This window comes from Ranitomeya variabilis, chromosome 2, assembly GCF_051348905.1.
Source record: "Ranitomeya variabilis isolate aRanVar5 chromosome 2, aRanVar5.hap1, whole genome shotgun sequence".
Classification (NCBI taxonomy): domain Eukaryota; kingdom Metazoa; phylum Chordata; class Amphibia; order Anura; family Dendrobatidae; genus Ranitomeya; species Ranitomeya variabilis.
Window position 1 is genome coordinate 874,429,577 of NC_135233.1, and position 144,179 is coordinate 874,573,755.

Sequence of the window (144,179 nt, forward strand, 5' to 3'; positions counted from 1 at the left end):
GACAAAAAGTGAAATAAACAAAAATAAAGATAACAACCATGACACAGAAGTCCAAGTGGAGGAGGGGTTGGAGGTGAACGTGGTGGTGTATGTGGAAGAAGGTGAGGGGGCCAACACTTTGTTTTTATAAATTGATTTAAAGTAACAGAGAGAAAAGTAATAAAACAAAAATTAGCAACAATTAAAAAAAGAACCATGAGGCATAGGCTCAAGCAGAGAAGGGGGTGGTGGTGATCGTGGAGGTATATGCGGAAAATGGGGAAGAGGCCAACACTGTTTTAAATTTTTTTGGTTTGTGATTTGTTTAAATTTTGGTAAGCAACAAAATCAAAGAAATGCAAAATACAGTATAACCATGACTGGGTGCGGCTGGTATAATTGTCTAGTTAGACAAAGGTACATTCATGTACCGTATTTTCCGGCATATAAGACGACTGGGCGTATAAGACGACCCCCCAACTTTTCCAGTTAAAATATAAAATCTTCTTAAAAGTCGGGGGTCTTCTTATACGCCGTATGTCGTCTTGTAGGGCCAGTGACTAATGTGCATTTTGGGGGGGGAGTGGTCCTGATGACGAAGAGGGGGCATCTCACAGGAAAGTGTGAGTGGAGTATCCCCATTACCTCATTGTAGCTGCAGTGTGGGGTGCTGGGGAGCGGTGGCGGCCACCGCCCCACAGCACAGCACCCATGCGGCACAAAGAGGAGTAGCAGCTGACGCCTCTCCCCAGCACAGAGACCCCATGCTGCAGCTACAATGAGGTAATGGGGGATACTCCACTCACACTTTCCTTTGAGACGCCCCCTCTTCGTCATCGGGACCACTCCCCCCCACCCACCATATCCACATTGGTGTCTGCACTCGGCGTACAAGACGGCACCCGGCGTATAAGACGACCACCGACTTTTAAGAAGATTTTCAGGGGTTAAAAAGTAGTCTTATACGCCATAAAATACAGTACTTTGATATATTCACGCCTTGTTCATTTTTAGGAATGCTATCTTCCCCAAGTTGTCTGTAGACAGCTGGATACGTCTGTCTGTGATGACACCACTTGCAGTGCTAAAGACATGCTGTGACATCACACTTGCTGCAGGACAGGCCAGCACCACCAAGAAATACAGGGTAAACTATGTCCATGTGTCCAATTTTGACATAGTTAAATGGGCAGACTCATCAGTTTGTACATGGATATGTGTGGACACCTACTCTTCCACCATGTTCTGTAAATGCTCCTTTCTGCTGAAACGGGCAGTATCATTTAGTGGTGCTGTATGTTGTGGTGTGCTCATTAAATTTTGCCACATAGCAGGTATGCTAACCCTGTCTTTTGAGATGATGGTACTGGAAGAGCTGTGTGGGCAATTTCCTCATCCGCCTCCAACTTTTTGTTACACTGAGCCTCAGCTGTCAGGTAGGAAAGCCTTCTGTAATTTCTATGCAAGAATGTGCTTGAATCCCCGCAGTGTTAGATCCTACTCCGTTTACGGAAGCAATGATGTCCTTGTAGCAGGGATCCAGCATGGTGGTCTCCCCAGTAATCTGGATTGATGAAAATATGAACAACTTGGCTACTGTTGCACAAGTACTGCAGCAATATGTTGGCACATGTGTCCCAGGCTGCCCAGAGGCAAGGACAGGTTGTCCTTGGTGGGAGGTTTATAGTCTACATCCTCACTATCCCCCAGCTACTTTCTAGTGATGACCGTGAGCTTGTCTGAGTGCCACCCTGCTGTGAACATGGCTATTGTTGTTCCTCTTCCTGGTACTCCTCATTCTTCAATACTGTCCCCTGGTTTGTACACTTGTGTTGATGACAGGCCTGATAAAGTTGCAAATGCTGTTATGATCCCAATGGCAAGGATCTCAGAGATTACAGCAAAGTCTGCAAACATAAATACCAGCTCATAGGGACGTGGTAACTAGGCTGACCATATACCTGATCCTAGCACAAACACTAACAGTAGCCGGGGAACGTGCCTACGTTGATCCTAGACGTCTCGCGCCTGCCCGAGAACTAACTAACCCTATCAGGGAAAATAAGACCTCTCTTGCCTCCAGAGAAAAGACCCCAAAGTAATACAAGCCCCCAACAAATAATAACGGTGAGGCAAGAAGAAAAGACAAACGTAAGAATGAACTAGATTTTAGCAAAGAGAGGCCCACTGACTAATAGCAGAAAATAGTAAGATGACTTATATGGTCAGCAAAAAACCCTGCAAAATATCCACGCTGAATATCCAAGAACCCCCAAACCGACTAACGGTGAGGGGGGAGAATATCAGCCCCCTAGAGCTTCCAGCAATATCACGAATCACATTTTGTACAAGGTGGACAAAAATATGAACAAGCAAAATAACAAAAAATAAGAAAGCAGGACTTAGCTTATCTTGCAAAGAACCAGGACCTGAAGACAGGAGCAAACAGAAATGAACTGATTACAACGATGCCAGGCACTGGACTGAGAATCCAAGAAGTTTAAATAGCAACACCCCAGGCCTAACGAAGCAGGTGAGTACCAACCTGGTAAAAGACAATCCAAGTGCCAAATCACTAGTGACCACAAGAGGGAGCCAAGAAGTATAGTTCACAACAGTACCCCCCCTTTAAGGAGGGGTCACCGAACCCTCACCAAGACCACCAGGGCGACCAGGATGAGCAGCGTGGAAGGCACGAACCAAATCGGCCGCATGAACATCAGAGGCGGCCACCCAGGAATTATCCTCCTGACCATAGCCCTTCCATTTGACCAAATACTGAAGCCTCCGTCTAGAGAGACGAGTATCCAAGATCTTCTCTACCACGTACTCCAACTCGCCCTCAACCAACACCGGAGCAGGAGGCTCAACAGCAGGAACCACAGGCACAACGTACCGCCGCAACAAAGACCTATGGAACACGTTGTGAATGGCAAACGACACCGGAAGATCCAAACGAAAAGAAACCGGGTTAAGAACTTCCAAAATTTTATAAGGACCAATAAAGCGAGGCTTAAACTTAGGAGAGGAAACCTTCAGAGGGACATACCGAGAAGACAACCAAACCAAATCCCCAACACGAAGTCGGGGGCCCACACCGCGGCGGCGGTTGGCAAAACGCTGAGCCTTCTCCTGTGACAACTTCAAGTTGTCCACCACATGATTCCAAATCCGCTGCAACCTATCCACCACGGAATCCACCCCAGGACAGTCAGAAGACTCAACATGACCCGAGGAGAAACGAGGATGAAAACCAGAGTTGCAGAAGAATGGCGAAACCAAAGTAGCGGAACTAGCCCGATTATTAAGGGCAAACTCTGCCAATAGCAAGAAGGTCACCCAATCATCCTGGTCCGCAGAAACAAAACATCTCAAATAAGCCTCCAGTGTCTGATTAGTTCGCTCCGTTTGACCATTAGTCTGAGGATGGAAGGCAGATGAAAACGACAAATCAATGCCCATTTTAGCACAAAAAGATCGCCAGAATCTGGACACAAACTGGGATCCTCTGTCGGACACGATATTCTCCGGAATGCCGTGTAAACGAACCACATTCTGAAAAAACAAAGGAACCAGATCGGAAGAGGAAGGCAACTTAGGCAAGGGTACCAAATGGACCATCTTGGAAAAACGATCACACACCACCCAGATGACAGACATTCCTTGAGACACCGGAAGATCAGAAATGAAATCCATGGAAATGTGTGTCCAAGGCCTCTTCGGGACGGGCAAGGGCAGAAGCAACCCGCTAGCACGAGAACAACAAGGCTTAGCCCGAGCACAAGTCCCACAGGACTGCACAAATGACCGCACATCCCGTGACAAGGAAGGCCACCAAAAGGACCTAGCCACCAAATCTCGGGTACCAAAAATTCCCGGATGCCCCGCCAACACCGAGGAATGAACCTCGGAAATGACTCTGCTGGTCCATTTATCAGGAACAAACAGTCTGTCGGGTGGACAAGAGTCAGGTCTACCAGCCTGAAATCTCTGCAACACACGTCGCAAATCAGGAGATATGGCCGACACGATTACTCCCTCTTTAAGAATACCAGCTGGCTCCGAGACTCCAGGAGAGTCAGGCACAAAGCTCCTAGAAAGAGCATCAGCCTTAACATTCTTCGAACCAGGCAGGTACGAGACCACAAAGTCAAAACGAGAGAAAAACAATGACCAACGAGCCTGTCTAGGATTCAGGCGCTTAGCAGACTCGAGATACATCAGATTTTTGTGATCAGTCAAGACCACCACACGATGCTTAGCACCCTCGAGCCAATGACGCCACTCCTCAAATGCCCACTTAATGGCCAACAACTCCCGATTACCAACATCATAGTTCCGCTCAGCAGGCGAAAACTTCCTAGAGAAAAAGGCACATGGTCTCATCACAGAGCAACCAGAGCCTCTCTGCGACAAAACAGCCCCAGCACCGATCTCAGAAGCATCCACTTCAACCTGAAAGGGAAGTGAGACATCAGGCTGGCACAAAACAGGCGCCGAAGTAAACCGGCGCTTCAGCTCCTGGAAGGCCTCCACGGCTGCAGGGGCCCAATTAGCCACATCAGAACCTTTCTTGGTCATATCCGTCAAAGGTTTAACAACGCTAGAAAAATTAGCGATAAAGCGACGGTAGAAATTAGCAAACCCCAAGAACTTCTGAAGACTCTTAACAGACGTGGGCTGAGTCCAATCATGAATAGCTCGGACCTTGACTGGGTCCATCTCCACAACAGAAGGGGAGAAAATAAAACCCAAAAAGGAAACCTTCTGCACTCCAAAGAGACACTTTGAGCCCTTCACAAACAAAGCATTATCACGCAAAACCTGAAACACCATCCTGACCTGCTTTACATGAGAATCCCAATCATCCGAGAAAACCAGAATATCATCCAGATAAACAATCATAAATTTATCCAGATACTTCCGGAAGATATCATGCATAAAGGACTGAAACACTGAAGGAGCATTAGAGAGCCCAAAGGGCATCACCAAGTATTCAAAATGACCTTCGGGCGTATTGAATGCAGTTTTCCATTCATCTCCCTGCCTAATGCGCACAAGGTTGTACGCACCACGAAGATCTATCTTGGTGAACCACTTGGCACCCTTAATCCGAGCAAACAAGTCTGACAATAGTGGCAAAGGATACTGAAACTTAACAGTGATTTTATTCAGAAGCCGATAGTCTATACAAGGTCTCAAAGACCCGTCCTTCTTGGCCACAAAAAAGAATCCCGCACCAAGAGGGGAAGAGGATGGACGAATATGCCCCTTCTCCAAAGACTCCTTGACATAAGAACGCATCACGGCATGCTCGGGTACAGATAAATTAAATAATCGTCCCTTAGGAAATTTACTGTCAGGAATCAAATCTATAGCGCAGTCACAGTCCCTATGAGGAGGAAGAGCACTGGACCTGGACTCACTGAATACATCCTGATAGTCACACAAATACTCAGGAACCTCTGAAGGAGTAGAAGTAGCAATAGACACCGGCGGAGAATCGCAATGAATTCCCTGACAACCCCAACTCGACACAGACATAGCCTTCCAATCCAAAACAGGATTATGGGTCTGCAACCATGGCAGACCTAACACGACCAAATCATTCATTTTATGCAGAACAAGAAAACGAATCACCTCCCGATGTTCAGGAGTCATGCACATGGTCACTTGTGTCCAAAACTGCGGTTTATTTTCCGCCAGTGGCGTAGCATCAATTCCTCTGAGAGGAATAGGAATTTTTAAAGGCTCCAGGACAAAACCGCAGCGCTTGGCAAACGACAAGTCCATAAGACTCAGGGCAGCACCTGAATCCACAAACGCCATAACAGGGTAGGAAGACAATGAACAAATTAAAGTCACAGACAAAATAAATTTAGGCTGCAAATTGCCAATGGAGACAGGACTGACAACCTTGGTTAGGCGTTTAGAGCATGCTGATATAACATGTGTAGAATCACCACAGTAAAAACACAGCCCATTCTGTCGTCTATGATTTTGTCGTTCGGTTCTAGTCAGGATTCTATCACATTGCATTGAAACAGGTGTCCGTTCAGACAACACCACCAGAGGATTAGCGGATTTGCGCTCCCGCAAACGCCGATCAATCTGAATAGCCAGCGCCATAGAATCATTCAGACTTGTAGGAATTGTGAAACCCACCATCACATTCTTAATGGCTTCAGAAAGGCCATTTCTGAAATTTGCGGCCAGAGCACATTCATTCCATTGAGTAAGCATGGACCATTTCCGAAATTTTTGGCAATACACTTCGGCTTCATCCTGGCCCTGAGAGATAGCCAGTAGAGCTTTTTCTGCCTGAATTTCAAGATTAGGCTCCTCATAAAGCAATCCGAGCGCCAGAAAAAATGCATCAACATCCGCCAATGCCGGATCTCCTGGCGCTAACGAGAAAGCCCAATCCTGAGGGTCGCCACGCAAAAAGGAGATAACAATTTTAACTTGCTGAGCTGAATCTCCAGACGAACGAGGTTTCAAAGATAGAAACAATTTACAATTATTCCTAAAATTCCTAAATTTAAATCGATCTCCAGAGAACAGCTCAGGAATAGGTATCTTAGGCTCAGACATAGGACTGCTAACAACAAAATCCTGAATGGTCTGCACTCGTGCAGCAAGCTGATCCACACTAGTAATCAAGGTCTGAACATTCATGTCTGCAGCAAAGCTTACAGCCACTCTGAGAAAAAGGGGAAGGAAGAAAGAGGAAAAAAAAAACCTCAGAACTCCTTTTCTTTTAATCCCACTTCTGCAATGCATTAACTATTCATGGCCTGGCATACTGTTATGATCCCAATGGCAAGGATCTCAGAGATTACAGCAAAGTCTGCAAACATAAATACCAGCTCATAGGGACGTGGTAACTAGGCTGACCATATACCTGATCCTAGCACAAACACTAACAGTAGCCGGGGAACGTGCCTACGTTGATCCTAGACGTCTCGCGCCAGCCGGAGAACTAACTAACCCTATCAGGGAAAATAAGACCTCTCTTGCCTCCAGAGAAAAGACCCCAAAGTAATACAAGCCCCCAACAAATAATAACGGTGAGGCAAGAAGAAAAGACAAACGTAAGAATGAACTAGATTTTAGCAAAGAGAGGCCCACTGACTAATAGCAGAAAATAGTAAGATGACTTATATGGTCAGCAAAAAACCCTGCAAAATATCCACGCTGAATATCCAAGAACCCCCAAACCGACTAACGGTGAGGGGGGAGAATATCAGCCCCCTAGAGCTTCCAGCAATATCACGAATCACATTTTGTACAAGCTGGACAAAAATATGAACAAGCAAAATAACAAAAAATAAGAAAGCAGGACTTAGCTTATCTTGCAAAGAACCAGGACCTGAAGACAGGAGCAAACAGAAATGAACTGATTACAACGATGCCAGGCACTGGACTGAGAATCCAAGAAGTTTAAATAGCAACACCCCAGGCCTAACGAAGCAGGTGAGTACCAACCTGGTAAAAGACAATCCAAGTGCCAAATCACTAGTGACCACAAGAGGGAGCCAAGAAGTATAGTTCACAACAAAATGCTATCTGTTCCTCCTGCTCCACTTCCTGCAGTCCCACTTCCTCATCATTGCCTGTACTGTTTTTCCAACAGACAAACTATTGGTATTGTAACGCTGATGATGCATGGAGAAGTGTGGTTGTTCTGCAGAGCAGTTCACCCGTGCACACTGTAGATGAAAGCCTACAACTGCCTGATGCTGCTCACACAGTCTCTCTACAATATGGAGGGTGGAGGTCCACTTTGTTGGTACATTGAATATGAAGTTGTGAGCAGGAAGAGAGAAGTGACGAGCAGCAGAAGGGTGAGAACAACAAAAGTGTGCACACACTGCCTGCACTTTCACCAGCCAATCGGACATATCTGGGTAATTTTTAGGAAACTTTAAGCAACCAAATTAAGAACATGTGCCAGACAAGAGATGCGCTTCAATCTGGCTAGGCCAAGAGCTGCTATTAGATTTTGCTTGTTATCGCATTCCACCAGGCCGCGCTTGTGGTGCAGCGACACAGACCATTCATCGGTCTGCTCTTTGATCCCAGTCCACAGCTCCTGTGTGGTGTGGGGTCTGTCCCCCAAACAGATCAGTTTCGCTGATCAGGCCCACTTGGAGAAGTTGTAGTGACTGGGAACAACGTACAATGGACAGCCACCACCATTAGATTTTTAAACTCCACCAGCCAGAGTGAAAGCATTTCGATGGAGAGAAATTTTGAAATGCTGTAATTGAGGAGCATGTCTCATGGGTGGTTATGGGCAAATTTACTTTTTCTCTCCAGGGTTTAGCGGATGGAAAGCTGAACAATTCCATGGGCCTGTGTTGAGATGCTCGGTGACACTGGGAATGGTGATAGTGTGCTTTAAGGCATCTTCTTAGCCAGTCTTCTCTGCCAGCTTCTCCTTCACTTGAGACCAATTGCTTCAGTAAGATCTCCATCTTGCTTTCAATTTTGATGTTCCTGATGCTGGTGCCAGAGTTTAAATAAACTAATTTCTCCCACTCTTTTGCAAATGACTCTCCACTGACCGGGATAACCGTCATCTTATTCGAATGTCACTCAGCAACCGCAGGATTTAGTGACCCACAAAAGGAATGGCAAATGGCAGCTGGGGTGAAGTGCACAGCAAGAACAGTTTGTAACAGGCTCCTAGAGGCAGGACTCAAGTCATGTAAAGCTAGAAATAAGCCTTTCATCAATGAGAAGCAAAGGAGAGCCAGGCTGAAGTTTGCCAAAGACCATAGATTGGATTGGATTGGACCATAGAGGAGTAAGGTAATCTTCCCTGATGAGTCTAATTTTCAGCTTTGCCCAACACCTGATCATCTAATGGTTAGACAGAGGCCTGGAGAGACATGCAAGCCACAGTGTCTTGCACCCACTGGGAAATTTGGTGGAGGATCGGTTGTGATGTGGGGATACTTCAGCAAGGCTGGAATTAGGCAGGCTAATCTTCATGAAGGACATATGAATCACGCCACATACAAGGTTGTCCTTGAAAAACACTTGCTTCCTTCTGCTCAGGCAATGTTCCCCAACTCTGAGAACTGTTTTTTCAGGCATTATAATGCCCCATGCTACACAGCTAGGTTAATCAATGTGTGGATGAAGGAGCACCACATCAAGACCCTGTCATGGCCAGCCCAATCTCCCGACCTGAACCCCTTGAAAACCCCTGGAATGTAATCGAGAGGAAGATGGATAGTCACAAGCCATCAAACAAAGAAGAACTGCTTACATTTTTGAGCCAGAAGAGGCATAAGGTCACCCAAAAGCAGTGTGAAAGACTGGTGGAAAGCATGCCAATATGCATGAAAGTTGTGATTAACAATCATGTTTTTTCCACCAAAAATTGATTTCTGAACTCTTCCTGAGTTAAAACATTAGTATTGTTGTTTCTAAATGAATAAGAACTTGTTTTCTTTATTTGAGGTCTGAAATTACTGTTTCTTTTTATTATTTTGACAATTTATCATTTGCTGCAAATGAATATGGGCTCACGTCTTCCGTGCTGCTACAGAGAGTCAATTTTTAGCTTTGAATTTCAGAGACATGTTGTCACTAGTTTATAGAATAAAACAACAATGTACATTTTACTCAAAAATATACCTGTAAGGAAAAAAAGCAGAGACACTGAAAGTTTTGCAGAGCTGTATAATACCACAGAATGAAAAAGGGTGGAAATGAATAGACTATCTTAAAACCACAATAACTGGGGTCTGTGTGACCATTTTTCCCTATGCTAAATATTTATGGGGGGTCTGTAATTATGATTTGAAAGGAGAAAACACAGTGGTTTGACAATAAATGTCTTCACTCAACCACTAACCATGAGTGGAGAAACATTTTTGGTGTTATCATTAATTTTCTCTAAAAAAAAATGCCAAGAAAGCAAAAATGCTACTGGGGTATGTCAACTTTTGAGCACAACTGTAAATATGGCTGAGAATTGTTACTCTTCTATGAAAAAACTACCAATTGAACTATTGCCAAGAGGATTTTGCTGTGTTTCTAATAATAAAGTACACCAACATTTCCTTCAAGTAGGCCAACATCTACGGCAAATAGGTCCCAACCTCGGGCCATGTTTTTTATATTGCTGCAACCATTTTAGGTTGTATGTTCTCTGCAGTTTCAAAATGTGTGCTTGATTTCTTGTGCATTGAGTATGTCATAATCAATTGTGAGCTAACCGTATATGTGTTTCACCCATGCCAGGTCTAGTGTACAGCCCTTTTCATAATACAAAAGCTGTAGTTCATCATAGTTCGCTTGCACAATATTTTGCTCTTTGTTGCCTTTGGTACCATCCATGGGTTCTTTCACTCCATCATACAACCTTCTGCCTTATTTTAATTCATTACATATCGCCCTTAAAATAAATCTGTTAAATTGCTTTCATCTCTTGTGAGTGTGTAATGAGCTTGAACAAGGGTTTGCCGAATCGACACCTAAAAGAAGAGAAAGACCCACTGACATTCTTACAGAGGTTTCAGCAAGATTCAGGTGACAACACGGCGCCAGTGAGTTGAGAACTACAGGACACCCCACCTCCACAGACAGCCGAAAGGGGTGTTACATGTAATTCCTCATTCTTTAATTGTAAAGTCATGTTTTGCTCCAGGGTATGTAACCTGTTACTGTTTTACTGAAAGAATGATGAATTGTCTTGTCAAGTTCTAATCAGGGGACATGAGGAGACATCCTCAGAGTATTTTTTTAATCAATAGATAACTGCGAGTTTTGCTGCAAATTTGATTATTTCTTTGCAAATACATTTTAATCTCCTAAACTGTCTATGTGATACATTCAGCACCCAGATTTGTTTTTGACAAATGTGCATACATGTTGCTTTATGACACACATTACGCAGTAGTTTATTATCTGATTGTTACAGTGACTGTTCAGAGTTCAGGTAAATATAAAGAAGGCTTCCACAGGGTTTGCACTAGTTACTACAATTAGAGGGTCCCAGCAAAGGTTTTGTGTTTAACATTTCCCTTTATATAGATTTGGCATTAACTACAAGGACCCCTGAGTTTTATGGAGAGGAAGGGTATAGGACACTGATGCAGTAATCTATAAAATCCAAGAACTCTATTCCTTGTTTCTGGGGTGTTGCAGGGGTTACCCCCGTCACATGATCAGGGGTCATCGGTGCGTCGGCATGACAACCAGAGGTCTCCTTGAGACCTCTATGGTTGTTGATGCCGGATTGCTGTGAGCACCACCCTGTGTTCAGCGCTCATAGCAAGTCTGCAATTCAGCTACATAGAGGCGAGCTGACTATCGCCTCAATGCAGCAGAGCCGATCTACTTGTGGCAGCTTCTAGACTCACATGGAGACTATTGAAGCATGTCAAAAGTAAAAAAAAAATGATTTTAGAAATAGGAAAAAAAAATTTAAAATTATAAAAGTTCAAATAACCCCCTTTCGCCCCATTCAAAATGAAATAAAAATAAAATCAAACAGACATATGTACAGAATTGCCTGATATATAAATAAAAAAAGGATTAACCTGATCGCTAAGCGGCGTAGCAAGAGAAAAAATAAAAATACCAGAATTAAGTTTTTTTGGTTGCCGCGACATTGCATTAAAATGCAATAATGGGCGATCAAAAGATCTTATGTGCACAAAAGTGGTATCATTAAAAACCCAACCCGAGATCACAAAAAATGGAGCTGCTATGGGTCCCAAAAAATGGTGCCTTTTTTTTAAAACACATTTTGGATTTTTTTTTCACCACTTAGATAAAAGAGAACCTAGACATTTTTGGTGTCTTTGAATTCATAATGACCTGGAGAATCATATTGGCAGGTCAGTTTTAGCATTTAGTGAACCTAGCAAAAAAGCCAAACAAAAAACAATGTGGGATTGCACTTTTTTTTTGCAATTTAACTGCACTTGAAATTTTTTCCCATTTTTTGTTACATAACATGGTAAAAACAATCGTACCGTTTAAAAGTACAACTCGAACTGCATATTGAAGGAAAAATAAAAAAGTTGTGGCTCTGGAAAGAAGGGGCTCGAAAAACGAAAACGCAAAACTGAAAAAAGCTCCGGGATGAAGGCGTTAAAAAGAACAATATTACTCCCATACACTGACACCATTAGTAGATAACCAGTCCTGCAGAATACAGTACATAGCTGATTACAGTACAATTATATACTACATAGTTACTTAGATTTGACATTCTTTTTTTATTGGTATTGCTCACTTTACTCTAATTATCCATCTGGAAAAGACCAACATGACGACTTCTTCCAGCCATTACGCATCTGCAAAGTTTATAAGAAAGATTCATTTTACTACTCACATTCAGCACTGCCCATTCTATTCCTAACTTTCATAAATTCCCTACCTTGCTGCTACCACTATTGTTTACCTGCACATGCAGCATAGAATAGGGACCCCAATGCTTAAAAAATTGTGTCATTACTATAATTACCCCCTTTTACGATAAATGTTCTACACAGACAGTATGCCAAATAGACAGTGCCCTTAGAAATGATTATAAGACACCCATTTTTCATCTGGACAGTGCATGTTCACTTTTCAAGGTCCCATTTTCAAGTAAAAATGTCCTCTCATTGCCCCTTTAAATTAACAATGCCCCGAAATCTCCTCATAAAAATCAATAATGCTGTAAGTGCCAACTTAAAGTGCCCCTTTACAAAAGCGATAATGCTTTGTGCCCCCTTAAAAAGTAGCAATGCCCCAAGTTCCCCTTAAAAAATATTGATTCTTGGCGATGCTACTACGCAGGCAGGAGACTTCGCTCAGCAGGACACATCATCCACATTAATTAGATCCAGATGACAACCTTTACTATCAGAGAGGGGGGGAACAGTCAACGCAAGGAGAACACCCATCAGACTGGGATGGTCTTATTTACAGTGGGGGAAATAAGTATTCGATCCCTTGCTGATTTTCAAGTTTGCCCCCCCTGACAAAGACATGAAAAGTCTATGATTTTAAGGGTAGGTTAATATTAACCCCTTAACCTTCAAGGGTGGTTTGCATGTTAATGAGCGGTCCAATTTTTACAATTCTGACCACTGTCCTTTTATGAGGTTATAACTCTAGAACGCTTGCATGGATCCTAGTGATTCTGACACTGTTTTCTCGAAACATATTGTACTTCATTTTAGTGGTAAAATTTCCTTGACATTACTTGCGTTTATTTGTGGAAAAAAATGGAAATTTGGTGAAAATTTTGAAAATTTTGCAATTTTCCAACTTCGAACTTTCATGCCCTTAAATCACAGGGATATGTACAGAATATACTTAATAAGTAACATTTCCCACATGTCTACTTTACATCAGCACAATACTGGAACCAATTTTTTTTTGTTATGGAATTATAAAATTTGACCAGCAATTTCTAATTTTTACAACACCATTTTTTTTTAGGAACCACATCACATTTGAAGTCACTTTGAGGAGTCTATATGATATAAAATACCCAAGTGTGACACCATTCTAAAAACTGGACCCCTCAAGGTGCTCAAAATCACATTCAAGAAGTTTATTTACCCTTCAGGTGTTTCACAGGAATTTTTGGAATGTTTAAAAAAAATGAACATTTAACTTTTTTCACAAAACATTTACTTCAGATCCAATTTGTTTTATTTTACCAAGGGTATCTGGAGAAATTGGACCCCAAAAGTTGTTGTACAATTTGTCTTGAGTACACTGATACCCCATATGTGGGGTAAACCACTGTTTTGGCGCATGGCAGAGCTCAGAAGGGAAGGAGCGCCGTTTGACTTTTCAATGCAAAATGGACTGGAATTGAGATAGGACGCCATGCCGCATTTGGAGAGCCCCTGATGTGCCTAAACAGTGGAAACCCCCCAATTCTAACTCCAACCCTAACCCCAACACACCCCTAATCCCAACCCTAACCATAACCCTAACCACACCCCTAACCCGAACACGCCCCTAACACCAATCCCAACCCTAACCACACCCCTAACCCCAATACACCCCTAACACTAATCCCAATCCTAATCACACTCCTAACTTCAACAGACCATTAACCCTATTTCCAACCCTAATCCCAAACGTAAATGTAATCCAAACTCTAACCCTAACTTTAGCCCCAACCCTAACTTTAGCCACAACCCTAACCTTAGCTATAGCCCCAACCCTAACCCTAACTTTAGCCCTAACCTTAATGGGAAAATAGAAATAAATACATTTTTTTATTTTATTATTTTTCCCTATCTAAGGCGGTGATAATGGGGGTCTGATTTACTATTTATAGTTGGTTTTTATGGCCGGGTTTTTATGTTTGGCAGCTGTTATACACTAAAAGACGCTTTTTATTGCAAAAAACAGTTTTTGCGTTACCACATTTTGAGAGCTATAATTTTTCCATATTTTGCTCCACAGTCATGGGAGGCCTCGTTTTTTGCTGGACGAGCTGACGTTTTTATTGGTACCATTTTTGGGTACATGACATTTGTTAATCGAAGTTTATTCCAATTTTTGTTAGGCAGAAGGAAAAAAAGCCTGCAATTCATGAATTTCTTTTGGGGGGGGGGTTTATACCATTCCGCATTTGTTAAAATTGATAAAGCAGTTTTATTCTTCAGGTCAGAACGATTACAGCGATACCTCGTTCATATCTTTTTTTGTGTTTTGGCACTTTTATACAATAAAAACTATTCTATAGAAAAATAATTATTTTTGCATCGCTTTATTCTGAGGGCTATAACTTTTTTATTTTTTGGCTGATGATGCTGTATTGTGGCTCGTTTTCAGCTGTGCCATGTTTATTTATATCCGTCTTTTTGATAGCGTGTTATTCCACTTTTTGTTCAGCGGTATGATGATAAAGAATTGTTTTTTGCCTCTTTTTTTTACGGTGTTCAGTGAAGGGGTTAACTAGAGGGACAATTTTATAGGTTGGGTTGTTACGAACGCAGCGATACTAAATATGTGTACTTTTATTGTTTTTTTTTTACTTACATAAATAAATGTATTTATTGGAATAATATATATTTTTTCCTTTATTTAGGATATTTTTTTTAAACTTTTTTACACATTTTAATATTTTTTTCTTTACTTGTTTACAATGTCCCAGGGTGGGACATCACTGTGTAGTGTCAGATCGCTGATCTGACACTTTACAAAGCACTGTGTCAGATCAGCGATCTGACAGGCAGTAAAGGAGACTTCCTGGCGTCTGCTCTCAGCAGGCAGAGGGAAGAGGACATAGGTGATGCTCAGAACAATGCGATCACATTGCGTTGTTCTGAGGGTCTCAGGGAAGCACGCAGGGAGCCCCCTCCCTGCGCAATGCTTCCCTATGCCACCGTAATGCTGCGATCATATTTGATCTCAGTGTTCCGGGGGTTAATGTGGCGGGAGCGGTCCGTGACCACTCCTGGCACATAGTGCCGGATGTCAGCTGTAATAATCAGCTGACACCCGGCCGCAATCGGCTGCGCTCCCGCCGTGAGCGTGGCTGATCAGCTATGATGTACTATCCCGTCCCTTGGAAATAAGTTCCAGGTCACCTCGACGGGATAGTATGTCAGATGGCAGAAAAAGGCTAACATTGAGAAATAGAATATCAAAAATAAAATCCATAAAATCACATTGTATAAATTATATAAATTTATTTGTATTTTGCTGTGAGAAATAATTATTTGATCCATCTGGCAAACAACACTTAATACTTGGTGGCAAAACCCTTTTCCCCAAGCACAGCAGTCAGACGTTTTTTTGGAGCGGATGATGAGGTTTGCGTACATATCAGACGGCATTTTGGTCAACTCCTCTTTGCAGATCATCTCTAAATAATTAACATTTTGAGGCTGTCGCTTGGCAACTCGGAACTTCAATTCCCTCCATAAGTTTTCTATGGGATTAAGGTCTGGAGACTGGCTAGGCCACTCCATGATCTTAATGTGCTTCTTTTTGAGCCACTCTTTTGTTGCCTTGGCTGTATATTTTGGGTCATTGTCTTGCTGGAAGACGCAGCCACGGCCCATTTTTAATGTCCTGGTGGAGGGAAGGAGGTTGTCACCCAAGATTTTACAGTACATGGCTCCATCCATTCTCCCATTGATGCAGTGAAATAGTCCTGTGCCCTTACCAGAGAAACACTCCCAAAACATAATGTTTCCACCTCCATGCTTGATGGTGGAGATGGTGTTCTTTGGGTCATAGGCAACATTTCTCTTCCTCCAAACGAGACGAGTTGAGATAATGCCAAAGACCTAAATTTTTGCCTCAGCTGACCTCAGCACCTTCTCCCAATCACTCACAGAATCATCCAGGTGTTCATTGGCAATCTTCAGACGTGCCTGCATATGTGCTCTCTTGAGCAGGGGGACCTTGCGGGCACTGAAGGATATTAAACCTTTATGGCGTAATGTGTTACCAATGGCTTTCTTGGTGACTGTGGTCCCAGGTGCTTGAGATCATTAACAATTTTCCCCTGTGTAGTTGCTGGCTGATCTCTCACCTTCCTCATGATAAAGGATACCCCATGAGGTGAGATTTTGCATGGTGCCCCAGATCGATGTCAATTGACAGTCATTTTCTATTTCTTCCATTTTCTTACTATTGCACCAAGAGTTGTCTCCTTCTCACCCAGTGTCTTTCTTATGGTTTTGTAGCCCATTCCAGCTTTGTGCAGATCTTGTCCCTGACATCCTTATAAAGCTCATTGGTCTTGCCCATGTTGTAGAGGTTAGAGTCTGTCTGGTTAATTGAGTGTGTGGACAAGAGTCTTTCATACAGGTGACTATATAAGACAGCTGTCTTTCATGCAGGTAACAAGTTGATTAGGAGCTTCTAACTGTAGGAGCTAGAACTCTTAATGGTTAGTAGGGGATCAAATACTTATTTCTCACTGCAAAATGCAAATAAATTTATGTAATGTATACAATGTGATTTTCTTGATTTTATTTTTGATATTCTATCTTTCAGTGTTAAAATTAACCTACCCTTAAAATTACAGACTATTCTTGTCTTTGTCAACAAGAGATCAAATACTTATTTCCCCCACTGTAAATACAGCACATGACCAAATTGAATGGTATTTTTGAGATGTACAGGGAGAGTCAGAAAAAGGTGGTGGCATTTATTGGGATAATAAAAAAAAACTGGTGATGACTTCCTTTTAAATGACATATAAAATAAATTTCATCCTCACCTGATTCCCCCTTCATGTCCTCTTCTTACTTGCATAAACAATGAGCCACCTGTGTCGGGTTGCTGATGTCCTGGAAGCAGTGGCGTACAGCAGCCTGTAGCATTAAAGGTGGAGTAATAGAATAGCTCCTTGCTCTACCAAAGTACTGAACTGTATCAGCATCATGTTGACACTGACACAGTTCATAGTTGCGCTTGTTCGAGATAGGGGGCACTGGGCTAGAAGTTAAGGGCCGGAGCTTGAATCTGTGACACTAACAATGCCACTGTTCTGTGTACTAATATGAAGAGTAAATTGGGGTTAAACATTTTTCTATTTCATGTTTAGATTAAATGTTTAGATTAGAATAATGTTTTATACAACACATTAATGATATCAATATACAGCTCTGGCAAAACTTAAGAGACCACTGCACAGTTTTATAAAAATCAGCATTTCTACATGTCTGACAGCCATTCCATTCCAGTGTCATTTAAATTCCAAACGGAGTACCCCTCATTCTACTTATTGTGCTTCTAATTAGGTGATCACCTGAAGCAAATCTTATTTAACGAAGGAAAGTATAAAAAACACTGCTGTGGTCTTCACAATCCTCTTGCAATAGGATAAGCTGGATGGCAAAAAAAGTGCTAGAAATAGCCCAAAAGTGATTTGAATGAAAGAATAACTTTTAACCATGCCAAAGGAGTTGAAAAGAAAAGTCTTGAGTGAGGAAAAGAAGGGCTCAATTCTGGCTTTACTAGCAGAGGGACACAGTGAGTGTCATGTTGCCTCCATCCTTAAAATTTCGAAGGTGGCAGTCCATTACAACAAGGTCAAGCAGCAGATATTGGGGACAACAAAGCTACAGACCGGCAGAAAGCGAAAATGACTCTCCACTGACCGGGATGACCGTCATCTTATTTGAATGTCACTCAGCAACCGTAGGATGTAGTGACCCACAAAAGGAATGGCAAATGGCAGCTGGGGTGAAGTGCACAGCAAGAACAGTTCATAACAGGCTCCTAGAGGCAGGACTCAAGTCATGTAAAGCTAGAAAAAAGCCTTTCATCAGTGAGAAGCAAAGAAGAGCCAGGGCGAAGTTTGCCAAAGACCATAAGGATTGAACCATGGAGGACTGGAGAAAGGTAATCTTCTGTGATGAGTCTAATTTTCAGCTTTGCTCAACACCTGGTCATCTAATGGTTAGACTGAGACCTAGAGAGGCGTATAAGCCACAGTGTCTTGTTGACTGGTGAATTCTAATTTTTCCACCAACATTTACAAAACAATTTTTTACGGACCACATCACAACTTTAAGGGGTGTATATATCAGAAAGTACCCAAAATTGACATCATTCTAAAAACAGAACCCCTCAAGATATTCAAAAGCACACTCAAGAAATTTATTAACCTTTCCGGAGCTTCACAGGAATTTTTGCAATGAATGAACAAATGAACATTCAATCTTATTTCTTTAAACCCTTCATGACCAGAGCTTTTTTCATTTTTGCGTTTTCATTTTTCGCTCCCCTCCTTCCCACGGCCATAACTTTTTTATGTTTCTGTGAGGGCTTATTTTTTGCAGGACGAGTTGTACTTTTGAACCACACCATTGGTTTTACCATATCATGTACTTGAAACCGGGAAAAAAATTCCAAGTGCGATGAAATTTTTTAAAAAAAGTGCAATTCCTTAACTGTTTTTGTTTGGCTTTTTTGCTAGGTTCACTATATGCTAAAACTGATCTGCCATTATGATTCTCCAGGTAATTATGAGTTCATAATCACCAAACATGTCTACGTTCTTTTTTATCTTAGTGGTGAAAATAAATTCCACAGTTTGCTAAAAAAAAATTGTGCAATTTTCCATTACCTGTAGCACCTCTATTTTTCGAGATCTCGGGTGGGGTGAGGGCTTACTTTTTGCGTGTCGAGCTTACATTTTTAATTATACCATTTTTGTGCAGATACGATCTTTTGATAGCCCGTTATTGCCCTTTAATGCAATGTCGCAGCAACCAAAAGAGAGCAATCCTGACATTTTGATTTTTTTTCTTGCTACACCGTTTAGCGATCAGGTTAATCCTTTTATTAATTGATAGATCGTGCGATTATGAATGTAGCGATACCAAATATGTCTATGTTTGATTTTATTTTTATTGATTTATTTTGAATGGTGCAAAAGGGGGATGATTTGAACTTTTATGTTTTTTTTTCACATTTGTAATTACATTTTTTTACTTTTGGCATGCTTTAATAGCCTGGGAGGCTAGAAGCTGCCATAACTTGATCGGCTCTGCTACATAGAGGCAATGCTCAGATCGCCCTTAAGTAGCAGAATTACTGCATTGCTATGAGCGCTGACCAAAGGGTGGTGCTCATAGCAATCCTGCATCAACAACCATAGAGGTCTCAAGGAGACCTCTGGTTGTCATGCAGATGCACCACTGACCCCCGATCAGGTGACGAGGGTCAGCGGTGTGCGTATTTCCGGCCTGATGGCCAGAAGCGCACGTTAAATGCCCGCCGCCATAGATTGACAGCAGCATTTGACTAGTTAATAGGTGCGGGGTATCAAGACTCCGACCATGCCTATTGTGGGCACATGTCAGCTGTTGAAAACAGTGGGGCTTCTGACATCAGATGCACTAATCCAGCTCGACGTCAGAAAGGGGTTAAACCAATTTTTTTTATTTTCACAATGATAACAGGAAAAATAAATTGCAAAATTTGTTGTGTAATTTCTTTTGAGCACACCGATACCCCATATGTGGCAGAAAACAACTATTTGGGTGCACAGCAGAACACAGAAGTAAAGAAGCGCTGTTTGACTTTTTAAATGCAAAATTTGCTGGAATCATTAGGCCGCCGTCACACATGCGAGTTTTACAGACGTAAGAGCGCAGAAACTATGTCCGTAAAACTCGCATAACATACGGCACAATGATTCTCAATGGGTCTAGTCCTATCAGCCATATATTACGGATCTGTAATATACGGCGTTCTACGGCCGTACAAAATCGCAGCATGCTGCGTTTGTCAGCGTATTGCGCAAAAAAATCGCCAATGAAAGTCTATGGGGGCGAGAAAAATACGGATTCCACACGGACCAGCAGTGTGACTTGCGAGAAATACGCAGCGGTGTTAGGCCGGCGTCACACTGGCGAGTTTTACAGACGTAAGAGCGCAGAAACTACGTCCGTAAAACTCGCATAACATACGGCACAATTATTCTCAATGGGGCTTCTCCTATCAGCCGTATATTACGGTTCAGTATTATACAGCTTTCTACGGCCATACAAAATCGCAGCATGCTGCGTTTGTCAGCGTATTGCGCAAAAAAAATCGCCAATAAAAGTCTATGGGGGCGAGAAAAATACGGATTCCACATGGGCCAGCAGTGTGACTTGCGAGAAATACGCAGCGGTGTTAGTGAAAAGTCGGTAATTCAATTGCCGGCTTTTCATTTCTCCTTCACAAACCCAACAGGATATGAGACATGGTTTACATACAGTAAACCATCTTATATCCCCCTTTTTTTTTGCATATTCCACACTACTAATGTTAGTAGTGTGTATGTGCAAAATTTCAGCGCTGTAGCTGCTAAAATAAAGGGTTAAATGGCGGAAAAAATTGGCGTGGGCTCCCGCGCAATTTTCTCCGCCAGAATGGTAAAGCCAGTGACTGAGGGCAGATATTAATAGCCTAGAGAGGGTCCATGGTTATTGGCCCCCCCGTGGCTAAAAACATCTGCCCCCAGCCACCCCAGAAAAGGCACATCTGGAAGATGCGCCTATTCTGGCACTTGGCCACTCTCTTCCCAGTCCCTGTAGCGGTGGGATATGGGGTAATGAAGGGTTAATGCCACCTTGCTATTGTAAGGTGACATTAAGCCAGATTAATAATGGAGAGGCGTCAGTTATGACACCTATCCATTATTAATCCAATTGTCTGAAAGGGTTAAAAAACACACACACACATGATTTAAAAGTATTTTAATGAAATAAACACAGCGGTTGTTTTAATAATTTATTGCTCTCTCAATCCATTTCCAGGCCCTCGCTTGGCAAAATAATAAAAGCACAAGATACATACCCTCAGCTGAACCGTCACGTCCCACGAAGTAATCCATCTGAAGGGGTTAAAATATTTTACAGGCAGGAGCCCTGCTAATGCAGCGGTGTGCTCGTGCCTGTAATTCCCCGGTGAATGAATGAAATGTAGGTCATTGACCTACATTTCCTTCAGTCGCGGTGATGCGCCCCCTGGTGGATGTCCTCATATGACCTGGAGCGTGGGAAAAAGTTCCCAGGCTGCAGTTCATGAGAACATCCAGCAGGGGCGCATCACCGCGACTCAATGTAAGTACAGATCCAGCTTTCCTTTCAGCACCCGGGGATTACAGGCACGAGCGAGTGGTTTATCGCAGCTCGTGCCTGTAATATTAGTTAACCCCTTCAGATGGATTACCTCGTTGGACGTGATAGGACATCAGAAGGTATGTATCTTGTGCGTTTATTATTTTGCCAAGCGAGGGCCTGGAAATGGATTGAGAGAGCAATAAATTATTAAAACAACCGCTGTGTTTATTTCATTAAAATACTTTTAAATAATGTGTCTGTGTGTGTGTTTTTTAACCCTTTCAGACAATTGGATTAATAATGGATAGGTGTCATAATTGACGCCTCTCCATTATTAATCTGGCTTAATGTCACCTTACAATAGCAAGGTGGCATTAACCCTTCATTACCCCATATCCCACCGCTACAGGGAATGGGATGAGAGTGGCCAAGTGCCAGAATAGGCGCATCTTCCAGATGTGCCTTTTCTGGGGTGGCTGGGGGCAGATGTTTTTAGCCACGGGGGGGCCAATAACCATGGACCCTCTCCTGGCAATTAATATCTGCCCTCAGTCACTGGCTTTACCACTCTGGCGGAGAAAATTGTGCGGGAGCCCACGCCAATTTTTTCCGCCATTTAACCCTTTATTTTAGCAGCTACAGTGCTGAAATTTTGCACATACACACTACTAACATTAGTAGTGTGGAATATGCAAAAAAAAAGGGGATATGAGATGGTTTACTATATGTAAACCATGTCTCATATCCTGTCGGGTTTGTGCAGGAGAAATGAAAAGCCGGCAATTGAATTACCAGCTTTTCACAGATATCGCGCTGAATGAAATCTAAATACAGAATATATATATATGTGTCTCAATGACATATATATATATATATACTGTATATATGTTTTCCCGAACATTTGAGCACATAAATCCATTAGATGTCGGTTTTGCAAGCCTGCGAGAAAATATCGCCGTACAGATGCCATACGGATTACATACGGAGGATGCCATGCGCAAAATACGCTGACACACCCTGCCTACGGATCACTATTTTGGGAACATTTCTCCATATTACGGCCGTATTACGGCCCGTATTGTCTTACGCCGAGTGTGACGCCGGCCTTAGTGAAAAGTCGGTAATTCAATTGCCGGCTTCTCATTTCTCCTGCCTAAACCCGACAGGATATGAGACATGGTTTACATACAGTAAACCATCTCATATCCCCTTTTTTTTTGCATATTCCACACTACTAATGTTAGTAGTGTGTATGTGCAAAATTTCAGCGCTGTAGCTGCTAAAATAAAGGGTTAAATGGCGGAAAAAATTGGCGTGGGCTCCCGCGCAATTTTCTCCGCCAGAATGGTAAAGCCAGTGACTGACGGCAGATATTAATAGCCAGGAGAGGGTCCATGGTTATTGGCCCCCCCGTGGCTAAAAACATCTGCCCCCAGCCACCCCAGAAAAGGCACATCTGGAAGATGCGCCTATTCTGGCACTTGGCCACTCTCTTCCCACTCCCTGTAGCGGTGGGATATGGGGTAATGAAGGGTTAATGCCACCTTGCTATTGTAAGGTGACATTAAGCCAGATTAATAATGGAGAGGCGTCAATTATGACACCTATCCATTATTAATCCATTTGTCTGAAAGGGTTAAAAAACACACACACATATGAATTAAAAGTATTTTAATGAAAGAAACAAACAGGTTGTTTTAGTATTTTATTGCTCTCTCAATCCATCAGGAACACCCTCGCTTGGCAAAATAATAAACGCACAATATACATACCTTCTGATGTCCTATCATGTCCCACGAGGTAATCCATCTGAAGGGGTTAACTAATATTACAGGCATGAGCTGCGCTAAACCACTCGCTCGTGCCTGTAATTCCCGGGTGCTGAAAGGAAAGCAGAGTGATCTATACTTACATTCAGTCGCGGTGATGTGCCCCTGCTGGATGTTCTCATGAACTGCAGCCTGGGAACATTTTCCCACGCTCCAGGTCATATGAGGACATCCAACAGGGGGCGCATCACCGCGACAGAAGGAAATGTAGGTCAATGACCTACATTTCCTTCATTCGCCGGGGAATTACAAGCACGAGCACAGCTGCATTTGCAGGGCTCCTGCTTGTAAATTATTTTAACCCCTTCAGATGGATTACCTCGTGGGACGTGACGGTTCAACAGAAGGTATGTATCTTGTGCGTTTATTATTTTGCCAAGCGAGGGTCTGCAAATGGATTGAGAGAGCAATAAAATATAAAAACAACCGCTGTGTTTATTTCATTAAAATACTTTTAAATCATGTGTGTGTGTGTTTTTTAACCCTTTCAAACAATTGGATTAATAATGGATAGGTGTCATAATTGACGCCTCTCCATTATTAATCTGGCTTAATGTCACCTTACAATAGCAAGGTGGCATTAACCCTTCATTACCCCATATCCCACCGCTACACGGGAGTGGGAAGAGAGTGGCCAAGTGCCAGAATAGGCGCATCTTCCAGATGTGCCTTTTCTGGGGTGGCTGGGGGCAGATGTTTGTAGCCACGGGGGGGCCAATAACCATGGACCCTCTCCTGGCTATTAATATCTGCCGTCAGTCACTGGCTTTACCACTCTGGCGGAGAAAATTGCGCGGGAGCCCACGCCAATTTTTACCGCCATTTAACCCTTTATTTTAGCAGCTACAGCGCCCAAATTTTGCACATACACACCACTAACATTAGTAGTGTGGAATATGCAAAAAAAAAAGGGGATATGAGATGTTTACTGTATGTAAACCATGTCTCATATCCTGTCGGGTTTGGGAAGGAGAAATGAGAAGCCAGCAATTGAATTACCGGCTTTTCACAGATATCGCGCTGAAGTAAATATAAATGCAGACTATATATATATGTGTGTCTCAATGACATATATATATATATATATATATATATATATATATATATATATATATATATATATATATATATATATATACTGTATATATGTTTTCCCGAACATTTGAGCACATAAATCCATTAGATGTCGGTTTTGCAAGCCAGCGAGAAAATCTCGCAGTACGGATGCCATACGGATTACATACGGAGGATGCCATGCGCAAAATACGCTGACACACCCTGCCTACGGATCACTATTTTGGGAACATTTCTCCGTATTATGGCCGTATTACGGCCGTAAAATACGGACCGTATTGTCTTACGCCAAGTGTGACGCCGGCCTTAGTGAACATTATGTCTTGTTTGGAGAGCCTCTGATTTGCCTAAAGAGTGGAAACCTCCCACAATTGACCCCATTTTGGAAGCTAGACCCCTCAAGGAATGTACCTAGATATGCGGTGAGCACTTTGAAACCCAAAGTGCTTCACAAAAGTTTATATTGTTGAGTTGTATAAATAAAAAAAATACATTTTTCCCACAAAAATGTTATTTTAGCACCAATTTTCATATTTTTGTAAGGGTAACAAGAGAAATTACACCATATAATTTGTTGTGCAATTTTTCTCCTGAGTTTGCCGATATGTGGGAGAAGAAATGTGTGGGTGCATGATAGGGCTTGGAAGAGAATGAGCACAGTTTGGCATTTGGAATGCAAACTTTGCTGGAAACATTAATGAATGACATGTCCCATTTGGACAGCCCTTGATGTGCCTAAACAGTGGAAACCTCCAACAAGGAATGAATATAGATGTGTGGTGGGCACCTTGAATCCCAAGATGTTTCACAGAAGTTGCTAATGTTTGTGAAAATAAAACAATACATTCCCATAAAGTTTATTTTAGCCCCAATTTTTTATATTCACTAGGGTAACAGAAGAAAATAGAGCTCAAAATTTGTTGTGCAATTTCTCCTGAGTTTGCATGTACCTCATAATTTGATGGAAAACTACTGTTTGGGTGCATGGCAGGGCTCAGCAAGGAAGTAGTGATGTTTTGGAACACAGACTTTGATGGAATTGTGTGTGTGTCATGTTGAGTTTGGAGAGCCCCTGATGTACCTAAACAGTGGAAAACCCCCACAAGTGAACCCATTTTGGAAACTAGATGCCTAAAGGAACTTATCTAGATGTGTGGTGAGCACTATGAACCCCCAAATGCTTCACAGATATTTATAATGTTGATCTGTGAAAATGAAAAAAATTCCCACAAAAATGTTTTTAGCTCCCGTGTTTCATTTTCGCAAGGATAGCAGGAGAAAATGGACCCCATAATTTGTTGTGCATTTTCTCCTGAGTATAATGATACCCTATATGTGGTCGGAATCCAATTTTGAGACAGAGTGCAAAACTCAGAAGGGTATAAACATCATATTGGAGTTCAGATTTTGCTGGAATGGTTTGAGGGTGTGATTATAGGGATGTGCAAGGGCTAGTATGTGCCCCACTCTCTCTGCCCATGTTTCCCTATGTTCCTGTAGAAGCTGATACTCCTCATGTGTCTTATAATGTTATTATAATATGTAATGTAATATATATATATATATATATATATATATATATATATTCTGTATTGTGTAGAAATAGGGAAAGTGTAGGATATAGAATTAGTCCACTGGTGGGGACACAATAAGAATTAAATAGATCAATAGGATCTAGTTAGTTAGGAGGGGCCAATGTAGAGTAGTTTGGGGAGCTTGCTGGATTCGGGCAGTAGGGGCTGGGAGAAAGGACAGGATAGTTGTGTCCCATAACATTCAGGCTTGGGAGCCCAGCCATCCAGGGCCTATGAGCTGACAGTCACATGGTGATGGAGGAATACAGGGAGGAAATCAAAATGGTAGCAGTTAATTTCATGGTAACTATCCTAAATGTACGGGCGAACTCCTGAAGCGAGTTAGTCTGGCCAGTCAAGAAGCTGCAGTACTGAAGGTGACGGTACGACCCTGCGATATTCCTTTAGAAGTGAGGGACAGTACAGGGAACGGAATGTTGATGACCTGCAAGGAAACTTGTGCTGTTTCTGTGATTTAACTGGATGAACTGAGTAAAGGTGTTTTGCTGAAACTGGAATTGGACCCTGCATGACATTACCTGATGCTTAAAGGAAAGGAGCCCCTGCAGACCGAGAGGCACCCTGATGTACAGGTAAGTGGACCACCAAATGCACCACACAAGGGACAATGTGTTTATGTGACGGAGAGCCAGTACTGCCACCCTCAGCCACGGCTACGCCCCTGGCCCCCCGTTACACCATGTCACATAGACACAGCCCCTGAGGTTTCAGATGAGCAGAAACCCCCGTAAGTGACCTCATTTTACAAACTACACCCCCCAATAAGTCCACAGTGCCACCATTTGCTTCATTATATGGAAATCTTCCACCAGGTATTCTGTCAGAATTGAATATTTCAGAGACTTACACAGAAACCCCGATGTAAGCGCTCAGCATAGATCGCAGGATAAATGTGAGCCGAGCTTTACTGCCATCTTTGGGATACAGAATTCAAAAAATCAATACCAGGTGAAAAATTGGTTTTATTTATTTGTTGCACTGTTCTTTGTGTAAAATAAATGATTAGATGACTTTTTTCTTCAGACAGGTGCGATTACAGCAATATCAGATTTATATTATTTTTTTTCTGTTTGGCTCCTGACACACACTAAAATACCTTTTTTTTTGCAAAAATTAGTTTTTGCATCGCCATATTTGAAAGCTATGATTTTTCCATATTTCTGCTGACATAGTCATGTGAGGACTTGTTTTTTGCAGGACGAGTTGACATTTGTATGGCTACCACTTTTGAGCACATGGCATTTTATATTCCTTTCTATTTTAATTTTGGGGAGGCAGAATGAATAAAAACCAGCAATTCAGGAATTGTTTTTTTTGGGGGTAGTTTTATCCCATTCCGCTTGTGGTAAAATTGATAAGACATTTTTATTCTTCGGGTCAGTATGAATACTGCATTACCATATTTATATATTTTTTGGTGTTTTGGCGCTTTTAATAGTTTAAAAACTATTTTATAGAAAAAATCATTATTTTTGCATCGCTTTACCTTTATTGCTTGCTCACTGATGGAGCTGCATTTATCTATTTATTTCATTTATTTTGCTCACTTATATAGCGCAATTAATTCCACAGCACTTTACAAACACTATTGACACTGTCCCCATTGGGGCTCACAATCTAGGTTCCCTATCAGTATGTCTTTGGAATGTGGGAGGAAACCGGAGTACTCAAAAGAAACCCACGCAAACAGAGGGAGAACATACAAACTGTATCATGGCTTGATTATGGCAGGAGAAGATGATTTCAGTGATACCATTTTTATGTACTTTCATTTTTTTAATCATGTTTTATTCCACTTTTTGTTTTGCATTATGATGACAAAGCATCTTTTTTGCCTCAATTTTTTTACAGTGTTCAATGAAGAGGTTAACTAGTGTTACAGTTTTATGAGGCAGGTTGTTCTGGATTTTATGAGGCAGTATATATATATATATATATATATATATATATATATATATATATATATATATACACATTCACCAGAGCCACCGCCTCACCATCGCCAGAGCCGCCGCCGCCTCACTCCTACCTTCTGTCTCTTCCCCACTATCCCATAGAATGTAAGTCCGCAAGGACAGGGTCCTCTCCCCTCTGTACCAGTGTGTCATTGTAAACCTGTTTACTGTAAATGATATCTATAACCCTGTATGTACCCGCTTTCTCATGTACAGCACCATGGAATTAATGGTGCTATATAAATAAATAATAATAATAATACATACACTGCTCAAAAAAATAAAGGGAACACTTAAACAACAGAATATAACTCCAAATAATACAAACTTCTGTGAAATCAAGCTGTCTACTTAGGATGCAACACTGTTTGACAATCAGTTTCACATGTTGTTGTGCAAAAGGAATAGACAACAGATGGAAATTATTGGCAATTATCAAGTCACACTCAGTAAAGGAGTGGTTCTGCAGGTGGGGGACCACAGAGCACATCTTAATAACAATGATTTCTGGCTGATGTTTTGGTCACTTTTGAATGTTGGTTGTGCTTTAACACTCGTGGTAGCATGAGACGGACTCTACAACCCACTCAAATGGCTCAGGTAGTGCAGCTCATCTAGGATGGCACATCAATGCAAGCGGTGGCAAGAAGGTTTGCTGTGTCTGTCTGTGTAGTGTCCAGAGGCACTACCAGGAGACAGGCCAGTACACCAGGAGAGGTGGAGGGGGCAATAGGAGGGCAACAACCCAGCAGCAGGACTGCTACTTCAGCCTTTGTGCAAGGAGGAACAGGAGGAGCACTGCCAGAGCCCTGTAAAATGACCTCCAGCAGGCCACAAATGTGTATGTGTCTGCATAAACAGTTAGAAACCGACTCCATGAGGATGGTCTGAGTGCCTGACGTCCACAGATAGGGGTTGTGCTCACAGCCCAACACTGTGCAGGATGATTGGCTTTTGCCACAGAACACCAGGATTGGCAAATTCATCACTGGCGCCCTGTGCTCTTCACAGATGAAAGCATGTTCACACTGAACACTTGTGACAGATGTGACACAGTCTGTAGATGCCATGGAGAGCGATCTGCTGCCTGCAGCATGACTGGATTGGCAGTGGGTCAGCAATGGTGTGGAGTGGCATTTCTTTGGAGGGCCGCACAGCCCTCCATGTGCTAGCCAGAGGTAGACTGACTGCCATTAGGTACCGAGATGAGATCCTCAGACCCTTTGTGAGACCATATGCTGGCGCAGTTGGCCTTGGGTTCCTCCTAATGCAGGACAATGTTAGACCTCATGAGGCTGGAGTGTGTCAGCAGTTCCAGTAAGATGAAGGCATTGATGCTATGGACAGGCTCGCCATCTGGGACATCATGTCTCGCACCATCCACCAATGTCACGTTGCACCACAGACTGTCCAGGAGTTGGCGGATGCTTTACTCCAGGTCTGGGAGGAAATCCCTCAGGAGACCATCCGCCGCCTTATCAGGAGCATGCCCAAGCTTTGTAGGGAGATCATACAGGCACGTGGAGGCCACACACACTACTGAGCATCATTTCCTTGTCTTGTGGCATTTTCTCTGTAACTTCATTTTCCACTTAGATTTTAAGCATCATTCAAACTCCAGACCTCCGTGGGATATTAAATATATGTATAATCAAAAGACACCAATATATCCTGTAACTGAGGGTATATATCCCTCCCTGGACACCCCAGGCATGTCCAGTAAAGTGGACAACTCTGATCGCATATAACCAAAAGAAAGAGGAGTATAGAAGTCCAAACCACCATATTTAAAAAACCAGTAGCAAACTTTTATTAAGTAAACTGCACAATAACAATATATCCAAAACAATTTTATGTATACATACGGTAAGCAATATATACCAACACAGAGGTATCAAAGAAGAGACATAACGGTATGCCGGGTTATGTGTAAGCCACACAGTACATCCCTAGGATGAGTATTCAGTGCAGAAGTAAAAAAGTGGCGGTATCTAGGACCCTGTAGCAAGTCATGGCAAGTTATACACCATCCCTATATGGAACAAAGGATCCAAAACCCGCCATTAAACCAGTATAGTTGCGCACTTACCCATATTCAATGTAAAGGGGAGTAGCCTACACTTCACCCGGCGGCCCCGGACGCGCGTTTCACGGTATAGCTTTATCAACAGGGTTCAGTTATTCTTCTGTCTCATGTGTCTATATACACCACACACCGGAAGTGTGGCCGGTAATCGGCGCATGCGGACTGGCGCACCGCACCAGTCACCACCGAAGGCCGTCATTGCAGGGCGCACATAGGGCGGAATCCCGCCGTAAGACGTCATTGAATGTGCGCCCCGCATCTGTAGATAGCCACCAGAGGGGACCGGTGAGAAGAATGTCCAGCGCGCATGCGCACATACCAGCGGCCATTTGCAAGGAGCCCAATGAATGCGGCCATATTTGTGAGGACACAAAGGGTGAGAAGTTGTATTACCCAGTGCTATATGCTGTGGGACTACATAAAATACATAAAATACAGTATGGCACACACCAGCGGCCTTCTGCAAGGAGCACAGTGAACGTGGCCATATTTGTGAGGACACAATAAGTGAGAAAATATATTCCCTAGCGCTTATACTGTGAAACAACATACAATACAATACAATATGGCAACGATGTTAGCTGCACAATTGCATATAAATATACATATACAAACTACAATATGCATAAAACATACATATAATATATGTTACAAAAATAGTATATAAAAGTGACAAATCGTGCTTAGTAATAAAGTGCAAATCTAACAAAATAGATGTCTTCTTGAATTCTTCAGACATCCATGTGGGGACATCGGGAGGAGAGGCCATCGTAGTTGAAGGGCATCAGAGCTCATGGTCACTGTATACAATTATAACTAAAAAACACAAAAGACAAAAGAACAATTAAAAATGAGTATGGGGATATTAACCATAACTATATAGAGAGGAAAAGGGCAAATAAACCCTGTTCATGTCAGATCAAGAAGAGCCACACAGGACGGACGAAAAGAAGGGGTTGGCTACAGTATGCCCAACAAATCACAAAAAGGGGGCAAAGCTCAATTGTTCATTGAGCCCTTTTGGGGAGATGGTGTCAAGGTGACGATCCACTTGCATTCGCGTTGTGCCAGGACCTTAGCCATATTGCCACCCCTGATGCCACCATGGACCCTATCAATGCCCCTCACCTTGAGGCCAGTGGGATCGGAGCCGTGATATAGCCGAAAGTGCCTGGGTAGAGTTTTCAAACTAGATATATCTAAGACTTCCTTCCCAGCCACAATATCCCGTACATGTTCACGTGTCCTAACTTTCAGCTCCCTAGATGTGAGCCCGATATATATAAGGGAGCAGGGACATGTAGCATAATATATCACAAAAGTGGTGTTACATGATATAAACTCCCGGATCTTAAATTCCCTGCTCCCATTAGATGTTTTAAAGGTCCCACATCTAAGGATGTTAGGACACGCGACACATGAACCGCAGGGGAAGCAGCCCTGTCTTGGGCCACCTGTACCAAAGGGACTCCTAGTTTTTGCCACATAGTGGCTCTTCACCAGGTTATCCTTCAGGTTTCTCCCCCTATGTTGTGTCATCAAAGGGAATTGAGTGAGTTGTGAAGCCAAGATATTATCAGTTAACAGGATAGGCCAATGTCTATTCAGGCTTTCTCGGATCAGATCCCACCGGCAGTTGGACGTGGAAATAAACCTAACCTCAGAATCCTGAGTTGATTTGTTTTGTTTAGTTTGAAGTAATAGATCACCCCTACGTGAAGATCTTGCCCATCTATATCCTGCCCTGATGCACCGGCGGCTGTATCCCCGGGCCATAAAGCGGCCAGTGAGAATGGTGGACCGTCTCTCGAAGCAGGCCTCCGTGGAACAAACCCGCCTGTTCCTCAAGAATTGTCCAACTGGGATGGCCTTAATAACTGAATAATTGTGTGCCGAGGAGGCATGCAACAAGGAGTTTACAGATGTCTCTTTTCTGTACAGATTGGTCTCAATAGAGCCATCCTCGGCCACACACAAAGTAATATCCAGAAAATCAATCTTATTCTTGTGCCAAGTGTATGTAAATTTTAAATTGAAGTTGTTGTTATTGAGTTCCTGCATAAATCTGGTTAGGCTGGCTTTGCTACCGTTCCAGGCCATAAGAACATCATCAATGTAGTGAAACCAGCCCACCACCGGGTCCGCGGCATGTGCCCCGTCGCCCTGAAAGATGTGCCTTTCCCAAAAACCCAAAAATAAATTTGCATACGACGGAGCACATGCCGCGCCCATCGCAGTACCCTGTGTCTGCAAATAAAATTTATCCCTAAACACAAAAAAATTGTGAGTCAAAACAAATTCCAACAATTCCAAAATAAATTCTGAAAAATGGCCATCCCAGTTGGTACTCTCGAGGAAGAAGCGGGCAGCCCTCAGTCCATCTTCATGTCTGATCGATGTATAGAGAGACTCTATATCAATTGTAACCAGAAGCATGCCCGCCTCCAGAGACAGCCCAGTTGATGGAGGCGGGCATGGAATTATTTTGGAATTGTTGGAATTTGTTTTGACTCACAATTTTTTTGTCCGAGTGCTATGCGATTTTTTTTATAGCATAGCACTTGTCCATATTATAAGGAAGTGTGACTACGGCCTTAAGTGTAGCATTTCAGGAGCATTGCTATGCTTTGTAACTAGTGATGAGCGAGTATACTCGTTGCTCGGGTTTTCCCGAGCACGCTCGGGTGGTCTCTGAGTATTTGTAAGTGCTCGAAGATTTAGTTATCGTTGCCACAGCTGCATGATTTACAGCTGATAGACAGCTTGAATACATGTGGGGATTCCCTAGCAACCAGGCAACCCCCACATGTAATCAGGCTGGCTGGTAGCTGTAAATCATTCAGCTGTGTCAACAAAAACTAAATCTCCGAGCACTTACAAATACTCGGAAACCACCCGAGCAATGAGTACACTCACTCATCACATTTTTTAATCATCAGTGCTGCACTGACACGTTAGGCCAGTCTCACATGTCCAGACATTTCCGGTAGTGGAAAAAATGGTCCCGAAGCTATCCGTGTCCGTGTGTGCACGTAGGCCATCCGTGTGTCATCAGTGTGCTAGGCGAGTGTCCATGTTTATCGTCCGTGTACTGTCTGTATGCTGTCCGTGTGTCCTTGTCCATGTGTCCTTGTCCATGTACTGAAACAATTTGTGTTTACATGCACCCATTGACTTTAATGGGTCCGTGTGATCCGTGCGCTCCCACAAACACTGACATGTCTCCGTGTTTTGCACACGGACACACGGTCTGTGAAAACACGCTGACATCTCCAGAGACACGTTTATTTTAATGTGTCTACATGTGTCAGTGTCTCCGGTACGTGAGGAAACTGTCACCACACGTACCAGAGACACTGACGTGTGAAACCGGCCTTAGTTAGATCATGCTGTGGGATTTTCAGATGCTGGGGGTACTATTTCCTTAATTCTCAGTGCCATTAAAAAGTGGCGCAGAGGAATAAGGCCCCTTAACTGCAGCCGTTAAAAGGCATATCGGCGGTCGTTAAGTGGTTAAAATGTATAAACAAGTCTGCATTACAAGATAATTGTGTACAAACATCAACATCACACATGGGTAATGGAAGAAATACTTCCATTTAAAATTTTAGGGAATTTAATGAATGGTAAAGATGAGCGGATCGATTCTCTGACTATCGCGTTTGAGTAGAATTTTCTGAAATTTGCAGTTTCTTGCGAATTCAAACATTTTGATTCGCAGTTCGCAAATAATGTAATTGCTTAGAACGATTTTCCACACTATTAAAGCATCAGAGAGCAGGCTAATGTATTTTGCGTGGTGCGCCGTAATGCCCTGTAATTATGACATCTTAGAGATTGTTATCATACCTTGTACAGTGGTGGTCAGTACCTGGGTCATCACAGATCAGTGGTCCCCAGTGAAGTACCGTTTGTACGGCAGAGTCGTTTTTTATGTCCCGAGTCACTGGGTAAGTCTCTATCTCCTGTAGAGTGTAAGCTCTTATTGCCAACGATTTCCTCGCTCTTCTGTACAGTTTAAGCTCTTATGGTCAGTAGGGTCCTGTCTATCATGTAAAGTGTAAGTTCTTATGAACAGTGGGGCCCTCTCTCCTACAGAGAGTAAGCGCTTATCATCAGCAGTGTTCTCTCACTCTATTCTTTCCCTCGTGTACGCTTTGAGCAATTACAAGCTCTCCAGAATTAACATTTTTGCACAAATGTATCAAAATTTGAGCAACATACTAAATTTTTGTGATAAATACCAGCCTAAAGTTTTAAATAAAATACACTCTCAAGGTGGATGGATGCATTACTTTGATAAGAATTGGAATCATAAATATTTATTTTCATCAACTATTATTTCCTTTGATCAATAGTGCATGAATTATTCAAGGAGCGCAAGGAGTGTGGCCCCTTTACAAGTTTCGATTAACTATTCAACTGCTGTCATGGAGATGTGTGCTGTCACTGGTTTTAGTACATGGAAAGTTCACTGCTTTTTGTCTATTTAAGTGTTTGTGCACATTATGTACGCCATGACTAAGAGGCATTCATCAGCTCAATGTGCGTAAGCATGGTCTATATGTGATTGTGCTGGGCTACACAAAGGATGCAGAATCCCTTCTCCTCAGTAGCTGTACTATGTGTGCAGCCATTGACAGCGCTCCATGCACTCAGACAGAAGCCCTGCTATCTGCATTACATGCCAAACAATCAACAAGGGGGTGAGCTGACTTTTTGTTTTTATATGTGCCACCCCTCACATGACTGGGGGTCACGCTATATCCAGAAGCAGCTCTTTTGCCTAGATGTATAAGCATCCCTGGCTTCTGATTGGCTATTGGGCAGCATCTAATTTGCAGAACAATTCCTGCTGCTGCGCATGACAAGGAGGGGTTGTAGCCATAAGGTGTGAGCAAGCACCTGTCTCTCAGGAGAGCGCAGCTCCTGTACATGGACCACAGGGATGACATGCTCAGCACACACCGGTAAGTAACACTACAATGCCAGCTGCCGAGAATGTTTGAGGGTGATGATCATTTAGAGAAGAATGAATGAGAGCTGCTGAGGAGCTACAAATACAGAAGAGGCAACCCAACCTGTATGAGACTTCCTAAGCTATCTAGGTTAATATTTTGTTGCTCCCTATTCCAGGCTAGCTGAGGCATAGTTTGAAAAATGGCAACCAGGGCATGTGCCACAAGTGCTGAGTGCCAGGATGAGCGCAACAAGTAAACTCTTGGCTTCGGTCAGACACATTAGATACAAGGGTAGGGAAATAAACTGAACCTTTGAACTAGATGAAACAAAGCCGAGCTGAAGCTTTTATGGTGAGCAGATTGAACATGCTCACACATTAAATACTTGAGGTATCCAAACATTTAGGCCGGCTTCACACTTAGCGTAGGGAAATACGGTCCGTATTTTACAGGCGTAATATGCAGAAATGATCCCAAAACAGTGATCTGTATGTCATCCGTAGGCAGGGTGTGTCTGCGTATTTTACGCATGTTAACCTCCGTATGTAATCCGTATGGCATCCGTACTGCGTTTTTTTCTCGCAATCTTGCAAAATGGACATATAATGGATCCATGCGCTAAAATATTCGTGAAAACATATATACAGTCTATATGTATGTATATATATATATATATATATATATATATATATATGTCATTGAGACACATATACTATATATATATATATATATATATATATATATATATATATATATGTGCAGCGCCCCAGAGTCCTGGTCGTTGCAGTAATGTCGCTCTTCCACCAGGGGGAGTGATGTTACGTCTGATGGTAATAAAGAAGTTCACCTGACCAGGTATCACAGTCACACACTGCACTTCACACTCCAGTCCACCAGGGGGAGCAAAGATTCTATTTACTAGGCCACTCCTCACACACGGGTAAAACAGGTGGGTTGGATAGGAAGTCAGTGAGAAGCTGCCTGGGTTAGACCCAGAGAGGACCTGTCAGGCAGACAGGGGGAGAAGGAGGAACATCTGAGCTGCAGACAGATGATCCCTGTCAGGGGTGGGATCCTGACAGAGGCCAAGCAAGAGATAAAATGTTACGGAGCTGCGCCTGCACTTCATTGCGGCAGCATCCTAAGAAAGGACACGAAGCGAAGTATATTGCGGAGAGTGAGAAACGAAGTCACATCACAAGGAGATAATACCGGGAGGAGTCCTGCCCCAAGATCGGCAGCCTCCTTCTGGGGTGCGTAGCTGGTGGCCGGACCACTGAGGGAGTAATAGGCTATACGCATTACTTCAGAGACCGGCAGGACAGTTGATTCCAAGTTGGCTGCCCGACCTTAATACCTATGAAGACACGGAGGCAAAATGTGGGGAGGGGCGTATCTAGGGTCCCTATAAAATAGCTCCAGGCCTACCCCATCATACGGGTTGTCCTATCTATATCATCTGGGGGACAGAGAGAGAGAGAAAATCATAAACATACACGTCAGTTGTGAGGACTATCCCATGGTGCTCAGCAGGGAGGTACTACAACACACAGGCGCTAGTAGGAAGGCTACTGATTTCCACCTGAATAAGGGAACTCTGGATGTGCCTTCGGACCAGCCGGACTCAGCCTGTCCTGTGAACGGTACTCTGGACTGTGGACTCCGAAGTCTTCAGAAAAAGGTAAAGAGACTGCAACCTTTGTGTCCTCGTTATTCATTGCACCTTACAACGACCACCATCAACACCTATACAACAGGGAAGCCCTGGGGACATACTTCACCTGTGGGAAGGTACACCATCTAGCTGCCATTCCATCACCCCAGTGGACCCCTAGCAGCGTCGGTCACCCTGACCGAATACTACAGGTGGCGTCACAAACACCGTACAAACAACTACACCTTTGAGTGGATGCCCCTCAGAAGGGCCATGGACTGGGTCAGGCCACCGTGACATTCCCAGAACCGAGAGAGATAGACCCGGTACCGAGTACCCCATTGCCCTTACACGTGGGGGCGCTCCATCTTTATATATATATTTATATTTATATTTCATACAGGCTAGATAGCAGAAAAGCAAGTAATTCAATTGCCGGCTTTTGCTATCTCCTTATCAAACTGACAGGATATGAGGCATGGTTTACATACAGTAAACCATTTCATATCCCTTTTTTTTACATTTTCCTCACTAATAATGTTAGTAGAGTCTGTGTGCAGACTTGGGGGCTCTAGCTGTTAAAATAAAGGGTTAAATCATGGAAAAAACTGGCGTGGGCTCCTGCGCAATTTTCTCTGCCAGAGTGGGAAAGCCGGTGACTGAGGGCTGATATTAATAGCTTAGAGAGGGACCATGGTTATTCCCCCCCCCCCCGGCTAAAAACATCTGCCCCCAGCCACCCCAGAAAAGGCGCATCTGTAAGATGCACCTATTCTGGTACTTAGCTACTCTCTTCCCACTCCCCTGTAGCGGTGGGATATGGAGTAATAAAGGATTAATGTCACCCTGCTATTGTAAGGTGACTTAAGCCTGGTTAATAATGGAGAGGTGTCAATGAGACACCTATCCATTATTAATCCAATAATATTAAAGAGTTAATAATACACACACACACATTAAGAATAAAGTATTTTATTGAAATAAAAACACACATGGGGTTATAAAATCTTTGTTATACACTTAATCCACCTGAAGACCCTCGTTCTGTAAAAGAACAAATATAAAAAAGCGACAATATCCCATACCTTTCCGGCACTCAGTCACGTCCCACGCTGTAAATCCATCTGAAGGGGTTAAATAATTTTAAAGCCAGGAGCCTGCTAATGCAGCTGTGCTCCTGACTGTAAAAACTGGGGAATTAATTGAAAGCAGGGGAACATAGCATCGTAGATTTGTGGTGCCGTGCCCCCTGCTGGTATAAACTCATATGAACTCTAGTGTGAGAAAATAGAAAAATTCCCATTCCAGTATTTTTCTCGCCCCCATAGACTTTCATTGGCGGATTTTTTTGCGCAATATGCTGACAAACGCAGCATGCTGCGATTTTCTACGCCCATAAAATACGGCCGAGAAATATACGGCAGATAGGAGCTGCCCCATAGAAAATCATTGGTCCGTGTGCAATGCATAGTTTTTGGACCTCTATGTCCGTAAAACTCTCTAGTGTGACGCCAGCCTTAGGTGTTCATTTTTTTCCAGCTGTTTTTTTAAGTTACATCTGATTCCATGAAATCTGAGGGCAACTTAGAACAATTAGTTTCTCTACAGTCCTGAATGGCAAATCTGTCAAATTATTAGGCAAATGCTAGAGCAGAAAACCGCATTCCTATATAACAATGCAGCTTTGCCGCTCAGGATTCTGGGAATGCTTAGTGAGAACTAGTGATGAGCGAGTATACTCATTGCTCCGGGTTTTCCCGAGCACGCTCGGGTGGTCTCAGAGTATTTGTTAGTGTTCGGAGATATAGGCTATGTGCACACGCTGCAGACTGGTGTGCGGATTTTTCCGCACTGATTTTGATAAATCTGCAGGGCAAAATCACTGCGTTTTTCCTGCGGATTTATCGCGGTTTTACTGCAGATTTACCGCTTTTTTTGTGCGGATTCTTCTGCGGTTTTACACCTGCATTTTTTTAATATGGAGCAGGTGTCAAACCGCTGCGGATTCCGGACAAAGAATTGACATGCTGCGGAAAATAAACCTCTGCGTTTCTGCGCATTTTTTTCCGCAGCATGTGCACAGCGGTTTTTATTTTCGGTTTACATGGTACTGTACACCGCATGGAAAACTGCTGCGGATCCGCAGCGTCAAAAATGCTGCGGATCCACAGTAAAAACCGCAAAGTGTGCACATACTCTTAGTTTTCCTTGCCGCAGCTGAGTGATTTACAGCTACTACCCAGCCTAAGTACATGTGGGGGTTGCCTGGTTGTTAGCTGTCTAGTAGCCGCAAATAATCCAGCTGCTGCAAGGAAAACTTACTACTTACTAAATCTCCAAACACTAACAAATACTCGGAGATCACCCGAGCAACGAGTACACTCGCTCATCACTAGTGACAACACTATGGGTATTGTAGTGGCCACCATATTTTCACCCAGATTTTCCAAAGTAAGATTTGACTAAATAATATTTTCTAGATCTAAAATAAATTAAGGATCTATTATTTGTTTTATTTTTTTTACCTTTAGAAGTGATAAGTAATCTGACTAAATACATGCCATGTGTGAAAGGCCCTATGTGTGTATAAGTGAGTGATGGTCAAGATGGAATAAATGTGTTTTTCATGTTTTCTTTCCTATAGAGAAATCTATAGTAAAACAATGATGGTGGCCCGATTCTAATGCATCGGGTATTCTAGAATATGTATGTAGTCTATTTATGAAGATTTGAGAATAATACAATGAATACCAGGATTCGGCCAGCCGGGCGTGACCAGTTAGCAAAGCGTGGTTCAAATCCCGCGCCAATTCGCGGCCGGACTGCGCCTGTCGCTGATTGTTTGTGGCCGGCTGTGACCAATCAGTGAAGCCAGGGCCAGCTGCAGGTTTTTGAGGACCCCGGGCGAAAAAGTCTCACAGCCCACGTAGCACAAAACACAGCCCATGTAGTATATTGCACAGCCACGTAGTATACAGCATAGCTATGTAGTATATAGCACAGCCCACACAGTATATAACACAGCCCACGCAGTATATAACACAGCCCACGCAGTATATAACACAGCCCACGTAGTATATATCACAGCCCACGTAGTATATAGCACAGCCCATGTAGTATATAGCACAGCCCACACAGTATATAACACAGCCCACGCAGTATATAACACAGCCCACGTAGTATATAACACAGCCCACCTAGTATATAACACAGCCCACGTAGTATATAACACAGCCCACATAGTATATAACACAGCAACGTAGTATATAGCACAGCCACATAGTATATAGCACAGCCACGTAGTATATAACACAGCCACGTAGTATATAGCACAGCCACATAGTATATAGCAGCCACGTAGTATATAACACAGCCACGTAGTATATAGCACAGCTCACACAGTATATAACACAGCCCACATAGTATATAGCACAGCCCACGTAGTATATAGCACAGCCACGTAGTATATAGCATAGCCACATAGTATATAGCACAGCCCATGTAGTATATAGCACAGCCACATAGTATATAGCACAGCCCATGTAGTGTAGAGCACAGCGACATAGTATATAACACAGCCCACACAATATATAACACAGCCCCTGCAGTATGTAACAGCCCACGCAGTATGTAACACAGCTCACATAGTATATAACATAACCCACGTAGTATATAGCAATGTGGGCACCATATGCCTGTTAAAAAAAGAATTCAAATAAAAAATTGTTATATACTCACCTTCCGGTGGCCCCCGGATCCAGCCCAGGCCTCGCGACGCTCTGTTCCTAGTAATGCCTTGTGACAATAACACGTGATGATGTAGCGGTATCGCGAGACCGCTATGTCATCACGGGTCATTGCCACAATGCATTCTTGTGACCAGAGCATCGCGAGGGGCGGGAAAGGCTGCTGCGGACGCCGGAAGGTGAGAATATAATGATTTTTTTTTTGTATTATTATTTTTAAAATTATATGTTTTTACTATTGATGTTGCATAGGCTTTCTGTTGTGTTTGCCTTCAGTACTCACTGTTCACCAAGCTGTCATGGAGGTCCCTTTGGAGATTTTGCATTGGGGCCTATGAGTTTAAAGTTACACCACTGTACGGATACTATACTTGACCTAATCTGCGGTTTCATTTCATTTGAACATAAGTTTCTGTAAGTCCACGTTTACACATTGAGTATTTGGTCAGTATTTTACCTCAGTAAGCCAAAAACAGGAGTGGGACAATCAGAGAAAAAGTATAATAGAAACATGTCACCACTTCTGTATTTATCACCCACTCCTGGTTTTGGCTTATGCATCCTGAGGTAAAAAACTGACCATATACTGTTATAAAATACTGACCAAATACTGTGATAAAATACGGACCAAATACTGAGGTAAAATACTGACTAAATACTGAGGTAAAATACTGACCATATACTGCGATAAAATACTGACCATATACTGCGATAAAATACTGACCAAATACTGAGGTAAAATACTGACCATATACTGCGATAAAATACTGACCAAATACTGAGGTAAAATACTGACCAAATATTGTGATAAAATACCGACCAAATACTGAGGTAAAATACTGGCCAAACACTGAGGTAAAATACTGACCATATACTGTGATAAAATACTGACCAATTACTGAGGTAAAATACTTACCAAATAACTGAGGTAAAATACTGACCAAATACTGAACGTGGTCTGATTCAGATTCATATCGAAGGTGCTTGATCTCTTTCAGACAACTAGTAATTTCAGTCAGTGCATTGTCAATGTGCACAACGGATAGCACACTGCCCAGTGTAATTAATTATTCAAGTGCACATAAGTAGTGGCCCACCTAGAAATAAATGACTGCATGAAGTTTTTTGCTTTTTATGGAGCAGAAGAATGCATGGAAGAGCAGGCAGCTCTAACACTCGCCTGCAATGCAGCTGAGTACATAGAGCTGCACGTGGAATTTGCAGACATGAATTGCTCTAAGGGTATGTGTCCACGTTCAGGAAACGCTGCGTTTTTGATGCAGCGCTGAGCCGCAGGGTCAAAAACGCAGCGTCCAGATGTTACAGCATAGTGGAGGGGATTTCATGAAATCCTGTCTCCACTGTGCAGGAAAAAACGCATGCGTTTTCCCGCGAAAACGCACATGCGGTGCGTTTTTTAAGAATGCAGCATGTTGCTACAATGAGCAAAACACGCAGGAACACTGCAGGTGACCTCAGGTGCATTTTTGGTCAGGATTTTACTTGCATAAAATCCTGACCAAAGCCTGAAGCAAAACTGAACGTGGACACATACCCTTAGACTAGGTGCAGATGACCGTGTATTCTCTCAACTGAGACAGGTTAATTGTGCAAATCACACAGTAATCAAACTCTGATCAAAGTTTAATCAGAGCAGAGTGTGATCCAATTCAGACAGATGAGGAGATAGAGACAAAAATGTCTCCATCTCCTTCATTGGGTGAGTACCCGGAAATCGGACTGCACTCAGATGTCATCTGAGTGCAGTCCAATGGTTTCCACGAACTGATTGACTTGCATGGCTGAGTGTGATCAGAATATTCGCTCTAAGGCCGGGGACACACTTAACGTATAAAAAAACGGTCTGTTTTTCACGGCCGAGAATCGCACAAATGTTTCAAAAACAGTGATCCGTGTGCAGTGCGAGGATGCGATTTCCTCGCATCAAATGATCCGTGTGACATCCGTGTGACATCCGTATGGCATCCGTATGCCGAGATTTTCTCGCAAGCTTGCAAAACCGACATCTAATGGATTTATGTGCTCAAATGTTCGGGAAAACATATATACAGTATATATATATATATATATATATATGTCATTGAGACACATATATATATATTTTGTATTTATATTTCATTCAGCGCGATAACTGTGAAAAGCCAGTAATTCAATTGCCGGCTTTTCATTTCTCCTGCCTAAACCCGACAGGATATGAGACATGGTTTTCATACAGTAAACCATCTCATATCCCCTTTTTTTTTGCATATTCCACACTACTAATGTTAGTAGTGTGTATGTGCAAAATTTGGGTGCTGTAGCTGCTCAAATAAAGGGTTAAATGGTGGCAAAAATTGGTGTGGGCTCCCGCGCAATTTTCTCCGCCAGACTGGTAAAGCCAGTAACTGAGGGCAGATATTAATAGCCAGGAGAGGGTCCATGGTTATTGGCCCCCCCGTGAACTCATATGAACTCGAGCGTGGGAACTTTTCCAAGGCTGCAGTTCATGAGAACATCCACCAGAGGGCGCATCACCGCAACTCAATGTGAGTACAGATCACTCAGATTTCCTTTCATTACCCGGGGATTACAGGCACGAGCGAGTGCATTAGCGCAGCTCATGGCTGTAAAATAATTAACCCCTTCAGATGGATTACCTCGTGGGACGTGACGGGTCATCTGAGGTTATGTATCTTGTGCGTTTATTATTTTGCCAAGCGAGGGTTTGCAAATGGATTGAGAGAGCAATAAAATACTAAAACAACCTGTGTGTTTATTTCATTAAAATAATTTTTAATAATGTGTGTGTGTGTGTTTTTTAACCCTTTCAGACAATTGGATTAATAATGGATAGGTGTCATAATTGACGCCTCTCCATTATTAATCTGGCTTAATGTCACCTTACAATAGCAAGGTGGCATTAACCCTTCATTACCCCATATCCCACCGCTACAGGGAGTGGGAAGAGAGTGGCCAAGTGCCAGAATAGGTGCATCTTCCAGATGTGCCTTTTCTGGGGTGGCTGGGGGCAGATGTTTTTAGCCACGGGGGGGCCAATAACCATGGTACCTCCCTAGGCTATTAATATCTGCCCTTAGTCACTGGCTTTACCACTCTGGCGGAGAAAATTGCGCGGGAGCCCATGCCATTTTTTTCCGCCATTTAACCCTTTATTTGAGCAGCTACAGCGGCCAAATTTTGCACATACACACTACTAACATTAGTAGTGTGGAATATGCAAAAAAAAGGGGGATATGAGATGGTTTACTGTATGTAAACCATGTCTCATATCCTGTCGGGTTTGTGAAGGAGAAATGCAAAGCCGGCAATTGAATTACCGGCTTTTCTATAGAACACCGCTGCGTATTTCTCGCAATGCACACTGCTGGTCCGTGTGTAATCCCATTTATTCTCGCCCCCATAGACTTTCATTGGCGAGTCTCGGCCGAGATACGCTGACAATCGCAGCCTGCTGCGAGTTCCCTCGGATCCGAAATACGGTGGAGAAAATATCGGATGATGGGAGCTGGACCATAGATTAACATTGGGCCGAGTGCTATGCGATTTTTTATCGCATAGCACTCGTCCGTATTACGGTCTAGTGTGACCCCGGCCTAAGGGCTCATTTCCACTGGCGAGGAAAACGGACGAGTGCAATCCGATAAAAAATTGGATTGCACTCGGACCAATGTTATTCAATAGGTGTCTTTTCATTTGCGATTTTTTTCTCTGCCGAAATCGGACTGAGAAAAAAATCACAGCATGCTGCGATTTGCTGCGAGTCTCGGACGAGACTCGCCAATGCAAGTCAATGGGTGCGAGAAAAAAAACGGACGGAATACAGATTAAAAATCACATTGCACTCGCATTACACTCGCATGACAATCGCATACGCTACATCCCTTTTTTCGGTCCAGATTACGGACCGATTTGTCTCTCGCCAGTGGAAATGAGCCCTAACTAGGGCATGCAGCAATTTTGTCCTCAGACTGCGCCAACATCTGACATGTGCACAGTTCCATATATCAACATTGGTCTGAGTTCGATCCAATGTTTTGTTGGATCGCACTTGGACTGAAGTGGTAATACATTTGTCTGCACGAGTGCACTGTGAACAATGCAATTAAATATCCTCATCCCTAGAATACACTCCCCACCAAACTATCGCTCTCTGCTGGCCCAGAAGTATTGACGTCACTAACCTCCAGTGATCAGGGTGAATGAGGCATTAGTATGTTTTTCAGGTATATTGGTATAAGGATCAAACAAGACAGACACTAATATGTCTTTGATACATGCAATAAAAAAAATCCCTATTTATAAAAGTGTGATTATACAGAATTGGGCTGTTCCTTACCTGAGCATTCACCGCTCATACTGGGTATTATCAACTAAAAATACAGAATTTCTGTCGTGTTTGCCTTCAGTGCTCACTGTTCACCATGCTCTAAGCCGTTACCCCTGTTTCCATGGGAATTTTCTGCTTCTATTGTCTAGGCCTCTGTTAATGCAGAGAATGTTCAAGTTGTCAGGTACATGGATCTGTTATTCTGTATCTTTATCTATCATGGAAAAGCCACAGTTGACCTCTAAGATTCCAGAACCTCCTATATTTTGTCAACATTTTACTTTGTCTTTATGATCCCCTCGTGTCTCCAGGAAATTCTATATATATTTCAGGACGATGCAGAAATTGATAGGGAAAGTTCACATGGTGCAAAATGGTGCTTGTGGGGCCCAATGAAAATTTTTTAACAGGGTCTCAGACTGTCAAGGGTCTTTAAAGGGAACCTGTCAAGCAATTCATGCTGCCCAAATCGCAGGCAGCATGAATCAAAGCCTCACTGTTTGATTGGAGCTATTGTATTAGTCTCTTCTGGTCTTTTAGAGAAAATATACTTTGAAGATCACTCGATGGCTCTTCCTATCACTGCTGCAGGTGATTGACAGGTCTCTACTTTGCCTCTAGATAAGAAGAGACCTGTGAATCACCTGGAACAGCGCTGGACCTTCAAAGCCAGAGCGTTGAAGAGAATTATATATTTGGCTGCGTTCAGCCAGGCTACCATTGATGCTGCCGTGGTTTGGGCAGCATGAATCTACTGACCAGTTCCCTTTAATAGCATTGGTCTTCTCAAACAGCCCTTTTGGACCCCAGTATGCTCAAAGGACCATGAACAACTGTAACCCCTGCACCCAGTATCGTTACTTCCCTGGACACAAACAAGTAGCTGCAGTAATATAGACATATTACCTGACCTGAGAGTTGAAGGAGCTCATATTATGCCAATTTATCTTTTTTATTTTACTGCCCCTTCTCTCTTTGTTTTGGAAATATTTGATAAGTGATGAAAATTAAAGTAATTCTGGAATATTAACCCCTTAGTGATCGAGCCAATTTTGACCTTAATGACCAGTCAGATTTTATTAAATCTGACCAGTGTCACTTTATGTGGTAATAACCCTGGAACACTTCAACGGATCCCGGTGATTCTGAGAAAGTTTTCTTGTGACATATTGTACTTCAGAAGAGTTGTAACATTTGTTCAATATTACTTGCGTTTATTTATGAAAATGTCCAAAATGTGGCAAAAATTTCAAAAATGTTGCAAACTTTTAATTCTTATGCCCTTAAATAAGTTATGTCATGCAAAATAGTTAATAAAGGAACTAAAGCAAAGTGGAAGGAAAAAATGAACATTGAACTTTTTTTCACAAAAATTTCAGTTTAGCTCCAAATTTGTTATTTGGGTGCACAACAGATCTCGGAAGGAAAGGAGCACCAATTGACTTTTTAAACGCAAAAATGGCTGGAACTGAAAGCAGACGCCATCTTGCATTTGGAGAGCCCCTGATGTGCCTAAATAAGGCAAACCCCCAACAAGTGACACCTCAAAGAATATATCTAGCTGTATGGTGAGCACCTTGAGCCCCCAGGTGCCTCACAGAAGTTTATAGCATAGAGTTGTGAAAATTAAAAAAATCATATTTTACTCTCAAAAATGCATTTTAGTCTCAATTTTGTTTATTTTTTTTATTTTCACAAGAGTAACAGAAGAAAATGGACCTCAAAATATGTTGTACAATTTCTCCTGAGTATGCCGATACCCCATATGTGGGGGAATAATACTATTTGGGCGCACGGCAGATCTCGGAAGGGAAGGAGCACCGGTTGACTTTTTAAACACAAAAATGGCTGGAATTGATAGCGGACACCATGTCGCGTTTGGAGAGCCCCTGATGTGCCTAAACAGTGGAAACCCCCACCACAAGTGACCCAATTTTTGAAACTAGACCCCTCAAGGAATGTATCCAGATTTGTGATGAGCACCTTAAACCTCCAGGTGCTTCACAGAAGTTTATTACGTACAGCTATGAAAATAAAAAAATCACATTTTACCCACAAAAATGTATTTTTAGCCCAATTTTTTTTACTTTCACAAGGGCAACAGAAGAAAATGGATCCCAAAAATTTGTTGTACAATTTCTTCTGAGTATGCTGATACCCCACATATGGAAGAAAAATATTGTATGGGTGCACGGAAGGGCTTGGAAGGGAAAAAATTATGTTTTGTAATGCAGATTTTGATGGAATGATCTGCGGGTGTCATGTCGTGTTTGGAGAGCCACTGATGTGCCTAAACAAAGAAAATAAACATAACTTACCCCATTTTGGAAACTACACCCCTCAAGGATTTTATCCAGGGGTATAGTGACCATTTTGAACCCACAGGTGCTACACAGAATTTGATCAGGTCGTCATATTGAGAATTAAAAATTTTTTCACAAATGTTCTTTTTGCCACATATTTGTAATTTTCACTATGGATAATAGGATAAAATGCCCACCAAAATTTGTTGAACAATTTGCTCCAAACCTGACTATACCGCATATGTGGTCAAAAACTTCTGCTTGGGCACATGACAGGGCTTGGAAAGGAAAGAGCACTATTTGCCTGGGATAATTGTGAATACTATGTCGCATTTGAAGAAAAAATAACACAGAAAAAAACGCAAGATGGACATAATTTCACACAGAACCCAAAAAATGGTCAGTAGAAAATTTTTGACACCTTTCTCAAATTGTGGATAAACAATTTTGTTTCAAGCTTATGATGCTCATTCGAACTCACCTGTGACAAGTAACAGGTGTGGGCAATATGAAACTCCCACCTGAAACTAGATAAAAAGGGGAGAAGTTGACTCAATCTTTGCATTGTGTGTGTGCCACACTAAGCATTGAGAACAAATGATAATTATCTGAGGACTTAAGAGCAAAAATTGTTGAAAAATACAAAAAAAACAACAAATCTCAAGGTTACAAGTCTGTCTCCAGAGAACTTGATGTTGCTTTGTCCATGTTGCAACATAATCAAGAAGTTTACAACCTTTGGCACTGGAAGTGGACAGCAGAGAAAAATTGATGAAAGATTGCAATGAAGGATAGTCCAAATTGTGGATAAGCAGCCCCAATGAAGTTCCAAAGAAATTCAAGCTGTCCTGCAGGCTCAGGGTGCATCAGTGTCACTGTGAACTATCTGTCAACATTTAAATGAAATTAAATGCTATGGCAGGAGACCAAGGAGATCCACATTGATGAAATCTCATGATTACCAAATGATTTTAGGTCGCATTGTAGTGCCTAGTGACAGAAAGCTGACTTTGCATCCTAAAGGTACCGTCACATTAAGCGACGCTGCAGCGATAGCGACAACGATGTCGATCGCTGCAGCGTCGCTGTTTGATCGCTGGAGAGCTGTCACACAGACCGCTCTCCAGCGACCAACGATGCCGAGGTCCCGGGTAACCAGGGTAAACATCGGGTTGCTAAGCGCAGGGCCGCGCTTAGTAACCCGATGTTTACCCTGGTTACCAGCTTAAAAGTAAAAAAAACAAACAGTACATGCTCACCTGCGCGTCTCCCAGCGTCTGCTTCCTGACACTGACTGAGCTCCGGCCCTAACAGCACAGCGGTGACGTCACCGCTGTGCTTTCACTTTCTCTTTAGGGCCGGATCTCAGTCAGAGCAGGAAGCAGACGCTGGGAGACGCGCAGGTGAGTATGTACTGTTTGTTTTTTTTACTTTTACGCTGGTAACCAGGGTAAACATCGGGTTACTAAGCGCGGCCCTGCGCTTAGTAACCCGATGTTTACCCTGGTTACCAGTGTAAAATATCGCTGGTATCGTTGCTTTTGGTGTCAAACACAACGATACACGGCGATCGGACGACCAAATAAAGTTCTGGACTTTATTCAGCGACCAGCGACATCACAGCAGGATCCTGATCGCTGCTGCGTGTCAAACTAAACGATATCGCTAGCGAGGACGCTGCAACGTCACGGATCGCTAGCGATATCGTTTAGTGTGACGGTACCTTAAGTCATTGGTCTTTAAGCACGACAATGACCCCAAAAATACTTCAAGAAGCACCCAGAAATGGTTGGAAACAAAGTTCTTGAGAGTTCGGACGTGGTCAGCAATGGGTCCGGGTCTAAATTCCATTGAACATCAGTGGAGAGTTCTTAAAATTGCTCTTGGGTGAAGGCACCTTTCAAATATGAGAGACCTGGAGCAATTTGCCAAAAAAGAGTGGTCCAAAATTCCAAGTGAGTGTTGTAAGAAGCTTGATGGTTATAGGATGCGATTGAGCACAATTATTTATTCCAACAATTTTGTCCGGGCCACTTTGGGGTTCGTGTGAAATCATGTCCAAGTTTCCTTTTTTTCCTTCTTTTTTGTTGTTCCAATGCACACAAAGGAAATAAATGTGTATACTAAAATATGTGTAATTGCAATATTTTTTCTGGGAGAAATGTTTTAGTTTCTGGAACAATTTCAAAAGTGAAAATGCTTTCGGACATTATTTTTTGTACCGTTTATTATACGTTGGCCCATTGTCTTGCCTTAAGCTCCGAAAAATTTAGAGTCATAGAATCGTGTGCAAACTTCACCCACAAAATACATCCTGACTCGGGCACTAATGTCAGTCAGGATGTATTCTTTCATTGCATGCGCTTCAGTGTTCAGTGATGAATGCTGCATTCACATGCAATCAAGAAGAAAATAAAGAGCCGGTGGCCGAAAAAACCTAGCTGCCAGCCCAAGCACTGCGACCCCCCAAAATCTGCCTGGGGGTTTAAAAAAAAAAAGTCATCCCAGGGCCGTAAATAGCCCGCGGGCCTGAGGTTCCCCACTACTGCATTAGACAATGGTAGTGCATGCTGAGAAGTGATGGACAGTAAGTTCCCATACCAATTGTGCTGGCAGAAGTCTGATAAAGAGACATTATCCATTTATTAAAAATGAATGATAAGTTACAGAGCTTCAAGATTAACTGTGCTTTTACATAACTTATTTTCAGAATAAGGTGTCCTGTGTAGGTACATGATAAATAATACAATTTCTGGCCATTATGTGACTATTTACTGCATTCTCACCAGTTTTCCCTTTTGCAATCTCTATCTGCAATTTACAATTCACTGAGAGCTGGGAGTAGGGATTAGCTGCTGTGATTTCTCTGTGGAATGCCCAACACAGAGAGTTCCTGAATCTCAAGCTTAATTATAAGCACCCAAAGTAGCTGTAACTTGTAGCGGCAGATTATTCTTGACTTCAAAGATTCTCGCTCCTCCATACTAAAAGTGTTACCTGGATGGTGGCATCCCAAAAATAAGAACCTTACCAATAAGACACAAGCTAAGTATTGTGGATCAATAAAACAGGTTGGCCAACTTTTTTTTATTGCAATGCTTAAGTGGTGCTGTAGCGCCCCCACCGCCGCAGGGCCGAGGGGTACCCGGTACCGGGCCTCTGAGTCTCTGCTCCTAGGGTTGTCACGGCGGCTAGGCCCCTGTCCGTGACCCTGCCGTGGGGCGCACAGTCAATGCTAGGTGTGGATGTTGGTGGTGTAGTTGTGGGGTGCAGGTCGCGGTCAATAACGAGGACACCAGGTTGCAGTCTCTTTACCTCTTTACTGGAGATCTCTGAGTCCTCAGTCCAGAATATGGTTCACCAGGCTGCGCAAGTCCGGCCGGTCCAATGGCACCTCCAGAGTTCACTTCACAGGTGGAAATCGGTGCCTTCCTTCTTAGCGCTATGTGTTGTAGTCCTTCCCTGCTATGCTTACGGAAAGTACCCCACAACCGTTGTGTCTGTTTCTTAAGTTCCCTCACAACTCGATTAAATGATGTTCTTCTAATCTTCCGTCCCTTCCTGATGTTACAGTTAGAACGGCACCCGTTTGTCGGGTAGGCCTGGAGTTCTTCCGGGACCCTACAGACGCCCCTCTCCCGCGATTGCCTCCCAAGACTTCATAGGTGATATGTGTTAGACAGCCCGCCTTAAACTGACTGTCCTGCCGCTGTTTAGAGTATTGCTTGAAGCTGATTATTGTAATACTCCCTCGGCGTTCCGGCCACCGGTAGTGCGCCTCAGTAGGATGTTGCTCCGGTCTTACAGCACGACCTCTACTGGTATTCTCCTATTGCTTGATCTCGTTTCTCACTCAGCACAATCTATCTCGCTTCTAGTCCTTTCTTGGGTCCCGCCGCTTCCCGGAGCTGGCGCGGACCCGTTACGTTCTTTTCAATGCCAAGCCTCTGTCAGGATCCCACCCCTGACAGAGACCCTACTGTCTCTTCCTCCACAACACCCTCTGCCACTAGGTGTTGCTTCGTCCAATCCAGTCAGCTTTCTGATCTAACTTCCTGCCAGACCCCCAGTTTACCCACTATGGTGGGGAGTGGCCTAATGAATTACACCCTTAGCTCCCCCCGGAGGCCCAGCTGTGAAATGTATTGGTGTCTGTGATACCTGATCAGATGAACTCCTTCAGTGCCATCGGACGCACCGTAGCTCCCCATAGTGGCGGAGCCACAGTACTGCAACGACCAGGACTCTGGGGCGCTGCACTCCCCCCTGGTTAAACACAGTACTCCGGGACTGGGAAGAAAACAACAATACAAGTTAGCAAAAAGACATACAATTTTGTTGAGTGCAATAACAATAAGCATATTTGAACAGAGCTTCCCTTTATGGGAGGTGAGGACACTTGAACGTTACAAACATGGTTAACATTATAAATTACAGGTTATAAATAACTCCTGTTACCCAACCGGGTATTCTACTAAGTGCAAAATTGTTGAACAATAATTTAACTTTGCCTTTAAGGACATACACTCTTAATCCACTAAAGACCTTCCTATAATCACATTATAAGGCATTTTAACTTTCTCATTCTCCTTCTTTAAATCTGCAGGACCGCCTGTCCTATCGGCACCAGACCTACTGCCTCTCCTTTCTGTTACAGGACCGCCCCGTTCAGCCAGGGCCTACTGCCTTTTCAACTACTATACACAGTATAGAACATAACATTACTTTCAGTTTAAGAGCACTGAGCCATCTCTACATGACTCCTATGAGGACTCAGGGTTTACCTTCTATCCTAACTTTCTATCAGCATTATCAAAACATTTTCTATCGAACATTAAGCCTTCTCATTATCTTTCTTCCTTTCTTGCATGCTGGACACCCCATCTATCTCTACGGGGCCCACTGCATCCTTCTTCTATCTTTCACCTTTTATTTCTCAGAGCACATCATCAGTATTCCTTCACATTTAACTAATTAAACACATATAACTTTTCTCATATAAACATTATCATCACTTTTTCTCTCATTGACATTATTGCTATTTATCTTAAAGCAATATCACAGTTTAAACGTAACAAATGAACATCCCCTTTAAGAGGGGACCAAGTCTCTAGGAGGTAGCGTATCTTCTCAAACTACCAGTCCATACTCAGTAAAGGTTCCAGTGCGGTATCTTCGCAAAGAGTCTTTCTTTAAGTAAAACCAGTAGGGAGCGCCTTTAATAAGGTGCAAACTATATACAAAAAGTTCGGATCATGCACTGTTCATGATTTCACAGTTTTTTGAAGTAACGTAGAAAAAATAGAAAATAACCAAAAACAATAGGGATCCCGGGTAAACAAAGGGATCCCTTTAAGAGTTAACCCTTTACGGGTATAGCAACAAAGTAGTGGAACAGTAACTATTTACAGATTCAGGGTATCGAGGTTTATTCTTCTAAGTCTGGGGGCGGTCTTTGTCCCCCAGCCAACGTGGCACCCGTACTGGTAGTTGGTCTCTCAGATGCCATCAGATCAGTCGGTGCCTGGATTTGAAGGCTAATCCTGCTTGCGAGTTCGGTAGCCGCTACAAGACGTACCGTGGTGATGGGGATGAGGTCCGGCAGATCGGGATCAGTCATGATCGGGACAACGGGACAACAGGGGGCGCTCTCTCAGGCTCACACCGTCGCACGTTCCGGGCACACCATCCTTGTGCACTCCGATGGCGGGTGTAAGTCACCTGATCCCCTCTTTGTAACGGATCACCATTTCGACTGCAGCAGGGGGTCTTCACATTATAGCTAGTGACAAAGACATCTGTTGGTAGCCCCGGTTCCTGTATGGAGCCCCATCCCCTCTTCGGGTGGTAGGCCAGTACAGTTCCCCGCTTTACCACGTCTTTCCTGCCGGGAGCAGACTTCTTACGTTGCGTGTCAGGTGGTTCGGTCTCGTCCCGATCTTTCCAGTGTTGGATCAGACATTGCTTATACTGCTCCCAGGTAAGTACCGCAAGGGTGAGGCCATCCTCCCGGGTCCCATCCGGCCCTGTCCAGGGGGTGTCCCACCGAAGGATCACCCCGTCTAGGCCCACACCTATGGGTTCTCCCACCTTGGTTGGTAGCAGCGGCACTAGCTTCCCCATCGCGTTGGAGGTGAGGATAACCCGCTCCACCAAGAAGGAACGATCATTGCCGGGGTGGGGAGCGGTCACGGGAGTGGGATCGATCAGGGGAGCCGGATCGGTTGGGAGAGCAGAATCGGCCAGGGGAGTAGGGATGTCGTCCATACCTGCGCCTGATGTGATTCCACCGATGTCGCTCAGGTCCGTTGACGAGGACACTGGAATCAGCTGCAGCCCGGACCGCGGCTCCTCCGGAGTCATCTCTTGACGTAACTCCGCCCTCCATGATTCCGTGACTAGGATAGGCAGGCCCGGCTCCTCCACTGGTTTCTCCAAGGAGTCCAGGTCCCTCACCAGCGGTGGACGCGAGTCCTCTTCTGATGGGTGAGGACAAACCGGGATCACCTCGCCGTTGTTCGGGCACCTGCTGTTCATCGTCGCTGTCCGGCATTCGGCGGCAATGCATGCATCTGACTCTGCCATTTCTCCAAGGTTGAGGTGCTCCTTCACCTCGTTCCCGCCATCGCAAGTCAGTGGGTGGTTCTCTGCCTTGAGGCAGTTCATCGCTTTGCAACAAGAGGCGCAGGGGGCGATCACCGTTTCTGGCGCCACTTTGGTAGTCTCCTCCCATGGCACGCCCTCCTGCTTCTCTGGCAATGGCGGCGTTTTTTGGCGGGAACTTTTGGCGGTAAATGGCGCAGCACAGTCTTTGCAATAAAGAACAGTCCAAGCACAACAAATTACAGTTCCAAGGCACACATGACCTGATTCTTCAGGCTTAAGTAGATCCTGTTCGTGACGCCAAGTTGTAGCGCCCCCACCGCCGCAGGGCCGAGGGGTACCCGGTACCGGGCCTCTGAGTCTCTGCTCCTAGGGTTGTCACGGCGGCTAGGCCCCGGTCCGTGACCCTGCCGTGGGGCGCACAGTCAATGCTAGGTGTGGATGTTGGTGGTGTAGTTGTGGGGTGCAGGTCGCGGTCAATAACGAGGACACCAGGTTGCAGTCTCTTTACCTCTTTACTGGAGATCTCTGAGTCCTCAGTCCAGAATATGGTTCACCAGGCTGCGCAAGTCCGGCCGGTCCAATGGCACCTCCAGAGTTCACTTCACAGGTGGAAATCGGTGCCTTCCTTCTTAGCGCTATGTGTTGTAGTCCTTCCCTGCTATGCTTACGGAAAGTACCCCACAACCGTTGTGTCTGTTTCTTAAGTTCCCTCACAACTCGATTAAATGATGTTCTTCTAATCTTCCGTCCCTTCCTGATGTTACAGTTAGAACGGCACCCGTTTGTCGGGTAGGCCTGGAGTTCTTCCGGGACCCTAGAGATGCCCCTCTCCCGCGATTGCCTCCCAAGACTTCATAGGTGATATGTGTTAGACAGCCCACCTTAAACTGACTGTCCTGCCGCTGTTTAGAGTATTGCTTGAAGCTGATTATTGTAATACTCCCTCGGCGTTCCGGCCACCGGTAGTGCGCCTCAGTAGGATGTTGCTCCGGTCTTACAGCACGACCCCTACTGGTATTCTCCTATTGCTTGATCTCGTTTCTCACTCAGCACAATCTATCTCGCTTCTAGTCCTTTCTTGGGTCCCGCCGCTTCCCGGAGCTGGCGCGGACCCGTTACGTTCTTTTCAATGCCAAGCCTCTGTCAGGATCCCACCCCTGACAGAGACCCTACTGTCTCTTCCTCCACAACACCCTCTGCCACTAGGTGTTGCTTCGTCCAATCCAGTCAGCTTTCTGATCTAACTTCCTGCCAGACCCCCAGTTTACCCACTATGGTGGGGAGTGGCCTAATGAATAGCACCCTTAGCTCCCCCCGGAGGCCCAGCTGTGAAATGTATTGGTGTCTGTGATACCTGATCAGATGAACTCCTTCAGTGCCATCGGACGCACCGTAGCTCCCCATAGTGGCGGAGCCACAGTACTGCAACGACCAGGACTCTGGGGCGCTGCAGTGCCACTAATCTTAGCTCCCTGCTCCAAGTATCATACTTACCAGCCATCATCTTTTTCTTTTGTCTGTGGCACTCTGGTGAGTCTTCTGCATGTTATGACCAGTGATTGCTAGGCAGAATGGAATTCACAACTCAGTGTAAGACTATGAGTTCCAGAACAGGGTCAGAAAGAGACTCTCATAGACTTACATTGAGAACTTGCGATCATTACCTCTAACTTCCAGACAGCCAGAAGTTCCTGTCACAAGATGCCGGTAAGTATAATACTAGGTCAGGTAACTTAAGGCCCCGTCTCACATAGCGATTTACCAACGATCACGACCAGCGATACGACCTGGCCGTGATCGTTGGTAAGTCGCTGTGTGGTCGCTGGGGAGCTGTCACACAGACAGCTCTCTCCAGCGATCAACGATCAGGGGAACGACTTCGGCATCGTTGAAACTGTCTTCAACGATGCCGAAGTCCCCCTGCAGCACCCGGTAACCAGGGTAAACATCGGGTTACTAAGCGCAGGGCCGCGCTTAGTAACCCGATGTTTACCCTGGTTACCAAAAAAAACAAACAGTACATACTCGCCTTTCGGTGTCCAGGTCCCTTGCCGTCTGCTTCCTGCTCTCTGACTGAGCCGCCGTACAGCGAGAGCAGAGCGCAGCGGTGACGTCACTGCTGTGCTCTCACTTCTCACTGTACGGCCGGGAGTCAGTGAGAGCAGGAAGCGGACGGCAAGGGACCTGACGGACATCAGAAGGCGAGTATGTACTGTTTGTTTTTTTTTACATTTACGCTGGTAACCAGGGTAAACATCGGGTTACTAAGCGCGGCCCTGCGCTTAGTAACCCGATGTTTACCCTGGTTACCAGTGAAGACATCGCTGGATCGGTGTCACACACACCGATTCAGCGATGTCAGCGGGGCCTCAACGACCAAAAAAAGGTCCAGGCCATTCCGACACGACCAGCGATCTCGCAGCAGGGGCCTGATCGCTGGTACGTGTCACACATAGCGAGATCGCTATGGAGGTCGCTGTTGCGTCACAAAACTAGTGACTCAGCAGCGATCTCGCTAGCGATCTCGCTATGTGAGACGGGGGCTTAAGATTAGTATCAGCACTCCAGCGCTGAGATAAAATAAAAAACGCTGGAGTCGTGCAAAGCTGGACAAAACTCTATCCGTGCCTAAATCTTGCTTAGGACAGACCAGGTTGACTGAAAAGACCAAGACAGCAGACATAAGGTGGCAATATAGACCATTTTCATTCTATTTATGAGTTTCAGGAAAATGGCCATGCTGGGACATCAGGAAATGAAAAAAAAAACACAACAGAAAATCTCCAAATATTCTCATATCTCACCCTTCATATTTGTAAACCGATATTCGACTTCTAAAATGAGTAAAATGTTTCAAACTTAAATAGCTTGGAAGAAAAAAATGAAGTGGGAGGACGGATGTGCTTCACAAGTCTAGTATGTCCAAAAGTAAGTGAACCCATAACATTCCTCCCCTCTATCTTTATTATGTAAATTTTTTCCTCATGAGCCAGTAGCATAGCTACCGAGGGCCCCTGACCTGGAGAGACCCATCCATTGCTACTGCTACCCTTAAATGTAGCAAATTTAGTGCTAGTATTCTTACAAATTTTTTAAATCAGGGAAATATTATAGGCTATTTATACTGTGGCAGTTGTGCATCAAAATAAAAAAGCCAGACTTGGTTGTTTAGAAACATTGCTATATTACTCCAGCATTGTAACAAGTCCATCTGAGGTGGGCATATCTTCCTGTGATAGTAATTCTTCAAATTGTTTTCCGCAGGCAAATATTAGCCACCATTTATAGTACACCAGTTGTGCATCAAAAGCACACAGCCAGACTTTGTTGGTTAGCAATAGTATTGCAATATTGCTCCTGCATTGTAACAAGTCCATCTGAGGTGGCCACATTTCCTGTGATACTGATCCTGCAAAGTTTTCTTAACAGGGATATATCATACATAATTTAAAATGGTTAAGGCACCTGTTAAGGGACAGGGAAGTAGACGTGGTGTTGATGGTGAGTGCAGAGGCCGAGGCAGTGGGCAAGGTTAAACTGTGCCTGCTGTGGGAGCACAACAAACACACATCATTAGTATCCTGTCCTACTTTGTAGGGGCTCATGGAACACCACTCTTGAAGCAAGACCGAATGTGAAAAGGTTGTTGGACGGACAACAGATAATGCTTTCACCCACTTTGCCTGCACCACCCTGTCTTCCACACTGCCCAGTCTCATTAGGCTTGATTCTGGATCACATAATCCTCCTTCCTCCCACCATGCTGAGTGCCTGGAGGCAAGCAATCCCACACTTGGAAACTCTGAAGACCTATTCACATTAACATTTATAGATTCCTGCCTCTTGCCTTGTCCATTTCAAGTTTGACATGAGGAGATTGTATGTAACAATGCCCAAATATTTGAGCAGCCATGCTCACAAGAAGATGATGATGGGAAATGAAATTACTGTCACAAGAGGTGGATGATGATGAGATCCAATTGCCAAAAAATGATGTTGTTACGTCAGCATGTCAGAAAGAGGACCAGGGAGCACAAGGTGGTGGACGATAAAGTCACTGACTCAACCAGGGAAAGTGACATGCAGAGAGAGGACAGCAGCACACAGGGGGAGTGATCTGCAGCTCCACAACAAGCAAAAAGAGCCAAAGGGGTGGCCAGAGACACAAGGTTGGCAACCGTTCCCCAGAGCACGAACACGGGTGAAGTTGTCAAGCCAAAGGTTAGGTGTTCACAAGTCTGGTGCTATTTTAAAGACAGCCCAGTTAACCCATAAAAGTCATTTGCAACATATGCAATACCAGCATCAGTAGGGGCAGCACAACAACCAGCCTGACCACCACCTGCATTCTCAGGCAGAGAAAAGCACCCGACTAGTTGGGCAAAACACCAGGGTCCAGAAACTGTGTCTGCGGGTGATACCACTGCCTCTTCCCCTGTTCTACATGCATGTGATTTCCCTGTCCATGACACAGGTGATGATACCTGACATCCTGCACCTGTCGTTGCACACTTGCAACCACCATTAGCAACCACATACACTTCCTTGTTCCAGTGCAGCATTCTATTGTCCTATCCTTAATCACCTCCACCGACTCCAGTCTCTGCGGCTTTAGACAGAAAGCTGAACACAATATATTAATCTTGTGCCGATTTATGTTACTTCTGCACAGGCTTCAGGGTAAGGGATAGAGAGACCTCTGTGGCTGTGATTTTCATGACACCCCTACGATGTCAATATGTCTGTATAAAGCACTTAATAGGTACAATACATGATAATATAGACTAAGATCTAGTTACACTTGCAATTCCTAAGTATGAATTGGGAGGTCTTGCATTATCTAAATGATTGGCATATATAAGAAAAAAATATTAAACAATTGACAATAAAAATATACAGTTAGGTCCAGAAATATGAACACTGACCGAATTTTCATGAATTGGGCTCTGCAGTCCTCTATTTTTTTTTTTTCATATAAAAGAAACTATTGTGATACAATTGAAGTGTAGACTTTCAGGTTTAATTAAAGGTTGAATAAAATCATCCTGTGAAAAGTTTAGGAGTTCCAACCATTTTTCTACAAAACCTTCTCAATTCAGTGTTCATTTTTAATACTTTGTTGAGAATTCTTTGCAGGTAATGACTGACTCAAGTCTGGGAGCCATTGATGTCATCAAATGCTGGGTTTCGTCCTTTGTGTTGCTTTGTCAGGCCTTTACTGCAGCTGACTTCAGTTGTTGCTTGTGTGAGGGTCTTTCTGCCATCATGTTTTACAGAGGACCTGGTATGATTTGAATCATGAGCTATTCCAAGCCTTACTTTCTTCTTCCTATCAGTCTGGTGCAGGTTGATCTTAATTTCATTTGTCCAAAGAACGCTTTTCTAGAACTGGGCTGGCTTCTTTAGATGTTTTTGGGCAAGGTCAAATCTGGCCTTTCTATTTTAACAGAAAAAGAGAAAAAGCGCTCTAAGTGTGTAACCCTCAATATAAAACACAGGGATTAAAGGATTGTATACGCTTACCCGCTGCTCTGACCTCTGACTCACACGCCGTTGGGAAGAAACATATTCAAACTAAACATAAAAAGCTGTGACTCCCGGGCACTTCCACAGATTGAATACAAGTGTGCAGGGCCGGACTGGCCATCTGGAAATTCTGGCAAATGCCAGAAGGGCCTGTCTGATCATGGGCTGCCTTGTTTGCAATGTTGTTAACAGAATCGGTGTTCTCAAGACACCTATACTGTTAAGAGTTGTGACGGAGCACAAAGTTGCACAAAGTCGCTGACTCTGTCACTTACCCCACCAGGCCACAGGTATCATTACAAATATTGGTCTTGTAGTAAATCTTGCTTTCCTCCATCCAGGGTAATATTAGTAATATATCCCATCTGGTGCTTGGGGATGGGGACAAAATGGAACTGTGTGATTTTAAATTCCAGGGCTGAATTTTAGCCCCAGTCCGTACCTGCAAGGGTGTACAGTGCCTTCAAAAGTATTCATACACCTTGAACTATTCCACATGTTTTCATGTCACACCCACGAACTTAAATGTAATTTATTTTATGTAATATGCCAAAACAAAGTAGCAAGTATTTCTGAAAAGAAAAGGAAATGATACATGGTTTTCTAAATATTTTAAAATGTAAATCTGAAAATTATGACGTGCACTCGTACTCAGCCCCCTGAGTCAATACTTTGTGGGACCACCTTTCACTGTAATTACAGTTGCAAGTCTTTTGGGATATGTCGCTATCAGCTTTGCACATCTAGAGGCAGCGTATTTTCACTGTGTCCAAAACGCTAATATCCACACTTGTCTTTCGTTACATGCAGATACACTGCATTGATAAAATTCTATTCATGAAAATCACATGCTATGGCTCATAAAGCTGCATCGTGGGTGAGTTTACACAGCGTTAAATAGAAGCACAGTGGGCATGAGATTTGTATAAATCCCATCCACTGTGTTTGCAATATGCTATCAAATGTGCCTTGTCAAAAACATTGCTATTCCTGATCGTGGGCACGTAGCCTAATAGGTTTTCCTCCAGTGTTGCCCTGTATTTAGCTCCATCCATCTTCCAATCAACTCTGACCAGCTTCCCTGTCCCCACTGAAGAAAAGCATTCCCAGTGCATAATGCTGCCACCACCAAGTTTAAAGGTGCGGTTGGTGTTTTTAGTGTGATGTGCAGTTTCAGTTTTCCGGCGAACATAGCATTTTGCATTTAGCCCAAAAAGTTCTACTTTAGTCCCATCTGACCAGAACACCTTCTTAAACATGCTAGCTGTGTCATCTACATGTTTTTTTACAAACTGCAAACTTGACTTCATATGACTTGCCACTTTTCATAAAGGCCATATTTGTGGAATATATGTCTAATAGATGTCATGTGGACCGATTCTTCCACCTGAGCTGTTGATCTCTGCAGCACCAACAGCGTCCCATGGGCCCATTGGCTTCTTCTCTTATTAGTGCTCTCCTTGCTTGGTATGTGAGTTTAGGTGGACATCCATGTTTTGAGAGGCAGATTAGCAGTTGTGTCATACTCCTTTATTTTTTGGATGATGGATTGAACATTGCTTTATCAGATGCTCAGAGTTTGGGATTTTGTTTTACAAACACACCTTGCTTTATTCTTCATAACATTATCCATGAACTGTCTTGTGGATTCCTTAGTTCTCATGATGATGTTTGATCCCTAATGTTGTCAAACAAACCTCTGAGGCCTTCGCAGAACTGATGTAGTTATACTCAGTATACATTTGACACAGGTTAACTCAATTTCCTAATTATATGACTTCTAGAGGCAATATGTAACTCAAGATTTTATTTAGGGTTAAGAGACGACTGGGGGCTGAATACAAATGCACGCCACATTTTTCATATTTATATTTTTTAAACAATTAGAAAAAAGTATCATTTCCTTTACACTTCACAAATTCTTGTTTCTTTTTACTTGTATATTACATAAAATCACAATAAAATACATTTAAGTTTATGGGTGCGAATACTTTTTCAAGGCTCTGTATGATCTCTGGATCTTTATTCATTCATGCAATGTGTTTTGAAGTCGGATTGACTCCTCCATCAGATATAGTTTGTTATACAGAACCACCTCCCTCATCCCTTATACAGGGTAGGAAAGAAATTTCTACACAGCTTAGAACAATAAATAATTAATAAAAAACAACAAGTATACAAGTCACATATGTAAAATTTACCTCAAAGGACCATTTCTTGTAAATAAATGTGAATTATGTTGATTATATGTATGATGTCTTAACCCCTTTCTGACATTTGTCTCAATAATACGTCCCTGTGCCCTTGGCCTATCCAACCAGGAATGGATTATTATGTCATCGTGATCACCCACAATAAGTGCCAGGAGCAGTGACGCACCTATCCCAGCACTTTAACCCCTAAATGATGTGATCGAACATGATTGCAGCACTCTGGGAGCAGGCAGCCCATCTGCCTTTGGATTGGGGACATTGTGACATGACATGTGGTCCCAAACATTGTCACCAGAGCTAGGAAAGTTGCTGATCATGCAGAGTGCATGATCAGTAGCTTTGTCTGTCAGTGCAGAGCTGACAGTTTCTCCAGCATGGGGATGCTGCTGCATTCCCATACTGTAAAAGCAATCAGCCTGCAAAAAATGATAGTCCCGTAGTGGAACAAAGTAAAAAAGTAAAAAAAAAAATTGTTAAGTAATTGTAAAAATATTTGAAAAAAAAAAAAATAATAATAATAAAAAAATGAAAAGATATTGTATCTATAAATAAAGATTTGTATGAAAAAAATTAAAAATAATAGTACACATATTTGGTATCGCCGCATCTGCAACAACCCGACCTATAAAACTGTCCCACTAGATAACCCCTTTAGTGAACACGATAAAAAAAATAAAAAAACAAGGCAAAAACAATGCTTTATCATCACACCACCAAATAACAAGTGGAAAAAGCACAATCGAAAAGATGGATATTAATGAACATAGTACAGCTGAAAATGTCATCTTGTCCTGCAAAAAACAAACTGCCATACAGCTACAGCAGAAAAATAAAAAGCTATAGCTCTCAGAATAAAGTGATTCAAAAATAATTATGTATTTCTATAAAATAGTTTTTATTGTGTAAAAGCACCAAAAAATATAAATGAGGTATTGCTGAAATCATACTGACCCGAAGAATAAAACTGCCTTATCAATTTTACAACACACGGAATGGAATAAACACCACACCAAAAAAACAAATTCCTGAATTGCTGTTTTTTGTTCATTCTGCTTCCAAAAAATCTAAATAGAAAGCAATCAAAAAATGTCATGTGCCTGAAAATCGTAACAATAAAAACATCAACTTGTCTCTCAAAAAACAATCCCTCACATGACTCTATGGGTCAAAATGTGGAAAAATTATACCTCTCAAAATGTGGTGATGCAAAAATTATTTTTTGCAATAAAAGAGTCTTTTAGTGTGTGACAAACAGTCAAACATAAAAACCCGACATAAATCTAGTATCGCTGTCAGCGCACTGACCCAACGTATAAAGTTGCATAATTATTTATACCGTACAAGGAACAGCGCAAAAAGTAAATAAAAACTATACTTCACTTGCTTTTGATTTTTTCATTCTGCCTCCCAAAGTTCATAGTAAAGGTTAGTGCACCTTTTTCTTATGCTCTGCGATGAGCGCTTGCTCTGGGGTTTCCATGTAAATCTCTGAAATGCATGATTCAGACGGAACCTCTGGTGGAAGATTCCCTATAATGAGGCAGAAAGAAGCACTGTGGATGCCATCTGACCTGTGATCCGGCGGTGTCTATCTTTTTAGGATTGCATAAAAGTGCCATTGGCCACAGTTTTGTGCACTTCTGAAAAGAAGGACACCGCTGTTAGGGGTTGAGTTCCCGCCTCTGCACAGGGGGAATCTCGGGCCATCTCCGCTGCGGTCTCCCATTCTTCTCCTGCTGCAGTGGAGCCTGCTCAGCGGAGACGTCGGTCCCAGCGTCTCGCTCAGTCTGACTCTGTACAAAGAGTTACTGCTGCCTTTCCTGCTTCTGCCATTGAAGTCAGTGCTGGGCAGCGGCGAGCAGACGCTTCTGGGACTAAGTCCTGCTTTTCTCATTCTGAGCATGCCCAGAGTAAGATCTCTCAGTGGAGATCGAGGGTCACATGATCAGATACTGCAGCTAAGGCCATTGGTCCTCCGGGAAGGTCCTGTAGGTGCTCACGCTCTGTGGCAGCCTCTCATTGGTCCTTCTTAGTAGGTCCTGTACGTGCTGCAACTATTTAAGGCACGCATGGCCGCACGGCCATGCGCTAGTATTGTTCTTTGTTATGTGCTTTGCGCCAGTGTGGTCACGTGAGAGTGTGTTCAGGGACCCGGCTGAAATAAGCCCCTAGAATGCTGGCACCTCCAGCGAGGAGTTTTGTGTGCTTGCGTGACCACTGACTGCTCTCTGTTTGGGCAGTTAGCCTGTGCCTCTGTGAAGTCTAACAGGGCACAGTGCCTTGCTTTCACGGCTACTCGGTGAATTAACTGAGTTAGTCCATACCGCCATATAGTGCCGCTGTTTGCTAGCAGCAGGTACTCCTGCATGGTGGACCCCGGGCTGCGAACGCACCAATATCAATAAAAACATCTCTATTTATTAGGTGCGTTCTGATAGCCCTAACAGCCACTGAACAGAGTCCAGAGTAACTCCGCTGCTTCATTATAGTGAATGTATCCCTCAAGGGTTTTAGCTTAATCATGTCACTCAGAGATTTAGATGGAAACCCCAAAGTAAGTGGTTAGCATAGAGCGCTGGTTAAATGTGATCCCAAACGTTATGTAAAATGTTCCCAATAAAAGCTTCAACTCAATCCACAAAAAAAGCAAGTCCCCACTGATGTCTGTCATCTGTTAATAGAAAAAGAGGGGGCTTCCATGCTACTGGTAGCACAAAGGCTCTGGAAATGCGAAATGGCTCTTCAACCGTCAAAAGAAATCCAGCAAATTCTCCGCTCCCAAATCCAAATGTCCCCCTCCCTTCTGAGCTCCACAGTGTACCTAAAGCACATATGGCATCCACATTTGGCATTTCTGAAGTGATGAGAGCCCGTCTAACTTAGGCGTGCATGTCCTGTGGCCCCTATTGCTCCATATATTCCTCCATGAGCGTATATGTGTTCTCTGTAATGACAACATGTCAAGTGACTGGCAATGACATTCTGTCCACATGAAGGTAACACAACTTCAAGCCTTTAGAAGGATGCAGAATCTAGTTGAGGATCAGAGAGCAATAAGTAAGATAAGTGCCTTGTAATATTTTAATGGAAATTTTAAGAAGTATAGAACAAAGTATTATCCAACAGTAATAGCCAACAGCACTGACATTCGATATGCCTAATTTGCATAATCATGCGTTAAGTATACATACCAATGGGCAAAATATCAAAAGGCCGTAGGCACACCATATCACTTCCAGTCTCAGCTATCGCGGGGCTGCGGCTCTGGATCACATGGGCCTGTGTGTTTCCGGTGCCGCGCGCCAGGTAGCTGAAGACCGGTGGGTGCGATGACTGGAATTTCATGCGCTTCTATTTCCGGCCTTGTAAATATATAACCTGTGTCCATGTAACTATGGACACGTCTCCTGAGGAAGGTATCAGCCGAAACGTGCGTCGGGGTGGACGGGAGCGGTGTGCCTACGGACTTTTGATATTTTGCCCATTGGTATGTATGCATAACGCATGATTATGTAAATTAGGCATATCGAAAGTTTCGTATCGAAAGCTGTTGGCTATTATTGTTGGCTAATACTTTGTTCTATACTTCTTACTGATGGATAGCACTGCTGTTTGATTGATATGGCTTTATGCACCTGTACCTGTCCCATTTTGTATGCTGAGTTCAGCACGGGGCATTTCCCATCTGCCATTTTATGCATGTTAATATTAATAAAGATGTTTTGTATTTTCATATAATTTGGCCTTATGACTGCTTTCTTTTGAGTGTATATTCCTAATGAATGAGCAATTGGTCTGGTATGGTCCGGTCTAGTCATATGATTATTACGGTTAAGTAATCTACTAACACGGTCTATGTTCTATTATCTACTGGCATGCTTTCCATTAAGTATTTTTTATTTATCTTAGATGTGAAACTATCAGACATTATTTACAGAGCAAACCAATAATGCCACCATGCTGTTAGGAATCCAAACACACAGTTAATAGTCAGTGACCTTTTCAGAGATTAAAGCAAATGCTTGTGCAAGTAAAGTTTTAGAATGAGACCAGTGGCCTGGGACATTTTCTTTGTCTCAGAAAGACAAATATTTTTGCAAATATATAAATCTTTTAGTAACAAGATTATTTGCATTTAAAAGCATGTAAGCTGCGAGCCTTTTGTTTAAGTATATTTGTGACACACATTATTTATCTTATGCACGTGGAATCCTATGAGGAAGGTTGGGGGGGTCAATATACTGTAATATAGACATCCCCACACTATAAGCACTTTACTTGCATCTTTATACTTGAAAAAGGACTGATTAAAGCCCAAATAGCAAATTTATGTACAGTTAATATTGCATTTGTTCAATTGTACTTTTGTGGTTCAGAAAATAAAAAAGGGGCTAGATAGGTACCACCTGCCGAAGTGAAGCGGTTTTGTACAGACACACATAATTACACAACTAGGTGGGCAATAAATGGGAGAGGGTGGAATAATTTAAGGTATTTAATGCATGTTTGATTTGACAGTAGGCACCACACTGAGTAAAAACAGACAATTGAATATACACATCACAATGTTGTCCCTGATTTTTACATCAAATACAAGCAATCTATTAAATTGCACAGCATCTACCTTGAATGAAATGTAAATACCCTGTATATAGTATGAATAGAATAATTTATTAGCCTTATTAGATGCCAGATTGCCTATATATAATGATTTGGGACGATGGGAGGAATGCTCAGCCATATATTCAATGTCTGCATACATCTGAGTGTATGCAGAGTGCTGCTGTATTCTTTAGTTTGTATGTTATGCAGTCATAACAGGTGAAAACTGTATACACTTTATTCTGTTCGGAGGTGCTAATATACTGTTGAAGGCGGTAACTGCCTGTATATTTGGATGACCACTCTTCCCATCAGCCTCAGACTGTTTTTAATTAGTGCTGGATGCCACCTCCCCTTTAAATTTGTAGACTTTAACCCAGGAGAGGCGTGTTTGATAAATATTAGGTTTGGGGTTCCAACAATGAAAGGTATGCCCTGAGGCGGCTGGTGTGCTGTCATGAAATCGCAAATTTGTATACTACCGCAAGTACCATATGCATGTGTGTATATATATATATATATATATATATATATATATATATATATATATATATATATATATATATATATATATATATATATATATATATATATACACACACATTAAAGCAACACCATATTAGGGACTTCAAGATTCAAATTCAAGAAAAATAATTTAAGACCGGAGTGGTGCCATAGCTTGCAATATATACAGTATATAGAGAGAGAGAGAAAAAAAAAGAAAGAGAAAAGAATAAAGAACAGCACCTAGTAAAATAGTTGTATGCAAAAATTGTTAGGTACATACCAGGCCTTATAAATATTGAAAAAAATGGAAGCAGAACACCATTTCTTTAGTGCAAAAAAAGCTTTTTTAATGGCCCATTGTGAGACGTTTCGGCTTTGTGTGTGAGCCTTCTTCAAATATATATTTTGTATGTGTATAGTGTATATACTGTATACATACAGTGGGTAGGGAAAATATTCAGACCCCTTTAAATTTTTAACTCTTTGTTTCATTGCAGCTATTTGGTAAATTTTAAAAAGTTCATTTATTTCACATTAATGTACACTCTACACCCCATCTTGACTGAAAAAAAACAGAAATGTAGACATTTTTGCAAATTTAATAAAAAGGAAAAACTGAAATATCACATGGTCGGTCATAAGTATTCAGACCCTTTGCTCTGACACTCATAATTAAAGGGAACCTGTCACCTGAATTTGGCGGGACCGGTTTTGGGTCATATGGGCTGGGTTTTTGGGTGTTTGATTCACCCTTTCCTTACCCGCTGGCTGCATGCTGGCCGCAATATTGGATTGAAGTTCATTTTTTGTCCTCCGGAGTACACGCCTGCGCAGCGTGTACTCCGTAGGTGATAATTCTAAGTGGTATGTGTGGAGAAAAGTAGGCACTGTTCATCACCTGCCCAATACAATCCCAACAGTGAAACATGGTGGTGGCAGCATCATGCTATGGGGGTGTTTTTCAGCTGCAGGGACAGGATGACTATTTGCAAGAGAAGGAAACATGAATGCGGCCAAGTACAGAGATATCCTGGATGAAAACGTCTTCCAGAGTGCTCTGGACCTCAGACTTGGCCAAAGGTTTACCTTCCAGCAAGACAATAACCTTAAGCACACAGCTAAAATAGCAAAGGAGTGGCTTAAGAACAACTCTGAGACCATTCTTGACTGGCCCAGCCAGAGCCCTGACCTAAACCCAATTGAGCATCTCTGGATAGACCTGAAAATGGCTGTCCACCAATGTTCACCATCCAACCTGACGGAACTGGAGAGAATCTGCAAGGAAGAATGGCAGAGGATCCCCAAACCCAGGTGTGAAAAACTTGTTGCATCATTCCCAAGAAGACTCATGGCTGTACTAGCTCAAAAGGGAGCTTCTACTCAATAATTAGCAAAGGGTCTGAATACTTATGACCATGTGATAATTCAATTTCTCTTATTTAATAAATTTGCAAAAATTACTATATTTCTGTTTTCTTTCCGTCAAGATGGGGTACAGAGTGTACATCAATGAGAAAAAAAATGAACTTTTTTGAATTTACCAAATGGCTGCAATGAAACAAAGAGTGAACAATTTAAAGAGGTCTGAATACTTTCTGTACCCACTGTGTATGAAGACAAAAGAAAAAATCCAGCTCACCATAGTTGTAGTCCCTGGAGGCTCGGAGCACGGAAACACTGTGTCAAGGCGTGAGGAATGCAGGAAATAGAAAAAAATCCAGCTCAACGAGGTGGTGAAATGACTAAGGGTGCTATGTCACCAGAAACGCGTAGATAGTGTTTTTAATTATATTGTGCTGTTGTTTTATCCTCTATTTTTTGATATGAAGTGAATAAAGTACCAAGATTTTGCTTTTTCACCACCTCGTTGAGCTGGATTTTTTTCTATTTCCTGCACCCACTGTGTATGCATATAGAAATGTAGTATCTAAATAATGAAATAATGTGGCAATTGACCAGATTATCAGACACTAACCAAAACCTGAAAATCAAGTCATGTGCCACTAAATATATAAAGAAATAACAAAGGGCTCAATTATAGTGATCCAGTCCATGTACTGTACATTGGTCAAATTTGCATGAAATTGTAATGACTGCAGTACTGGAGACTGTAGTGGCAGTTGGTTATTATCACCAACGGATGTGCAGGTCCTAAAACAGGCACCAACACTTTTACTTCCTTCACTGGGGCTCTCCAACCTCACAAATATCAATGGCATGACCCACACACTGTCAGTGGTAATGAATGGGGTATGTATACCTTTCTATCTATATTTTACTATGCTCAGGGCCAGCTCCAGGTTTTCGTAGGCCCAGGGCAAAAAAGTCTCAGCGGGCCCCTTTAACACAAACCACGATTCATGATGCACAGATACGGCAGAGAAATAAAGGTATAGCACAATGCCAAAGATTTCCCTTCTTCCATTACATGAGTGATATATATTGTAAATTCTACAAAAGCTCAGAAACCGGCAAATCCTCACAGCGCACAATGCGTTCCCCCGGGGCAATTCAAAAGTTTTTCATTTAAGACTGGACAGTATAGTCCTCCATATAGCATTATGGGCACCAAATAGTCCTCCATAAAGTGTAATGAGCCCCATATATTGCTTCATACAGAATAATGGGCCCCATAGAATGCTCCATAAAGAAGAAAAGGCGTCATATAATGCTCCATACAGAATAATGTACCTCATATAATGCTCTGTACAGAATAATGGGCTTCATATGTTGCTTCATACAGAATAATGGAACCCATATAGTGCTACATACAGAATAATGGACCCAATATAATGCCCCATACAGTATAATGAGCCCCATATAATGCTCCATATAGAATAATGGGCCCCATATAATGCTCCATACAGAATGAGACCCATATAGTGTTCCATACAGAATGGGTCTCAAATAATGCCCCATATAGAATGGGCCCAATATATTGCTTCATACAGAATGTGTCCCCATATATTGCTCCATACAGAATGGGTCCCATATAATGTTCCATACAGAATGGGTCCCACATAATTCTCCATACAGAATGTGCCCTATAGAATCCTCCATACAATATTGGCCCATATATTCATCCATACAGAATGTGCCCCATATAATGCTCCATATAGAATGAGCCCCATATAATGCTCCATACAGAATGGGCCCCATAGATTGCTTCATACAGAATTGGCCCCATATATTGCTTCATTGCTTCATACAGAATGGGCCTTATATATTGCTCCATATAATAATAATAATAATCTTCATTTTTATATAGCGCTAACATATTCTGCAGCGCTTTACAGTTTTGCACACATTATCATCACTGTCCCCGATGGGGCTCACAATCTAAATTCCCTATCAGTATGTCTTTGGAATGTGGGAGGAAACCGGAGTACCCGGAGGAAACCCACGCAAACACGGGGAGAACATACAAACTCCTTGCAGATGTTGTCCAAGGTGGAATTAGAACCCAGGACTCCAGCGCTGCAAGGCTGCATTGCTATCCACTGAGCCACCATGCTGCCCATGAGTCTCATATAATGCTCCATACAGAATGGGCCCCATATAATTTTCAATACAGAATGGGCCCCATATATTGCTCCATACAGAATGGATCCCATATAATACTCCATGCAGAAAGGGCCCCCATATATTGCTCCATTCAGAATAATGGACCCCATATAATGCTCCATACAAAATGATGGGTCCCATATAATTCTCCATTCAGAATAATGGACAACATATAATGCTCCATACAGTATAATGAGCCCCATATAATGCTCCATGCAGAATAATGGGCCCCATATAATGCTCCACACAGAATGGGCCCCATATATTGCTCCATACAGAATGAGCCCCATATTGTAGTCAATACAGAATGGGCCCCATATATTGCTCCATGCTTAAAAAAATCAAATACTCACCTCTCCTCGCTGGCTGCAGGTCCGGACTCCTCAACGTTGCGTCTTCTGGCACTCTGTACTATGACTGCTCATAGCAGAGGGTGCACTGTAGTGACCTAATCACACCCTCTGCCCTCAGACATCAACAGAGTCAGAAAGCACAGGAAAGACACCAAAGCTACGGAGGAACAGGGAGAGGTAAGTATTGCAAATGCTGGGGGGCCACTCGCAGATGCCGGCATCTGGTTTCCCGACTCATGGGCTCCATAGTGTGCCGTTGTCAGTGATGATGAGTGGGCCTCCCCACTTGCTCAGGACCCCAGGACTTGCTCGGGTGTGCTGGGTAGTGACATTGGCCCTGACTATGCATCTATGTGTATTGTATTACATCCAAACTTTCTGTTGTTCAGAATTTTTAATAATATGGTGCTTCAGAGGTCAATACATTATTAGAAATTTTGAGGTGAAATAACCATGAACTCGTAGAAAATTATCATGTCTATGATTTGTCAAGTTGACTTTGTGGTAACCAAAAATACTGAATAAAAGGATCTTTGGAAGAACATAGTGCATAATACAGGCTCCCAGTTGAAGAATACAGAAGCAGAGATTTGTAATATGTTGAGCTTCTATTATAAACACTGTCTACACTCATTATGTAACCTTTACCCTCACTTGCATAGCAAGAATAAACATGTTTTGTTTTTTTCTTAACTATTTCGAAGGTGTAATAACCTTTAGTTGTAATTCCTGTCTTTTTCAGATGGCCTCAAGTGACAGAAACAATGAGGAGGCTCCTGATAATCTCCAGCCTGGGGACCTGATTGAAATATTTCGCCCGGCATACCAGCACTGGGCATTGTATCTTGGTGATGGCTATGTCATCAACGTTGCACCAATGGGTATGTATGCAGAGGATCCTTTTTTTTTTTTTTCTATTCTAATAGTAAAAGCATCAATGCAGAATGTCTTTGTAGGGATGCTAGAAAATTAAATTATGTTCTCACCAGTGTTTAATTATCTATATATATAATTGTCTAAGGGTTTTTCCGTCTGTCTGTCTGTCTGTCTGTCTGTCTGTCTGTCTGTCTGTCTGTCTGTCCTGGAAATCCCACGTCTCTGATTGGTCGAGGCCGCCAGGCCTCGACCAATCAGAGACGGGCACAGCATGGCGACGATGATGTCATAATAGAAATCCCGCGTCTCTGATTGGTCGAGGCCGCCATGGCCTCGACCAATCAGCGACGGGCACAGAATCGACGTAGATGTCATAATGGTTGCCATGGCGACGATGATGTCATAAAGGTTGCCTCGACCAATCAGCGACGGGCACAGTCTGCCGCGAATTCTGGAATCATCATTGTCCATATACTACGGGGACATGATGCATATTCTAGAATACCCGATGCGTTAGAATGATATATGATATATATATATATATGATGATATATATATACCTCCTCCTCCTGTATATGATCTATATATATACACCTCCTCCTCCTGTATATGGTATATATATACACCTCCTCCTCCTGTATATGGTATATATATACACCTCCTCCTCCTGTATATGATCTATATATATATACCTCCTCCTCCTGTATATGATCTATATATATAATTGTCTAAGGGTTTTTCCGTCTGTCTGTCTGTCTGTCTGTCTGTCTGTCTGTCTTTCTGTCTGTCTGTCTGTCTGTCCTGGAAATCCCGCGTCTCTGATTGGTCGAGGCCGCCATGGCCTCGACCAATCAGCGACGGGCACAGTATCAACGTAGATGTCATAATGGTTGCCATGGCGACGATGATGTCATAAAGGTTGCCTCGACCAATCAGCGACGGGCACAGTCTGCCGCGAATCACATACTACGGGGACATGCATATTCTAGAATACCCGATGCATTAGAATCGGGCCACAGTCTAGTATATCAATAATGAACCAGTGGATAAAAGCAATTTTTTGGTTGTCATATGATTTGTTTTAAATGTATCCCTGGTGGTCTATACAGGGCCATACATATCATTCTTGCAATCTGTGAAGCTGCATAAAAGCATAATAGCTTAGGGGTCCACTGTCTTATTTAGAGCAGTTTCCTACCATCAATTAGATTGCATGTAAGGCATAAATGAATACATTTCATAACTCACAATTACTGGTGGATTTTCATATATTACACTCCTTATGATAGGCAGGCCCATAAATACGGTAGTACTTGCAAGAAAGCCGTCTACTTTCTGTGCCTGCCCCTTAGTCTTTTCTGCAGCCAATACAGAACCTTGTAGCTAGTGTTGAGCATTCCGATACCGCAAGTATCGGGTATCGGCCGATACTTGCGGGTATCGGAATTCCGATACCGAGATCCGATACTTTTGTGGTATCGGGTATCGGTATCTGTCATGATTCTCAATGGCGAGAGAACATAGCCCAGCATATATGAGAACTAGCTCTTGGAAGATGGAAACTATACTGACCATGAACTAAACCTGCCGCACAACTAGAAGTGGCCGGGTAGCATGCCTACGTTTTTTTATCCCTAGATGCCCAGCGCCAGCCGGAGAACTACCTAATCCTAGCAGAGGAAAAGACAGTCCTGGCTCACCTCTAGAGAAATTTTCCCAAAAGGCAGACAGAGGCCCCCACATATATTGGCGGTGATTTTAGATGAAATGACAAACGTGGTATGAAAATAGGTTTAGCAAAAATCGAGGTCCGCTTACTAGATAGCAGGAAGACAGAAAGGGCACTTTCATGGTCAGCAGAAAACCCTATCAAAACACCATCCAGAAATTACTTTAAGACTCTAGCATTAACTCATAACACCAGAGTGGCAATTTCCGCTCACAAGAGCTTTCCAGACACAGTAACGAAACAGCAGCTGTGAACAGGAACAAAATGCAAAAACACACAAGGACAAAAGTCCAACTTAGCTGGGAGTTGTCTAGTAGCAGGAACATGCACAGAAAGGCTTCTGATTACATTGTTGACCGGCATGAAACTGACAGAGGAGCAAGGTTATATAGCGACTCCCACATCCTGATAGGAGCAGGTGAACAGAGGGGATGATGCACACAAGTACAATTCCACAAGTGGCCACCGGGGGAGCCCAGAATCCAATTTCACAACAGTACCCCCCCCTCAAGGAGGGGGCACCGAACCCTCACCAGAACCACCAGGGCGATCAGGATGAGCCCTATGAAAGGCACGGACAAGATCGGAGGCATGAACATCAGAGGCAGTGACCCAAGAATTATCCTCCTGACCGTATCCCTTCCATTTGACCAGATACTGGAGTCTCCGTCTGGAAACACGAGAGTCTAAGATCTTTTCCACAACGTACTCCAACTCACCCTCAACCAACACCGGAGCAGGAGGCTCAACGGAAGGCACAACCGGTACCTCATACCTGCGCAACAATGACCGATGAAAAACATTATGAATCGAAAAGGATGCAGGGAGGTCCAAACGGAAGGACACAGGGTTAAGAATCTCCAATATCTTGTACGGGCCGATGAACCGAGGCTTAAACTTAGGAGAAGAAACCCTCATAGGGACAAAACGAGAAGACAACCACACCAAGTCCCCAACACAAAGCCGAGGACCAACACGACGACGGCGGTTGGCAAAAAGCTGAGTCTTCTCCTGGGACAACTTCAAATTGTCCACCACCTGCCCCCAAATCTGATGCAACCTCTCCACCACAGCATCCACTCCAGGACAATCCGAAGATTCCACTTGACCGGAGGAAAATCGAGGATGAAACCCCGAATTACAGAAAAACGGGGACACCAAGGTGGCAGAGCTGGCCCGATTATTGAGGGCGAACTCCGCCAAAGGCAAAAAAGCAACCCAATCATCCTGATCCGCAGACACAAAACACCTCAAATATGTCTCCAAGGTCTGATTAGTCCGCTCGGTCTGGCCATTAGTCTGAGGATGGAAAGCAGATGAAAAAGACAAATCTATGCCCATCCTAGCACAGAATGCCCGCCAAAATCTAGACACGAATTGGGTCCCTCTGTCAGAAACGATATTCTCCGGAATACCATGCAAACGAACAACATTTTGAAAAAACAGAGGAACCAACTCGGAAGAAGAAGGCAACTTAGGCAAGGGAACCAGATGGACCATCTTAGAGAAACGGTCACACACCACCCAGATGACAGACATCTTCTGAGAAACAGGCAGATCCGAAATAAAATCCATCGAGATGTGCGTCCAAGGCCTCTTCGGGATAGGCAAGGGTAACAACAATCCACTAGCCCGAGAACAACAAGGCTTGGCCCGAGCACAAACGTCACAAGACTGCACAAAGCCTCGCACATCTCGTGACAGGGAAGGCCACCAGAAGGACCTTGCCACCAAATCCCTGGTACCAAAGATTCCAGGATGACCTGCCAACGCAGAAGAATGAACCTCAGAGATGACTCTACTGGTCCAATCATCAGGAACAAACAGTCTACCAGGTGGGCAACAATCAGGTCTATCCGCCTGAAACTCCTGCAAGGCCCGCCGCAGGTCTGGAGAAACGGCAGACAATATCACTCCATCTTTAAGGATACCTGTGGGCTCAGAATTACCAGGGGAGTCAGGCTCAAAACTCCTAGAAAGGGCATCCGCCTTAACATTCTTAGAACCCGGTAGGTAAGACACCACAAAATTAAACCGAGAGAAAAACAACGACCAGCGCGCCTGTCTAGGATTCAGGCGCCTGGCAGACTCAAGGTAAATTAAATTTTTGTGGTCAGTCAATACCACCACCTGATGTCTGGCCCCCTCAAGCCAGTGACGCCACTCCTCAAAAGCCCACTTCATGGCCAAAAGCTCCCGATTCCCAATATCATAATTCCGTTCGGCGGGCGAAAATTTACGGGAAAAAAAAGCACAAGGTGTCATCACGGAGCAGTCGGAACTTCTCTGCGACAACACCGCCCCAGCTCCGATTTCAGAAGCGTCGACCTCAACCTGAAAAGGAAGAGCAACATCAGGCTGACGCAACACTGGGGCGGAAGAAAAGCGGCGCTTGAGCTCCCGAAAGGCCTCCACAGCATCAGGGGACCAATCAGCAACATCAGCACCCTTCTTAGTCAAATCAGTCAATGGTTTTACAACATCAGAAAAACCAGCAATAAATCGACGATAAAAGTTAGCAAAGCCCAAAAATTTCTGAAGACTCTTAAGAGAATTGGGTTGCGTCCAATCACCAATAGCCTGAACCTTGACAGGATCCATCTCGATGGAAGAGGGGGAAAAAATGTATCCCAAGAAGGAAATCTTTTGAACCCCAAAAACACACTTAGAACCCTTCACACACAAGGAATTAGACCGCAAAACCTGAAAAACCCTCCTGACCTGCTGGACATGAGAGTCCCAGTCATCCGAAAAAATCAGAATATCATCCAGATACACAATCATAAATTTATCCAAATAATCGCGGAAAATGTCATGCATAAAGGACTGGAAGACTGAAGGGGCATTTGAAAGACCAAAAGGCATCACCAAATACTCAAAATGGCCCTCGGGCGTATTAAATGCGGTTTTCCACTCATCCCCCTGCTTGATTCGCACCAAATTATACGCCCCACGGAGATCAATCTTAGAGAACCACTTGGCCCCCTTTATACGAGCAAACAAATCAGTAAGCAGTGGTAACGGATATTGATATTTAACCGTGATTTTATTCAAAAGTCGATAATCAATACACGGCCTCAAAGAGCCGTCTTTCTTAGACACAAAGAAAAAACCGGCTCCTAAGGGAGATGACGAAGGACGAATATGTCCCTTTTCCAAGGACTCCTTTATATATTCTCGCATAGCAGCGTGTTCAGGCACAGACAGATTAAATAAACGACCCTTAGGGTATTTACTACCCGGGATCAAGTCTATGGCACAATCGCACTCCCGGTGCGGAGGTAGTGAACCAACCTTGGGTTCTTCAAAAACGTCACGAAAGTCAGACAAGAATTCAGGAATCTCAGAGGGAATAGATGATGAAATGGAAACCAAAGGTACGTCCCCATGAGTTCCTTTACATCCCCAGCTTAACACAGACATAGCTCTCCAGTCGAGGACTGGGTTATGAGATTGCAGCCATGGCAATCCCAGCACCAAAACATCATGTAGATTATACAGCACCAGAAAGCGAATAACCTCCTGGTGATCCGGATTAACACGCATAGTCACTTGTGTCCAGTATTGTGGTTTATTACTAGCCAATGGGGTGGAGTCAATCCCTTTCAGAGGTATCGGAGCCTCCAATGGCTCCAAATCATACCCACAGCGTTTGGCAAAGGACCAATCCATAAGACTCAAAGCAGCGCCAGAGTCGACATAGGCGTCCGTGGTAATAGATGACAAAGAACAAATCAGGGTCACAGATAGAATAAACTTAGACTGTAAAGTGCTAATTGAAACAGACTTGTCAGGCTTCTTAGTACGCTTAAAGCATGCTGATATAACATGAGTTGAATCACCACAATAGAAGCACAACCCATTTTTTCGTCTAAAATTCTGCCGCTCGCTTCTGGACAGAATTCTATCACATTGCATATTTTCTGGCGTTTTCTCAGTAGACACCGCCAAATGGTGCACAGGTTTGCGCTCCCGCAGACGCCTATCGATCTGAATAGCCATCGTCATGGACTCATTCAGACTCGCAGGCACAGGGAACCCCACCATAACATCCTTAATGGCATCAGAGAGACCTTCTCTGAAAATCGCCGCCAGGGCGCACTCATTCCACTGAGTAAGCACAGACCATTTGCGGAATTTTTGGCAGTATATTTCAGCTTCATCTTGCCCCTGAGACAAGGACATCAAGGCCTTTTCCGCCTGAAGCTCTAAATGAGGTTCCTCATAAAGCAACCCCAAGGCCAGAAAAAACGCATCCACATTGAGCAACGCAGGATCCCCTGGTGCTAATGCAAAAGCCCAGTCTTGAGGGTCGCCCCGGAGCAAGGAAATTACAATCCTGACCTGCTGTGCAGGGTCTCCGGCAGAGCGAGACTTCAGGGACAAAAACAATTTGCAATTATTTTTAAAATTTTGAAAGTGAGATCTATTCCCCGAGAAGAATTCAGGCAAAGGAATTCTAGGCTCAGACATAGGTGCATGAACAACAAAATCTTGCAAATTTTGTACCTTTGTGGCGAGATTATTCAAACCTGTAGCTACACTCTGAAGATCCATTTGAAACAGGTGAACACAGAGCCATTCAAGGATTAGAAGGAGAGAAAGAGAGGAAGGCTGCAGTATAGGCAGACTAGCAAGTGATTCAATTAAGAGCACACTCAGAACTAGAGGTAAAAAAAAAAAAAAAAAAAAAAATTGTAGCAGACTTCTTTTTTCTCTCCTTTCTCAGCCAGTAATTTAACCCTTTTTTTTGGCCGGTCAAACTGTCATGATTCTCAATGGCGAGAGAACATAGCCCAGCATATATGAGAACTAGCTCTTGGAAGATGGAAACTATACTGACCATGAACTAAACCTGCCGCACAACTAGAAGTGGCCGGGTAGCATGCCTACGTTTTTTTATCCCTAGATGCCCAGCGCCAGCCGGAGAACTACCTAATCCTAGCAGAGGAAAAGACAGTCCTGGCTCACCTCTAGAGAAATTTTCCCAAAAGGCAGACAGAGACCCCCACATATATTGGCGGTGATTTTAGATGAAATGACAAACGTAGTATGAAAATAGGTTTAGCAAAAATCGAGGTCCGCTTACTAGATAGCAGGAAGACAGAAAGGGCACTTTCATGGTCAGCAGAAAACCCTATCAAAACACCATCCAGAAATTACTTTAAGACTCTAGCATTAACTCATAACACCAGAGTGGCAATTTCCGCTCACAAGAGCTTTCCAGACACAGTAACGAAACAGCAGCTGTGAACAGGAACAAAATGCAAAAACACACAAGGACAAAAGTCCAACTTAGCTGGGAGTTGTCTAGTAGCAGGAACATGCACAGAAAGGCTTCTGATTACATTGTTGACCGGCATGAAACTGACAGAGGAGCAAGGTTATATAGCGACTCCCACATCCTGATAGGAGCAGGTGAACAGAGGGGATGATGCACACAAGTACAATTCCACAAGTGGCCACCGGGGGAGCCCAGAATCCAATTTCACAACAGGTATCGAAACAACATTAATCACGGCTTGCTGTGATTGGTCGCGTCGCGGCCACATGGGCGGCACGCGACCAATCACAAGCCGGGACTTCACGTAAGGAAGTAAACGCGCAAATTTTAAGCAAACAACGCTGCCAGTTCCCTCGGTGAGGTCCAGGCTGCGTCGGAGAGGTGAGTATAGCAATATTTTTTATTTTAATTCTTTCTTTTACACATTAATATGGATCCCAGGGCCTGAAGGAGAGTTTCCTCTCCTTCAGACCCTGGGAACCATCAGGAATACTGTCCGATACTTGAGTCCCATTGACTTGTATTGGTATCGGGTATCGGTATCGGATTGAATCCGATACTTTGCCGGTATCGGCCGATACTTTCCGATACCGATACTTTCAAGTATCGGATGGTATCGCTCAACACTACTTGTAGCCCTTTGTTCATCACTGGTCATTTCTGCTGCTGAAAACTTTCCTATTAGGGTACCATCACACAGTGCCATTTTCATTGCTACGACGGCACGATTTGTGACGTTCTAGCGATATCGTTACGATATCGTTGTGTCTGACATGCTACTGCGATCCGGAACCCCGCTGAGAATCGTACGTCGTAGCAGATCGTTTGAAACTTTCTTTCGTCGTCTAGTGTCCCGCTGTGGCGGCATGATTGCATCGTGTGACACAGGTTGTATACGATGTGCGCACAGTAACCAACGGCTTCTACATCGCAAATACGTCATGAAATTATCGCTCCAGCGCCGTGTATTGCAACGTGTGACCGCAGTCTACGACACTGGAGCGATAATCATACGACGCTGCAACGTCACGAATCGTGCCGTCGTAGCGATGAAAATGGCACTGTGTGACGGTACCCTTACTTATCCTGCATACCGTTCAGCAGACTGCAGATGGCTCTTGCTATCGGAAGTTATCTACTGTAATCTATGTAATCTTCATTATCTGATGTTCTTCTCTAATGATACAGCAGATCAGTCTCAATCTTGGGTGAATACATAATGTGAATAAAGTGCATCAGTGTTGGACTAGTTCTATAGGTATCCCAAATGGACAACTTCATTGATTCTAATTTCTTTCTTGGTGTAAAAATATAAGTTTCCGCAAAGGATCTGCTGCATCATAAAGCTAAATATTATGAGAAAGCCACAGGTCCTTCTTCACATTTTTAGTCTAATTTCTAATCTCAATTTTACAGTTACAGAATCATATTGTATTTTTAAGTAGTGTGTAAAGGTTCATTTGCTATGTAAAATTATTGTTAACCAGTGTTCAGAAAATAATCTTGCAATCTAAACAGACTGATGATCTTAAGGTGAAATGAAGCAAAATGCTTTTTCATTGAAGAAAAATGATCGTTTCTACTGCACAAAAATATAAAAAGTCTTGCAAGATCATTGTACAGGACCCTTATTGATGGGAACAATGGTAGATTTAGCTTGTAATAATCTATACACTGTGTGCACAGTTATTAAGCAATATGTATTTTTGATTATTAATTTTATTATTGAACAACTTCAGTGCTGTCAGTCAATCCAAAAGGTTAATAAACTTAATACCTGAATATTTAAGAATGTAAAAGTGGGGTCTTGTCTTTCTTAGAGAATTTCTACAGTAGCATAAAAAAGTTTAGGCACCCCTGGTCAAAATTACTGTTATATAAAGTGATCTGTAAAAGGCCTAATGTTAAAAATGACACATTTTCTTTGTATTTTAGGCATAATATATATAATATGAAATGTATGTGAGCACACAAATCTCCAAGGGTGCCCAAACTTTTTCATTGGCTCAATTTTCATTTTGTAATTTTTAAAATGCAAAAAATGATGGTATATATATTTTTTTTGCCAAAAATACAAAGGAGATGTGTCATCTTTAACATTAGGCCTTTAAAGGGAACCTGTCACCACGTTTTTGGAAGATGGAATAAAAATAGCGTTAAATAGGGGCAGAGGTGGGCATTACATTAGTGTGTTTGTTATGCGTTTATTACCCACCTAAGTTGCCGAAATACCTTTGCAAAGTCTCCGTTTTCGCCTGTCAATCAGGCTGGTCTGGTCAAAAGGGCGTCTTGTCTTCCCCCAGATTTTGCGTAGTTTTCCGTTGGTGGCGTAGTGGTGTGCGCATGCCCAAGGTCCCGAATCCTCTGCCAGGGGATTTAAAAAAGCGCGCTGTTCGTGATTTCATTGGTGATCGGTGGGCGCGGCCATCTTCCTTTGGCCGCGCGTGCGCAGAAGCGGCGCTCTGCTGGCCGCGGCTTCAGGAAAATGGCTGCGGGATGCCGCACGTGCGTAGATGGATATCGCGGCGGCCATTTTCCTGAAGCCGCGGCCAGCAGAGCGCCGCTTCTGCGCACGCGCGGCCAAAGGAAGATGGCCGCGCCCACCGATCACCAAGGAAATAACGAACAGCGCGCTCTTTTAAATCCCCTGGCAGTGGATTCGGGACCTTGGGCATGCGCACACCACTACGCCACCAACGGAAAACTACGCAAAATCTGGGGGAAGACAACGCCCTTTTGACCAGACCAGCCTGATTGACAGGCGAAAACGGAGACTTTGCAAAGGTATTTCGGCAACTTAGGTGGGTAATAAACGCATAACAAACACACTAATGTAACGCCCACCTCTGCCCCTATTTAACGCTATTTTTATCCCATCTTCCAAAAACGTGGTGACAGGTTCCCTTTAAGAGTTCATTTCATGTTCAACATGCTTAGCAGTTCACAATATCAGTAATTATGACCAGGAGGGCCAAAACTTTTACATGCCACTGTATGTGTGCAGAATTATTGGGAAATTATTAGTGTGCAGAATTATTATGCAACTAAATGAAAAACATACATTTTCCTATCTCTATTGTTTATTTTGATCTATTAATGTGAGAATAATAATGATGATACAACTCAAAATGTAAAAAAATGCATTTCTAACATTTCAAAAAAATATCAGTGCCCAATATATCCACGCTTCTTTTCACAACAGTCATAATCTTTCTATCCATGGAGTCTGTCAGTTTCTTAATCTGTTGACGACCAACATTTATTTTGGCAGCACCAACCTCAGCATCCCAGACTGACAATTGCTTGGTTTTTCTTCACCACAAATCTCCCATTTAAGAAGGGCCCAAAATGTCTCAATAGGGTTTGGTTCAGATATGGAATGGCCAAGTCATTATTCTTTCATCTTTATGGCCTTCTCTGGCAGCCAAGCATTGGTGACTTTAATGCATTTGTGGAGCATTGTCCTGCATAAAAATGTTTTCTTGAAAGATGCAGACATTTTTCCATACCATTGCTTGAAAAAGGTGATTCTAAAAACTGGCACTAGGTTTGGGAGTTTATTATGAGTCCATCTTCAATCCTAAAAGGTGCAACTAGCCCCTGTCATGTGTGAGGCTGCAGATCGTCACACTGTATCTGGCTGCATAAGGTCTCAGCATTTTGCTTTGCAGACTTCTTCCTGGTCCTTCTGAATCTATGACCCAGTAGCCACCTTCCCCCGGCTCTAATGGACACACCTGTATCTGGGTGTTTATAACTCCCAGCTTGCTGATGGGAGTTGCTGGTGATATTTCTATTTCTATTTTCCCCTGTTGAGGCTTGGAGCTATAGCAGTTGGCTATCTTCCTATTTGATGTTGCTGGAGGACGTACTGTATGTGTTACTTCTCTGAGTCTTCTCAAGCAAAGTGTTCCCCTTGTTTATCTACCCCAGCTGTCACTAGTGGTAGTGGGGATTGACTAATGCTCATCCTGTCCTTCCCTATGCAGGGCTTATCGCGAGGGTGAGGAAGGGATTAGGTTCCTGCTCGGTGATAGGTGCAGAACCTATATAGGAAGTTTAGAGCAGACAGGGTGACATTAGATCAGCCTAGGGGTCTCCACTTCATGCTTCCCTAGTGTTTGGGCTCCCTTCCCCTTATCCCTTTTGATTTGCACTCAGTCTTTCTTACACCATGTGTTACAGCTTCTCTTTAATAATACCAACCTACTTCAGTACTCCAGGTCCATGTCTGTTATTAATCCAGCTACAGGCCCTCTCATCTGGTCTATCAAAGTCACTCCCATCTTATCAACCCATAGCACCTTTGAAAAATCTGCCTTTAGATATTTCTTGGCCCTCTCTTGACGTTTCACCTTCTATATCTTGTTCAGTGGTGATCGGGTTTGAGCCTTCCTTACATTGACCATATAAGGACTGAACATCGTGCACTTTTGACCATTCCAGGGAAGTTTCAGTTCTGGAATATGACAGCACTGGAGGATAATGGGTTCCTGGTAGAGATGGTTGAACCCGAACAGTAAAGTTCAGGGTCCATACCAAAAACCTACTGTTCAGACACGGATTTCACAAGGAAGTCTGTGTTACTGTTTGGGTTTGGTTGCCCGAACACTAGGTGTTTGTCGCGCTGTCATGTGCATGGCAGTGCGGCAAACACTGCTTCTGATCAGCGGGGAAATCATCCCCACTGGTCAGAGAGCCACGGTTCCCTACAGCTCCCATCAGCTGACACTTGCTGCCGCTAATAACAGCGAGCACAGGAGCAGCAGATGGGAGTATTCATCTGCCGCTCATGCGCTGTAAATAAGTAATTAAAAAGAAAACGGCATGTATTTTTGCTAAACCCACGCAGTTTTTTTTTTTTTTTTAATTATTTATTTACAGTGCAGGAACGGCAGATGAATACTCCCATCCGCTGCTCCTGCTCTCACTGTAATTAGCGGTTGCAGGTGTCGGATGATGGGATCAGTAGTCCTACCAGCTAACACCAGTGACTGGAGGTAAACTTGATACCTCCAATCACAGCTGAGCGCTCCTGCTGCCTTTTGACTGCGTCGGAACCACGGCTCTCTGATCAGAGGGGATTTCCCTGCCAAACAGAAGTGGTGTTTGCTATGCTGTCATGCACATGACAACGCAGCAAACATTGGATGTTTGGGCCCACTATTCAAGTGAATGGGGTCCTGGTTCGGGTCCGGGTACTGTTCTGGTACCCAAATCCGAACTTTTTGTAACTGTTCAGCCGAACCCACCGGACCCAAACATCCAGGTGTCCACCCATCTCTAGTTCCTGGTCATTTCACATTTGATTCTACTCGAATATTTGGCAGTTGACGTACGGCTTTTTTCTCAATCTGTTTTTTTGCAAACCCTTTGATTATTTGAAAAACAACATTTGATAGTTTTGTGATCACTCTTCAGTATCTTAGCAATTCTAAGAGTGCTGCATCCCTCTGTAATAATTTTAAAAATCTCTGACTTTTCAGAGTCAGTTATCTTTTTTGGCCTCTTTGTCTGAGGATATCAAGTTGCCTTAAAATTCACTCTTAATGAAGGTTTTTGATATACTTAGGCTACATCCTGCCTTGTTACACAAATACACATTAACTCAGCTGCTTCATCCAATAAGTGTATACAGTTTGGAGTAGGAACATGTACATAAAAATGATCATATGATAAAAATACTCACTTGCCTAATGTGCAAATGGTGTAGCATGGTCTGCTTGTGTAAACAGACTGGTAAATGATCGCCAATTGGTAAATACTTACTAATCGGCGGTGGTTTAACGCTGCTAAATCGTTTGATGTATATGTACAAACTATCTAAAGTATATGAAAAAAAACTTGCTACTTACACTAAGAGTGGAAGACAAGACAATGAAAAAAACAATAATATCTTTTTTGATGTCTCATCTTAGGAGTCAACAAGCACTCCAAGGAACTGATCCAAGCAACATAGATGTCCTAATATTCTAACACCATATTATTCTTAGCATATATGCCAAATTCAAAATTTGCCATTTTATTTTTCCTAAATTTCCACTCTTATGAAGTAATAAGCATCCATCATCTAACAATCAACAGTTTTGTTAGAATTATTTTTAGTCATAAACTTCTTTATATTCTTTGGTGCTTGAATCCATTCCACATTCCCCAGTGCCAAGTTTTGAGGTACATATCAGGTTTCCGAGCCTTTTGAATGTGAGTCTGCTGTGAGTCTGTTCTGTTGTGTGACGTCAGCATCTTGTTCTTGTATATTGTTCTGTAGAGTAACAAAGCTGTTGACAGTGGGAATGTATCCTGCAAATCATTTGTATCTTCAAATAGAGTTTTATGAATTTCACCTCAAATTTTGTTCAATCTTACATTGACAGAGGAAAGCACAGTTGCTTCATTTTCAAGCGCAAAGTCTGTCTTCAGCAGAAAGGCTCTTGTAAAGATGCAGCTCCTCAAAGATGTTGTGGGAGACGACACTTACAAAGTGAACAATAAGTATGACGACAAGTACACTCCACTGCCAGCGGAAGAAATCCTGCAGCGAGCAGAGATTCTTATTGGACAAGAAATATGTTACGACCTTCTGGGAAATAACTGTGAACATTTTGTCACACTGCTTCGTTATGGAGAAGGTGTATCTGACCAGGTAATATGCTGTCATCCTGCTATAACATTATGCCTTCATGTGTAAAATATGCTTTAATGAATTATGTAAGAATCAAATAAATGCTATTTGCATTTGAGTTAGTCCCTATAAAAATATAATGGCTAAATACTGATCAGACCTATAAGTGTGCATGTAGTCTCAATAGACTCAGACACACAGATAACTACAAGTATCATTCTATTCTAAGAACCTTTTATTTCATATTTTTGCATGATTAGTGATAAGTGAGCTTGCTCGCCACTACTTGGTGCTCGCCCGAGCAGTGCAGTGCTCACGATGCTTGGAGCTCGTCGAGTAGTTCCGGCTTTGCTCGGCGGGAGTTCGGATCCCCACCCTGCATGTTTGGCACTCTTTAGAGCACCAATGAAAATGCAGGGAGTGTCTGCCACACACTGTAATTCCACAGCCATGTTGGTTATGGCATTACAGTGATTGGCTGGCCGTACAGCGTCATCAGGTCTATATCAGACCTGGCGCTGCCCTGCTCATCAGACAGCTCCGTAATCACGCAGTGTAGGGAGAGTTGCTGATGAGATAGGGAGAGATTTTCAATTTTATTAGTTAGCGTGGGTATACCATCTGTAATACACAAATCCATCTCAACCAACAGTCCTTCTGAGGACTAATCAAGGTGTATATAGATATCAGTGCTAGGCAGGCAGGCAGTGTATGTGACAGACTTCATTGCATGTATATAAGTCAAGGATTAAAAAATAACCTTTAATACGATGCTAAAAAGGTAAAGACAATACACTCACCATAAGAAAGTGCAAGGTGCATACAGTAAACAAACAACACTAAGCAACCAATGAATTGCGCCAGGACTTAATGTGAGGGTTTTCTTCCCAGGTTTCAAGACACTAGTCCTAGATTGGACCTACTTACAAGTAACTTACACAATTCTTTAGCTACATGTAGTTACCGCTTAATTAACCGTCCAGTATACGGTCCTTTATACGGTGCAAACCATTCTAAGGTAATCAACTCATGCCCTAGGCTGTGCAGACCATACCTTCATCATTTGTCCACATACAGTATTAAACCAGACTTCATTGCATATAGCAAGAGGGTCTATTCCAATACTGTCTGCTGCTGCTGCCTATTACAGATATTTATATACATAGTCCCAGGTATCAGGGCCCAGGAATATTTTTTTGGGGATCTTAATCCTGATTATTTTTCTTTAAAAGCAATCCAGAGCACACTGTTTTTCTGCGCCATTTGCTGGTTGGCAATGCAGAATACAGCCAGATCCTTTCTAAATTACAATGTAAAAATCCAACTATTTTAAACAGGGGTTGGGCTGTCACACAAATCACATCTCAGTGCATTGAAAATTATGTCATTTGTGGCCTACTGTTAAATTTTGTTGTTGTGTCATAGATAAGACACCAGTTGGCTGAAAAAAAACATACTTACCTACAGGCCAGCTATTTTAAATAGGGCTTTGGCCGTCACAGGGTTCACATCTAAGTGCATTGAAAATTCTGACATTTGTGCCAACTGTTAAATTTGTTGTAGTGTCTTAGATAAGACACCAGTTTGCTGAAAAAAAAATAATTACCTACAGGGCAGGTATTTTAAACAGGGGTTTGGCCATAACTCGGATCGCCTATCAGTGCGGTCAAAATTGTGCCATTTCAGGCCTCAATTTAAATATTGTTGCAGTGTCTTAGCCAATTTATTGACATCAGTTTGCTGAAAAAAAAATATTTACCTACAGGCCAGATATTTTACACTGGGGTTTGTCTGCCACACGGATCGCCTATCAGTGCAGTCAAAATTGTGCCATTTCAGGCCTCACTTTAAATTTTATTGCTGTGTCTAAGGCAAGTTATTGACATCAGTTTGATGAAAAAATAATAGTTACCTACAGTCCCGATATTTTAAACTGTGGTTTTCCCACACACAGATCACATATAAGTTCGCTCCAAATTCAGCCATTAGTAGTGAACGTGGAAGATATTGTAGTCCATTTACAATGGGAAAGGCACGTGGCAAGGGACGGGGAAGTGGACGTGATATTATTATTACTATTATTATAATTATTTATTTATATAGTACCATTAATTCCATGGTGCTGTACATGAGAAGGGGTTACATACAATGTAATACGCTGCTCAAAAAAATAAAGGAAACACTTAAACAACTGAATAACTCCAAGTACATAAAACTTCTGTGAAATCAAACTGTCCTCTTAGAAAGCAACACTGTTTGGCAATTAATTTCACATGCTGCTGAGCAAATGGAATAGACAACAGATAGAAATTATAGGCATTTATCAAGACACACTCAATAAAGGAGTAGTTATGCAGGTGGGGGCCACAGACCACATCTCATTAGGCTACTTTCACACTAGTCCGTCGGTACAGGCCGTCGCAAACCGTCGGCCCGACGTACCGTGTGTTAATTTAGCACAACGGGAGCAGCGGATGCAGTTTTGCAATGCATCCGCTGCCCCATTGTGAGTTCCGAGGAGGAGGGGGTGGAGTTTCGGCCACGCATGCGCGGTCGAAAATGGTGGACACGACGCACAAAAAAAGTTACATGGAATGTTTTTTTGTGCCGACGGTCCATGAAAACACGACGCATCCGTCGCACGACGGATGGGACATGTGGAAATCCGTCATAATGCGTCGCTAATGCAAGTGTATGGAGAAGAAATGCATCCTGCAGGCAACTTTGCAGGATGCGTTTTTTCTCCAAAACGACGCACTGTGACGTGCGTCGAAGGATGCTGGTGTGAAAGTACCAATGCTTTCTGGTTGATGTTTTGGTCATTTTTGAATGTTGGTTGTGCTTTCACACTCGTGGTAGCATGAGACAGACTCTACAACCCACACAAGTGGCTCAGGTAGTGTAGCTCATCCAGGATGGCACTTCAATGCGAGCTGTGGCAAGAAGGTTTGCTGTCAGTGTAGTGTCCAGAGGCTTGAGGCGTTAACAGGAGACAGGCCAGTACACCAGGAGATGTGGAAGGGGCTGTAGGAGGGCAACAACCATGCAGCAGGGCTGCTACCTCAGCCTTTGTGCAAGGAGGAACAGGTAGAGCACTACCAGAGCCCTGCAGAACGACCTCCAGCAGGCCATAAATGTGCATGTGTCTGCACAAATGGTTAGAAACTGACTCCATGAGAATGGTCTGAGTGTCCGACGTCCACAGATGGGGGTTGTGCTCACAGCTCAACACCGTGCAGGACACTTGGCATTTACCACAGAATACCAGGATTGGCAAATTCGCTACTGGTGCCCTGTGCTCTTCACAGATGAAAGCAGGTTCACACTGAGCACATGTGACAGATTTGACAGAGTCTGGAGACGCCGTGGAGAGCGATCTGCTGCCTGCAACATCATTCAGCATGACCGGATTGGCAGTAGGTCAGTAATGGTGTGGGGTGGCATTTCTTTGGAGGGCCGCACAGCCCTCCATGTGCTCGCCTGAGGCAGCCTGACTGCCATTAGTTAATGAGATGAGATGCTCAGACCTCTTGTGAGACCATATGCTGGTGAGGTTGGCCCTGGGTTCCTCCTAATGCAGGACAATGCCAGACCTCATGTGGCTGGAGTGTGTCAGCAGTTCCTGCAAGATGAAAGCATTGAAGCTATGGACTGGCCCGTCTGTTCCCCAGACCTGAATCTGACTGAACAGATCTGGGATATCATGTCTTGTACCATCCACCAACATCACGTTGCACCACAAACTTTCCAGGAATTGGCGGAGGCTTTAGTCGATGTCTGGGAGGAGATACCTCAGGAGGCCATCCGCTGCCTCATCAGGAGCATGCACAGGCATTGTAGGGAGGTCTTACAGGACCTTGGTGGCAACACATACTAGAGGGATTTGCAGAGGGGAGAAACAGGGGAGTAGCAAGGAAAGAGGTGGATTAGTTGGGCAGCAGAGTTGAGGACAGACTGGTGTGGCGCAAGAGAGGTAGTGGGGAGGCCACAGAGGAGTCTGTTGCAGTAATCTAGTTGAATATGATGAGGGTATGCACAAGAGTTTTAGTAGATTGAGGTCTGAGGAAGGGACGGATCCTGGAAATATTTTTGAGATGGAGGCGAAAGGAGGTGGCAAGAGTTTGGACATGCGGTTTGAAGGACAGGGCAGAATCGAGAGATACCCCGAGGCAGTGGATTTCAGATGAGGGAGAGAGCGTGATGCCATTTACCATAATAGATAAGTCGGGTAGGGGAGGTACATGAAATAGAGGAAAGATGACAAGTTCGGTTTTGTCTACATTGAATTTAGGAAGCGAGAGGTGAAGAAGTAAGAATATGGCTGATAGATACTCCGGGATTCTGGACAGCAGAGAGGTGACATCTGTCCAGAGAGGTAGATCTGAATGTCGTCTGCATACAAGTGGTACTGGAAGCCATGGGACTTTATGAGTTGTCCTAGGCCAAGGGTATAGATGGAAAAAAAGTAGGGGCCCCAGGACAGAGCTTTGAGGGACTCCAACAGAGAGATAGTGATGGTGCATGCAGAGGCCGAGGCCATGGGCAAGCTGAAATTGGGCCACAACAAACACAACAAACACCAAAATCGTCTCGCCTGACCATCCTGTCTGAATTACTAGGGGACCGCAGAACACAACTATTGAACCCAATTCAGTGTCAAAAGGTTGTTGGTTGGATGGCGGATCATGCTTCCAGTTACTTTGCCACCACCACCAGCACCTTGTCTTCCTCACGGTCAAGTCTGAGTAGCTGTGAGTCTGGACCACATATTTCTCACCCTGATTAGCCATCCTCCCACCATTCTAAGTGCCCGGAGACAACTGATCCAACAATTGGACACTCTGAAGAGCTGTTCAAAAGTGATGACACCATAATTGGAGTCACCATCCCGCTTGCATTCTGAAAAGCTCTCTGCTCACAGTGAAAGTGGATGCATTGCAGGCGGAGCACGTTAAGATGGAGCAAGGAACCATACAGGGTAATTACACACAGCCTAGCCTCATGTTATCCCAACATGCATTGATTGACAATGAGGAAGAGGACAAACTGAAGCTACTTTCATGCACTATAGACGGTACTATAAGCACAACTGTCATACCATCTGTCCAGCGTGGATGGCCTGAGGACAGGGAGGAGGAGGATAGCATGGTCAGTCATCCTGTTGGTGAGGACACGGAAGTCTTGCCTGTTAGCAGTCTGGCACGCATGGCTGAATTTATGTTGCGCTGCCTTTCCCGTGGCCCTCACATTATCAAAATTTTCGGTGACACTTATTACTGGTTGGTGACACTTCTAGACCCATGCTACAAAGAGAACTTTCAATCTCCTCTTTCAGAGGCAGACAGGTGTACTAAAATGGTGCAGTACCAGAGGGCCATTCTTGCAGAATTATTAAAAGAATTCCCATCTGAAAGGGCTGGCGGCAGAAGTCACAGTTTGTTGGACAGGTGTACTAAAATGGTGCAGTACCAGAGGGCTATTGTTGCAGAATTATTAAAAGAATTCCCATCTGAACAGACTGGCGGCAGAGGTCACAGTTCATTGGACAACCAAGAAGTACAAGCAAGAGACACACAACTCCAATCCAGCAGAGGCAGGGGATCAGTGGCAAAGTTCTGGGAGAGTTTTCTCAGACCCTCTCATTGCAGGGGCCCAGAGGCACGGGGTACTCACACGGAATGCAAAGTTTGGGAAGATGCTGCGAGAGTACCAGCTCTTTTAAACTGGGAAAACATTTTTCGGATGCCATCCTCCACGTCTCTTCCAACACCACCACTAGATCTTCAGGGTGAACGTGTTCAGTCATGCAACAGCCAAGTAATTTTTTTCAGGGGTGTTTACGATGCCCGTTCCAAAAATGTTTACACAGTATGTTGAGGTGTACCCCCAGGGGGAAATGTTTTGCAGCCATACACTTAGTGTATGGGCATTACAAGTATAGGAGACCCGCTCCTTTAAACTCAGAAAACATTTATTCGGAGGCCATCTTCCGCATATCTTCCTTGAGGGATTGGAGTGTGTGCAAATTTTGGGCAGGCTTTGTATTCACTTGATGGGCAATCTTTAGGTGACTTAAAAAAAATTATAATAATGGGAATTTTGGTTTCATGTGACCATCCAGTATGTGAGTTCAAAGGCTTATTGGGGTGAGTGTAACTTTGGTGCAGGGTAGGCCTTGCATTCAATGCATAAGCAAACAGTATGGGAGTACCGAAAAAATGCTGGGAACTTGGTTTTCATGTGGCCATCCAGTACGTGAGTTCAAAGGCTTATTGGGGTGAATGTAACTTTGGTGCAGGGCAGGCCTTGCATTTTATGCATAAGCAAACAGTATGGGAGTAACAAATGAATACTGGGAACTTTGGTTGCATGTGGTCATTCATGACGTCTGTTTAATGAGTTGTTGGGGTGCGTCCAAATTTTGGGCAGCTCTGCCACTCACTGCATGTGCAATAACAGTATAAGGGACTCACTGCTTAATAATTGGAACAACAAAGCATAGCTGGCTGATGGCTCTCTAAGAATAGTGAGGGCTGACAGCTGGCCCTAAAAAAATAGACTTGTGACATTCAGAGTCCCTCCTTTAAGAAGTGTCTGATGAAGTGTCACACACCACATGGCCAAATAAGGTTGTAAAATGTTAAAATTACATTTCCCAGTGAATGCATTTGTCTTGGTTGAAAGCAATGGTAAAATTGAAAAACGCATCAAAAACACTACGTGTGAACATAGCCCAAGTGGTAGAGGAACATTTTTGTTATGGGTTATTTATTTTGTCTAACATACAAATTATTACCCTGGAAAGGATGTTCCTTAACATATTTCTCAGGAAAATCCATTTTGGTTTCATTTTTGTATGTTTTAATGTGCACCTGTAAAAGTGGCGTAAGACTCTGACAACATTGTTCATAGCAGTGACCTATGAGTCAGAAATGCTTCCAGGGGTCTTCCCCATGATGTTCCCGTGTCATTTGAGCACTGCTCCCATCGATTTCAGATGGTTTTAGACCCTAAAAGGACTTCTGGGAGGGTCGCGCCAAAAAAGCTTGGGTTTCCCATAGACTTACATTGGGCTCGTTGCTCGGGTCGAGTACCCGAGCATTCCAATTTTCTCGGCCTGAGCAACTGGCACCCAAGTATTTTAGTGCTCGCCCATCACTAGTGCTTACCCATAGATTGATATGTCCTTGTATGCATCTGCAGCCCCGCTTGTATCACGTGCACATCCCACAGGGGTTTGTGGGCATGTGTGAGAGGACATTCTATATACAGTATATGCTTCCCATCAGGTGTAGAGGATCAACACCGCAATAATCGGGTGCATGAGAAGCGGACTTTAGCCTCATACACTTCAGTTCTTGAAACCCCAGTGACAGTGTGGGTGAAAGGAAAAAGTTCTTGTGATATCAAAGAGCCACATTGCCCCATGTGAATGCCATTAGAGACGTGAATGGGCAGACAGAAGCTCCGACGCGCATGCATAACTAGCGGTGGACATTTTTAAAGTAGAAACAAGTGTGGGCATGGTAATGCACCTAAGTGACAACTAGTAAGGGAAAGTGTAATACCAGCGCTGGCATCACTGCATGGTCCTCTACCTCCTCCCGGTAGGAATGCTGACATACTGCCATGACTGCTCAGTGGTGTCTCCTTCACTTGCTGTGGCTTCCTGCTCCCAAAGCCTACACATGTCACACTGGGGCCCCGCGGTTCGCTAAGGACATGCGCACTCGTTTCTTTTAAAAGGGGCAGTGCGTGCACTCCTGGAAATGCCCTAATCTAATAGCTGGAAGGCATTAAGTATTTAAGGCACCCTTCCTTGTAGGGATGTGCCTAAGCAGTGTTAGTTTTCTAGTTCATATTTGTTATATTGAATTCTGGCCTACCGGTGACTCCGAAATTGTGTCCGCCATTGGTTTCCTGACCCTTTGGGTCAGCAGCCACAGCTCCAGGGACTGCCCTGGAGTAGCACTTGTCAGCTACCAGCAGCTCAAACCTATCAGGGGTTCCTCTGTCAGGGGCTCTAGTGGAAACCAGGTAGCTGCTTAACCACTCCTCTTCAGAGCAAGCCTGGCCCGTAGTGCAGTGTGTCCATGATTCACCAGCATGACAGTTTGTTCAGGCCATGGACCCCACTGGTCACAATACTCCTCTGCTCTCAGAGTTGTCACAAGATATGTCCCACCAATGAGATCAGCCGAATAAAATCCTGGCCTACTTGCGGTCTGTGAACACAAGCTTGGACACCCTGATGTTGGCTGCTGCATCGGCTCCAGTTCAAGCTGCAGTATCCTAAGCAGTGGCTACTGTGGTTCAGCGGCGTCCACCCTGTGCAGTGAGGAGACAGTGACCCAAGCACATTCAAAACAAAATGTGTTTAATGTCCAGAAAAAACTCACACAGTGCACAGCACGCTGTAACCTCCAGATCGCAGCCGGGGACACAAAAAGACAGTCCGGGACCAATTGCCGTGAGCGACCGCACTGCCGTGTGCGCAGGGGTGCCAGACCTTTTGGCTCCACTTTTCCCTGTGTTGCCTCTCACAGGGAGTGCTCTGCAGACCAACTGTTCTGTCTGCTCACAAGAGCAAAACTGACATACCCAAAAACCTCTTGCAGGGTTTTTTTTTTCTTTCCTCCAGACTCTGTGGCCATCGACCACTTATAAGATCTGCAATGGAGGAAACGGACATGCCCCACTACCTTCCTGCAGTCCATTTCAAAAATAAAAGCCCATACCTATTTTTCCTGAACAATTCCTTGGTCAAATAACTTGACCAAGTTCACACTCACTTTTATTCTCCCTTGTGACTCACAGGCAACTTGCTGTGAGCACAAGGCACTCCAGAGGATCTTATACGCTTCTGAGCATATCTTGGGGGACACATAGCGACCCTCACATATGACACAGGTCACTGCCTCACACTACTCAGCCATCAACTCATCTGGAGCTGGCCCTCGTCTGTCTGCTCCATCACATTATGATGGGGATCACAAGCAGTGTAATGGGTTTAATAAATAATGCACACTGCGTTAAGAACTGTTGACCCACCTGTTTCCTTATGATCGGGCAAAATTAGCATTCCTATTGTCTCACCTAGGAGGAGAGGCCCTAGCATGGCTCATCCTCTTATGGAAGAGACTGGATCCTGTGAACTCAGATCTGCAGACTTTCCAATGGGTGTTCCATAAGGTCTTCAATAAGCCAGTCCTTGTCACTTTGTCACTTGAACTGCATCCTTCATCCTCAGACTGTGCCAGGAGGGTCTGAGTGTAAGCCAATATGCCATGCGGTTCCACACCCTGTCTGCAGAACACAGCTGGAACAGTAAGGCACTGGTAGCCTCTTTCCCGAAGGGTTTGTCTTGTAGGATTAAAGATGAACTACTCTTTATGAACTAATTTCCCTGGCTACACTGATCTACCTCAGGTTCCAAGAACGTACTTGAGAGACAACACGTGAGAAGAGATCATAGCGACTGACTTTGCCAAAGACCACTCATTTTTCAGCCTCCTCTGGCAGCTGCTTCTCTTGAACTCATGTAGATCGAACATGTTAAGACAGCTGAGCAACCACAGGAGCACCACCAAGAAAGGGTTTGTGATACTACTGTGATGTCATAGATCATCTTATCCACTGGTGTCCTGAGAAGTCAGTAAACTCCAAAGCCCAGGGTCTGTAGGAGAGACTACCCTGGGTGAGAGTAATACTTCTCTACCATTGGCTCTGACTGTATCAGTATAATATCTTCCCTCACGTAATCTTCGATCCTCCCAACACCTCCTACTCTCCTCCACACTTATTTGTTCCTCACACAACCACCTCCTAGATTTCTGCTGAATATACCCCATTCTCTGGAATTCCATGCCTCAACACGTCCGATTATTCACCACTCTCGGATCCTTCAGACGGAACCTGAAAATCCATGTCTTCAGGAAAGCCTGCAGCCTGCAATAACCATTCTGCTGCCTCACCGCCACCCGAGCTGCTGCCTCACCACCACTCGAGCTGTCACCTCTCCACCACCAGAGCTGCCACGCCACCATCACCAGAGCTGCTGTGTCACAACCACCAGAGCTGCCGCCTTACCACCACCAGAGCTGCCGCACCAACCTTCTGTTTCTTCCCCAATATCCCATAGAATGTAAGTCCGCAATGACAGGGTCTTCTCCCCTCTGTACCAGTTTGTCATTGTAAATTTGTTTACTGTAAATGATATCTACAACTCTGTATGTAACCCCTTTCTCATGTAGAGCGTCATGTAATTAATGGTGCTATATAAATAAATAATAATAATGTGGAGGTTAGCGGTTCGTTGAGACCACCTATCCGAATTCCGGTTCGGCTGGAAACTTCATGTACCAAGCAGTGGTGGATTGGTACAAAAAAAGAAAATGATATTTCAGCTCACCCTTAGTTCAAACGAGATGGTGGAAATCAGTCCGAGTACGGAGACAAAGTTTTGCTGCCACAACACTGATTAGCATGTAGAAAAAGACGGTGTGAATCCAGCTCCAGGACAAAATGCGAAAATTTTATTTGAACATTTTAAAACGCTGCTAGAACATGACCGGCATGAAGGTGACGGAGAGCAACCAGCACCTGACTGGACGCGTTTCGGGCAGCAGATGTGCCCTTAGTCCTCAGTATGCTGACAAGAACACATGGTTGCAATAAAACAGTTCACAGCAGGTGAGTACAATTAAAATGAACACATGATTCGAATACAAACATAATAAACTCAGCAAAGGTGAACAAAATTACATAACAAGAAAGTTGGCGGAAATAAATATAAAGAATGTATACATCTATATATAAAGAACATGCAGAATCACAAAAAAAAGATGAGAAAAAAAAGATGAGAAAAGCTCAAACCACAGAAAACTTTACTAATGAAGCATGATTTCCTTCCTTAAAGTTAACTCTAATGGAGCTCTGGTATTGAGTCTAAAGATCCAAAAAGCCTCCCTATCACGCAGTTTCTTTTCCCGATCACCTCCACGTATATCTTTTGGTATCTGCTCAATGGCAAAGGTTTTAAGATACGTGGTTTGCCTGTTGTGAATATTAATGAAGTGATTTGAAACATTAGAAACATGTCGGAGTGTGGGATGCACTATATCATAAAGATGCTCCCTGAATCTTTCTTTGAACCTCCTGATAGTAGATCCAACATAAAACAATTTACATTCAGTGCATTCCCCAATATAAACTGTATAATCAGAGTTACAATTGAGAAATTTCTTTATAGAAAACATGGTTATGTTTTGTGAACAATAGAAATGTGCGGTTTTTTTCACGTACGTGCAAGTTTTGAAGGAACGTGAACCACACTTGAAACAGCCCGTAACAGACAACCAGTCTGCATTATTTTTAGTTTTTTTGGAATGTAAAAAACTAGGCGATAAGGCATTCCCTAAAGTGGGGGCTCGTCTAGGAACAATGCTAATACCATTTTGCAAAATACAATCCATAATATGGTCATCTTTAAGTAGATTTAAATTACGTGTGACAATTTGAGAAACTGATTTAAAAAAAGTGCTATAAGTGAGAACCAACACTGGCTGTGTCAGATGCGCTCTACCAGAAGAATTTGTTTTAGATGCAACATCTGTTTGAGTGCGGCTATTAGTCACAGTGGGTTCAATAAGCTCTGACCTTTGTTTAGAGTCAGCAATATCAAAGGCTCTATTCACAGACCAATTAGGATATTTTCTCTGATGGAACCGCTGTTTGATAATTGTTTTTTCACGGCTGAATGATGACTTGGAGCTGCAGTTTCTACGTGCTCTCAAAGCCTCACCTACAGGAATCGACTGAATAGTATGTGGGGGGTGGAAACTTTTGGCGTGTAAGATGGTATTACCTGCGGTTTCTTTTCGGTAGGTATAACTTCTGATGTTTTCGAAGGGGAAACCCTCAAGACAAAGATCCAAAAAATTAATACAATTTTTATTCCATGAATAAGTGAAACTTAAGTTGAAAGGATTATTGTTAATATAAAAAACAAAGTTGGAAATGGGATTGGTGGTGGATTGGTACCAGATTCCCATCCGCCGCCTTCAGAATCCTTTAATGATGGCATCTGTCAATTAAAGGGCTCTATCTGAGGTTGTTCAAGTTGTTGCAGAACAAGTGGAACTCCAGATAGGAGTGTTGCATAAGTAGAAGATTGCCTTTATGTTCTTCCTGACCTGTTACCTCCACTTTTCCTGGGCCTTCCATGGCTATGTATTCATGACCCCTTCCTTGACTATAGATCTGGTGATGTACTTCATTGGGGACAGTCTTTTCATGAGAAGTGTGTTGTTCCTATGTGTCCTCTTACACTTCCGGTTTCGCCGAATAGTGACGTCACGCGGGAGTTCCCGCTCGGCGTAGCCGGAACTGAGGACCGGAGGCAATGCGGTTGCAGTGGGGATATACTCTGCGCATGCGCCGAATGAACGTATTATCCCTGATTATAGCCCCTATATATATATGAGCGGCAGCAGCACACAGTGAGCCATCGCCCCCCGAGGAAGCCATACGCGAAACGCGCGTTGGGGCTGCTTCACTCAGGCCGCAGTGTGGAAAATTATGGGTGAGTTTGCCTGGCATTTTTCCTTGTGAGGATTAATGTCCTCCTTAGATTAAGATCTTTTTGTGGCACAGGTGGTACGGTTTAGCCGTTTTTTTATGGGATAGACACTTGTTATATAAAGGACCTTTTTCTATGTACTTGGTACCTCTTAAAATTGTTAATTAACATTTAGTCACTTTGTGGCTATACCACCATGTGTGCTAGTGTAGGTTTAAACTTTTGCCAGGCGCACCCATCCACTTACAATTGCAGGTCCTGGGTGTTACACCTGTGAAGTTATGTCTTTTCATCTTGTTTTTATGTGGTATTGTATTTTGTCATATGATGTAAACAAAATGATATTTATATAATAAATTATTTGGATTTTATTTCGGACAATATCTCTCTTTGTTCTAACGTTGTACATAGTATGTGGGGGGTGGAAACTTTTGGCGTGTAAGATGGTATTACCTGCGGTTTCTTTTCGGTAGGTATAACTTCTGATGTTTTCGAAGGGGAAACCCTCAAGACAAAGATCCAAAAAATTAATACAATTTTTATTCCATGAATAAGTGAAACTTAAGTTGAAAGGATTATTGTTAATATAAAAAACAAAGTTGGAAATGGGATTGGTGGTGGATTGGTACCAGATTCCCATCCGCCGCCTTCAGAATCCTTTAATGATGGCATCTGTCAATTAAAGGGCTCTATCTGAGGTTGTTCAAGTTGTTGCAGAACAAGTGGAACTCCAGATAGGAGTGTTGCATAAGTAGAAGATTGCCTTTATGTTCTTCTTGACCTGTTACCTCCACTTTTCCTGGGCCTTCCATGGCTATGTATTCATGACCCCTTCCTTGACTATAGATCTGGTGATGTACTTCATTGGGGACAGTCTTTTCATGAGAAGTGTGTTGTTCCTATGTGTCCTGGCAGACTGCCGGTTATGCCATCTACTCTTCCAGGTCTGCCAGCCGCTTACTGACCATATGCTGACATCTTCGATAAGAAGCAGGTGGAGACTTTGCCTCCACATAGAACACATGATTTCCCCATTAATTTTCTCCTGGGATTCTCACCTCCTTGAGGCTGTAACTACCCTCTGTCACAGGCGGAGACCCTAGCCATGCCCAAGTATGTAAGGGAAAATCTGGCAAGAGGTTTTATCGGGAAGTCTTCATCTGCAGGAACTGTTTTTTTCTTTGATAAGAAGAAGGATGGACCCTTCTGGCCATGTATAGATTGTAGATGCCTCAACCAGATTACGATCAAGAGCAAATATCCATTGCCACTAATTCAGGTATTGTTTGATATGCTTAGCGGTGTCAGAATATTTTCCAAGCTGGATCTGAGGATAGTCTACAACTTAATCCACGTACACTAGAGAGATGAGTAGAAGACTGCTTTCATCACCTGAGATGGCCACTATAAATACTGTGTTATGCTGTTTGGGCTCAATAATGCCCTTGTTGTCTTCTAGGAATTTATGAATGACATATTCCAGGATCTTCTGTACTCTTGAGTGGTGGTTTATCTAGATGATATTCTGCTTTCCCCTCCAGATCTTTCTTCTCATAGTAGAAACATGTGACAGGTCTTGCAAAGACTAAGGGAGAATTACCTGTACCCTATATTCAAGAAATGTACGTGCTGCCTTTCCTAGAGTATATATTTTTGGATACTAGTTTGAATATGGATCCAGACAAGGTATCTTTAGTTCTCAAGTGGACCCTTCCTGCAGGCATCAGGGTAATTCAGTGATTCCTAGGATTTGCTAACTACTAACACATGTTTATTCCTCATTTCTCATGTCGGACCGCCCACATCTCAGTGATTAACCACAAGGATGCCAATCCAAAGGTTTGGATTCCAGAGGTTGAGAATGCATTTCTTTCCCTGAATCAGGCCTTCTCCTGTGCTTTTGTACTACATGGACCCTAGATCAACAAACAATTCTTCCTTGATGTGGATGCTTCATCCTCTGGGGCAGGGGCAGTTTTCAGTCAGAAGTCTTCTTTGGTCAAATTGTCACCAGCATTTTCTTCTCCAAGGTTTTCTCTGCTCCTGAATGCAGCTACTTGATTGGTGACCGAGAGTTATTATTGTTTAAAGGGCAGTCCATCCGGTCGTCATATACACCGACCATAAGAACTTGGCTTACCTGCAGACCAAACAAAGATTGAATTCGCACAAGGCTAGGTGGTCTTTGTCTGTTTTGACTTTGTCTTGCATTTTTGACCTACTGACAAGAACATCAAGGCAGATACACTTTCTAGGTTCTTCCAATCCATCGATCAAGAGCATGAACCAAAAATTATCAAGCCTTCCAAGATGGTTACTGTGGCTTCAGTAAACTTGACTCAGATTCCTCCAGGGAAGACTTTATTGTTGGAATCAGATAGGGGCCAAGTTCTGCTGTGGGGGCACTCTTTAAAGGTGGCTGGTCATGCTGGACAGAAAAAGACTTTGCAATGTATCTCACATCATTATTGGTGGCCTACCATATGAAATGATATTATGGATTTAGTTTCAACCTCTCCTTCCTGAGCATGTAACAGGACTCTCAGGCAACTCCTGCCCAAGCGACATCTACCATTTCCTGTGCCTTCAGCTTCTTAGCAATATATCACCATGAACTTCATTAAGTACTTCCCTGTGTCCTCAGGATGCTCTCTCATCTGGCCAGTGGTGGACAGCATCTCGAAAATGGCTTTACTCCATTACCTGGCCTTCCATCTGCTCCTGAGCTCATCGAGAGGTTTATTCAGCACATTTCCCGCCTTCATGGGTTTACCCTTCACATTGTGTCCAACAAGGGAGTTCAATTCACTTCCTGATTCTGGAGAGCTATGTGCAAACTTCTGAACGTGGTCCTGGACTTCTTTTCTGAATATCACCCTCAATCCAATGGCCAGATGGAGAGAGTCAACTCTGTTCTGTTTTATTTTCTGCAGCATTTCACAAATGAGCACCATAACAACTGCATCAAGCTTTTGCATTGGCCAGAGTTCTCCTGTAATAATCATGCAAGCAAAGTCCTTATTCTTCATTGTTTTTGGTCAACAGCATGTTATCACTATTCCAGTGTTGGCAGCTTCTGGTGTTCCTGCAGCAGATATTCGTACTAAGGATTTCTCCAGGATCTTGGAGGACATCAAAGTAACTCTTGAGAAACTGTCCAAATGGATGACGAATCATGCAGAAAAGAGATTCTTGGACCCACCATGCTTTCGGCCTGAATATAAGGTATGTCTCTCTTCAAAGTACAGCCATCTCAAGATCCCATCCTACAAGTTGGGTCCCTTTGAGATCATCAATCAAATTAATGCTGTGTCCTTCAAATTGAAACTGCCTCACTTGTTACAGAAGAAGCATCTTGGCCATGAAGAAGGTGAGAAGTAAAACTTTTTTCCTAGTGGATTGGAAATGATTTGGCCCTGAAGAGAGATTGTAGGAGCCCCAGGAGAATATTCATACCCCACTTCTTCTGCAGATTCTTTGTAGGTTTCAAAAAGAGGGGGCATAAGGGGGTGGGGGTACTGTATCACCAGTGCCAGCATCCCTGCATGGTCCCTATTCCTCATCCTGACATGGACGCTGACATGCTCACCGCCACGGCCACTCAAGAGTGTCTCCTCCTGATGTAGCTTCCTGCTCCTAGGGCTTGCACATGTTGCATAGATGTCCTGGCAGCACGCATAAGGCATGCATACTCCCTTCTTTTTAAAGGGGCAACATGTTCACTCCTGGAAATGTCCCTAGCCAATAGCTGGGAAGCACTAAGCATTTAAGGCACCCTACCCTGTAGGGAGGTGCCTGAACAATGTTAGTTTTCTAGTTAGTAGTTGTTCAACTAGTCAGTTGTCACATCCTTGTTCCTAAACCCATTCTGCCTGTATCTGAACCAGTCCCTGAACCTGTCTTGCCTGAACCTGATCCTGTATCCTGAACCTGTCCTGTCTGAACTTGTACCTGTGTTATCCTGTTCTGTTTGAGCCTGATCCTGTTCTGTCTGAACTGACTGCAATATCTGTTTTACTAGTTATCTGAATTCTGTCTTGCTAGTGACTCTGACTTTGTGTCCATGACTGCTAGGTAACTAAGAATGGTCACAATCACAGGAGTTCTAAACAACGAAAAATCCCAAAAAGTAGAACTCCTCAAAGTATTAAATACATAAATATATGTTTTCAATGGTCATATGCTTTACACATGAGCATGGAGCAATAAATATATTTTCATGCTTTGAACCAGTCAAAACCATCTATATTTTTCTGCAGAATATCTGTTTTATGTGTTTTTAAATGTTGTATGTATTTATACAATAAAGATTTACTTTTATTTATTTGATACTTTGAGTTCCAGTTTTTTGGATCGTCCAAGACTTTCCATCCTGACCCTTGGGGTCAGCTGCCACAGTACCTGGAACTGCCTTAGAGTGGTACCTGGCAGCTCAAGCAGGACTTTACCATCAGGGGCTCTAGTGAAAACCAGGTAGCCGCTTACCACACCCCTCCAAGGTAAGCCCGGCCTGTGGCACAGTGGGTTCAAAATCCACCAACATGACAGAAAGTAAGAAATAGATGAAAATAGTGTAATATTATATATATATATATATATTAAAAGGCTATTAATCTTTGCACATGTCCTCTACTATTCGAGCTCCCTGTGGGACAGTTTTTGAGGATAAAACATATATGTTTAACAGATAATGGTTTTGAAGATCAGGCTGGGGCCTTAACCCCTTAGTGACAGAGCCAATTTGGTACTTAATGAACGAGCCAATTTTTGCAATTCTGACCACTGTCACTTTATGAGGTTATAACTCTGGAATGCTTTAACAGATCCTGCTGATTCTGAGATTGTTTTTTCGTGACATATTGTACTTCATGTTAGTGGTAACATTTCTTCGATATTACTTGCGATTATTTACGAAAAAAACGGAAATATGGCAAAAAAATTTAAAATTTTGCAATTTTCAAAATTTGTATTTTTATTCCCTTAAATCAGAGAGATATGTCACAAAAAATAGTTAATAAATAACATTTCCCACATGTCTACTTTACATCAGCACAATTTTGGAACCAATTTTTTTTTTTTCTTAGGGAGTTATAAGGGTTAAAAGTTAACCAGCAATTTCTCATTTTTACAACACCATTTTTTTTTTAGGAACCACATCACATTTGAAGTCATTTTGAGAGGTCTATATGATAGAAAATACCATAAGTGTAACACCATTCTAAAAACTGCACCCCTAAAGGTGCTCAAAACCACATTCAAGAAGTTTATTAACCCTTTACATGCTTCACAGGAACTGAAACAATGTGGAAGGAAAAAATTAACATTTAACTTTTTTTGCAAACATTTTACTTCAGAACCATTTCTTTTATTTTCAAAAGTGTAAAAACAGAAATGTAACCATAAATTTTGTTGTGCAATTTCTCCTGAATATGCCGATACCCCATATGTGGGGGTAAACCACTGTTTGGGCGCACTGCAGAGCACTGAAGAGAAGGAGCGCCGTTTTACTTTTTCAATGCAGAATTGGCTGGAATTGAGATCGGATGCCATGTCGCGTTTGGAGAGCCCCTGATGTGCCGAAACAGTGGAAACCCCCCACAAGTGACACCATTTTGGAAACTAGACCCCTTAAGAAACTTATCTAAATGTGTGGTGAGCACTTTAAACCCTCAGGTGCTTCACGGAAGTTTATAACGTAGAGCATTGAAAATAAAAAATTACATTTTTTCTAAAAAAAGGATCATTTTGCCACAAAATTTTTATTTTTCCAAGGGTAACAGGAGAAATTAGACCACAACAGTTGTTGTGCAATTTCTCCTGAGTATGTCGATACCCCATATGTGGGGGTAAACCACTGTTTGGGTGCACCGCAGACCTTGGAAGTGAAGGAGTGCCGTTTTATATTTCAATGTAGAATTGGCTGGAATTGAGATCGGACGCCATGTCACGTTTGGAGAGCCCCTGATGTATCTAAACAGTGGAAACCCCCCACAAGTTACACTATTTTGGAAACTAGACCCCTTAAGGAACTTATCTAGATATGTGGTGAGCACTTTGAGCCACCAAGTGCTTCACAGAAGTTTATAAAGTAGAGCCGTGAAAATAAAAAATAAAATCGCATTTGTTTACACAAAAATGATTTTTCGCCCACAAATTCGTATTTTCGTAATTTCTCCTGAGTACGTTGATACCCCATATGTGGGGATAAACCACTGCTTGGGCGCAACGCAGAGCGCAGAGGCACCATTTTGGAAACTAGACCCCTTAAGGAACTTATCTAGATGTGTGGTGAGCACTTTAAACCTCCAAGCGCTTCATAGAAATTTATAACATAGAGCTGTGAAAAAAAACAATCCTTTTTTTTTTTCCTCAAAAATGATTTTTTAGCCTGCAATTTTTTATTTTCTCAAGGGTAACAGGAGACATTGGACCCAAAAATGTGTTGAACAGTTTATCCTGAGTACGCTGATACCCCATATGTGGGGGGGCACTGTTTTGGCACCCATCGGGGCTCGGGATAGAAGGAGCGCTGCTTGGAATGCAGACTTTGATGGTATGGTCTGCGGGCGTCATGTTGCATTTGCAGAGCTCCTGATGTTCCTAAACAGTAGAAACCCCCCACAAGTGACCCCATTTTGGAAACTAGACCCCACAAGGAACTTATCTAGATGTGTGGTGAGAACTTTGAATGCCCAAGTGGTTCACAGAAGTTTATAATGCAGAGTCGTGAAAATAAAAAACATTTTTTTTTCCATAAAAAAGATTTTTAGCCCCCAAGTTTTTATTTTCACAAGGGTAACAAGAGAAATTGGACCCCAAAAATTGTTGTCCAATTTGTCCTGAGTACACTGATACCCCATGTGTGGGGGGGACCACTGTTTGGGTGCACGGCAGAGCTCGGAAGGGAAGGAGTGCCGTTTTGGAATGAAGACTTTGATAGAATGGTCTGCGGGCGTTATGTTGCGTTGGCAGAGCCCCTGATGTACCTAAACAGTAGAAACCCCACACATGTGACCCCATTTGGAAACTAGACCCCCCAGGGAACTTATCTAGATGTGTTGTGAGAACTTTGAATGCCCAAGTGCTTCACAGAAGCTTATAATGCAGAGTCGTGAAAATAAAAATAAAAAACAATTTCCACAAAAAAAGATTTTTTAGCCCCCAAAATTTTATTTCACAATTGTAACAAGAGAAACTAGACCACAAAAGTTGTTGTCCAATTTGTCCTGAATATACTGATACCCCATGTGTGGGGGGACCACTGTTTGGGCGCATGGCAGAGCTCGGAAGGTAAGGAGCACTGTTTTGGAATGCAGACTTTGATAAAATGGTCTGCGGGCGTTATGTTGCATTTGCAGAGCCCCTGATGTACCTAAACAGTAGAAACCCCCCCACAAGTGACCCCATTTTGGAAACTAGACCCCACAAGGAACTTATCTAGATGTATGGTGAGAACTTTGAATGCCCAAGTGCTTCACAGAAGTTTTAATGCAGAGTCGTGAAAATAAAAAAAAAATTTCCACAAAAAAGATTTTTTAGCCCCCAAGTTTTTATTTCAAAAAGGGTAACAGGAGAAATTGGACCACAAAAGTTGTTGTCCAATTTATCCCGAGTATGCTGATGCCCCACATGTGGGGGTAAACCACTGTTTGGGCGCATTGCAGGGCTCAGAAGGGAGGGAGTACCATTTGACTTTTTGAGCGCAAAATTGGCTGTGGCGTTTAGAGACCCCCTGATGTACCTAAACAGTGGAAACCCCCCAATTCTAACTCCAACCCTAACGCCAACACACCCCTAACTCTAATCCCAACCCGATCCATAATCCTAATCACAACCCTAATGATAATCAGAACCCTAAATCCAACACACCCCTAATCCTAATCTCAACCCTAACCTCAAACCTAACCCCAATCCTAATATACCCCTAACCCTAATCCCAACCCTAATCTTAACTCTAATCCCAAACCTAACCCTAATCCCAAACATAACCCTAATGCCAACCCTAATCCAAACCCTAACCCTAATCCCAACTCTAACCCTAACTTTAGCCGCAACCCTAGTCCTAACATTAGCCTCAACCCTAACCCTAAATTTTGCCCCAACCCTAACCCTAGCCCTAACTTTAGCCCCAACCCTAACCCTAACCCTAAATTTAGCCCCAACCCTAAATTTAGCCCCAACCCTAACCCTAAATTTAGCCCCAACCCTAACACTAACCCTAAATTTAGCTCCAACCCTAACCCTAACCCTAATTTTAGCCCCAACTCCTCTAGCTGCTGCCGGCAGATCATGGCGGGCGCACTGCGCATGCGCCCACCATTTTTTTACCGGAGGAAGAAGCCAGCGGCCAGGAGAGGACACAGGGACACCGGTAAGTATAACAGGGTCCCCGAATCACTCTATTTTGCTGTCCTCTGATGTGCGATCACATCAGAGGACAGAGAATTACACATCACTTTTTTTTTTTGCAGTCGCCGGTAAACAGTTAATCACCAGTGATTGCAAAACAGGGGTCACCCGATCATGTTCTTTGGGGTCTCCAAAGATCTTCCGGGTGCCGGCCGGCGGGCGCACTGCACATGCGCCCGCCATTTTTTGGCCGGAACAAGATGGTGGCGCCCATCGGGAGCCACGAGGAGCACCGGGGGAGACAGGTGAGTATCGGGGGCTATCGGGGGTGACCAGGGACCCCATTTCTCTGTCCTCTGATGTGCAATCACATCGGAGGACAGAGAAATTAAATGGGAAATCACATTTTTTTTTAAAAAAATTTGACTGCCGGTAAACGGTTAATTACCGGCGATCACAACTCGGGGGTCGGTAAAAAAACCCCGAATCATGTTCTCTGGGTCTCAGCTACCCCTGGTAACCGAGACCCCAGAGAAAATCCGACTCTGGGGGACGCTATTCACTTTTTCCACAGTGCCGTTAATTAACGGCGCTGTGGTTTAACCCCTTCCCGACCCATGACGCCACGTAGGCGTCATGAAAACCCGTGCCAATCCGACCCATGACGCCTATGTGGCGTCATGGAATGATCGCGTCCCTGCAGATCGGGTGAAGGGGTTAACTCCGATTTCACCCGATCTGCAGAGACAGGGGGAGTGGTGCTTCAGCCCAGGGGGGGTGGCTTCACCCCCCCGTGGCTACGATCGCTCTGATTGGCTGTTGAAAGTGAAACTGCCAATCAGAGCGATTTGTAATATTTCACCTGAAAAACTGGTGAAATATTACAATCCAGCCATGGCCGATGCTGCAATATCATCGGCCATGGCTGGAAACACTAATGTGACCCCCCCACACCCCACCGATCGCCCCCCCAGTGCTCCGTTATGGGGTCCGGTCCCCTCGGTCCTGTGCTCCGCTGCCCCGTGCTCCTGCCCGCTCCCCCCGTGCTGCTATGCCACCCCCCTGTGCTCCGACGCCCCCCCGTGCCCCGATCTCCCCCCCCTTATACTCACCAAGGCTCCCGGTGTCCGTCCGCCTCCTCGCTGGGCGCCGCCATCTTCCAAAATGGCGGGCGCATGCTCAGTGCGCCCGCCGAATCTGCCAGTCGGCAGATTCGTTAAAAGTACATTTTGATCGCTGCGATAGGTTCTATCACAGCGATCAAAATAAAAAAATAATAAATAAACCCCCCCCTTTATCACCCCCATAGGTAGGGACAATAATAAAATAAAGAAAATATATATATTTTTTTTTTTCTTTTTCCACTAGGGTTAGGGTTAGAACTAGGGTTAGGGTTACGGGTAGGGTTAGGGTTAGGGGTAGGGTTAGGGTTACAGGTAGGGTTAGGGTTAGGGGTAGGGTTAGGGTTATGGCATGTGCGGATTTGGCTGCGGATCCGCAGCGGATTGGCCGCGGATCCGCAGCGGATTGGCCGCTGTGAATTCGTAGCAGTTTTCCATCAGGTTTACAGTACCATGTACACCTATGGAAAACCAAATCCGCTGTGCCCATGGTGCGGAAAATTCCGTGCAGAAACGCTGCGTTGTATTTTCCGCAGCATGTCAATTCTTTGTGCGGATTCCGCAGCGTTTTACACCTGTTCCTCAATAGGAATCCGCAGGTGAAATCTGCACAAAAAAACACTGGAAATCTGCTGTAAATCCGCAGGTAAAACGCAGTGCCTTTTACCTGCAGATTTTTCAAAAATCATGCGGAAAAATCTTACACGAATCCGCAACGTGGGCACATACCCTTAGGGTTAGGGTTGGAATTAGGGCTAGGGTTGGAAATAGGGTTAAGAATAGGCTTGTGGTTAGGGTTACGGATAGGGTTAGGGGTGTGTTGGGGTTACAGTTGTGGTTAGGGTTGGGATTAGGGTTAGGGTTGGGATTAGGGTTAGGATTAGGGTTGGAATTAGGGTTACGGGTGTGTTGGGGTTAGGGTTGTGGTTAGGGGTGTGTTGGGGTTAGGGTTGGGATTAGGGTTATGGCTACAGTTGGGATTAGTATTAGGGGTGTGTTGGGGTTAGTGTTGAAGTTAGAATTGAGGGGTATCCACTGTTTAGGCACATCAGGGGCTCTGCAAACGCAACATGGCGCCACCATTGATTCCAGCCAATCTTGCATTCAAAAAGTCAAATGGTGCTCCCTCCATTCCAAGCCCCGACATGCGCCCAAACAGTGGTTTACCCCCACATTTGGGGTACCAGCGTACTCAGGACAAACTGGGCAACAACTGTTGGGGTCCAATTTCTCCTGTTACCCTTGCAAAAATAAAAAATTACTTGCTAAGACATAATTTTTGAGGAAAGAACAATTATTTTTTATTTTCACGGCTCTGCGTTATAAACTTCTGTGAAGCACTTGGGGGTTGAAAGTGCTCACCACACATCTAGATAAGTTCCTTCGGGGGTCTAGTTTCCAAAATGGGGTCACTTGTGGGGTGTTTCTACTGTTTAGGCACATCAGGGGCTCTGCAAATGCAACGTGACGCCCGCAGACCATTCCATCAAAGTCTGCATTTCAAATGTCACTACTTCCCTTCCGAGCCCTGACGTGCGCCCAAACAGTGGTTTACCCCCACATATGGGGTATCACTGTACTCACAACAAACTGGGCAACAAACATTGGGGCCCAATTTCTCCTGTTACCCTTGTGAAAATAAAAAATTGCTTGCTAAAACATCTTTTTTGAGGAAAGAAAAATTATTTTTTATTTTCACGGCTCTGCGTTGTAAACTTCTGTGAAGCACTTGGGGGTTGAACGTGCTCATCACACATCTAGATAAGTTCCTTGGGGGGTCTAGTTTCCAAAATGGGGTCACTTGTGGGGTGTTTCTATTGTTTAGGCACATCAGGGGCTCTGCAAATGCAATGTGACGCCCGCAGACCATTCCATCAAAGTCTGCATTTCAAATGTCACTACTTCCCTTCCGAGCCCTGACGTGTGCCCAAACAGTGGTTTACCCCCACATATGGGGTATCAGCGTACTCACAACAAACTGGGCAACAAATATTGGGGTCCAATTTCTCCTGTTACCCTTGAGAAAATAAAAAATTGCTTGCTAAAACATCTTTTTTGAGGAAAGAAAAATGATTTTTTATTTTCACGGCTCTGCGTTGTAAACTTCTGTGAAGCACTTGGGGGTTGAACGTGCTCACCACACATCTACATAAGTTCCTTGGGGGTCTAGTTTCCAAAATGGGGTCACTTGTGGGGGGTTTCTACTGTTTAGGCATCTCAGGGGCTCTGCAAACGTAACATGATGCCCGCAGACCATTCCATCAAAGTCTGCATTCCAAAACGTCACTACTTCCCTTCCGAGCCCCGGCATGTGCCCAAACAGTGGTTTACCCCCACATATGGGGTATCAGCGTACTCAGGAGAAACTGGACAACAAGTTTTGGGGTCCAATTTCTCCTGTTACCCTTGCAAAAATAAAAAATTCTGGACTAAAAAAATATTTTTGAGGAAAGGAAACACATTTATTATTTTCACGGCTCTGCGTTTTAAACTTCTGTGAAGCACTTGGGGGTTCAAAGTGCTCACCACACATCTAGATAAGTTCCGTTGGGGGTCTAGTTTCCAAAATGGAGTCACTTGTGGGGAGTTCCTACTGTTTAGGCACATCAGGGGCTCTGCAAACGCAACCTGACGCCCGCAGAGCATTCCATCAAAGTCTGCATTTCAAAACGTCACTACTTCCCTTCCGAACCCCGACGTGTGCCAAAACAGTGGTTTACCCCCACATATGGGGTATCAGCGTACTCAGGAGAAACTGGACAACATTTTTTGGGGTCCAATTTCTCCTGTTACCTTTGGGAAAATAAAAAATTGTGGGCTAAAAAATCATTTTTGAGAAAAGAAAAATTATTTTTTATTTTCACGGCTCTGCGTTATAAACTTCTGCGAAGCACTTGGGGGTTCAAAGTGCTCACCACACATCTAGATTAGTTCCTTGGGAGATCTAGTTTCCAAAACGGGGTCACTTGTGCGGGAGCTCCAATGTTTAGGAACACAGGGGCTCTCCAAACGCGACATGGTGTCCGCTAATGATTGGAGCTAATTTTCCATTCAAAAAGCCAAATGGCATGCCTTCCCTTCCGGGCCCTGCCGTGCGCCCAAACAGTGGTTTACCCCCACATGTGGGGTATCATCGTACTCAGGACAAACTGGACAACAACATTTGGGGTCCAATTTCTCCTACTACCCTTGGGAAAATAAAAAATTCTGGGCTAAAAATCATTTTTGAGGAAAGAAAAATTATTTTTTATTTTCACGGCTCTGCGTTATAAACTTCTGTGAAGCACCTGGGGGTTATAAGTGCTCACTATGCATCTAGATAAGTTCCTTTGGGGGTCTAGTTTCCAAAATGGGGTAACTTGTAGGGGAGCTCCAATGTTTAGGCACACAGGGGCTCTCCAAACGCGACATGGTGTCCGCTAACGATTGGAGCTAATTTTCCATTCAAAAAGTCAAATGGCACGCCTCCCCTTCCGAGCCTTGCCGTGCACCCAAACAGTGGTTTACCCCCACATATGAGGTATCAACATACTCAGGAGAAATTGCCCAACAAATTTTAGGATCCATTTTATCCTGTTGCTCATGTGAAAATGAAAAAATTAAGGCTAAAAGAAATTTTGTGTGAAAAAAAAGTACTTTTTCATTTTTATGGATCAATTTGTGAAGCACCTGAGAGTTTAAAGTGCTCACTATGCTTCTAGATAAGTTCCTTGGGGGGTCTAGTTTCCAAAATGGGGTCACTTGTGGGAGCGCTCCAAATGTTTAGGCACACAGGGGCTCTCCAAACGTGACATGGTGTCTGCTAGCGATGGAGATAATTTTTCATTCAAAAAGTCAAATGGCGCTCCTTCCCTTCCGAGCCTTACCATGTGCCCAAACAGTGGTTTACCCCCACATGTGAGGTATCGGTGTACTCAGGAGAAATTGTCCAACAAATTTTAGGATCCATTTTATCCTGTTGCCCATGTGAAAATGAAAAAATTGAGGCTAAAATAATTTTTTTGTGAAAAAAAAGTACTGTTTCATTTTTACGGATCAATTTGTGAAGCACCTGGGGGTTTAAAGTGCTCACTATGCTTCTAGATAAGTTCCTTGGGGGGTCTAGTTTCCAAAATGGGGTCACTTGTGGGGGAGCTCCAATGTTTAGGCACACGGGGGCTCTCCAAACGCGACATGGTGTCCGCTAAAGATTGGAGTTAATTTTTCATTGAAAAAGTCAAATGGCGCTCCTTCCCTTCCGAGCCCTGCCGTGCGCCCAAACAGTGGTTTACCCCCACATATGAGGTATCAGCGTACTCAGGACAAATTGGACAACAACGTTCGTGGTCCAGTTTCTCCTTTTACCCTTGGGAAAATAAAAAAAATTTCGCTAAAAGATCATTTTTGTGACTAAAAAGTTAAATGTTCATCTTTTCCTTCCATGTTGCTTCTGCTGCTGTGAAACACCCGAAGGGTTAATAAACTTCTTGAATGTGGTTTTGAGCACCTTGAGGGGTGCACTTTTTAGAATGGTGTCACTTTTGGGTATTTTCAGCCATATAGAACCCTCAAACTGACTTCAAATGTGAGGTGGTCCCTAAAAAAAATGGTTTTGTAAATTTTGTTGTAAAAATGAGAAATCACTGGTCAAATTTTAACCCTTATAACTTCCTAGCAAAAAAAATAATTGTTTCCAAAATTGAGCTGATGTAAAGTAGACATGTGGGAAATGTTATTTATTAACTATTTTGTGTCACATAACTCTCTGGTTTAACAGAATAAAAATTCAAAATGTGAAAATTGCGAAATTTTCAAAATTTTTGCCAAATTTCCGTTTTTTTTCACAAATAAACTCAGAAATTATCGACCTAAATTTACCACTAACATGAAGCCCAATATGTCACGAAAAAACAGTCTCATAATCTCTAGGATCCGTTGAAGCGTTCCTGAGTTATTACCTCATAAAGGGACACTGGTCAGAATTGCAAAAAACGGCAAGGTCATTAAGGCCAAAATAGGCTGGGTCATGAAGGGGTTAAGTACCCTTAACTGCCGCCGTTAAAAAGCGTATTGGCGGTCGTTAAGGGGTTAAGAGATAGGTTCCAAGCATTCCGTTATAGCAATAGAAGCATCAAAAAGGAATACTATTGTGCTAGAACTGCAACTCATAACCAATTGATGTCTATCCCCCCGAATTAAATTTGACAAACATCCCCTTTTCAGATTCATTTCAACTTTTTATAACCAGTGGGAAATCATAGGCAAAATTTTACAAAGACACTGACAAATAGTTTTGACAGAACCTACTCTGAATAAAACATTGCCTGATTATCCTCTTTTAATGGCTGTCACTGGGATTGCTAGAAGTGATGTGTATGCAGTTGGAGCCCGCCCTTCATTCGCCCGATTATTGCAGTATTGATACTCTACACCAAATGGGAAGCATATATAGAATGTGCTCTTACACATGCCCACACTGCCCCTGAGGAAGCTGAGGAAGCTCATGTGAAATGCACATCGGGTCTGCAGACGCACATAGAGACACATCACTCTATGGCTAAGCATTTGAACTTAAAATTTATACATGATTTTCGTTCTCTATGATGCTGCTTTTGTTCTTTGATTTTTTTCGTTGTTTTATTGAGTTGTGTGATAGCTATATGAGCCTCATGCCTTTGTTTTGGTGGTTATTTAGTAATCTTACCACATCATTACCTACTGTATATTTCCTTAAAATATATATTCTGTGCATTTTTTTACTGCTAGTGACATTTAACTACTGCTGCTCAAAAAAATAAAAGGATCAACACAAAGTAACTCTAAGGCAATCACACTGTGAAAGCAGCCTGTCCAGTCATGTAACGCTGATTGTGAATCAATTTCTCCTACTGTTCTGCAAATGGAACAGACAACAGGTAGAAATGATAGAAAATTAGCAAGACAACTCCTATAATGAAGTGGTTCTGAAGGGGATGAACACAGACCATTTCTCTGTTCTCATCCTTTTTGGCTGTTGTTTTGGTCACTTTTGCATTTTGTCATTGCTCTCACCCCTAAAAAGACAGTAGCATGAGGTGGTGTCTACAATAAAACCCACCGAAGTTGCTCATGTAGTGCAGCTCATCCAGGATGGCACATCAATGTTTGCTGTGGCAAGAAAGGTAGCTGTGTTTGTCAGCACAGTGTCCAGAGCATGGACCAGATACTAGGATACAGGCCAGGACACCAGGAGACATGATGGGGACTTCATCAGCGGGCAGTCATGTGTTCACAACCCTCTGATGATAGTGAAGTATCTCGTGGCACAGCTGTGTTGGTGCTCAAGATAGGTTGCCCACACCAGTAAATATATAAGAAGTAAATAACTTGGCACTCAACTTGTGTATAGTGATGATTTCAAGAATTAAATATTTATTACGTGGATAGCAGTCCAGCATAAACGTTTTGGTCAAAACAATAAGACCTTCTTCAGTAGACTGCATTACAAAAGTATAACAAAACAATAATAAGTACATAAGACAATAATAGAGTAATTTTAACTAAGGAGATCAAAATAAGAACAATCTCACAAGATTTTGTGATATGTGCCAGGTTGGAGCGCAGGAGAGGTAGGGAAAGGGTAAAGTAGTATTTTTACATACCCGACTGCTTGTCAGATGTAGAGGGTCACAGAGTATAGGAAAGATCCTATATATTAATTGTAAATGGACCTCTAAAAAGAAAGGATTTCCTAAAATGATGAAATAGTAATAGTATGATAAAAATGTATTATAAAGAACTGTAGTTCTTTCTATATGCTCTGACTTTGTGGACTAACTTCACCTATTACTTGTAGCTCCTCCCACATGACTCTATATTGTGTTTCAGTTATCTACCTTACCACAATTTGAAGAACTATACGTACATATCCAGCTGATCAGGTCAGTACACCATTCATCTCCCTTACCTTTATAATACATTTTTAGCATACTATTACTATTTCATCATTTTAGGAAATCCTTTCTTTTTAGAGGTCCATTTACAATTAATATACAATTAATATATAGGATCTTTCCTATACTCTGTGACCCTCTACATCTGACAAGCAGTCGGGTATGTAAAAATACTACTTTACCCTTTCCCTACCTCTCCTGCCCTCCAGCCTGGCACATATCACAAAATGTTGTGAGATTTTTCTTATTTTGATCTCCTTAGTTAAAATTACTCTATTATTGTCTTATGTTATGTACTTATTATTGTTTTGTTATACTTTTGTAATGCAGTCTACTGAAGAAGGTCTTATTGTTTTGACCGAAACGTTTATGCTGGACTGCTATCCACGTAATAAATATTTAATTCTTGAAATCATCACTATACACAAGGTGAGTGCCAAGTTATTTACTTCTTAACCCTCTGATGATGTCACAAATCAATTGTTAGAGCTAGCGGAACGCACCTAAGAATAATGTGAAAGGTATCAGGTGCGTTCGCTGCCCGGGGTCCACCGTGCAGAGAAACTCCTGCTGCTCAGTAATGGCGGACACTATATGGCTGTGTAATGTGATCACACAGGGGTTAGCTTCACCCGGTATGAAAAAGGAGACGAACCCTGTTGCTTCACAGGGTCGCCGAACCGCAAAGTGAGCACTAGGATGAGATCACAGAACTCTGCCCCAAGGAGTGGGGGAAGAGTCCTTCTAGACCACCATTGCTCGACGCCACTACTGCGGTGCCAGGGGAAAACTAAATAAACATTTACCGCACGAGAGTAGGGCCAGGAAAGTGGACTAATTGAGCACAGCGTCGCACTAGGCGGTCACTGCTGGTCTGAGGCAGTAAGAATTGTGCTCTTGTGCTTGGATAGCACTATCAGGTGCTAGGTAGCTCCAACATTTGTGAGCATTCAACAACACTAGGAATGGGAATGATTAAGGAGCAATCACCAGAACAGGCATACATCCACACACACACGATAACAGGCCGTGCGGCCATGCAAACCTTTTATAGCTGTAGCTCTTCGGGACCTTCCTAGTGGTCCAATAGGAGCTGCCACAGGACCTGAGCATGTGACCCCCGACCTCCAATGAGAGGTCTTCCTTTGGGCATGCTCAGAAGAAAAAAAGCAGGACTTAGTGCCAGGAGTGCCTGCTCGCCGCTGCTCAGTGCTGGTTATAATAACTGATCCTGGAAGGGCAGCATTAACCAAATGCACAGTATCTGCCTGAACCAGATGCTGGGACCGACGTCTCTGCTGAGCAGGCTCCACTGCAGCTGGAGGAGAATGGGAGACCGCAGCGGAGGTGGTTCGAGATTCCCCCTGTGCAGTGGCAGGAACTCAACACCTAACAACAATATCTTTTAAAAAGAAGCCAGAAGTGACTGCAGCGCTGTTCCACAGTTTCCATCACTGCCCTGAAATGGATGGTCATCAGGGGGGCAGCGGTGATAGAAGTCGGGGTAGTAATTGCATCACCGCCTCCTGATAAATGTTTTGTTCTAGGGCGGTGATAGTCATCACTTCTCCATACTTCTGTAACTGCGAGTTAATAAGGATGCTTATGGTGGTGAAATAAGCGTTAGTAAGTGAACAAAACGAAGTCCCAGATGGTGTCCTATTTTTGGGGCAATGATCAAAGTTGTGAGGAAGTGGATGCAGGTCCATCAAACTGATGAAGTACCATTTGAAAATCCCCAGTGAATGCTGGGAGTTAAATGGAACATCATAGAAATTAAAGTAACAAAAAGTCATTTTCAAATAAAGCAAATTCCAAAAGAGGTTAGGATATCTTATATATAGGACAACCATTTGAAGGGCTTCAATTTCTCATTAAATAAATTCAGCATTTCAACAAGGTAGCAAAACGCTTGACAGGCTGCACTCCAGAGCATATCCACTGGGTGGCCACACATAACCAATAATAGGACAGACATAGTGTGATGTCTATATTACTGTATATGAGTTTAACAATGTTATTTTTTGTTTGCTTGTCTTGTTGTTTTGTGACAAACATTATGGGACATGCTGAACCAAAAGGAGCAATGAGGAAGAACAAAATCTGCAGAGTCACATATTCTTACATGAACATCTGTTCTTTTTCAGGCCAACAGAGCTATCAGTGCCATCGGGTTTGTGACCGCAGCTGCTGGAGCTTTCTCACTTCTTGGCATATTTCAAAATAAATCAAGACAAGGACAATATTGACATAGAATAAATAAACTGAAACTTAACACAATAAAAGCATAGAACAAAGCTATTTAATTGATCAATATTTTTAAAGAACATGCTTACGGCTCATGCTTCTGTACACCTGTGAAGCACAAGAAAAACTTATGTTTTTAATTTAATATATGCATTATAGTTTGTTAATTTCTTTGCTTTTCCTGCTGATCTGCCATGTTACTTAATATTAGTTTTTTTTTTACTTTTTTTCCAATTGAGATGTCATATGAATAAATCAAAACCTTTGAAAAAGAAACCAATCAGCCAAACAAGAATTTTCTAAATGCTAATGCTACTAACTAACTGAAAAGTAGCAAAAGCATGCAACATTGGCTCCGATCAATTACTGAATGCTATAAATACTCTATAATGGTAGTGCCTCTCACCAATCATCATCCCAAGCAAAATGAAGAATATTTTCCCCTTTAATCCAACCGTCAATATGACTTTTAGAAGAAAAAAACAGTATAATGTTGACACTAATTGAATTATTTCACAAAATGTCAGTTTCTTTGGATAGAAAGAAACCTGTTTACCACACTCTGACTACCCCGCATTTAAAAGGGCAATGAGGACAATCTCTATTTCACCACTCTTTTACATGGGTTTATGTGGGACTTTGGGATTTTTTTTGCAATGAGGCTAAGAACATACCGGTAGGTAGTTGCTAACTAACTGCCTGCTCTGTCCTACATCTTTCCCATTTCAGGCAGCGATTGTCTGGCTTCACAGGATCTCACATCAACAGGGCAGCTCTTTCTCTCCCGGTCTGTTCTGTGGATGGAGCGTCACTGCCGGCATCATATTATTTGACAGTCAGCTCCCCACAGATAGGCAGGGGGGAGCCAGCTCTCAATCAGCATGACATCAGCAGTGACACCCCCTCGGCAAAGCAAAGCAGAACAGGCTGGTAATTAGAAACTACCAGCTGGTAAACTCTTAGCCCCATTGCAAAGTAAAAACCAAGTCACGGGTAAGCCCTTTAATGTTCAAAAGACACCATGGATATATTATGTCACATATGCCCATATTCCATACAGTTCACTCTAATAAAGAGCTGCATCATTTTCAGTGAGCTCTTGTGATCAAATTGAATGTTAACCCCTTCATGACCCAGCCTATTTTGGCCTTAATGACCTTGCCGTTTTTTGCAAGTCTGACCAGTGTCCCTTTATGAGGTAATAACTCAGGAACGCTTCAACGGATCCTAGCGATTCTGAGATTGTTTTTTCGTGACATATTGGGCTTCATGATAGTGGTAAATTTAGGTCGATAATTTCTGAGTTTATTTGTGAAAAAAACGGAAATTTGGCAAAAATTTTGAAAATTTCGCAATTTTCACATTTTGAATTTTTATTCTGTTAAACCAGAGAGTTATGTGACACAACATAGTTAATAAATAACATTTCCCACATGTCTACTTTACATCAGCACAATTTTGGAAACAATTTTTTTTTTTTCTAGGAAGTTATAAGGGTTAAAATTTGACCAGTGATTTCTCATTTTTACAACAAAATTTACAAAACAATTTTTTTTAGGGACCACCTCACATTTGAAGTCAGTTTGAGGGTTCTATAAGGCTGAAAATACCCAAAAGTGACACCATTCTAAAAACTGCACCCCTCAAGGTGCTCAAAACCACATTTAAGAAGTTTATTAACCCTTCAGGTGTTTCACAGCAGCAGAAGCAACATGGAAGTAAAAAATGAACATTTAACTTTTTAGTCACAAAAATGATCTTTTAGCGAAATTTTTTTTATTTTCCCAAGGGTAAAAGGAGAAACTGGACCACGAACGTTGTTGTCCAATTTGTCCTGAGTACGCTGATACCTCATATGTGGGGGTAAACCATTGTTTGGGCGCACGGCAGGGCTCGGAAGGTAAGGAGCGCCATTTGACTTTTTCAATGAAAAATTGACTCCAATCTTTAGCGGACACCATGTCGCGTTTGGAGAGCCCCCGTGTGCCAAAACATTGGAGCTCCCCCACAAGTGACCCCATTTTGGAAACTAGACCCCCCAAGGAACTTATCTAGAAGCATAGTGAGCACTTTAAACCCCCAGGTGCTTCACAAATTGATCCGTAAAAATGAAACAGTACTTTTTTTTCACAAAAAAATTATTTTAGCCTCAGTTTTTTCATTTTCACATGGGCAACAGGATAAAATGGATCCTAAAATTTGTTGGACAATTTCTCCTGAGAACACCGATACTTCACATGTGGGGGTAAACCACTGTTTGGGCACATGGTAAGGCTCGGAAGGGAAGGAACGCCATTTGAATTTTTGAATGAAAAATTATCTCCATCGCTAGCAGACACCATGTCACGTTTGGAGAGCCGCTGTGTGCCTAAACATTGGAGCTCCCCCACAAGTGACCCCATTTTGGAAACTAGACCCCCCAAGGAACTTATCTAGAAGCATAGTGAGCACTTTAAACTCTCAGGTGCTTCACAAATTGATCTGTAAAAATGAAAAAGTACTTTTTTTTCACACAAAATTTCTTTTAGCCTCAATTTTTTCATTTTCACATGGGCAACAGGATAAAATGGATCGTAAAATTTGTTGGGCAATTTCTCCTGAGTACGCCGATACCTCATATGTGGGGGTAAACCACTGTTTGGGTGCACGGCAAGGCTCCGAAGGGGAGGCGTGCCATTTGACTTTTTGAATGGAAAATTAGCTCCAATCGTTAGCGGACACCATGTCGCGTTTGGAGAGCCCCTGTGTGCCTAAACATTGGAGCTCCCCTACAAGTGAGCCCATTTTGGAAACTAGACCCCCCAAGGAACTTATCTAGATGCATAGTGAGCACTTATAACCCCCAGGTGCTTCACAGAAGTTTATAACGCAGAGCCGTCAAAATAAAAAATAATTTTTCTTTCCTCAAAAATGATTTTTAGCCCAGAATTTTTTATTTTCCCAAGGGTAATAGGAGAAATTGGACCCCAAATGTTGTTGTCCAGTTTGCCCTGAGTACGATGATACCCCATATGTGGGAGTAAACCACTGTTTGGGCGCACCGCAGGGCTCGGAAGGGAAGGCACGCCATTTGGCTTTTTGAATGGAAAATTAGCTCCAATCATTAGCGGACACCATGTCGCATTTGGAGAGCCCCTGTGTGCCTAAACATTGGAGCTCCTGCACAAGTGACCCCATTTTGGAAACTAGACCTCCCAAGGAACTAATCTAGATGTGTGGTGAGCACTTTGAACCCCCAAGTGCTTCACAGAAGTTTATAACGCAGAGCCATGAAAATAAAAAATAATTTTTCTTTTCTCAAAAATGATTTTTTAGCCCACAATTTTTTATTTTCCCAAGGGTAACAGGAGAAATTGGACCCCAAACATTGTTGTCCAGTTTCTCTTGAGTACGCTGATACCCCATATGTGGGGGTAAACCACTGTTTTGGCACACGTCGGGGTTTGGAAGGGAAGTAGTGACGTTTTGAAATGCAGACTTTGATGGAATGCTCTGCGGGCGTCAGGTTGCGTTTGCAGAGCCCCTAATGTGCCTAAACAGTAGGAACTCCCCACAAGTGACTCCATTTTGGAAACTAGACCCCCAAGGGAACTTATCTAGATGTGTGGTGAGCACTTTGAACCCTCAAGTGCTTCACAGAAGTTTATAACGCAGAGCCGTGAAAATAATAAATGTGTTTCCTTTCCTCAAAAATATTTTTTTAGCCCAGAATTTTTTATTTTTGCAAGGGTAGCAGGAGAAATTTGACCCCAAAAGTTGTTTTCCAGTTTCTCCTGAGTACGCTGATACCCCATATGTGGGGGTACACCACTGTTTGGGCACATGCCGGGGCTCGGAAGGGAAGTAGTGACGTTTTGGAATGCAGACTTTGATGGAATGGTCTGCGGGCATCATGTTACGTTTGCAGAGCCCCTGATATGCCTAAACAGTAGAAACCCCCCACAAGTGACCCCATTTTGGAAACTAGACCCCCCAAGGAACTTATCTAGATATGTGGTGAGCACGTTCAACCCCCAAGAGCTTCACAGAAGTTTACAACGCAGAGCCGTGAAATTAAAAAATCATTTTTCTTTCCTCAAAAAAGATGTTTTAGCAAGCAATTTTTTATTTTCACAAGGGTAACAGGAGAAATTGGACCCCAATATTTGTTTCCCAGTTTATTGTGAGTACGCTGATACCCCATATGTGGGGGTAAACCACTGTTTGGGCACACATCAGGGCTCGGAAGGGAAGTAGTGACATTTGAAATGCAGACTTTGATGGAATGGTCTGCGGGCGTCACATTGCATTTGCAGAGCCCCTGATGTGCCTAAACAGTAGAAACACCCCACAAGTGACCCCATTTTGGAAACTAGACCCCCCCCAAGGAACTTATCTAGATGTGTGATGAGCACGTTCAACCCCCAAGTGCTTCACAGAAGTTTACAACGCAGAGCCGTGAAAAAAAAAAATCATTTTTCTTTCCTCAAAAAAGATGTTTTAGCAAGCAATTTTTTATTTTCACAAGGGTAACAGGAGAAATTGGGCCCCAATATTTGTTGCCCAGTTTGTTGTGAGTGTGCTGGTACCCCATATGTGGGGGTAAACCACTGTTTGGGCGCACGTCAGGGCTTGGAAGGGAAGTAGTGACATTTGAAATGCAGACTTTGATGGAATGGTCTGCGGGCATCACGTTGCATTTGCAGAGCCCCTGATGTGCCTAAATAGTAGAAACACCCCACAAGTGACCCCATTTTGGAAACTAGACCCCCGAAGGAACTTATCTAGATGTGTGGTGAGCACTTTCAACCCCCAAGTGCTTCACAGAAATTAATAACGCAGAGCTGTGAAAATAAAAAATAATTGTTCTTTCCTCAAAAATTATGTTTTAGCAAGAAATTTTTTATTTTTGCAAGGGTAACAGGAGTAATTGGACCCCAACAGTTGTTGCCCAGTTTGTCCTGAGTACGCTGGTACCCCAAATGTGGGGGTACACCACTGTTTGGGCACACGTCGGGGCTTGGAAGGGAGGGAGCACCATTTGACTTTTTGAACGTAAGATTGGCTGGAATCAATGGTGGCGCCATGTTGCGTTTGGAGACCCCTGATGTGCCTAAACAGTGGAAACCCCTCAATTCTAACTTCAACACTAACCCCAACACACCCCTAATCCTAATCCCAACTGTAGCCATAACCCTAATCACAACCCTAACCCCAACACACCCCTAACCACAACCCTAACCCCAACACACCCGTAACCCTAATTCCAACCCTAAACCCTAATCCTAACCCTAATCCCAACCCTAACCCTAATCCCAACCCTAACCACAACTGTAACCCCAACACACCCCTAACCCTATCCGTAACCCTAACCACAAGCCTAATCTGAACCCTATTTCCAACCTTAGCCCTAATTCCAACCCTAACTCTAATTCCAACCCTAACCCTAAGGCTATGTGCCCACGTTGCGGATTCGTGTGAGATTTTTCCGCACGATTTTTGAAAAATCTGCAGGTAAAAGGCACTGCGTTTTACCTGCGGATTTACAGCAGATTTCCAGTGTTTTTTTCTGCGGATTTCACCTGCGGATTCCTATTGAGGAACAGGTGTAAAACGCTGCGGAATCCTCACAAAGAATTGACATGCTGCGGAAAATACAACGCAGCGTTTCCGCACGGTATTTTCCGCACCATGGGCACAGCGGATTTGGTTTTCCATAGGTGTACATGGTACTGTAAACCTGATAGAAAACTGCTACGAATTCGCAGCGGCCAATCCGCTGCGGATCCGCAGCCAATCCGCTGCGGATCTGCGGCCAATCCGCTGCGGATCCGCGGCCAATCCGCTGCGGATCCGCGGCCAAATCCGCACTGTGTGCACATGCCATAACCCTAACCCTACCCCTAACCCTAACCCTACCCCTAGTGCTAACCCTAGTTCTAACCCTAACCCTAGTGGAAAAAGAAGAAAAAAATTTTTCTTTATTTTATTATTGTCCCTACCTATGGGGGTGATAAAGGGGGGGTTTATTTATTATTTTTTTATTTTGATCGCTGTGATAGAACCTACCACAGCGATCAAAATGTACTTTGTAATGAATCTGCCGGCCGGCAGATTCGGCGGGCGCACTGCGCATGCGCCCGCCATTTTGGAAGATGGCGGCGCCCAGGGAGAAGACGGGAGGCTCGATAAGTATGAGGGGGGTGGTGGGGGGGTGGATCGGAGCACAGGGGGGGGGATCCGAGGACAGGGGGAGCGGACAGGAGCACGGGGGAGCGGACAGGGGGACGGAGGGGGGTACCGGACAGAACGGAGGACTGGGGAGGAGATCGGGGGCGGTGGGGGGGGGGCAGAACATGATTTCCAGCCATGGCAGATGCTATTGCAGCATCGGCCATGGCTGGATTGCAATATTTCACCATTTTCATAGGTGAAATATTGCAAATTGCTCTGATTGGCTGTTGCACTTTCAACAGCCAATCAGAGCGATCGTAGCCACGTGGGGGCAAAGCCACCCCCCCTGGGCTGAAGCACAACTCCCCCTCTCAATGCAGATCGGGTGAAATAGGAGTTAACCCTTTCACCCGATCTGCAGGGACGCGATCATTCCATGACGCCACATAGGCGTCATGGGTCGGATTGGCACCGACTTTCATGACGCCTACGTGGCGTCAAAGGTCGGGAAGGGGTTAATATATAGATTGATTAGAGAGTAAATCAACTTTTTAACCTTGTGGTTTACAGAGTTTTGATATAGTGTAGTATACAATATGAGCTGATAGACATGGGGTTTTATTGTACATCCTACTCCTACCTACAGCAGGAAGCCACTATGCAGAGCCTCTCTAATAAAGATGAACGAATATTTGAATATTCGGTTCAGATTACAAATTTGCAATATTCGCTAAGTAATTCATTGAATATTCGCTGAACATAACCAAAAGTTATTCATGTCAATGGAAGGAAAAACAAACACACGCACAACACCTTATAACAGCCCCAAATGCTGCTGAAACACAGCAAATGAGGGATAGACACCAGGAAAGTGGCCCACTCACAGTACAAATTATAGAATGGCACTGCAGCAATCAGCCAGGCATGAGGTATCGGGGTTTGGGTCAGCATTTACAGCTTTCAATTGAACATCACAGTAAGACAAGGTGGGTGAGGGATCAGTGTAGGCCTTCTTTGCTGGGAACCCTGATATCGCATGCAACACCTGTACCTGCTTTCATGCTCAAAAATTTAAGGATAGTAACACGGGCAGTTGAGTCCAAGGAAGTGGAGGCCTGACAGGCTCGGAGGCCTACTGCTACAGGCAACACGCATGAATGAGACCCAACCAGGAGTGTTCACATCTCCAAACATTATTGGCAGACAATACCAAAGTGGCATTAATTTCACCACAGTAGAAATAGTATAATAGGGACTCAGGACTTCCACTACATCCAATCCAGCAGATGGACACCCAAAAAGAAGTGTTCACACTTAGACAAATGAGGGCCTTACATCACAGAAGTGGCATAAATTTCATGAGAGTAGAAATAGTGTAAATGGGACCGACAGGTCTTCCACTACACCCAATCCAGCAAATTGACACCCAACAAGGATTTTTCATCATATCCAAAAATTATTGGCAGACAATACAAAAGTGGCATCAATTTCACCACAGTAGAAATAGTATAATAGGAACCAACAGGTCTTCCACTACACCCAATCCAGCAGATGGAAATCCAACCAGGAGTGTTCACTTTTACAAAAAATATTGGCAGACAATGCTAAAGTGGCATCAATTTCACTAAAATAGAAATAGTATAATAGGGACTGACAGAACTTCCACTACACCCAATCCAGCAGATGAACACCCAACCAGAAGAGTTTACATTTAAACAAATGAGGGCGTTACACCACAGAAGTGGCATAAATTTCATGAGTAGAAATTTTATAATTGAGACTGACACGTCTTCTACAACTGCCAACACATCAGATGTAGACCAACCATGATTGTTCACAATTACATAAATTTGTGTTAATATCAGCAGCAGCTACAGCAGGCACAGAAACCACACTAAATATATCAAAGAGAGCAGTTAAGTGACATTAATGCAGCACACTAAAAATGCAATATCACCTAGACTGTACAGTCTATCATTGGAGAGCAAAAGTGCTTGGAGATCCTTGACTTGTTCATCTTGATGAAAGTTAAGTGACCTACGCTGCACTTATTCGTAAGAATACCACCAACTCTGTTGTGCTGGTGCACGAGCTGGTCTAAAAAAAGTTTCAAAGGACTCACAGAAATTGATTCTTCCACGTCCACCTCTGCTGCTTCTAATGTTTTGGCATTGATGAACTGACATGCCAGAGGTTGGAAGTCTAAAGCTGCAAGGTGAACTGTGTGTTTCACTGCTGTCTTGGAGAAAAGCTCTCTTAAGTTGTGTAAAAGCTTTTTGATGCTCCAGCATTCGCAGGTACCTTTCCAGGGCGGGAATCATCCGGCAAAATTTGGTTTTATAATGTGGATCTAACAGAGTAGCAACCCAGTAATCACCAGTATTCTTAATCATAACAATATGGGATCATGTTGCAGATATTGCAGCAAGAAAGCACTCATATGTCGGGTTCTTCCATGAGGTCCAAGCCAATGCTTTATTGGTTGCTGGGTAACAATGAGGCTTCTTTTCTCATTTCCCTACCGCCAGCCATGAACAATAGAGAGGGGAGGATTATCCTCTTTATCTGACAGTTGCTCACCCATCATCTCTTCCTCCTCCATTTGTTCCTCGGATCTTGCACCTTGAATAAGAGTTTGTCTGTCATCACCAGCCCCCCTCGATCACAGTAGTCCACCCTCCCTTGGCACCCGCCTGTATGACCACAGTCTGGAACATAGAAAAAATGTTATCCCTTCCACATCCTCATCAGCTTCCTTCTCTTCTTCTGTGACCACCATCTCCTCCCTCAGGCTATTCAATGTCTGATCCAGTATAGAGATTACCGTAATAGCGATGCTGATGACGTTGTTATCAGCACTAACCATCTTAGTTGCCATTTTGAAACTCTGCAGAAGGGTGCATAGGTCCATAATCTGGGCCCACTCCATAAATGTGATATGCGCCACGTCTGTCCTGCATTGGCCCAGGCTATATGACATGACATACTGCCATTTGGCACATCACATATCAACCTGTTAACTGGCATGGACAAAGACCTCTGTATAGATGAAAGTCGATGACCTGAGGAGTGCAAATGGTAGAAATGAGCACACAGCTTACGTGCTTTCTGGAGCAGCTCACACAGGCCAGTATTGTGGAGCAGAAAACGCTGTACTACCAGGTTGAGGACGTGAGCCATGCAAGGCATGTGTGTGACTTTGCCTCGCCGTAGGGCCGCCACTTGGTTTGCACCATTATCGGACATGGCCTTACCTGGATGCAGATTCAGCGGAGACAGCCATTGATCAAACTCAGCCTGGAGAGCTGTCCACAACTCTTCAGCTGTATGACTGCGATCTCCAAGTCATATCAATTTTAACACTGCCTAATTATGGTGAGCTCTGGCTGCACAGTACGGAGATGGTGAGGATTCTCTCTGCACTGTTGGAACGTGTATCTCATTAAGGCAGAGGTTGAAGGTGCAGGTGGAGGCCCTAGAGGAGCATGCTCCCACAGTCACCAGAGTCACCCAGCCAGATATAACGCCCTTTGCCAAGCTTACTTGTCTAAATGTCTCTGGACAAATACACCCTGGCAGACAGAGATTTAGTATTGTTGTCTGTAACATGCAGCTTTCTTTGAAAAGTAATGGTGACTAGACAATTTGTACTAGGGGACTGCGATGTCCATCAACTTTCGGAAACTGTCTGTATCTACCGCATGGAAAGCAGTATTTCCATGGCCAAAAGATTGGAGATGGTGGAGTTCAACATCTTAGATTTGTTATACGTAGGAGGAAACAATCTTTTACGTGACCACATCTGTGGTACCGTGGGCTGGCTGCAGTGCTGAGAGAGGGCTGAGTACGGTGAACCGGACAAACTGCTGGACGGTTCACCGTGGATTTTGGAAGTTGTGGTGTGCTAATTCTCTGAGATGGGTTTAAAACAGCAGGTATGTCCACATCCATTACAGCTGATGGCAAGCTCTCAATCAACATGACTGGAGCAGGTAAAGACCTAGAGGTTCTGCAGTCGAAGACCTGCATCTCAATAGTTGGCATGGTAACAGAGGAGGAGGAAGAAGCAGCAGATTCAATTGATGCATTTTAGCGCAGTGGGATTCCCAGAGTAACGCATGTTGATTGTGCATGTGAAGGTTCATACATGTGGTAGTCAAATTATTGCACTTTTTACCTCTACTCAGTTTTTTTTTTTGCAAAGTTGGAAGATTACGTGAGTTGGCTCATCATTTGCAGTCATAGCCCAGGCTAGGAAACCCTGGCTACCCCTGCGAGCTGCCGACCCGCGGACACTGCTGATCACAGCTTCAGTTGTGGCTGAGAATGCATTTCTCATTGTGGCACAATGTAACCTCCTTGTCTTCCACCTCAGTTGACCTACTCAGCTGTGTGCCTCTATGTTCACGCCAACTGAGATCTAACACCTCCTCCTCATCATCATCCTCTGTATTATCACATTTCTGCCCTTGCAGTCGCCCTATTCCTCTTCCTGCCTTGACAGCACAGTACAGTCCATGTGAGACTCATATCTGAGTCTCATCAGGATCAACCCCCAGAGGTTAACATCTGATGATGAGGGTCAGTATGCTGCTCGGACCCTTCTTTGTCCTGCCCTGGATCCAAGCTAAAAAAATGTTGGTCATCGGTGCAGATTTCCTTCTCTTGACTCTGTGAAGCTTTTGAGTACACTTCTGATGATCATTTCATAGAATGTGTGAACAGCTCTCCAGACTCACCCAACTGTGGTTAAGTACAGTCATTTGTATGGTTGGAAAATTGAGATGCGGGGAGAAGCAAGGGGAATTTAGGTGCAACCTCTGTGGACTGCATTGGGTGTGATGTTAAGGTGGAGGAAGAGGAGGAGAGGCCACTTGAAGCTGCGCTTGTCATCCACTCGAGCACATGTGCTTTCTGGGCCTAATCAACAAGGCTTACCGTTGTTCATCTGCCAAAGAAAGGAAGTGGAGTAGCCCTTCCAGTAACAGAAGTTGTCAGATGTCTTTGCATAGGACGTGACGTTGTTGATTCACTAGTGCTTTCACTAACCTTACCACCTACCTCATGTACACCTTGAACACCAATTCCCCTTCCACCAAGGCCTCGCTTTTTCCCAGGCATGTTGCTAAGATAGCATGGTAGGAGCACAGTAATAGCAAGAAAAAAAGGATTTTAAACTCTGCACCACCACTGCAAACAGCTGAGTTTCAGCTGCAGCAAATTCCATAGTGAACTATGACGCAAGGTATCGAGTTAGTCACAGAAGAAAGAATTGTTTGAGTGTGGATGAGGCATGTATGAGAAAGAAGATATTCTACAAACAATTTGAAAGTCAGGTCCCCTACTGTATGCCACTTAGAATAGAATACTTTTTTGTGGACTCTGTATCAGGCCTCTATAACACACTAAATGCTACAAACTATTTGAAAGTCAGGTCCCCTACTGCATGACACTAGAAACAGAATAATTTGTTGTACCCTCTTTATCAAGCCTCTATAACACACTAGATGCCACAAACTAATTGAATGTGACATGTCCCGTACTAAATTACACTGGGAACAGAGGAATTTTTGGGTGGCCTCTGTATCAGGCCACTATAACACACTAGATGCTACAAACTATCAGAAAGTCCATTCCCCTAGTGTATGACACAAGGAACAGAAGAATTTTTTGGTGGCATCTGTATCAGACCTCTATAACACACTAGATGCTACAAACTGTTTGAAAGTCAGGTCCCTTACTGTATGACACTAGGAACAGAAGATTTTTTAGTGTCCCCTGCATCAAGCCTCTATAACACACTAAAAGCTACAAACTATTTGAATGTGAGATGTCCCTTACTGTATGACATTAGGAAAATAAGAACTTTTATGTGTCCTCTTGATCAGGCCTCTATAGCACACTAGATGTTAGAAACTATTTAAATGTGAGATGTCCCCTACTGTATGACACAGGAAACACAATATTTTTTTTGTCCTCTGTATCAGGCCTCTATAACACACTAGCTGCTACAAACTATTTTAATATGAGATGTCCCCTACTGTATGACACAGGGAACAGAAAAAAATTTATTGGCCTCTACATCAGGCCTCTATAACACACTAGATGCTACAAACTATTTGAAAGCCAGGTCCCTTACTGTATGACACTAGGAACAGAAGAATTTTTGTGGCCTCTATATCAGGCCTCTGTAACTCATTAGATGCTACAAATTATTTGAACGTGAGATGTCCTCTACTGCATGACACCAGGAACAGATTTTTTGTGACCTCTGTATCAGGCCTCTATAACACATTAGATTATGCAAACTATTTGAATATGAGATGTCCCCTGCTGTATGACACTAGGAACAAAATAATTTTTTTGTGGCCTCTGGATCAGGCCTTTATAACAGTCGAGATGCTGCAAACTATTTAAAAGTCAGGCCCCATACTCTATGACATTAGGAACAGAAGAATTTTTTGTGACCTCTGGATCAGGCATCTATAACACACTAGATGCTACAAAGTATTTGAATGTGAGATGCCCCCTACTATATGGCACTAGGAACAGAATCATTTTGTCGCCTCTGGATCAGGTCTCTATAACACATTAGATGCTACATACTAATTGAAAGTCAGGTAGGTCCCCTACTGTATGACACTAGGAACAAGAGAGTGTTTGATGGCCTCTGGATCAGGCCTCTGTAACACACTAGATGCTACAAACTATTTAAAAGTTAGGTCACCTACTGTATGATATTTAGCAGCATAACAAATGTTTTGTTTGTGTGCTTGAGATTTCCAGACAGCTTAATTTCAACCCAACAAAATGACAAAGTGTGATAAGGCGGGCTGACTAAATGTTTGCAACTGAAAAACTATATATATATTTTTTTTATGTGCATTAGGTCTGCAGAGAGTTTCATATCACCACAGCACTAAATGACATGGTATGAAAAAGCAGTCTCACATTTAGCTAGTGAAAAAATGTTATTTAGAAAGCTATACTTGTGCATGGAGCACAATAGAAGCAGTGCACAAAACACTTATGGGACATGTGTCCTGCTGGCTTTGTCTGTGGCCAAAAAAAATGCTGGAAGGTAAATTTAACAGCCACATTGGACGCTAGCTAGCTACTCTATCTGACTGATCTACAACCGCCTAGCTAATAGAACAGTATCAAAGCCAGCATATTAAATAAATACGGATTGTCAATATGTCGTACCATAACTCGGAAGTAACCAATATGCTATGAGGACATATAGGGGCCAGCTGCCAAACATGAATTGGAAAGAAAAGGAAGAAACAAACAGCCATAAGGTCCCATAAAATATAAATATTTATTAAACCTTGTTATGCGTCCCTAGTGGCCATACATAACGGGTCAGGACGCCAACCCAAAATGTATGGCCACTAGGGACGCATGTCTATCCCCCATACTGCATCACTGTATTCTGCTTGGTGTTTTTAACAAGGTTTAATTAATATTTATATTTTATGGGACCTTATGGCTGTTTGTTTCTTCCTTTTCTTTCCAACCGCCTAGCTAACTAGCTAAAATCAGTGCCAGCATCAGGAAGAGTGTCAAAATGGCGCTAAACCAAGATGCCTGCAGTTTATATGGAGAGGGACATGTGATTTCGGCAGCCAATGACACAAGCTTTTGTGTCAGGAAATTCTGGATGCTTCCTGTGCCCTGATTTGCTAGCCGCAATGTGCACACATAAATTTAGGAAACAAAAAAAATGACTGTTTACAAGAAAGCCACACCTCGGAGCTCTACAAACCCCTTACCCTCATCAAACACATGCTATGCAACACAAATATTTTCCTGAACTTTCTATTGAATGTCACCGATTTTAACTGATTTTATAAAATTTTGCACATGTTTCTGATCACGAATCCGAATGTGCAATATTTGTTTCAAATTTATGTTCGACTATCATTTTAAGAACAAATTTGCTCTTCACTTCTCTCTAATCTATCTTCATCCTTTCTGTGTTTTCCATGTAACTCTCAATTATGTCAACAGATATTCATAAGCCCTTTCCTCTTGCAGTAACATCTAATAATCAATGATCTAATCATCTTCTTTAAAAGGTCAAAACACTTTACACGTGGATGTATATTTTTTTCAAATCACACACTTAGGCTACATGGACTAGATTGCAATATTACAGAATAGATTGTACACAATGTTAAGAATGCGAGAAAAATGAGCAATGCTCAGAGCGTGAGAAAATTGCACAGCATTGGTCATTCTTCTCAATACATTTCTGATCATAAGGCTATGTGCACACGCTGCGGATTACTCTGCAGATTTTTCCAGACTGATTTTGGTAAATCTGCAGGTAATCCGCACTGCGGATTTCCTGTGGATTTACCACTTTTTTTTGTGGTTTTTGTGTGGATTCCACCTGCGGTTTTACACCTGTGGATTCCTATTATGGAGCAGGTGTAAACTGCTGCGGAATCCACACAAAGAATTGACAGCATGTGCACTGCGGATTTTGTTTTCCATAGGTTTACATGGTACTGTAAACGCATGGAAAACTGCTGAGGATCCACAGTGTGTGCAAATACCCTAAAGCTCTGGTGATTACTCCCTTCCCAACGATTTTCTGATTTAGCATTTTTGCTATTTTGCTCCCATTTTACTAAGAGTCATAAGTTTTTTTGGCTTTTTTTTTCATCCACTTAGTCATATGAGGGCTTTGATTTTTTTTGCTGAATGTTTAGTAATTTTGAATATCATCAGTCATTTTACCATTCAATGTAATGGAACATGGGAAACATTGCAAATGTGATTACATTACTCTCTACCCCAACAAATCAAACTCTCGCCTACCATAGAAACCTTCAAAAAGAACCTGAAGATTCACCTCTTCTGACAGTTCTACAGCCTGCAGTGATCCTCAACCTACTGAACCACCGCACAACCAGCTCTACCCTCTCCTAGTGTATCCTCTCCCATCCCCTGCAGACTGTTAGCCCTCGCGGGCAGGGTTCTCCCTCCTTCTGTACCTGTTAGTGCCTTGTTTTTTGCTCATGTTTATTGTATTTGTCTATATTTGCCCCCTTTTCACATGTAAAGTGCCATGGAAAAAATGGCGCTATAAAAAATTTCTAAAAATAATAATAAAATTCTACACAAAAAAAACACAATTGTTTTATGGGTTGTTCTTTTACAGCAGTCATTGTTTGAGAATAATGACCAGTCAACGTGATTCTCCAAGTCAGTACGATTACTGTGATACCAAAGTTGTATATTTTTTATTTTAATAGTAAAACATATTTTAAAATCTCAAAAAAAAATTTGGCTATGTCGCAAAGTTTCAAGGCCTGTAACATTAATTTTTGGTCGATGGAGCTTTGTGAGGTCTTGTTTTTTGCACCATGAGCTGATGTTTTTATTGATACCATTTTAAGGTAAATCCATTTTGATCTTCTCTTATTGCATTTTTTGCTTCATTTCGACAACCAAAAAAACGCTATTATGGAATTTACTTTTTTTATCATACCATTTACCAATTGGGTTATATAATTTTATATTTTTATAGACTTTTATGGAAGATACCAAATATGTAGTTTTTCTTTTTTTTATTTGAAATGGGGGAAAAGTAGGTTCCCGTCAATAATGTAGGCTCAGCTTCTGACATATGAGACATAAGAGACCTGACATATGATATAATAGTACATCATATGTTGATAAAGGGTTAAAGTTGGCCATACACATAGAAGAGTTAGGAGCTGGGCAAACCTACAGCTGTTTTCCTAAGCATTCATATTTATTAGGGCAGATGCACATGACCATTAAGGGTATGTGCACACGTTGCAGATTTGCCTGCAGATTTTTCTGTACTAAATTTGCAGCTCTTGGCAGAAAACGCAGGTGTGTTTTTTACACATTTTTTTGCACATTTTTGGTGCGTTTTTTATGCGTTTTTCTATGCATTTTTGAAAGCTAAATAAAGATGTATTATTGAGCAAAAAAAAAATAAATTACACACATAGATAGATAGACAGACAGACAGACAGACAGATACATAGATAGATAGATAGATAGATAGATAGATAGATAGATAGATAGATAGATAGATAGATAGATAGATCGATCTATAGATATTTGAATAGATAGATGTATCTATGTATAGATATACGTATGGATAGATATATGAATGGATAGATATATCTATGGATAGATGTAGATAGATATATGGATAGTTAGGCTACTTTTACACATCAGTTTTTTTCCATCAGGCAGGATCCGGCGAATTTTTGAAAAAACAAATCTGTTGCAAATAGTGAAAAACTGATGCAACTGATTTTTTTTTTTAGAGAAAGAGAACGGAAAATGAGCATGATTTGAATGGAAAAATGCATGAAAAACAGGATTCGGAGGCTGGATTTTTCATTTCACATCTCCGTTTCATACGTTTTTCGCCGGATCAGTCGCTGGGCATTTTTCCCCGGACAGTTCCTCTGTACGTTTTCTCCATCCACCGGAATCAGCTTTTTTGACGGATCCAGCAAAAACAGATGAAATGTGTGCCCACCAGGAGCAATCCGGCCCTAAAACAACTCTATGAGAAAAAAACGGATCCGGACGAAAAAAAAACGGATCCATTTTTTTCAAAACTCGCCGGGTTGTGCCTGACGGCAAAAACATCATGTGTGAATGTAACCAGATAGATATATCTATGTATCTACAGATATATCCATAGTTATATCTACAGATATAGCCATAGTTATATCTATAGATATATCTATAGATATATCCATAGATATCCATCTATAGATATATAGATTTATCCATAGACATATCCATATATATATATATATATATATATATATATATATATATATAATAATAATAATAATAATAATAATCTTTATTTATATAGCGCCAACATATTCCGCAGCGCTTTACAGTTTAACAGTTTCAAACACAACAGTCATAGGTAACAATGTTAACAATACAGCAATAAAGCAAAATAAGACGACCCTGCTCGTGAGAGCTTACAATCTACAATGAGGTGGGGAGATACAAAGTACAGGTGTGTATTTACAATGATGTATTTACAATGATGGTCCAGCCATCTTCAGGGGGTGGGGGGTAGATGAGATAGTGAATGGGCTACATACACACACAAACATAAAATGACTGATTAGGGAACGTGATAGGCCGCTCTGAACAAATGAGTTTTGAGTGAGCGCCTAAAGCTATGCAAGTTGTGGATGGTCCTAATATCTTGGGGTAGAGCATTCCAGAGGATTGGCGCAGCACGGGAGAAGTCTTGGAGTCGGGAGTGGGAGGTACGGATTAGTGCAGAGGTTAGTCGATAGTCGTTTGCAGAGCGCAGCGGTCGGCTAGGCCGATAGACAGAAATGAGGGAGGAGATGTAAGGGGGTGCCGCACTGTGGAGAGCTTTGTGGGTGAGAACAAGTACTTTGAATTGTATCCTGTAATGAATGGGCAGCCAGTGTAATGACTGGCGAAGAGCGGACACGTCCGAGTAACGATTAGCCAGATGGACGACCCTGGCTGCTGCATTAAGGATAGACTGGAGAGGGGAAAGTCGCGTGAGGGGGAGGCCAATTAAAAGAGAGTTACAGTAGTCCAGGCGGGAGTGGATTAGGGCGACAGTGAGAGTTTTTGTTGTCTCCATGGTGAGAAAAGGGCGGATTCTGGAGATGTTCTTTAGGTGTAAGCGGCACGAGCGGGCAAGAGATTGTATGTGGGAGGTGAAGGAGAGATTGGAGTCAAACATAACACCCAGACAGCGTGCCTGCTGCCGGGGTGTTATTATGGTGCCACCCACGGAGAGGGAAATGTCAGATTTAGGGAGGTTAGTAGAAGGCGGGAGAAGAAGAAGTTCAGTTTTGGAGAGGTTGAGTTTCAGATAGAGAGCGGACATGATGTTAGAGACTGCAGACAGACAGTCAGTGGCGTTCTGTAGTACAGCGGGGGTAAGGTCAGGGGCTGACGTGTATAGTTGTGTGTCATCAGCGTAAAGATGGTACTGAAAGCCAAATCTGCTGATGGTCTGTCCAATTGGGGCCGTGTAGAGGGAGAAGAGAAGGGGGCCAAGGACTGAGCCCTGAGGTACCCCGACAGTGAGAGGAAGAGGAGATGAAGTGGAGCCGGAGAACAGAACACTGAAGGAGCGGTCAGAAAGATAGGAAGAGAACCAGGAGAGAGCAGTGTCCTTAATGCCTAGTGACTGGAGCCTAGAGAGTAGGAGAGGGTGGTCAACAGTGTCGAAAGCTGCAGAAAGATCGAGGAGAATGAGCAGAGAGTGGTCACCGTTACATTTTGCTGTCAGAAGGTCATTGGTCACCTTGATGAGTGCAGTTTCTGTTGAATGTAGGGGGCGGAACCCGGACTGTGAAGGGTCTAGGAGGGAATGAGTGGAGAAGTAACGGGTAAGGCGGGAGTAGACTAGGCGCTCCAGGAGTTTTGAGATGAAGGGTAGATTGGAGACCGGTCTGTAGTTGTTTGCACATGATGGGTCAAGGGTGGGTTTTTTTAGTAATGGAGTAATGATAGAGTGTTTGAAGGAGGAGGGGAAAATGCCAGAGGAGAGGGAGAGATTATATATATATATATATATATATATATATATATATATATATAATAACAAGGCCAATGTTGATTAATGAACATGTTTATTTAAAAAAAACGGAAAAAAATGGCGTTGGCTCCAACGCAATTTTCTGCGCCAGAGGGGAAAGCCGACGGCCGGGGGCCAATATTTCTAGCCTGGGAAGGGGGTAATACCCATGGCCTCCTCCCAGGCTATGAATATCATCCCGCAGCTGTCTGCGTAGCCTTTACTGGCTATTAAAATGGGGGGACCCCCAAAAATGATGTGGGGTCCCCTTATATTTTACAGCCAGAAAGAATTTTCCCACACAGCAGTGCCACAAGTGAGAATTGGGACTATTTCTCACAGCGGCAAAAGAATACATTGCAGAAGGATACCTTCTGTCATTGTATTGTTGGAGCCCCTGGATAGCGGTCGCATCAGCTGATGTGGCAGCTCTCCACGGGAGATCGTCGTGGGACACTCGTATTAATTGGATATCTGCGGACACAGGGAGTATATTGTTTTATTTATTATTTTAATATTTTTTACAGGTGAGCAAGGGTTTCCGGGATCAATGTGATGGTGAGTATGTACTCTGTTGTATGTACTGTATGTCTATATGTATATGTTGTATGTACTGTATGTATGTGTTGTATGTATGTGCTGTATGTTGTATGTACTGTTGTATGTACTGTATGTCATATGTTGTATGTACTCTTGTATGTTGTATGTGATGTTGTATGTACTGTTGTATGTTCTGTTGTCTGTTGTATGTACTATATGTCATATGTTGTATGTACTGTTATATGTACTGTTGTATGTTGTATGTACTGTATGTCATAATTTGCATGTTGTATGTACTGTTGTTTGTTGCATGTACTGTTGTATCTTGTTGTATGTACTGTATGTGTACAAGTAGGTCGCTGCCGAGCTTTGGATGGCAATGGCTGCTTATTGCAGGAGCTCCAGCTGAGATTGGCTTCAGCTCGGCACAACAAGGTGAAAAATCACTCTGCGAAGCCCTAAATAAGTTACCTGGTGACCTGAGGACACAGTGAGAAGGAGCTCACCAAGAAAGGTGACTGCATACTTTTCCCAGGACCAGGTACTGAGTGCAGCCTCTAAAATGTCTGCAGCTTCTCCTTCCCCATCTCCTTCTTCCTGCTCAAGGGGGGGCTCACATGCAGCAGTCTCAGAAAGGGGTGAGGAGGCACAGACAGCTATCCCCCTTACACAAAAAACAATGAAGGATTTGCTGAAGTCCCTGAGACAAGAGCTCCAATCTGATCTGAAAGCAATGATATCAGACTTCAAGGGAGAGTGGCAGGAGCTGGGCACTAGAACTGATCATCTGGAGCAGAAACTGTCCGTGCTTACTAAATCTCATCATGAACTAATAGATGCTAAAGAGGCTTTAGAAAAGGAGGTTTCCCAAATCCACAACAAAACCCTGGACCTTGAGAACAGGTCTAAGAACAATATTCACATTAGAGGGATTGATGAATCTACTCCCGACAGAGACCTGCCAGGTCTCTGCAGACAGCAAGGACTTAATGGTGGATAGTAGTGTTGAACGATACCGTCCGATACTTGAAAGTATCGGTATCGGATAGTATCGGCCGATACCCGAAAAGTATTGGATATCACCGATACCGATACCCGATACCAATACAAGTCAATGGGACACCAAGTATCGGAAGGTATCCTGTATGGTTCCCAGGGTCTGAAGGAGAGGAAACTCAGGCGACCAATCACAAGCCGCGACGTCATCTAAGGTCTTTCAAGCGCTCATTCTTAGGAATGGAGGCTGCCGGTTACATCGGTAAGGTCCAGGCTCCGTCGGAGAGGTGAGTATATCAATATTTTTTATTTTTATTCTTTATTTTACACATTAATATCGATCCCGATACCGATTCCCGATATCACAAAAGTATCTGAACTCGGTATCGGAATTCCGATACCGCAAATATCCGCCGATACCCGATCCTTGCGGTATCGGAATGCTCAACACTAGTGGATAGAATACACAGGATTCAAAATCCAAAAGGCCTCAGCCAAGATTAACCTTGAGATATTATTGCCCGCATTCATTTCTATACAGTGAAGGAGACTTTTTTGGCTGGCCTCAGGAAAAGGCCAAAACCTCCAGATAATTTGGCCCAGCTGAAGGTATTCGCTGACTTGTTAGCAGGTACTTTAGCTCAGGATATGCCATACACTACAGCCCTCAGTGATCAAGGGATAAAGTACCACTAGGGGTTCCCCAAAAAATTGAAAATGTTGAGGGACAATTCCATATTTGTCTGCACATCCCCAGAAAAGGTGAAAGATTTATTGCTAATATGTAAGATTCAGCCTATATATCCAAATAACAAAAGAGCTCCTCAGGCACAGAAAAAGAAAAAACTGGACCCAGACTGGTTTAAGGCATGATTGATTACTAGAGAGCCGTTCTCTGTTTCCTGCTTTCTACTCTTTGCCTGGTGCCTCTATGGCGATGTTGAAACCAGGTAAAGTTGCCCACAGAGTATCTTTTTTTCACTCTCTTTTCAGCTATTTTTTCAATGTTTTCCTTTTTCTTTTTTGTTTGCTTGATTTTGGAACTGTAAGGGGACTTCCTCTTATGTTGAAACCAAATTTCGATTTGATAACCCTTCATTTGTATATATAAGCAAATTTGTTCCCCTGTCCATCCTCCCCCTGTCTGTCCTCCCTATGTTTGTCACTCATTTAGGAGCAATGGTTTCACATAAAGCAAGATATAGTATTAACAATGCATATTAAGGTTTTATCTCAAAATGCCAATGTTTTGAACTCACCAGGTAAAAGACCAATCTTTTGGAAGAATATTTGAAAAGAGACTGCTGATGTAAATTGTGTTCAAGAAACACACTTGCTGGCGCAGGATAATGCTCGGCTAAATAACCCACAATATCCAAACCAGTTCTTTGCAAATAACAAGACTAAAAGAGCTGGAGTGGCTATTTCTATAAGAGACTCACTAACCTTTAAATTGCATGACAATACTAGCGATCTCATTACACAATTGTATCTCTATATGCTCCAAATACGCACCAGTTCTCATTTATCAGAAGAACACTTAACCCCTTAAGCCCCGAGGGTGGTTTGCACGTTAATGACCGGGCCAATTTTTACAATTCTGACCACTGTCCCTTTATGAGGTTATAACTCTGGAACGCTTCAACGGATCTTGGCAATTCTGACATTGTTTTCTCGTGAGATATTGTACTTCATGATAGTGGTAAAATTTATTCGATATAACTTGTGTTTATTTGTGAAAAAAATGGAAATTTGGCAAAAATTTTGAAAATTTCACAATTTTCCAACTTTGAATTTTTATGCCCTTAAATCACAGAGATACATCACACAAAATACTTAATAAGTAACATTTCCCACATGTCTACTTTACATCAGCACAATTTTGGAACCAAAATATTTTTTTGTTAGGGAGTTATAAGGGTTAAAATTTGACCAGCAATTTCTCATTTTTACAACACCTTTTTTTTTAGGGACCACATCTCATTTGAAGTAATTTTGAGGGGTCTATATGATAGAAAATAACCAAGTGTGACACCATTCTAAAAACTGCACCCCTCAAGGTGCTCAAAACCACATTCAAGAAGTTTATTAACCCTTCAGGTGTTTCACAGGAATTTTTGGAATGTTTAAATAAAAATGAACATTTAACTTTTTTTCACACAAAATTTACTTCAGCTCCAATTTGTTTTATTTTACCAAGGGTAACAGGAGAAAATGGACCCCAAAAGATGTTGTACAACTTGTCCTGAGTACGCCAATACCCCATATGTGGGGGTAAACCACTGTTTGGGCACATGACAGAGCTCGGAAGCGAAGGAGCGCCATTTGACTTTTCAATGCAAAATTGACTGGAATTGAGATCGGATGCCATGTCGCGTTTGGAGAGCCCCTGATGTGCCTAAACATTGAAACCCCCCACAAGTGACACCATTTTGGAAAGCAGACCGCTTAAGGAACTTATATAGATGTGTGGTGAGCACTTTGACCCACCAAGTGTTTCACAGAAGTTTATAATGCAGAGCCGTAAAAATAAAAAATCATATTTTTTCACAAAAATGATTTTTTCGCCCCCAATTTTTTATTTTCCCAAGGGTAAGAGAAGAAATTGGACCCCAAAAATTGTTGTGCAATTTGTCCTGAGTACGCTGATACCCCATATGTGGGTGTAAACCATTGTTTGGGTGCATGGCAGAGCTCGGAAGGGAAGGAGCGCCATTTGACTTTTCAATGCAAAATTGACTGGAATTGAGATGGGACGCCATGTTGCGTTTGGAGAGCCACTGATGTGCCTAAACATTAAAACCCCCCACAAGTGACACCATTTTGAAAAGCAGACCCCTTAAGGAACTTATCTAGATGTGTGGTGAGCACCTTGACCCAACAAGTGCTTCACAGAAGTTTATAATGCAGAGCCGTAAAAATTCAAAATCATATTTTTTCACAAAATGATATTTCGCCCCCAATTTTTTATTTTCCCAAGGGTAAGAGAAGAAATTAGACCACAAATGTTGTTGTGAAATTTGTCCTGAGTACAACAATACCCCATATGTGGGGGTAAACCACTGTTTGGGCGCATAGCAGAGCTCTGAAGGGAAGGAGCGCCATTTGACTTTTCAATGCAAAATTGACTGGAATTGAGATGGGACGCCATGTTGCGTTTGGAGAGCCCCTGATGTGCCTAAACATTGAAATCCCCCACAAGTGACACCATTTTGGAAATTAGACCCCCTAAGGAACTTATATTGATGTGTTTTGAGATCTTTGAACCCCCAATTGTTTCACTACAGTTTATAACGCAGAGCCGTGAAAATAAAAATTATTTTTTTTTTCAGAAAAATTATTATTTTAGCCCCCAGTTTTGTATTTTCACAAGGGTATCAGGATAAATTGGACTCCAAAAGTTGTTGTCCAATTTGTCCTGAGTACGCTGATATCCCACATGTGGGGGGGAACCACTGTTTGGGCGCATGGCAGAGCTCGGAAGGGAAGGAGCGCCATTTGGAATGCAGACTTAGATGGATTGGTCTGCAGGCTTCACGTTGCATTTGCAGAGCCCCTGATGTACCCAAACAGTACAACCCCCCCACAAGTGACCCCATATTGGAAACTAGACCTCCCAAGGAACTTATCTAGATGTGTTTTGAGAGCTTTGAACCCCCAAGTGTTTCACAAAAGTTTATAACGCAGAGCCGTGAAACAAAAAAATCTTTTTTTTTTTCAGAAAAATGATTTTTTAGCCCCCAGTTTTGTATTTTTACAAGGGTAACAGGATAAATTGGACCCCAAAAGTTGTTGTCCAATTTGTCCTGAGTACGCTGATACCCCATATGTGGGGGGGGGAACCACTGTTTGGGTGCATGGCAGAGCTCGGAAGGGAAGGAACGCCATTTGGAATGCAGACTTAGATGGACTGGTCTGCAGGCATCACGTTGCATTTGCATGTACCCAAACAGTAGAAACCCCCCACAAGTGACCCCATATTGGAAACTAGACCTCCCAAGGAACTTATCTAGATGTGTTGTGAGAACTTTGAACCCCCAAGTGCTTCACTACAGTTTACAACGCAGTGCCGTGAAAATAAAAAAATCCTTTTTTTCCCACAAAAATGATTTTTAGCCCCCCAAATTTTTATTTTCCCAGAGATAACAAGAGAACTTGGACCCCAAAAGTTGTTTTCCAATTTGTCCTGAGTACGCTGATGCCCCATATGTTGGGGTAAACCACTGTTTGGGCGCACGGGAGAGCTCGGAAGGGAAGGAGCACTGTTTTACTTTTTCAACGCAGAATTGTCTGGAATTGAGATCGGACGCCATGTCGCGTTTGGAGAGCCCCTGATGTGCCTGAACAGTGGAAACTCCCCAATTCTACCTGAAACTAATCCAAACACACCCCTAACCCTTATCCTAACTGTAACCCTAACCACACCCCTAACCCTGACACACCCCTAAATCTAATCCCAACCTTAAATGTAATCCAAACCCTAACCCTACCTTTAGCCCCAACCCTAACTTTATTCCCAACCCTAACTTTAGCCCCAACCCTAACTTTAGCTCCAACCCTAGCCCCAACCCTAACCCTTGCCCTAACCCTAGCCCTAACCCTAACCCTAGCCCCAGCCCTAGCCCTAACCGTAGCCCCAACCCTAACCCTAACCCTAGCCCTAGCCCCAACCCTAACCCTTGCCCTAACCCTAGCCCTAACCCTAGACCCAACCCTAACCTTAGCCCTAACCCTAGCCCTAGCCCTAGCCCCAACCCTAGCCCCAACCCTAACCCTAGCCCTAACCCTAGCCCTAACCCTAACCCTAGCCCTAACCCTATTCCTAGCCCTAATGGGAAAATGGAAATAAATACTTTTTTTGATTTTATTATTTTTCCCTAACTAAGGGGGTGATGAAGGGGGGTTTGATTTACTTTTATAGCGTTTTTTATATCGGATTTTTATGATTGGCAGCCGTCACACACTAAAAGACGCTTTTTATAGCAAAAAAGTTTTTGCGTCTCCACATTTTGAGACCTATAATTTTTCCACATTTTGGTCAACAGAGTCATGTGAGGTCTTGTTTTTTGCGGGACGAGTTGACGTTTTTATTGGTAACATTTTCGGACACGTGACAGTTTTTGATCACTTTTTATTCCGATTTTTGTGAGGCAGAATGACCAAAAACCAGCTATTCATGAATTTCTTTTGGGGGAGGCGTTTATACCGTTCCACGTTTGGTAAAATTGATAAAGCAGTTTTATTCGTCGGGTCAGTACGATTGCAGCGATATCTCATTTATATCATTTTTTTATGTTTTGGCGCTTTTATACGATAAAAGCTATTTTATAGAAAAAATAATTATTTTTGCATCGCTTTATTCTGAGGACTATAACTTTTTTATTTTTTTGGTTATGATGCTATGTGGCGGCTCGTTTTTTGCGGGACAAGATGACGTTTTCAGCGGTACCATGGTTATTTATATCCGTCTTTTTGATCGCGTGTTATTTCACTTTTTGTTCGGTGGTATGATAATAAAGCGTTGTTTTTTGGCTCGTTTTTTTTTTTTTTTCTTACGGTGTTCACTGAAGGGGTTAACAGTTTTATAGGTTGCTAGGAAGAGCAAAGAAAAGCAAATACCCGCACAACCGCAGACCGTAGGAACTAATTGGTTACAGCTGGTCCTCAGATGTCGGGTGCAACAAGCCTCAGAGATTTCCAAAGTAGCATACGAATAGAAGAGAAAACGAGGCTGCACTCACCAATCTTCTTATGCAGGAATTTTATTAGGAGAAACTTCACGGCATCGGGGGTGAGTACATGCAGGGAAATGTGCAAGCGGAACGACGGCCGTTTCGCACCTATCCGGTGCTTCAACGGGAACCCGTTGAAGCACCGGATAGGTGCGAAACGGCCGTCGTTCCGCTTGCACATTTCCCTGCATGTACTCACCCCCGATGCCATGAAGTTTCTCCTAATAAAATTCCTGCATAAGAAGTTTTATAGGTTGGGTCGTTACGGACGCGGCGAGGGAGGAGACGCTCGGTACAAGTTGAGTACATTCTCTTGTACCGATCGTCTCAGGGAAGCCCGCAGGGAGCCCCCTCCCTGTGCGATGCTTCCCTGTACCGCCGGTACACCGCGATCATGTTTGATCGCGGTGTGCCGGGGGTTAATGTGCCGGGGGCGGTCCGTGACCGCTCCTGGCACACAGTGCCGGATGTCAGCTGCGATAGGCAGCTGACACCCGGCCGCGATCGGCCGCGCTCCCCCCGAGAGCGCGGCCGATCGGCTATGACGTACTATCCCGGGAATTAAGTCCCAGGTCACCTTTACGGGATAGTACGTCATATGGGATTAAGGGGTTAAAGAAGGTGCCATCAAAAATGTTTTTTTCCAGCAATTGAAAAAATGTAAAGAATTGATGTTTACATTTTCTTAAAAAATTATCAATTGTTTAAAATTTAGTGAAATGTGAAAAATAATTTGAAAAGGTTTGGCATTTCTACTTTTAAACACAAGGGGGAGCAGCTACTGAAATTGGACAAAAACCTAGTGTACAACTATCTCACATTACTGCACTGCAGTAAATATGGGTGGGGTCTGCTGACATTTGTGATGTCTTCTCTCCTCCCCTTCTGGTGTTTGCTAAGGGATGAGAGGATTCAGGAACACAGTGAGCAGCCATTTTGTTGGTGATTGCAAAGTTATACTGACAAGTAGACAGTCACCGAGGATGGCAGGCAGCAAGAATTCTGGGAGATATATGGTGGAGGGAGCAGAGTGACAGCAGCACAGAGTATTTCAGGAGAGCAGTGTGCTGGTGTATGGAGGCACCATGTTCGGTGCGCGGAGCAGCCAGGGATTGAGCATAGAGCACTGTCTTTTATACACATGGATGGGCTGACTGCTCCACAGAAATCCAGTAAACATTTCTGTGGATTGATTGTACATAGCTTGTATATTTATTATGTAAAGGCAGGAAAGTTGTGAGCTATGCCCTTCTGTGACCCCCACAATTATTTTATTAGACCTTATGCTATGTCGCCCTATGATTTGTATGTACGCCCCTGGTGACGATCCTCACAGCTTGTCCTGAAAGACACAAGGCTCGGGGTGTCAGTGAGCTTGAGGTGGGTTTCAGGGAGCATGAGATGGGTGTCAGGGAGTATGAGGTGGGTGTCATGGGGCACGGGGTGGGTGTCAGTGAGCTTAGGGTGGGTATCAAGGCCCAGGGGCTCGGAGAGGCTCAGCCTCAGTCTTTCCTCTTCTACTCCCTGGATCACTAGTCTCAGACTGCTGCCACCTGCCCTCTGCTCTGGAATGTATAGCAGGACGATCAGGCAGGAGACCTGAGGAGCTGCAGGACTACAACACTTAGGAGCTCAGTCCTGGCATGCTGAGACTTGTAGTGACACAGCAGCTAGAGCTTGCTGAGTGTCATCACCCCCTGGGGTCTTCTCCCTTGTAGGGTTTGCTCCCTTGTGCCAACCATAGCCCGTATTAGAACAGTATTATTATGGTGCTCCCAGGAGATGGACATGTGCCAGGGCGGCTGTCAGACCTTCTGCAGAACCCTGGATCCATCCCAGAAGCTGCCACCCACCTCTTTACACTGTGCAGACCTCCCACCTGATTCATAGGTGAAGCCTCCAGGCTGCTGCCTGTCTGCACACTGATCCCCCTGCACCATGCACAGCAGGCAGGGAAGGGTTAACCATTACAGGCCAGCCTCG

At 43.2% G+C, this 144,179-nt stretch overlaps 1 protein-coding gene across 2 annotated transcripts; it reads left to right on the forward strand.

Annotated features, from left to right (window-relative positions):
* The first annotated feature begins 34,953 nt into the window (after positions 1-34,953).
* Positions 34,954-117,105, forward strand: PLAAT1 (phospholipase A and acyltransferase 1). 2 transcript variants are annotated; one of them, XM_077292925.1, is made up of 4 exons: positions 34,954-35,048; positions 71,204-71,342; positions 84,725-84,993; positions 116,081-117,105. In XM_077292925.1, exons 2-4 carry the CDS (start codon positions 71,204-71,206, stop codon positions 116,180-116,182), a joined length of 510 nt encoding a protein of 169 aa, XP_077149040.1. In that variant the 5' UTR covers positions 34,954-35,048; the 3' UTR covers positions 116,183-117,105. The 2 variants fall into 2 exon arrangements, with proteins under 2 accessions (XP_077149040.1, XP_077149039.1); XM_077292924.1 differs by lacking the exon at positions 34,954-35,048 and adding an exon at positions 68,664-68,794.
* The last annotated feature ends 27,074 nt before the right edge of the window (positions 117,106-144,179 follow it).

Coding starts and splice junctions, on each gene's coding strand:
- PLAAT1 (XM_077292924.1), top strand. CDS start 68,762: ATGACCCACACACTGTCAGTGGTAATGAATGGG. Junction 71,343..84,724: donor CATCAACGTTGCACCAATGG/GTATGTATGCAG, acceptor TTACATTGACAG/AGGAAAGCACAGTTGCTTCA. Junction 84,994..116,080: donor GAGAAGGTGTATCTGACCAG/GTAATATGCTGT, acceptor GTTCTTTTTCAG/GCCAACAGAGCTATCAGTGC.